The following is a 144,179-nucleotide window of genomic DNA, read 5'->3' on the forward strand; positions in this document are numbered from 1 at the left end:
TGATTGCTATACGATTTAGCAAATGTAAGTACAAATCATGAAAGAATTATACAGTTACAAACTTAAGTTTATGTATTCTTTTTTATTTTTTAGTGGCACTTTTGTGTTACACTTATTAAGGAAAGAATTATATGATTACAACAAAGAATGATAGAATTACAACATAGAATTATCAGAATATACAAATCATATATATTTGTTCAGTGGCACTTGACGACTCAGATAAACATACAAATCGCCTCTTTATTTGCATTGGTGGAGTCTTTTTATTCGGTGGCCTCTTCGTTCCCTTGAACTTATCAAACCCACTAGTAATCATCTCAACCAGTCACCCAATTTATCTTCCAAAATTTTATACATCCTTCCGTAACTCTTTATTCTCCCTCTCTAGCATCGCTAACCTTTTGTCAGATGATACATTCTTCTTTAGGAGCAGTGTTTGCTTCTTATCGTGTACTGCAATAGAGAGAATCGCAGGAAGTGCCAAAGGGATACAAGAGGCATTACGTCTATGGTAGAAGACGACATGATCGGGGACAAGAGTGTCCTTACCTTCAGGTTGATTCTCCTCAATCTGTCGATTTAGACACATGGGTTGCCAATATTGTTTGAAATAGTTAGGGTCATATTGTCATTCTTTATAATCATATGGTATGGCACAAACACCTTCTTGTTCCAGCTATCCAATTATTTTCTGAAGCGTTCATGCCAATTCACGTTCTTGCCCCCACCACTATTCATCTTCTTTCTCATTAGCACAGACACTTTTGGTATCGACTGTTCTAAGCCAACTTGTAGGAGTACTTGACTACCATGCTGCAACTCGGCTTTATATTTGCTAAAGAGCCAAATATCACAGACAGACAGTCTCGCAGCCACAACAACAACCTCTTTGTCCTTGTCCTCCCCATCTCCATACGGTCTCTAAATAACCTGTACAATCGAGATTGTGGTTTAGAAATAGGCATAATTATTCATGCAAAATGCTGAATGCGATAACGATTTGTACTAAGGAAGACAAAATCCTAAATCGATGATTACTTAAGAATGCTAAACATTATAACGATTTACGCTAATAAAAGTTAGATGCTAAGGAGATCATGATTTGTACTAAGGAAGACAAAATCTTAAAGCAATGATTACTTAAGAATGATAAACATTATAATGATTTGCGCTAATGAAAGTTGGATGCTTTAGAGATAACGCTTTGTACTAAGGAAGACAAAATCCTAAATCGATGATTACTTAAGAATGCTAAACATTATAACGATTTATGATAATGAAAGTTAGATGCTAAGGAGATAACGATTTGTACTAAGAAAGACAACATCCTAAAGCGATGATTATTTAAGAATGCTAAATATTATAACGATTTACACTAATGAAAGTTAGATGTTAAGCATATAATGATTTGTACTAAGGAAGACAAAATCCTAAAGTGATGATTACTTAAGAATGCTAAACATGACAACAATTTACGCTAATAAAAGTTAGATACTAAGGAGATACCGATGTGTACTAAAGAACACAAAATTCTAAAGCGATGGTTACTTAAGAATGCTAAACATTACAACGATTTTAAACCATTTACCTTATTTAATTGCAGTCCATAAAAAATGAACTGAGCATTTTCCTCCTTGATATTTATTGAAGCCCACTGGCCGGTCTTTGGAAAACCACAAACCGCAGAGCCACACTGAGGACGCAAGGCGACAATATGCTCTCACGTCCAGACCTACAAAAACAATATATTCGTAAGACTACAACCTTCAATGAGCTTAGTCTACAAGTACTAAATATTTAATAAACAAATACCTGAACAAATGACCAAACCCTCCCGACGGTTTTTGTACCATTACTCGCACGGTAAAGTTGACTCTACAAGTGTGCGAGCATAGCAGCACCCCATGCTCAGTTATCGACTTCATCTAAGTCTTTCAGGAACTGCAACCACAAGTAACTTATTCTTGAACCAGAATAATAAAAAAATAAAGTAAGTCCAAAAAAATAAAGAAGGAAGTCGTGCAACTCTTGGTCAGCTACTTCAGATGCACATGCAGTGGACCGACCTTCCCATTTATTACGAAAAAAATGATCTTTCATTGTTGAGGAATTGCCTCTACCAGAAATACACTCACGTCATTCGTCCATCGACATTCCTAGAAGAGTTGTGCAATTGTCCCTTGGGATATAGTTTGAATCCCTTGTTAGGACAACACTTTCATGGCACTTGAGACTCGTAATTTGTGCCACATCTTCTAGGGTCATAGTCATCTCAAAAACCTTAAACTAGAACGTGTTCGTCTTATGGTTCCACTTATTGACCAGGTGGGTCATGGTGTTTCAGCAATTTTCAAAATATTGTCGATCCAGAAGGCCGCCGAAGTGCATCTTTTGCAATCGATTCTTCTGATATTCACTCAGATTTTTGTACCACAACAGAACTACAGGCCACTATCACTGCTCTTACGGTTTTCACCTGCTGCTCTGCTTCTCTTCTAACCTGCTTGTAACACAAAATATCAAATCATAATTAATCTCTATACATAGTAATCGCTATTGTAGTAATCGTTATCGCAATAATCGCTATACATAGTAATCACTATAACAGTAATCAGTATACATAATAATTGTTATACATAATAATACCTACAACAGTACATCGTGACATCCAGTAGCGATTAACGTACCTTGGTCACACTTTTCTCCTCTTCATCCCCTCCCTTTCTTTGCTTTTATACTTCTTACTTACTTCATTCTTTCACATCCATCCTCTGTTTTTTCCTTTTCCTTTCCCTTTCCTTCTCTTCCTCCTCCTGCTTTTTCCTTTCTCTTTTTTTCTCTTCTTCGTCCTCCTTCTCCTTCATTTCTCTTTCCTTCTCTTCCCCATCCTCCTTCTCCTTCCTTTGCCTTTCCTTCTCTTCCTCATCTTGAATATGCTTCATTTGCTTTTCATCTTCCTTCTTCTTCAATTGTCTTTGCTTCTCTTCCTCCTCGTTCTTTTTCAATTGTCTTTGCTTCTCTTCCTCCTTTTCATTATTCCTCCTTTGTTTTTCCTTCTCCTCCTCCTCTTTCTTTTGCCTTCACTTCTCATCCTCCTCCTTAGTCTTCCTTTGTTTTTCCCTCTCCTCCTCTTTCTGCCATGGGTATGTATATTAAATAAATATATCAGTAATTTTGTACGTATGAAATCACTCTCAGTTATACATTAACGTATGCCATGGGTATGTATATTAACAAATGCACATTTGTTCTAAACAGACTATACACGATTTTGCCATGTATATTCAAAGCAAAGGAAGAACCATGTCAGTCCGCGTCGTCACCCCTTATTTTATAGTATATCGATTATCTGATATGTTTATTTTATTATTTTATTTACTAATGTACCTTCGTATTTTAAACTTACTATTATTACTATTTCATTCAATAGAGTATTGTCCGTCGAATGCCATACGCGGTTGGTTTTCTAGACAAAATACAATACTAGGGTGACGATGACCAAATGACAGACTTTTATCAAGTGAAAATGTTTGTGACCATATCGATTTGTAAGATATTAAATCTATTTAAGATCCTGTTTTGATTCTAAATATCGATTTTGAGCTATCAATTGGAATTTACATATCAATTTAAGATATTGTTTTGATTCTTAATATTGATTTATATGCAGATTCTAAATATCGATTTTTAAGGCATTGTTTAGATTCTTAATATCGATTTCTTTGCTGATTCTTAATATCGATTTAGGATATTGTTTTGATTCTCAATATCGATTTAAGATATTTCTCTGAATCTTAACATTGATTTTTATGATGATTCTTAATATCGATTTAAGATATTATTTTGATTCTTAATATCGATTTCTCTACTGATTCTTAATATATATTTATAAGCTATCAATAGAAATTTCCATAACGATTTAAGATGTTTTTATTCAATGTCGATTCCTAATATCGATTTAAGATATTGGTTTGATTCTTAATATTGATTTATATGTTGATTCTTAACATCGATTTTTATGGTATCAGTACTTATTTCTATATCCATTTTTTAAGATATTTTATAATCGATTTGTAGATATTGATTCCTACATTGTGGCAATCAGAAAAGCATTGGGTCTTATACATGTTGGATATACGAGAACAAAAATTATAGCTATACAACTCCTTGGACTATGACATTGGTGTAGACCGTGACATTGTACATTTGGTAAGTTTCTATCTTTAAGATTACCGTATCTTGTACCGTAGCCCGAAATTTACTTACTTTTGCATAAACCACAGGTTGGATTTTTCAAAGCATTGGCCCATGGAGGTTTCACGTCGCAGAGAATGCTCCTTTACAAAATAATGGCATTGATTGTGGCATCTTTGTAATAAAGTATATTGAAGCAATATAATATGCACGAGCACCAGAATTCACCGTTGTATGTTATACACTTAAACATTATTTATTAACCTATATTATTGATTACTACATTTTCATATTGTTCTCATTTTCAGGTTTTTTTTTCCAGGATGATACACCTGCATTTCGCAAAGAACTATGCGAGGAATTGAAGGATTTTCTAGTTGAGGATGATACAAAAACCCAGACTGCATGATTACCTAGAAAACTATGAAGGACGTGAGGCCCCCAGAAGTAAGAGGAAGTCATTTTAAACGTCTACATGTTCTCAAGGATAACGTGAAGATGGTTACGTTCTACTGCCGAGAAAGAGAGAGAGCAATTTTTTGTTCAACTTTCAATTTCCAAATTTTTTGTGTACAGACATTTGTAATCAATTTTGTAAGACTGTGTACAAAATTCACATTGTACAAATTGTTAATATCGATTTGTAATATATTATGTTGAACTACCGTATATAGATTTGTAAGATATTATGTGTTTTCTAATGTCGATTTGTGAGATATTGTTTGGTTGTTAATATCGATTTGTAATATATTATGCTCAATTGTTGTATATCGATACGTAAGATATTATGTATTTTCTAGTATCGATTTTTATGATATTTGTAGTATGATTTCTATTGTAGAATTATAAAGAATTATAACATTATAACACAGAATTATCGTTTAGCATTTTGTAGCGTGAAAATGCCACTGATTTGCTTTTACGAGCTATGTTCCTATTGTGATTTACATAATGATTGATAAAAGTCTAAAATGATTTGCACAAACATTGACCGTGCAATTTTACCATGATTTATACTCATACACAGTGCGATTTTTATTCAGATGAGGTCGACATAGACGTCATTGTATAAATCATTATACCATTGTGATTTACATAATGACGTATGTCTTTTAGACAATGAGCTTTGTCTAATTGAATGACATGTACCATCGCGATTTGTACAAAGACGTATGAAGGCTACGTGCTATCGCAATTTGCTTTTACGAGCTATGTTTATGTCAATCATATTTCCTAATCGCTTTTACGGGCTATGTCTATGTCAACGAAGGGCAAACATTACAAGCCTTTGTTCACCGCATACATCACTAATTCCTTTTGAGATTTTCATTCACGTAGGGTGAGCATCACAACGATTTATGAACAGTACACGTCTCTAATCGCTTATTGAATTTTCATTAATAAAGGGCGAACATTACAAGCCTTTGTACACCGTATACATCGCTAATCCCTTTTGCAATTTGTAAGATATTATGTGTTTTTGAGTATCGATTTGTGAGATATGGTTTTGTTTGTTAATATCGATTTGTAAGCTATTATGTTGAATTTTCGTATATTGATTTGTAATATATTATGCTCAATTGTTGTATATCGATGTGTAAGATATTATGTGTTTTCTAGTGTCGATTTTTATGATATTTGTAGTATGATTTCTATTGTAGAATTACAACAAAAAATTATAACATTAAAACACAAATTATCTATTTACAACAAAGAATTATAGAATTACAACAATGAATTATCGATTTACAACAAAGAATTATAGAACTACAATAAAGAATTATAGAATGCTAAACATTGCAACGATTTGTAAGATATGAAAGTTAAATGCTACAACTATTTTGAAGCTGAAGAATCCACACGTGATTCCTGTGTTGCGTTGTTCGCTTTTAAATTTTACAGCGCCTGTCATGGAACAGAACAATATCAGACACTACATTAAGTTCAACAAGAAATGCTAACATCCTCCCAAAATTGTTATATACCAAAAGACTTGTCATACTCATGTCATTGTTCCACTCAAATAGGTCGGGAGGATTATAGGTTACAACAATGTAGTGCACGTCTGTATGGTATTGCTGCATGTTAGAATCTACACAAGTTAGATATTGATAGGTTGCACGTAATACAACTTACATGGAAAGCAATATATTGTATTACATACATGTTTATGCGAAGGGCTTGGTTGCTTAGGGGTTGATTGTTTCTTAGACATTTTCTTGCCAACCAATTCCAGTGCACCATTTGTCCTCCGACGACTGCGATCAGAGGCAAGTTTTTTTTTGATATTCTTCGCTAGGTGAATATTCTCATCATAATGTACAACGTTTACTCCTGACTTATCGAAAATGATGTTTATGCTTCGGACCAACATCTCACAAGAATCACGGGAAGCGTGATTTTCACCTACGTTGTTCGATCCTATTTTCTTATATTAGATTTCACGAGCTGCAACGAACTCATGGTAAATTAACTATACTTTTTCAAGTAATTTTCTTGACACGTTTCTCATACATACATAGGCTTCTTCGTTTTTCAAAGCTAAATCTGCAACATGCATAAGTGACCTACATAGTTGTTGGTAACAGAAGGCTATCTGGCACTTCTCATCAACACTAGATGGACTGACATTATTTTTCTCTAGCAGTTCAATCTTTGCTTGTCTTGTCCAACTTCGCATTATATATGACTCAGGTATTTCTTATATCTTCTCTTGATTAAGTGTCTTTAATGTATGATGATATAAAATATCTTTGAATTCAATCATTTTGCACGTACATTCAACTGTTCTGTTGTCAATATTATACGTAACATGTGCTTCTTACCTTTTTGGATACTCTTTGTCATCCCATACAACATGGTATTTGTGCATATTCTCATATTACATATGTCCTTCTATGTTGCAATTCATGACATGTATAACCTCCTTCTTAGTCCATTCAAATACAGTTGGTATATACAGATCTGCAGGTCGCGTCAATATTTTCATGTTCAAAGTTACGGGGCGGGTGTTGAAGCATTTTACATCTTGTTCAAGCTCATTCTGTCTAAGACCATATACAAATAATTCATATTGTTCCATGAAACGAAACATTGTTAAACATGAATACAATATTTTTTCAATGAAGCATGCATATATTCAACTCTTTATGTGCTTATCATACCTGCACAAAAGTATTGTCTTCCATATGTCAATGCCAACTTCTCTTTGTCTGCATATAAAATTTGTAACCACACACAATTTTCAAGGTCGCACATCTGAATCATTTGCTCCCAATCAGACATAAAGGTGACCTTGTCCATGCTCTCAAGTACACACTTTCTAAATATTTTATCAAACCCTATCTTTTGATTAAAAATGTGTCCTATGTTCTTTGTTGCATTTTGAAAGATATGTCATAAACATAGGCAATGATGTGCATATGACTATACATAAGACACTGCAACCACAATTGCATGATCACCATTTGTAAGTACAGCTCTAGGGTGCTTCCCATTCATTGCCTGTGTAAATACTCTAAACAACCACTCAAAGGTTTTCTTGGTCTGGTCATACAAAAAAGTGCCGCCTAATATGCAACTTTGTGAGTAATGGTTCACTTAAACAAACTGCGCAAATGACCATTGTTCCGTATTAATCTTCACAATTGTATAAAAAACAAGCACATTATTGAAACATTCATAATCCACTCTTGACTTTGAATCTGCCCAAAACATATTCAAGCATACCCATCTTCATCCAGTTGCATTGCACTAAAGAAACCAGGGTCAATGTTTGATTTTTTCTATAGGTAATCAATCAAAAAACATATTCCTCCATTCTTCATATTTTCTGACCTCTTCCTTCTCAAGTGGTTTCTTAGATCCATAGGTGTGAATGGTACATTCTCGCGACCACCATCTACGTGCATGAAAAAATTATGTCTTTCTTGGTGCAATGCCGACAGTATCAGCTATTTCAGCAATTGTAGCATGCGCTGCAATTACTTCATGATGTGACCTTAACATAGGAGTCATAAATGAATCACCTAATTCATGGTTATGATCATTGATTAAAGTACGAACTACATATTTCTCATTCAGAAGTCTTTTTAACACCATTCTCGCTGGACAACCGCATCTTGAATATGACTTGCTCCTTGTTAGATTTCCACTTGACTTCTTCTAACCTTGCTTTGAACAAACATATGCCTTTCTCACCACGACACCCTGTGCATTTTTTGCCCAAGAATACCTTCTAACACTGAAGCCAATTTTTAAGGCATAACCATTATAAAAATTGTATGCAGCTTCCTCATTATTAAACTACATTCCCTCTATAGAAACAGAGTCAAGTGTACTATCATGTAGACTTGAGGTGCCTGCACCTTTGTCAAGTGCATTGTCATGATCATCTATCTCATTATCGAATTGTAATTCGTCTGCTGGAATATTCAAGTCAAGATTGAATCCAATGCCTGCACCCTTCTTATCATGTGCATCATCAGTGCACATATTCAATTATTCAGGTGCATCGATAGTACGGATGTCTATTGCTTCATGACTTCCCAATGATTGAGATACGTCATCTTTACTGCAACTAGTTGATATGCTCAACACTGTCATGTGCAAAATATCAATTTACAATAGCCGACACATACGTTTACTACGATTTATTCAAGATGCATATAACAACGACTACCGATTAGTTAAGCATAATAGCTTACAAATCGATATTAACAAACAACACCATATCTAACAAATCGATACTCGAAAACACATAATATCTTACAAATTGATATACGACAATTCAACATAATATATTATAAATCGATAGTAACAAACAAAACAATATCTCACAAATCCACAATAGAAAATACATAATATCTTACAAATTGATATACGGCAATTCAGCATAATATATTACAAATCGATATTAAAAAACAAAATAATACCTGACAAATCGATAATAAAAAACACATAATATCTTACGAATCGATATACGACAATTCAGCATAATATATTACAAATTGATATTAACAAACAAAACAATATCTCACAAATCGTTACTAGAAAACACATAATAGCTTATAAATCAATATACGACAATTCAGCATAATATTATAAATCGATATCAACAAACAAAATAATATTTCACAAATCGACATTAGAAAACACATAATATCTTACAAATCGATATACGACAATTCAACATAATATATTACAAACAAAATAATATCTCACAAATCGATGTACATGTTACTACAACCGCAATTTGTGTTACATTGTATATACTGAGTGAATGAACGATACCGGATGGGGTAGAGGCCCTTGCTCGCATTTGTAACCAAGCATTCTTGTCAACAGGTCTTAGCGTCTTACAAATGTCTTCAAGTTTCCAACCGTTGAAACGATAAAATCTACCTGGAATAACAAAATAACGCCTTAATGATACTCACGGCGACATGCGTTCTTCAGCAATAGCACGATGACATGGAAAGGTACTCACGACGCTTTAATGGCACTTGTTGGAATGTTTGTGCTTCATTGCTTTTTTTCATACTACCTAACAAAAATGAAGAAGAAGAGAAGACTATAAAAAGAGATGGTTGACAAATCCCCCTTGACGCCCACCAATGATCTAACCAGTCGTTCGATTTATAGTTATCTCCACAAGGTAGGAATGAACCAGGAAAAGTTTTCTATCTAACAAGTATCTTTCTTTCCTTCTCCCTCTCCTCCTCCTCCTTCTTTTGCCTTTGTTTTTAGCTTGTGCTACAACAAAGACGGAACATTCAAATGTATATACGAGGAGTGGGAGGACATTTTCATTCAACGCATATTTATCTTACGGGAGGACATTTTCGTCAAAAGCATATCTACCTTTTTTATATGTTATTTTATTATAAAGTCATCATGGGCAACATTGGCATATGAATTATCATGGGTCCCAAGATATTTTGTTTCGGGGAGAACACACAACACCCTATTAGATTTAGTTCTTGAATAAGATTTAGATTCAAATCCAAGGTATGCCCAATCAGATTAAGTATGGTCGGGGTATGGGCTAACTGAATTAGTTGACGAATAGTTTTTTCAACTAGATTCAAACTAATATATATATATATATATATATATATATATATATATATATATACTTTTATGCAAATTATAAATATGGTTGACTGGTCATAATTATTCCTACGATATTTATAAAATAACTATTTTGCTCTTGATTAGTCAGGTGAATTTTGAGAGCATACTTACTCTGTTTTTGACAAAATCGCTTGTGTTTTTCTCAAAATCTTGATGTGGTCATAACCGTGTATTAAAAAATTATAAAATAGGTTGTCAAAATTATCCATTATGTTTGATCTTTATATTCAACCAAGAATTTCAAAAAATTGTCAGATGTTACACAATTTCTTGTTTATGCTCAAGTAGTGCATGTACAAAAGGACAAATATACCATAGTCATAGTTATAACTAGGGCAGTGAACCGGGGGAAAGCGAAGCCTCGCCTCGCCCTGTTTGGACCGGTGATGAAGGGCATGAAACGGGATGGAGGCGAGGATGAAGGTTAAAATCCATCCCTGTGCGAGGATGGAGGCGAGGATGGACTTATGCTTTCCTCCGCCCCGCCCCATCCCCAATCCTTCCAAGGAATGACACTAAACCGAGGAGAAATGGGGCCCCGCCTCGCCCCTGTTTGGATCGAGGATGGAGGAGATGAAACGGGGATGGAAGCGGGGGTGGAGGTTAAAATCCATCTCCGTGTGGGGATGGAGGTTCGGATTTTGAGACTGAGCGGGGTGGAGACCTTGTCCCCCACCCCGGTTCATTGTCATCCCTAGTCATAACAATCATATTCCAAGTCAACAACATGTAAAAATAATAATTGAATAAATAAATAACTAAGTAAAGTAATTACTCATTTTCTTGTTGAGGAATATCATCCACAAGTGAGACCATTCACTCGGAGTAATAGTTGTAGCTCATTCACACTATAAAAAATTCAACTTGCAACAAAACATTAAACCTATCGAGCATGAAAAAGCAATAAAATCATGATTAAATAAGTAATCTTAACTTATTATGTTGCACATATTCTTATATGCGCAAGTTGTGCTACAAATTGAATTATACAGCTTGAACTCATTCGTCTTTAGGTTAATTTTCCAAATAACTCAATGTTTGTTGCCCCAGTTCACAAGAAATAAGACCTGCAACATAAATCGAGATTAAGGTCTTTTTAGGCACCCTAAATTTATGTTTTCTATGTACGCAACATGTTCAACGATACCTTGTTAGCTTAAAACCAAACATAGGGCATGTTGTCGTCAACATCCAAGCATCCAACAACCATCTCTTCTTGCTCTTTAGTTGTGAGCATTTGTTGTGATCAATCAATGTTTACAAGTTAGTTTTTGTTAATCAATAGTAAAACAACAAAAATATTAGTTTTCCGACTCACAAAAAAATAAGGAGTATGGTAAACAGTCTTTAGCATATTATATTCTTTTTCTAGGTCTCAGTTGTGGATTTTGTTAGTTTTTTTATGAATATTGCTAAATGCTACATGTGTAGTACATTTATGTTAAATTAATTTGAGTATACATACAAAAATTACAAAAGAACAAACAAATGAATGTACAAACCTAATACTTAGGTCACTTGCCATCAAAGTATCTTCATAAAATTCACTCTTGGTTCATTTTGACTTTCCTCACCAACCTTTACAAGTATCTCGGGCATCACAATTGCTTTCTTGCTATAACATTTTCGATATGGTTTATAATTATTCAACATGAACAATCTAGGACATACATATAAGACATAAGATATTGAAGAAATTTATTAAAAAATACTACATAAATACAAGGAAGGAATTCATTAAACAACTCCTAAAAAATACATATTTTGCAAACCATCGGTACTCTAACATATTGTTATTTATGCTTCCTTTTGCTAGTTATTTGTGGTTCCTCAAACCATCAATACAAATTTGTGAATAATGATAAATAAATATGACTTTAACCCAATTACGCTAATTTCCTATATTTGACGAAAGCTAATGTTTTTGGAGACCACTAAAAATCTCCTGCTATAATCATCGATAAGATGGTAACATAGTTTAACAAATATTGAAGTCATCATTAACTAACTACGTAAAAAATAAATATTCATTACACCAACACAGTCAACCTTAGCCCCATTACATTAATACAGAAACACCAAAAATTAAATAAAGAACAATCAAACACAAATAAATCATCAATAACACAAACATATATATATATATATATATATATATATATATCAAAAATCCAAAAACATAATAAACTCTAAATAGTAAATCATGTAAATTTTTAAATAAAACACAGAACAAGCAAACAACCACACACAAATATGCATGAGCCTAGATGATGCTCATTTCTACAAAAAAAAAAGTTCATAATGAAAATAAAACATATATATATATATATATATATATATATATATATATATTGTTTGTGTGAAGATCTCCTTTCGACCTAACCAGGGCCACAACCTCGTCAGAATGCAACGATGAAGTGCCACTAATGAATCACCAAAAAATAGTGGTAAAAAATAGTTGTCAAAAAAGTCATCGGATTTTTCTTGCAAAAGATCAAAAGTTGAGAACCATAAAGAAACACTAGAAAATGTGAAAATAGCCCTGGGATGTAGATAATCCCTTTTATACCACAGAAAAGCACAAACATCAAAATTGCATTTCATAGGTACTTGATATATGTGATTTTATTAAGGTATTTGCGAATTTACGATCCTAAGTAGGTGCACAAAACTTGTTTTTGCATGCTTCGTGAAAAGTGCAAAAAATATATAAGAACATACATTTTACTGAGGGTTAAAGAAGATAAAAAGTGGTTTGCACCATTTTTTGTGACTTTGGTATAAAATATGCAATTTTACTAAGGTATTTGCGATTTCACAATTAACAGAAAAGAATGCATAAATAACATAAATTTTTGTGTGCTTCTTGAGGTCCGCAAAAAAATGTGTGGACCTCCTTTTAAGTGGGAGTTTGCAATACCCGACGAGCAAAGTGATATATCGTGCAAACTTCATGAGTTTTGCACATGCAAAAGTTAAAAAAGTCCTAACGAAGTTGGCTATTTGCGATTTTGGTCATTGAGCAAATTATGGGGGGTTTTAGGGAAACACATCATTTTTACTGTATAGTACAGTCATAATGAACTATAGAGTTTTTCCTTCATGCGTTCTCATCCACACCACGCTTGTTTATAAATAATTTTTACATATTTTTCGCTCCTGATGTCATTCATGATTTCTCTTTGAGTCATCTTCGGGTTATCATGCAAGCATTTGTGAATAACACAAAAATTCACTTGGAATACACTTTTTCAACTCGAAGGTTGCCCTATGATCTACCACATCTATGCTATGTTTCATATTTCTTCACTTGAAAGAATATTGCTCTGTGCACCTTTGTGCAATAGATCATTCACGATGAATCACCCATAGTTTGTGGGTTTTTTCTCGTGTATACGATAGTGACTCTATTACTGCAGCTCTTCATGAATTTTGCTTTATAGTTATTCATGATCACATGATCTTTCAAAAACTTATGACAATGTTGAAGGTCATTAAACTTTTGGCCGACAACAATGTTTTCATCTATTGATTTTCTTGTTAGCCACCAAAAAACTTCTCAATCATTAAGTTCTTCGTCACGCAACTCATCACAATTGAAATGCCTCTGCTTCAATCATTTGTAATTGTTCTTCATTATATAAGAATCTATTAACCAACAACTTATTCAACATCTCATTAGTGTAGAAACATAAAACAATTCAAATGTTTAACAAATGCTCATATAGCATATGCAACATACAAAGGATTTGACATCCTAATTATAATTTATGCATCATTTTCGTCTATCATTATTTGTCCAATGTCATCAGTGTCCTATTCATCTCCTCTCATTTCTAAGTCATCGTCAGATGACATGCTATAGTCATCATTATCTGATTTTTCATTGTCAACGTGATCATTGGTACCACTAATTGATTGTTTGAATGCACAAATTAAATCAAAATTCTTTGTATCTATCTTTTTATTTGCTTTTATACATGCAACATTCCGGCATTTCTAACTTTCAAGGTTAACCATAAAAATAACTTCATCATCACACATATATCTCAAGCATAAATTATAAAGTCGAACAAATTATACTTAGTTATGTCATATGCCTTGAAAAGTCAAATGTCAACCAAATTACTATAGTAACGATCACTAGCACTGGTTTTGTTGACGTAATTTTACATCCTTTGTAATGATCCGTTGATCATTTATAACACCAAACACAAATACTACAAGGCTATTAAATGCTCATATCTAAAAAAAACTTTAAATGAGATAAATATATAACTTGTATGAAACTCACCTTTCAAACTGACCAGAAAAGTCAATCAAAAGGATACTACAACTATTAAAGATACCAAAAAAAGTGGTTGAAATGTTGCAAAAAGATTTCATGAAAATCACCGCAAGAAGAAAAAGAAAAGTGTTAGCATTTTAGATAAAAAAAATAGAGTTCTAACAAAAAACAAGTGAAAAGACAAAAAAAGTAGATCTCTAACGACTTTATATATGAATCAATACAAACATCTTCAACAAAAAATTTCAAGAATTTTACAAGAACATCATACATCATTGGCAAATGTAGTATTGCACGAATGTTGTACTATATATATACACACACACACACACAAATGTGTCACCACATTTGCTAATCTCCTTGTCAGTTACTTAAAAAACTATACATGTTCACAAATTATTTTTATGCAAAATTAGTAAAGTCCATGGGAATCTACTTTTTAGTGAGAGATTGCAAAATCCTGACAACATACTGATATATGGCACAAAACTCAGAAGATTCTCTAGTGCTAAGGGTAAAAAAAAGCAACATTCGTTATTTTGAACATAAAGATTTTGTAAGTTTTGAAACATTTCAAAAAATGTCACAGTACGTCATTTTCTGTTAGTAATAAGCAAATGCCATCTTATTCATTTTCTGTTAATAATAAGCAAATGTTAGCTTATTTGGACGCAGATAAATGTTCCCAAGGTTGATAGGTAGAGATGCAAATGGGTTGTATCTAGGATGGAGATTTTAAAATTTTTGTTGTTCCAGATCGGTTTCCCATCCGAATCCCCACGTATTTAGCTGTTAACAGATACAAACAGTTTGCATCCCAATTGATAGGCGTTCAAATCTGAAACACCCGAAGACCAGGAAATTCTGGATATTGCACCACCACCCAAAAGGCAGATTTATGGAACTTTGCAATGTTAAAAAAAACACCGTAGGTAGATCACCAATCTTATGGATGACATGTCGACCGCGGTCGGTTCCTGAATACGGCCAGCAAAAACAAGTGGCAGAAACACTCGGCTGCGTGATGCAATGATCCAAATTTTCAGCGTTTTGGGGTACCAAGGTGAAAGACCAACTTTAGGGGAGTACTTGAACAATTAGGCAGTGGTCCATTACACTTTTTTGGGGGCTAAAATTAACTAGCAGAGAGAGAGAGAGATCTCATACGATGAACGATCGTGTATCTACATAGAAGATTGAAAACTTTTCATGGATGAAATGACAACAATTGGAGGAAATAGGAAATTTTGCCTTATGAACAGAAGATATACATATTTCACAACCAGATACAAGTAACAAAGCAAATTAACCAATTGGGGGCGCATTAATTAATTTATAAATGGAAGATTAATGGCTGTTGTCTCCAGAAACAAGTGAATCATCCACAGACTTGACGGCTGCCCCCCCACACGATCTTGCAACAGAATCAAAGAGCTTCTCGATTTCTGGTGCACACCTCGTAAATGACCGATTCCAGAAGTTGTACAAAGGGTTCTGTAAAACATATTATATTTTTCTTCAGACACACACACACACACACACACACACACACACACAGAGAGAGAGAGAGAGAGAGAGAGAGATTTGCCTTTATGAGCTCAATGAAAGTTATAAGTAAGCCCCAAGGATGGGGCCGGTTGACAATCAGGCGTTCCAGTAACACCCTTGTAATCTGCTCTTGGATGATATCCTGAACCAAACACAACCCAGCAACAACGTAAGGGAAATTATGTATGTAAACACATGAACAGACTGATAAATTAAAAAGTTTCCTTTTATCTCGATGCATCCCTTTGAGAGAGAGAAGTTCATGTTATACATTCCGATTTTCATTGACCAAAACAGCCATGGCAGGATGTCAGCAGATCATGAAGGCATCAACCAGACATCCTCCAGCTACTGCTTTTAGACATCCCAGGTGCATTACATGAAAGGATAATCCAAGGCTTGAAATATAAACTCACCTGATTTGCTTCTGCAAACAGAAAAAGGAGAACGCACGAGAAAAAATGTGTATGGTTGTTTGGATATCGCAACTGATTTGCAACCGCATTAAGGAACAGATAGCGCCCTTCTGTATCTAAATCTACAATGAGCTTCTGAAAAATATCCATGTAGGCACTATTGGTCATCCTTGGTGTTGGCACCGCAAGCTGTTGTGGTGTTGACTTACTCTGCATTTGCTGGATCTCCTGCTAAGGGAGTCAAAAACCATGAGAAATAAAAAGCACATAGTACATCTAATTAATCTAAAGACAAAAGCTGTCTAAGAAATTGCTAGGAAAGGGGATTAACCAAAAATCTTTTGTTGCATTCCTAGTATTAAACGGGAAATGATCCATGTCCCTGTTCTTTTACTAACCTAACTAGTGATCCAGCCAGGTTATATTGGTTCAATTGTAAAACAGAGTTTCTTATTCAAATTTTAGCAAGCCAGAAGAATAGACAGATGGTAAGTATACTTGAGCAAGATCTAAATATTCATATTGCAACAAAGTAATCAAATAATACCTGCATACCAACATATAGGACAAGTGAATTGATCAAGGGAACATTGTATCTGGTCCCAGCTAATGATGCCTCACTTTGGGGAAGCATCAATCTCTGCTTCAGTTCTGTTAAGAATGTAGATCCAGGCTGCCTAGTCTGAGAAGTCATAATGAGAAACAGACGGATAAGTATGTGCTGGATTGGAGCAAGCATTATCAAATTAACTGACTTGACATCAACTTGACTGGGGAAACAATGAAACCATAGGTACTCATCCAAAACTCTTTTCTGCAACCAGATCAAAAGAGCGTCAATTCCTTAGCACAAAGATACCTTAAGGTACTCATCCAATTCTGCTTTCATCTGTTTCGCCTTTAAGGCAGTATCGACATCAGAGAGAATTCTTGGTGGTTGGCTGATTTCAGGAAGAAGGTCAACCTGGATTGGAAAATTGTTAAATTATATCCACTCGTAGTTGAGACAAATGAGGGTCATTAATTATACTCCAATGATATAATCACCTTTAGATTTGGTGTAAAAGGATCCGGCAGCCGCATGTTGCGTGGGAATGCACTGAGAATAACATTTCTCATTTGTATGCAACTGGGTGGAATCACATCACAGAAACTGTAATGATAATCGCATAGAAACTCTGGAAAATCATGAAGAAGTACCAATAGCACCTTAAGTGTGCCTTTGTATAGAAACTGAACCTGTAAGTGTACAAACATTTAAGAAGAAAACTTTAACTTGTAGATGCAGAAACAAATCCAACAAAGAATATAGAAAAAAAAAAACAGAAAAGAAATTGACCGGCTCTCCAAGCTCAGCATTCCTTAAGTACGGCTCCAGAAATTTGAACAAATCTACAAGTAACTTTTGGATAAAAGGCCATCCTTTTGGAGAGTTGCTGATAAGCAATTTTGGCATGAAGCACCTGTGACTCACCAACTCAAGCCAAGCAAAACTGGAAACAGATCAAATGTGTCAACACCATTATCAAGCAATAAAAGGGGGAACAAAAGCAGTAGACGTAGTCAGAAAAAAAAACAAAAGAAAAAGAAAAAAATCCTTTGCCACTCATGCCTCAAGAGCCACTACCACAAAAAACCTGTCACTCTCATGTCTGAGTCACTACCACCATGCTCACTAATCATAAATACAAGAGATTGATGGCAAATTCATTGGATTCTTATTTCTTTTTTATTGAGTAATAAAACAATAATCAAGCGCAATGGCCCCAACCTAGTTAAAACTTATATGTTAGAGCTAAGCATTTTCCCCTCACAAAGCATTAGTTTAAGATCATAATGTTCAACTACCAAACAAAAGAGTTTATTCACATAAGGTGGAATCCCTTAATGCAGGCACCCTAACAACTGAGCTGATTGAAAGACTAGCTATTAGGTGGAAGTATGGCTTCGTTCAACCATCTAATATTCCAATTGATATGAAAAGTAATCTTCACAACAATTGATGTGAAAAATAAGATAGTGACCAGCACCTCCATTATTCCAGTTGGTGAGAAGATGTTATTTGTGCAGAGAGGCTGAAGATGAGCTCCATTTGTTTTGGCATTGTTCCTACTTCCAAAGATTGTTATGCCTAGCCTGGCCGAAATGTATAGCGGAAATGAGGGTGGTTTCTCATTTTTGGCTTATTGGGGTAGGCAGAAGAAAGGGCACCTTCTTTGGCATTGGTGGCTATATCAGGCATGGTGGCTGGTATTATGGGAGCATGATTTCAGAACCTTTGAAAAGCAGGCTGCAGAACCTGAAATGCTCCACAGCAAGTTACCAGTACATCTTAAGTTGTATTCTGTTACCAGTGGGGTTTTCGAACCCAACTTGGATCGGTGTTTCCAGAATAGGAAAGATGTATATTCTTGCTAGTGACTTCTTGTCACCTACTAAATTATTTTGCTATCTTTGTTTTCGAAACAAAAAGGTTTCAGAGTCTAAAGACAAGTTGCATATTGCAGTAACAAGATAAGCTGTAGAATTTGAGATTTTAAATCTAAAATTCAGATCCCAATTTGCATAGACGAAAAAATTGTAGACCAAGTGTAGATATAATTGTGACCACCAGAAAATGCCCAATGATTGCAGGCTAGTATCTTGATTACCTATACAGAAGTAAAAAAGATAAATGCAGTTGACTCCAATGCCAGCCTTTGCTTTACAAGGCTGATAAATGATAATCCGCAAGTAATATATGTCCAAGCCATAAGGTGAACCTCATGAAATGATAGTAGAGCAACATCTAAGAGGAAAACTGATATATGATAGGGAAGCCAACAACAAAAACTATTTTCCCACTAAAGCAACTAATACAGAACTAAAGCGAAGCTAAAATCAACAAAAAATATATCAATCTAGAAAAACCCATGAAGCATGGCTCTCTTTCAGAAGGGGATGTTGAAGCCAGCCTTTGAGAACTGAACAAACCAATGCCCTAATACAACTCTATGGGAGAAGGGATTCAGATAGAAACAAAACCCTGAGAAGAGTTTTGCCAATTCCACCTGTTTCCCTTGGTTTGAATCCCGGATGCAGGGAGACAATCTTTATTTTCCCATTAATCCATTTTCTGAATTCCACACAAAGTATCTGATGATCCCCAAACTTGATATCTAACATGTGGCTTATCTCTCACATTTGTCCTGTCGTCTTTTCTGCCATTATCATGTTGTCCTAGCCTACACATCCACTGAATAACAAGGTAAGAGAATGCGTGTTTTTTTTCTTTTTCATTCACTAACCACTTTCTAAGATTCCTCCCTTGTGCTTCTTTTCATCAACCATTGCGATATGCAACAATTTTGATTATGAACTTGATTATATCATAGATTTCTCTTCCTGGACTTCATGAGGCATTTGAGCAACTGATTCTTTTCACAAGGGTGTAAAATCATTTGTTTGGGACATACTTGAATGGATGAATATACATCTGCTTAACAAACATCTGTTGGACAACATTGTGTTTGTAGAGTACAGCTTGTTACTCCTGCATCCTTTGAAAAGCCTCAACAGGCCAAGCATGAGGTGGTCATGTTAAATGACTCAGACACATATCTAACTTATTCAAGTTGAGACCAAGACTATGTGCAGGGGCCATGATTGACATTCAAAGTTGAGGGGACCCCTACAGGATCGAGGTCCACTTCCAACTCTGGTACACGCAGATTAGGTAATACCATAGTAGTTCTGGATTTGATAGGTATGACTCCCAAGTCATATCTTATCAAGAAAATTCGTCTTTTTAGGCCCGCATAAATTTAAACACAGGCGATCTGAGTTAGATATGTGGCTGGATTGATGTTGAAAAGGAAGTACTATGTCAGCATTTAACTAGGGTCAGATATGACCGAGGATAGATCTGAGTATTGACAATAGATCAACATGTCTATTTAACTAGGTCTGATCCTTGTGGTGATCTCCCTTTTCTTTTCCAGACATCCTGGCTATACATTCTAGGGGACTAGCCCATCAAAATATCACTTGGAGGAGAATTGTTAGCTGAAATTCCTAGGGAATCACATTTGTCCCTACATCCCCTGGTTCAATTTTCTACAAAAGCAATTTCACAATTTCCTCTAAGTACCTCTGCAAAATTCTGTATCCTCTCCAACGTACTACACCCAGTTTTCCTGATCATTCTTTCTCTTACTCTTATTGAAATTAGGAGCTCAGCGGTCTTACATATCGGAATCTGTAATAGGTAACCAAAATAAACTTTTCAAAAGAATTTATCAGATGTCATTGTGCTGCTTCTACTCCCTGGCTCACTAGTTTCCGTTTTAAAAAAGCAAGCACTAGTTGCTTGAAAAATGTGTTTTCAACATACAAAATCAATAACAAGCAGCATCTAATTCCTCCATCAAGCATCTGGGTTGACTATCAGCCAGGATCCTGAAGCTAAAGGTTAATAAACAAACATGAGCCTCTGGAATCAACCTTTTACAGTATGATGTTGTTAACACATTTTCCTTCCAAGAGTTCCCCGTCTTACCAGGTTTTAAGCTAGTTTGCAGGAAAATATTCAATAATAGTGATGTACTAACCTGAAACCAGGAATTTTCAATGGCTGAAGTGCATGAAAAGCATTAGCCAATGCTGTCAAAACCTGAAATGTAGATTCAATATTAGATAAAGGCATCATAGTACATAAAAATAAGCGCATTCTGTAGACCAGACCCTTACCTGGAAGTTAATAGCATCGATAATAGGATCAGCAGAATTGAAATCAAATATCCAATTTACGAACAACCTAAAATATGGCCTAGGATTAAAAGATGCTTTCCTTTCTTCAGCATCCTTCTGAATGGATCTCACAGTTACAGTCAACACCTGCACATAAACCTTAATAAGGACAGATAGAAGAAGAAACAGAAATTTCCAAAAAAAAATAGTTCCTGAGTATTTTCAACTGGTAAATAGGGTCAAGCCGGCACATGAACCTTATAATGATAGAGACAAGGTAGCAGCATAAAAAGCTAAAAAAAACTTAGGATTTCCAACCTTGGGCAAAAGCATAACTTTGTTTGATCCCTGATCAGCAGAAAGGAACTGAAAGCAGAAGGGAAAGAGAATACTTAGCTATAAGAATGCACATATAGTAACCATCCAAAAGTGTTGTTTTGCCACCTTTGGATTTTGACCGTAAAACGTATAAGAAAAAAAACAATGTTAGCTCATTACCTTGACAAGCAAAAACACAAGTTTTGCATACATATCAATAGCTGTGAAGCTGATATTATGCAAATGTTGTGGAGCTTGAAGTGGAATTAAAACAGGAGAAATTCCCTCCGAATTTAAGCAAAGTGACACAGCAAGTTCCTGAAGAAAAGAAAGGCATATTCCAATCTTCAGAATTAACGATCAGGAGCATTGTCAGATCATAAACAGCATCATTTTAAGAAACAAGTAAATAACCATGAGTATGCGAAAGAAGCTATCAGAGGCATCATCTCCTTTCAGTATTCCACGTTGTTGCAACTGTGAAAGATAAGATAGATAGGCTGCTTCATTGCTCCCAGGAGATTCACAAATCCGAGCCCACTCCGTAAATAGAAGAGCAACCTGCAGTAGATCTTTATTAACAGGCAACCCAACAAGAAAAAACATCATGATCCCTATCTTCAATAGTAATCTTCCAAATTCTTAAATCAACTGCTGGCTTCCAAAAAAGGAAAAAGGAAAGTTTTTGTACCCAGATTGGTGTGGGAAAAGATCATAAACAATGTTGCAGGTCTCAAAGGGAAATACGTTAACACTACAATGGATATACAAGTAGGATAAGATGACGAAGGCATCAGACCATACTAGTCTCACTCTACAATGTGTGTGATGCCTATACAATCTGTGTCCCATAGACAAGTATATTTTATAGGCTGCAAGGATGGTTTTACTCAGCAGGCCACAAAACTAGCAACAAACCCCATGTGATTTGGAGTTGTATCGAGTAAGGTGAATTTTTCAAAGGTTTTCTGTGTTTAACAGTTGAAGAGTTTGACTGAACTGTTTTAACAAGAGGTTAAATTTTGTTGTGCTTGAGTTGAGTATTTCTATCCATTCTTGGATTCAATGGCGTTTTGCTGGTTTGTAGTACTCAAGGCATAATGAAGAAAGTGAACAGCATGTCTCCAAGTGACAATACCTATATGATGCAGTGGCATCCTAAATGATGTAGCATAACTTGTTCATTTTGATGGCCACTTATTCATCAGCATGACTTCCTCTTGTAATCTAGCACCAACTCATAATCATCCAATTGACTACCTATTCGGTTGATAGACTCAGGTGCTTTGTGCCATCCGATAGCAAACAAATGTATTCTTGCCAATTGTTTCCTAGTTTTGGATTCTATTGCATATCTGATGTAATGTGCCACAAGTACATAAATTGGGACTACACATCATTCTGACCTTTCTACTAAATTGTCTATAGATGAATTTTCTTAGTTTAGCTATGAAACTATTTTTGGTTAGATCATTAGTTCTAACCGCAAAGTTGTTTTCATGTCCATTGGTTCATATGTGCAGGATCTGTTTCCAAGGAATTTGAACTTCTCAGTTCAGTTGTCAATCTATCACTACAAGGAACAAAGTCAATGACGACTCTTTAACAGCAACAAAAAAAGTCGCCGTTATTGACTTAGCAATAACTGTGACTTTAGATATCCCTTTGAATGCCTTGGCCCTGCACAAATGTCGTTGTTAAAGACATGTCTATAATGGCGCCTTTAGATATCACCGTTATAGGTATGTTTATAACAGAGACATTATGTGGCTGTTACATATGTCGTCGTTATAAACATACCTATAACGGCGACTTTAGATATCACTGTTATAAGTATGTTTATAACGGCATCATTATATGGCCGTTAATTATTGTCGTTAAAAAACTTTTACGGCAATATTTAACGAGCATATAATATCGCCGCTATTGATATATAACGACGAGATATAAATCTCGATGTTATAGCCTCTCTATAATGGCAACATTATATGGCTGTTAATTATTGCTGTTAAAAAACTTTTACGGCAATACTTAACGGGCATATAATATCACTACTATTGATATATAACGGTGAGATAAAAATCTTGCCGTTATAGCCACTCTTTATAACTGTGACATTTCGATCGCAGTTATAGCCCTTCTCTATACTGGCGACATTTTTGTCGTTGTTATAGCCTTTCTCTATAACGACCACATTTTTGTTACCGTTATGGCCTAATACTTTAAAAGGGCCCGACGGACCCTCTCTCTCTCTCTTCCTCCTCTTCTCTTTCTTCTTCTTCTTCCTCCCCCTCCCCTGGCTGCCGCTGAACCCAGACCCCTGCTGGCTCGTTTGGGCTCTGCCAAACCCAGCACCCTGCTGGCTGGGTTGGGCTCTGCCAAACCCAGCACCCTGCTGGCTAGGTTGGACTCTGCCAAACCCAGCCCCCATGCAAAAATGTGCGCTGATGATTGCTATATCCCATTCTTCTTGTGAGTGCTTAAAGGCCACCTCTGCTTGAGCATGATGCTGGTGTTAATGAATGTTAAGGGATGCGTCTTTTGTAGTTCTAGGATAAGAATGCAACCCTTCTTCCAAACAGATTTCAAGTTCTCACGAAATTTCATATAGGGGGTTTTTCTCTTCGCAATATTTAGGTATTTCTCCCACTCTTTTCACCTGTTTTTTCCCCTTTGAGATTTGTCCCATCTTTTTTGTGTTTTGTGCTTTTCACCATTGGATGCTACATATGTATTTGGTGTATCTATATACTATTATAGTGTAGTTGGCAAAGTGCTTAAGATCCAGTTTCTTTGATAATCTCATCGTTCATAATGATAAATAAGAGAGAAAATTACTTGCTAACAACAGAAAATGCTCGTATTCTGCCAAAAAAGACAAATTAATGGTGTTTGGCAGTTCTTCATACAGGTCTGAAACCTATACTTCACATGTAGTATATGGGCTAAAATGTGTGGGGGTTCAGTTGCTTTCATCCTATTTAGTGATTAGTTGATTTTTCAAAATAATCAATGATATTTTTAGAAGCTGTTGTAATCCAAGTATTGTGGTTCCTTGAAAATATTTAGATATTAAAGTGATAAAAGAGACCTGATTTTCTTCAATTTTTTGTTTTTCGCACAAACATATAAGTTGTACCTCCTTTCTTCCTAAACTTCTATCGGGCCTGAGCTTGAAACCAAGATTGAACGTGGTATAAAGCTTCCAAATAAAACGAAACTATTCTCACGCTTGGCTAGTCAGGCATGAGGCTCGTTTTTCATAGTGATATAGAATTTAGTGAACAAAACTAAGCGAAGCTCATGTTTGGGAGTAACTCAAATGCAGTATTTTTTGACAAGCCAGACCTGAATTCAAGCTTGGGCTTGCTCTCCCATTTGTACCCCTAGTGGTAATTAACTTTCACCAATTGAGTTCAGCATAACCTGTTGTCACTTCTTTTTCTTATGTGTGTGTGTGGCTAGGCCAAGTCGTCATTACTGACCACACATTGGCAAGCTTCCACCCTTGAGCTTCTCCCATCCACCGGAGAGTATACTCAACTTCAACTTTGCTGCAAGGGATGCCCTGGGTGGGTTTTGAAACGTGATTGTCCCATGTCACATGACAAACTGCAGTTGCCCCTAGCCAGGAACACAGAGCCCTTTTAGGCAAACAAGAGTATCTTCTAAAACATGCTACGGTTTCTTTCTCCTTGTGATTCTTCAAATTTGTGAGGGCTTGCATTATATTCAGCAATACATGACCCATTATGATTTGGCAAATCTATGTGTGCTTGAAGTTGATATCCTCCTGAATTCTCATATTGCTATCTTGAATCAGGCCAATGATTTCGTTCATGATATGATTTTGCAAAACCGGAGGCTTGTAGCCTATTTGGAAGACATGTATGAGGGGTGTAAGGGGTTCGTATTTGAAGTGTGTTTGTTGCAAGCTTGGAAAGGATGTAGGGGGGTTGTATTTAAAGTGTGTGTGTTGTAGGTTTGGAGAGGATGTATGTTTTTTGAAGTGTGTTTCAAAGTGTAAGTTCATATTTGAATGTATGTTTATATTTGAACGGATGTTTGAAGTGTGTGTTTATATTTGAATGTATGTTTGAGCGCGTATGTTTGAAGTGTATATTTGAAGTATATGTTTGAATGGATGTTTGAAATGTATATTTGAATTGTATTTGTTGTTTTGTTCAATGTAATGTAAATAAAAAAAAATTAAAACTAATATTAAAAAATTTTAACTCCGCCTGGGTATAACTGTTTAGTTATACACTGCCGGTCCCAAGCCCGGATAGAGGAGGATTGTGGTAGGCCTGTGACAGCCAGCATAAAAACTTAGTCATACCCTATGAAAATGAACCAATATGAGAATTTCGTTGGGGCATTCCCTACTGAGCGACGCGCTGTACTCTCTAGGCCCGGAGGCAGTGATAAATGGGCAAGGGTTGCTAGGTCGTCGCCCAGAAGCGACGCGTCACACCGGCGCCCGGGTGTGGTGTCAAATAGGCAAGGGTTCCCTCACTTTGTTGGACGGGTGGGGGTAAAGAAGTTAGTCCAAGACCATAAAATTAGGTTAGCCACTTGGAACATAGGGTCTTTAACTGGTAAGTTGGTAGAGTTAGTAGATGTTATGTGTAGGAGAAAGATTGATATTTTATGTCTACAAGAGACCAAATGGATAGGTGAGAAAGCAAAAGTGATAGAACCTTGGGGATATAAGATTTGGTATACAGGAATAAATAGGAATAAGAATGGAGTAGGGATTGTTATGAGTCGTCAGTTTATAGATAATGTAGTTGAGGTCCGTAGGAAGGGTGATAGAATTTTACTTATTAAATTAGTATTAGGTACAGATATTATTAATATTATTAGTGTTTATGCACCTCAAGTAGGTTTAGATGATTCCATTAAGCATCAATTTTGGGAAGATTTAGATGGAGTAGTACAAGGGATATCTTATGGAGAAAAGCTTTTCATCGGCGGTGACCTTAATGGACATGTAGGCATTAGTAGGGATGGATTTGAGAGTATCCATGGAGGCTATGGTATAGGAGAAAGAAATGAAAGTGGAGAAAGGATTTTAGATTTTTGTTTGTCCTATGATATGATCTTAGCAAACACTTGGTTTAGGAAGAGGGGGTCTCACCTAGTAACATTTAAAAGTGGGGTTAATACGAGTCAGATAGATTTTTTCCTACTTAGAAAGAGAGATAGGAGTTGTTGCATCGATTGTAAGGTTATATCGGGAGAAAGTATAGCTACACAACATAGAGTCTTAATTTTAGATCTTAGAATTAGACAATGCCGCAAAAGGAATAGACATATGATAGATCCTAGAATTAAGTGGTGGGCACTGAAAGGAGCTAAACAAGGAATGTTTGTAGAGCAGGTAGTTAAGGAAAGTTGATTGGTGTCTCGAGGAGGATTCAGAATCAATGTGGAATAAGATAGCGGGTGGCATGAGAAAAGTGACTAAGGAGGTATTGGGTGAGTCTAAAGGCGGTGCACCACTAGGTAAGGATACATCATGGCGGAACGAGGATGTCAAATTAGCTATTAAGGTTAAAAGAGAGTGTTATAGAAATCTAAGTAAGAGTCGTGATAATGAGAATTTGGAGAAGTATATGATAGCAAAGAAGGAAGCTAAAAAAGTAGTTCGAAACGCGAGGGCTAATGTATATAAGGAGGTTTATGACAAGTTGGATACCAAAGAAGGCGAGAAGGATATTTATAGGCTTGCAAAGATGAGAGATAGGAAATCGAGGGATTTGGGTATGGTTAGATGTATTAAAGATGAAACACAAAGGGTTTTAGTCAAGGATGAGGAGATTAAGGAGAGATGGAAAGATTATTTTGATAAGCTATTTAATGATAGTCATGCTCAAGATCTTGGAGACTTCTCCATTACTTTTCATGAGATAAATCGTGACTTCATGCGCAAGATTCAAAAGAAAGAAATTGCAGAGGCTTTGAAGAAAATGAAATCAAGAAGGGCAGTTGGTCCAGATGGTATACCTATCGAGGCTTGGAAATGGTTGGGAGAGAAAGGTTTAGAATGGTTGACAAATCTTTTTAACTTGATTTGGCGAACAAATAAGATGCCTAATGAGTGGAGGAAGAGTACTTTGGTACCTTTATATAAGAATAAGGGTGATATACAAGATTGCACAAACTATCGTGGTATAAAACTCATGAGTCATACTATGAAACTTTGGGAGAGGGTGATTGAGTCTAGGTTGAGGAAGGTTGTCATGATATCGGAGAATCAATTTGGTTTTATGCCTGGAAGATCAACTATGGAAGCTATACATCTTCTTAGACAACTTATTGAAAGATATAGAGAGAGGAACAAAGATTTGCATATGGTTTTTATTGATTTAGAGAAGGCATACGATAGAGTACCTAGGGACGTTCTCTGGTGGACAATGATGAAGAAAGGTGTTTCTCTCAAGTACATTAGTATAATTAAAGATATGTATGAAGGAGTAGTAACCAATGTCCGCACTTGTGGAGGGGTGACAACCAATTTTCCGATAACGGTTGGATTACATCAAGGATCTGCTTTAAGCCCTTTCCTATTTGCGATAGTGATGGATGAGCTTACGAGATCAATTCAAGAAAATGTACCGTGGTGTATGTTGTTTGCTGATGATATTGTTTTGATTGATGAGTCTAGAGCTGGGGTTAATGCTAAGTTAGAATTATGGAGACAGACATTGGAAGCTAGAGGTTTTAAGTTGAGTAAGAGTAAGACTGAATATATGGAATGTCGGTTTAGTAAGCAACGTAGTGATGGGAGTGTAGTGAAGCTTGGTGAGCAAGAAATACCGGTGAATGATTATTTCAAATATTTGGGATCCATCATTCAAAAGTATGGAGAAATTGATGGAGATGTAAATCATAGGATAAAGGTTGGGTGGATGAAATGGAAAAGTGCAACTGGAGTGTTGTGCGATCGTAGAATGCCATTGCGGTTGAAGGGAAAGTTTTATAGGACGACTATTAGACCCGCTTTACTATATTGTACGGAATGTTGGGCTGCCAAGAGACATCATATTCAAAAAATGAGTGTAGCTGAGATGCGAATGCTTAGATGGATGTGTGGAAATACAATAAAAGATAAGATTCGAAACGAGGAGATACGTAAGAAGGTAGGTGTTGCACCCATTGAAAATAAGATGCGAGAGAATCGTTTACGGTGGTTTGGACATATTCGGCGAAGGCCTAATGATGCTCCAGTTAGAAGGTTGGAGAAATGGGAAAATATATTAGTTAAAAGAGGTTGGGGTAGGCCTAGGAAGACTTGGATGGAGATGATAGGAAAGGATATGAATGCTTTGAACCTCACCGAGGACATGGCATTGGATAGAAATGATTGGAGGAAAAGGATTCATGTGGAAGACCCAAAATGAATTTCTTTTTTGGTTCATATCGCTGACCCCAATTGTTTTGGGATGAAGGCGTAGTTGTTGTTGTATTAAAAAATTTTAAATGTATTGTAAGTTCATGTGTTATTGTTCTATCTTCTACCTTTGTGTTATAATGAAATGTTATAGTGAGTGTGAAACTCATTCTCTCTCTCTCTCTAAATATATATATATATATATATATATTGAATTGAAGTTGATATCCTCTTGAATGTGAAAAGATGGTTTGTTAATGTTATCTTTATGCTTTTCCAGATTCTCATGAAAGTGCAAGAAAAGGTGAAAGCTTTATCGAGCCTTCAAACGTAATATGTGATTAAAATATCTGTAAGTTATCATATTGAATTCTCATACTGCTATCATCATCATTAACATTGTCATAATTATTTCTTTTAACAATTATTTTTTTTTAATTGTCAGATTGTACTCATTCTTGAAGTGTGGGGTTGGAGATGATGTAGAGGAGGGGAGAGGGGGTTGGAGAGGATGTATGTATGTTTGTTTTTTGAAGTGTATGTTTGAGGGGATTGAAGAGGATGAATGTTCATATTTGAATGTATGTTTCAAGATGTATAAACACTAGTGTATTTTTTATTTTTGAATTGATGTTTGAAGTGTATGTTTATATTTGAATGGACGTATGTTTGAGGGGGTTGGAGAGGATGAATGTTTGAGGAGGTTAGAGAATTGTATGTTTATATTTGAATGTATGTTTCAGGATGGATAAACACTAGTGTATATTTATATTTGAATTGATGTTTGAAGTGTATATTTGAATTATATTTGTCGTTTTGTTTAATGTAATGTAAAAGAAAATTAACTAATATAAAATTTCATTTTTTCAGGTTTAAGGCCTATAAGTACGACATTCATGTGTTGTTATTGCCTTAACCCTATGTCGTTGTTACAACCTATAACGAAGACTTAATAGTCATCGCCATAGTCTATAACGGCGACTTCTCATCGTTATCGACTATAAGAGCAAGTTAATTCTCCCTGTTACAGGCTATAACGGCAACACAGAAATGTCACCATTATAGGGTAGGGCGCCGCTATTGGTGTTCCCAGTTCCAGCAAGATTCTTCGCCAGTGTTGGGTCACACATTAACGGTGACCTATAAATGTCGCCATTATTACTCAACTAAGGCCAAAAATTGGCGGCCGTTTTTATCGTTGTTATAAACATATAGCCGCGATAAATAGGGCAATAACGGCGAGAAAAGTCACCGCTATTGATTCTCATCCTTGAGCTATGTCACATGGGTGCGGGTGAGGGTGCGAGTGCGGCACTTTCAAAAAACTTGGGTGCGGCAAAAATATAAAAAATTATATATATATATATATATATATATATATATATATATATATATATATATTCCAAAAGTTGGAGATAAATGACCCTGAGTGCGTTGACTACACCCAAGGTCAGGTTGACCGCATCGGGTGCGGGTACGGGTGCGACGCGGGTGCGGCACCTAGTTGAAGAGTCCCTGTGACATAGTCCTTGAGTATTCTGGTCAACTTGTTAATTCTAACCACAAAGTTCTTTTCATCTATTGGTTTGTATATAGAGAATATGTTTTTCATTGTAACCTGGGTACGGGTGCAGTTACAGAGGGTACGACACGAAAAGTTCAAAAAATGTGGGTACAGGGACACAGCTATATATATAATATTTTTAAATAATAATAATAATAACATTTTAAATGTAAAATAAAAAGGAAGAAGGGGTAAAATGATTTTTTTAGAAATAAAAGTTGTGTAAAAATATGTAGGTGTTTAAAAAAATATGAAAGGGAGTCTTTAGGTTATTTTTAAATATAAGAGTGGTAGGGCCTCAATAAAATTGGTGATGAAAGATTTTGTTCAACTAATTTACCCACCCTATCAACAGTGAATTGAAAGCCAACGTGCAATTGGTGATGAAAATTTTTGCTTTTGCATAGTAAAAAAAAAGTAATAAATTATTTATTTATTTCATCGAGCGGGTATGAACCGGTTTGGGTTTGGTTTGGGTTGTTATGAATATAATATATAGGTATAAACATAAACATGTTTGAATTTAAGACAGTAAATAAGTTTGGATTGGGATTCGGGTCAATTCTAGCACACATTCAGATGTTTGGGGCCCAACACTTGTTATATCTAAAGGTAGATTTGTGTACTATTAATTTTGTTGATGATTTTTCTAGATATACTTAGATCTATTTCCTTAAACATAAATCTAAAATTTTCTTACATTTTCAAATATTTTTCAATTTGGTCAAAAATAAATTTAAAAAAGATATCTCCATCTTTCGCATTGATTCAATGAGAGAATTTTTATCAAAAGAATTTAAAGATTACCTAAACTTAAATGGCATCACACATCAAAAATCTTGTCCTCACACTCCACAACAAAATAGTCTGATTGAAAGAAAGCATAAGCATATTATAGAAACAACAAGAACCTTGCTTATCGCAAACCAAGTACCAAAAGATTTTTGGGTTGAAGCCACATTGATTGTTGTTTATCTCATCAACAGAATGTCATCATCTTCTTTGCAAAATGTGTCCAATTAAAAAACTTTTCAAATTAATTCTTGATTATCCCATATTGAGTCTTTGGTTGTAAATGTTTTGTTTTTATCAACAAGAATGATAAATTTTCTCCCTATATTATTCCTTGTTTTTTTTATAGGATATGAAAATAACCAAAAAGGCTATAGATGCTTTGATTTTAGAAATAAAAAGTTATATGTTTCAAGAAATGTGTCCTTAGAAAAAGAAAGATTTTTTGAATTTGAAAAATCTAAGAGAATAACTGAGTATTCTTTTTTGTTGGATTTAATTCCAAAATATAACGATTGTGATTTTGACCTTGATGAAGACCACGAGCTTAGAAATGTAGTGAGTGAAGAACAATCTTGTGATAATGAGATTAGAGAAGAGCAATCCTATAAGGATCAAAATTGTATACAATATTCTAGGCATAGTGACTATAAAAGTCCATGTGAAGTCCATGTGCACTTGAAACATATTTTGATAGTGAAAACCAGATGAAATACAAACTAGAAGGTCATCTAAAGTCTCAAAACCCTCTAGGAAATTTGTGTCTTATGACTCTTTTTCACCTAAGTACCAAGCCTATATATTGCATTAATGCAACCCTCGACCTATGCTCAAGCAAAAAAATACTCTTAATAGGTAGAAGTCATGAGGGTAAAGCTAGAAGCTTTAGAAAGAATCAATACTTGGACTATTCAAAATATTCTCCAAGGAAAAAAAACTTATAGGTTGTAGATGAGTGTATAAGGCAAAAACCAATAGTGATTGAACTCTTGAGAGATACAAACTCAAGAGATATTCTCAAGAATATGACGTAAATTATGAAAAAAAAATTGCCTTAGTTGCTAAGATGACCACAGTTAGGATCTTAGTAGCCCTAGCCTCTGTGAAAAGATGGCCCACATATCAGATGGACGTTAAGAATACATTTTTTAATGAGAATTTGGTTGAAGAAGTTTATATGAAAGCACCACCTGGTATAACTATTTCTAAAAGAAAAGCTTTTCGTTTGGATAAAACCCTTTATGGTCTTCAACAAGCACTGAAGACTTGGTTTGACTTTAGTCAAGTTATGCTTGATATTGGATTTCAATCTTGTGTGACTGACACAGCTTTGTTTGTTAAGATTTCTAATACAAGTATCGTTATTATTATAATCTATGTGGACGACATGATCAACACCGGAGGGGACAAATAAGAAGTTGAACACATTAAGAAATTTTTCAAGAAACATTTTGAAATGATTGATTTATGTTTTTTTAATATTTTCTTAGAATTAAAGTTGTGTATTCTTCTAGAGGCTAACTATTGACTCAATCTAAATTTGCTCTAGATATTGTTGTTGGGCCTGGAATCTCATATGATAAGAAGGATGATACTCCCGAGGTTGTTGAGAATTGATGGACAACCATTAAAAAATATATCATACAAACAGCTTATCACGGCATTTTCTTATCTTTCATCTCAATTACGAGGCCTGATAAAGCACATGCACTTCACACAACCAACAAGTTTCAACATGCTCTCACTTATGTCCATATGGGAGCGGTTTTGCGTATTATTAGATATATTAAGACTTTTATTTATCGTTGCTTTTTTTATCTGCTTCTTTGTCATCAGATTTAACTGCTTATATTGATGTGACTGGGGAGGTGATCCCAATAACCGACACTCAACCACGGGTTTTTGTATTTTCTTAGGTGAATCATTGATCTCATAACGGTGTAAAAAGCAACAAAAAGTCTCTCTCTCTTCAACAAAAGCAGAATACCGAGTCATGGCGGCTACAACCACTATGGAGGTGGTTTGGCTCAGAAGATTGTTGGCTAATATGGGAGTTCAGATTAAAAGAGCATCACGAATGTGTTGTGACAACAAAAGTTTCATCTATATTGCCAGCAACCGGACCTTTCCTGAGCGTATTAAACATATTGATATGGACTGTCATTATATACGAGAGTATCTACATGGCACTATCGATCTTTCTTATGTTACCTCAAAATACCAGTTGGCGGATTTCTTCACTAAACCTCTTGTTGCTCCTATATTTCACTTTCTCTTAAGCAAACTTTCGGTTATCCGACCGTAAATTTGAGGGAGTGTTAAAATTGTATATATACATATATTGTAGATATGTATGTATATGTATTATGTACATATATACATATTTGTACGTATATGTATTCTATATATATAATTATATATTGTAACTATAGTTTTTTTTAGTTTCTTTTTCTTTATTTTTTAGTTCTAGTTGAACTAGTCAACACAAGGTTGACTAGTCAAATAGAGACGTTGGAGCAGAGAGTCGTTGGACAAGCCCCAATGTCTCTATGGAGCTCCCATGATGTGTATAAATAGGGTTGAAACCTTTCTCATAATGTAATGCTTTTTGCATGTGTTTTAACATTAATAAAATATTATTTTTATATTTTGTGAGCTTCTCTTGTGTGCCCTTTTGTGGGTTTTGTGAGTGAGCCTATTTTTGGCTCTTTGTGTGTCCACTTTGGTGATTTGGTGGACCTTGTTGTGGCTCTTTTGTGTGTCCACTTAGTGATTTGGTGGACTTTGTTGGAGGATCTCATTTCTTTACAAGTATAAGATAAGGATCATCCATTGCAACTTTGGTGGAGTATACGAGTGATCGTTTTCAGAGTTCGCTTCAGTTAAAGTTCATTCTACATCAGTTGTCATTATACACCAAAGCAAAATGGGGTCGCTGAATGAAAGAATAGAAGTTCTTGGGCAAATGCTATGCTTCTTTTGGCCTCACTTTCTCATGCATTATGGGCTAGGTGAATTCTTACTGCAATGTATGTGATTATGTTTAGTGGTCCCATGGTGATACATATCACATGTAGATGGGCAAGGGTATTCTTGAACATTTCTACTTTCCCCATTCTTTTATGTCTTTATGTTTATGTAAGGGTAGTTAAGTCATTTTTTACTTTTACTTTGTATATATGTTACTCAAAACTTCTTAATAAAAATATTCTTTCTTGGAGAATTATATCCACTGTTCAATATCAATGTTACTCATCCGTGAAAAATATCTAACATATACCAGCTTATATTATGTGAAGGATTTCCAAGTTCTAAAATATCAAAATAACAAAACAGGCACGAGGTCTGATAAAGATATACTGCAGATCAGTTACTGAAATTTTAAATTGTTGGTCTGGAAAATTTGTCTAGTGAATTTCAATATAACCACAAGATACCAATGAAATCCTAAGCAATCTGGAGTTAGACAAGTGTCACATGGTGGCAGAAGCCAGCACAGGCATTGCAACTCATTTACATGTACGAGAGTCGAGACTTTGAGGAGTACCCAAGGAAAAGACTAATGTGCCATGCAGGGTTGAAAGGTTTCCTGTGAGTATGACACAGGCTAACAGTCAATTGAAGCATCACTACTTTTGATAGAAACTTCAAGAATCTAATTGGTAAAAATCAACAAAGAACTATACATCAACAGAAAACTGCTGTCAAGGAGATAAAGTGAACGGATTAGAGAAGCAATCTAAAATCTGTAAATACAACTTAACTTGATGGAATAAAACAAACCTGATCACGGAATGCAGCAGAATCTGTAACACCTGATTCAGAAGTAGCCGAGTATGTGCCTTCCCTACCAGAAATTGCACGACCCAAGGGTTGCACCTGCTTCATAATATACGTGGGGTAAACTAACTCCTATCAGGTGACTGGTATGGATACTTGAAGCTTGTTTAAATAGACATGGATACCATTTTACCTTTTTGTCACAAAGGAATCTAGCTTTATCTACACTTCCACTTACAAGTGCAGGCTGGTTTGTTGCATTGGAAGGATTTCTCGCAATCTCAACTAAATGCTGCAATGACTCTGGAAGTCCAGTCCTCATGGACAACTATGTAGAAAACATAAATAATAACTAAGCAAGAAAATTTGAGTATTTCAGGTAAGCCACAACAATAAAGCTTGATTCAGGAGGTCCTTATTCAGTATATTCACATTCTGTTTCATAAAAGAAAAGAAGCCAATCAAATCAAAGACCAACAGACCAAGCAGAGTTCCTGCTCACTACCTTTCCAAGTGCATCAAGAAGGGTCTGGAACTCAGATGCACTAACCCCAAGCTCCTGTGCTACCAAACTTTGGACCAGCGCAATGACATAATCTGTAGCAGGTTCTGCAGACAATATGGAACTAGTAAGCAACATGTCTAATCATATTCATTTCACTCCATACAGGATCCTCCTGATACATACTATTCTTTCCTCCATCAATCAGCTTAGCCAGGTGTACACTGTACTCAGCAAGGTTAAGCAGTTCAGACCTAATAAGGCCAAAAATTATATCCTTGTTGTATTTCCGTTCCTCATCAGAGTATATCACCTGATGTCAGGAGAAACAGAAGAAGGGAGTTAATAGGTAAACAGTCACAAGCTAATACAGTGCCCTTCAATGATGGAGAAAAGAAAAAATAGATAACATTTGTAATCATGCACCAAAATCTGTTTTAAAAATAAACCTCCTAAATTTTTCTTGGCTTAGTTATTAGGGAGAGTTGTTAGGATGGAGATATGAAAGACAACAGGGGACATTTAGCAACTATGCAATTTATGTTTGTTTGTATCAAATTGATGTCGGCCCTCTGGTGGCATTTAATATAATAGAAGGGTAGTTATAGCCCTAATGTACATAATACCGATAAGGAATTATTTTTTCTAGTTATAATAAGAGCTATAGGGCTACCGCTCCTTTTGTTGTGGCTGTCATTATTATCTCTCAACCAAGCCTTTCTTTTCTCTTCTTTACCTTCTTATTGTCCAACACAAGGATTTTCCTATTTTGAGTCTTCTTGCAGGGAATAGCCAAGTTTATGGTATGAGAGCCATGAATGAGGTTGGGTGCCCATCCCAGTGAATCTAATTAATAATCTATCTCACACCTACCTTCTCTTTTCTTTTTCCCTTCTTTGTTTCTTTTTTTCTTCTTTTTCTCCTTCCCTTCCTTTTATTCTTTCCTTCTCTACACTTTTTTTTGGTCTAACACTTAATATTTTTTGTATTTGAGCGTTGTTCCAGGGTTATGTCACATAGATACAGGTGTGAGTGCAGTTCGGGTGCGGGTACAGGTACAACAGAAATTTCTGACAGTACGCGTATGGGGTACAGCTAATACATACATATATGCATGCATGAATACATACATACAACATATATGAGTGATGAAAGCATGCTAAATGACTTTTTTAGGTTTTATGATGCTTTTTCCACGATTCTGACCACATAGACGCATTCAATGTGTTTTCAATGAAAATTGATATTTGGAGCCTTGAAAGTTTACGAAAGATTTTGGGCTGCCGATTTTTCAAACCTTATAAAAAACTACCCATGCATTGGAATCAAACACTCCAAGAGCTGATCCCAATAAAATCAAGCACATTGCATCTGTATGGTCAAATTTTAAAAATAAAACTAAAAGGGCCCGAAACCCCATTTAGCATGTTTGCATCTCTCTCTCTCTCTCTCTCTCTCTCTCTCTCTCTCTCTCTCTCTCTATATATATATATATATATATATATATATATATATATATATATATATATATATATATATATATATATATATATATGGAAATGAAAACTTACAAAATACAAAACCTATTAAATGAAATGTGCTATTGGATTTTCATGAATTTCTGGTGTGTTTTTTTAAATTCTGACCCTACAGATGTGATCTATGTGCTTGTTTTTATAGGAAACACTTCTTGAAACATTCGATTATGATGCATGGATAGGTTTTTATAAGGTTTCAAAAAATGAACAGCTTACAACAACAACAACTACGCCTTCATCCCAAAACAATTGGGGTCGGCGATATGAACCAAAAAAGAAAATCATTTTGGGTCTTCCACATGAATCCTTCTCCTCCAATCATTTCTATCCAATGCCATGTCCTCGGTGAGGTTCAAAGCATTCATATCCTTTCCTATCATCTCCATTCAAGTCTTCCTAGGCCTACCCCGACTTCTTTTAACTAATATATTTTCCCATTTCTCCATCCTTCTAACTGGAGCATCATTAGGCCTTCGCCGAATATGTCCAAACTACCGTAAACGATTCTCTCTCATCTTATTTTCAATGGGTGCAACGCCTACCTTCTTACGTACCTCATCGTTCTGAATCTTATCTTTTATTGTATTTCCACACATCCATCTACGCATATGCATCTCAGGTACACTCATTTTTTGAATATGATGTCTCTTGACAGCCCAACATCCCGTACCATATAGTAAAGCGGGTCTAATAGTCGTCCTATAAAACTTTCCCTTCAACCGCAATGACATTCTACGATCGCACAACACTCCAGTTGCACTTTTCTATTTCATCCACCCAACCTTGATCCTATGATTTACATCTCCATCAATTTCTCCATACTTTTGAATGATAGATCCCAAATATTTGAAACAATCATCCACCGGTATTTCTTGCTCACCAAGCTTCACTACACTCCCATCACTACTTCGTTGCTTACTAAACCGACATTCCATATAGTCTGTCTTACTCTTACTCAACTTAAAACCTCTTGCTTTCAATGTCTGTCTCCATAATTCTAACTTAGCATTAACCCCAGCTCTAGACTCATCAATCAAAACAATATCATTAGCAAACAACACACACCACGACACATTTTCTTGAATTGATCTCGTAAGCTCATCCATCACTATAGCAAATAGGAAAGGGCTTAAAGCAGATCCTTGATGTAACCCAATCGTTATAGAAAAATTGGTTGTCACCCCTGCACAAGTGCAGACATTGGTTACTACTCCTTCATACATATCTTTAATTATACTAATGTACTTGAGAGAAACACCTTTTTTCATCATTGTCCACCAGAGAACGTCCCTAGGTACTCTATCGTATGCCTTCTCCAAATCAATAAAAACCACATGCAAATCTTTGTTCCTCTCTTTATATCTCTCAATAAGTTGTCTAAGAAGATGTATAGCTTTCATAGTTGATCTTCCAGGCATAAAACCAAATTGATTCTCCGATATCATGACAACCTTCCTCAACCTAGACTCAATCACCATCTCCCAAAGTTTCATAGTATGACTCATGAGTTTTATACCACGATAATTTGTGCAATCTTGTATATCACCCTTATTCTTATATAGAGGCACCAAAGTACTCTTCCTCCACTCATTAGGCATCTTATTTGTCGGTCAAATCTTGTTAAAAAGATTTGTCAATCATTCTAAACCTTTCTCTCCCAAGCATTTCCAAGTCTCGATAGGTATACCATCTGGGCCAACTGCCCTTCTTGATTTCATTTTCTTCAAAGCCTCTGCAATTTCTTTCTTTTGAATCTTGCCCTTCTTGAATCTTTCTTTTGAAAATTTTTGAAAATGAACAACTTACAATTTTCATAAATTTTCGAGGCTCCAAATACCATTTTTTTTTCATCCAAAGTGCATGATCCAAGTGTCAATTTTTAATAAATCGATCGTGATGAACACATCTATTAGGTCAGAATTTCAGGAAAAAAAACACCAGAAATCCACTATCATGTTTCATTTAATAGGTTTTGTATTTTGTAGGTATATATATATATATATATATATATATGAAACACTGAAAACAACCCTTATGATATATAGGTAATGGATCAGGTCAGATTCAATCAAAACTGAGTTGACCTGTACCCATGAAAAACCAAAACCAGTACCAGCGTCAACACGGGTACAGCACCCCTAAAAGAGTACCCATGTTAGATAGCTGCTGGTAATAGTCTAGTTTCAAGAGTTCCTTCTCTAACCACTGGTAATTCAACAAATTGTATAGATCAAATGATGGACTTTCAACTCTTAGAAGCCTTTAAATTCATGAATCATTCTGTAAAACCATATTTCAGTTCAGAAGCACTTCAAATTCATGAATCATTCTGTATAACCGTATCTCAATGTAGAAGCGAAAAAATAAACTAAGCTCCCAACATCCAAGCCTTCATTTTCTACAATCTCAGAAAGTATCGTATGTTTTTTTTTCGACAGAGAAAGCTGGGGTTAGGCAGAACCCTACCAGTTATACAACATATACCATTGGGATTCGAACTTGCAACGTCCCAACACAAGGTGACATGCACAAACAGATCCTGCCAGACAAGCGGAGCCCCCGGTGAAAATATTGTATGCTTACAAACACTATACACAGCCAGTGATCACTTTAGCATTCGCACAGAAACTGTGGGCCACAAGATACTATATAAACTAATCAACGCAGAATAGAAAAGATATTCACAATTCAAGCAACGAAATATATCAGTCATGCTTGTTCACTTCATGGGGTTCAACAAATAAGCATTATAACTCACATAGATGTGAAAGGCATCAAAGAAACAACATTTTATGAAATAGAAATGGAAGAATACATCAATCTCAACATTTATTGACTCAGTAGATCTTGTATATGCCTAAAAGCTAAAAGCAGCATCTGTGAAATGCTTTGACAATATATGTAGCACTAGAAAGAAGTTAGATAATACATTTCACTTTGCACAGAGTAGTTGCAAGTGAAACAGAAATCATATGTAGGGGTTGGCATCATCTTTAATCTATGCACCATTATTTGTTCAATAACATGGAATCATTGAGCACACATTGCCAATGCAGAAAATTCCAAAAGAACTACGACGAACTCATTCTGAAAATAGAACTTCTTACAGAAGACAAACATTGAGCAGGAATGAAACAGGTAGGAACATACCCAGCTAGTCAATTCCTTGACAACAAGTTTGCACACATCTCTAATAGCAACCAGAATAGCGAGATTAGAAGATACAAGGAGACTATTTGATGAATACTCATATAAGCTCTGGAAAACCTGCATTTGAAAATAAGCAACCATAATTACAGACAGAAGACAATTATTAACATTGAGAATCTCAGGAAATAGCTTTTTTGACAAATGACCTTTTGTGCAATAGCCATGGCACCCTCATCTTTGCTGACACATCTGAGAATGATTTCTGGAACTTCAGCAATGACAGTCTGTACAGACAAAAAAGGGGAAAAACATTTCCATGTAGAATATAATCAGCCATTTCACAGTAAACACGCATGTCATTTATTTAATATCAGCTTTCAAATTATATATCAATATATAATACCACTGGTTTAAACATATTAGTACCTTAATTTCAGCATCCCTTGCATCTTTTGAAATTTGATTTTCAAGCTGAAAACAATAAGGCATCTGATTAGGCATAGTTCCTGGATAAGGTTGGTAACGATAACGGGAATCCAGAAATGAAGCTGATAGAATAAATGCCCATGGAAAAGAAATGACAACAATGAAGGAATAGCACGAAGGAGAAAATGGTGATCAGCAAAGTGCAAAAACAAAATTAGGAATCAGAAATTATATTGAGTGTAAACTGTGAAGCAACATTCAGATGGCAACTCATATTGTCGAAGTGTAATCCAAAAATAGTATGGAAGAACTAGATTTTTAACTGAAAGTACAAATCAGACAAAACACATCCCCCACTATGAAAAAAAAATAAAGATCAGACCCTAGTGAAATGAATAAATTATATTGAGTGTGAACTGTGAAGCAACATTCAGATGGCAACTCATATTGTCGAAGTGTAATCCAAAAAAAATATGGAAGAACTAGATTTTTAACTGAAAGTACAAATCAGACAAAACACATCCCCCACAATAAAAAAATAAAGCTCAGACCCTAGTGAAATGAATATTAGCATCTAACTGTATGGCAGTTACGACCTGCATGATTTATTGACATAAATAAGGTAAAAACTCTGAGGCTGGACACCATATATCAAGAATGATTCAACATATTAGACAAAAATAATGGGAAGAGAGGCTAACCTTCTGGGCCACTGCCTCATACTTATCTAATGCATCACCAGTAGTCAAAGGTTCAGATATGCCACTTCCGAGGCGTTCTGCAGCTGATTGTGGAAGTGATTGCTGTAATGAGGGCACAGAGTTCTTGCATCAATTCATAGACAACTCTGAAAGAACAACTCATTGCAAGAACACACTTATATGTACAAAGAAACTAAACTTGCCCAGACCTTGACAGCATTAGAAGATTCTGTGAGCTGCACTTCAGTGACTGCAGCAGGCAATGATGCCGATGAAAAAGAATTGATCTCTGCAACACCCTGAATAGCGCCATCAGTTGCTCCAGTATGACCTGAAGTTATGCTGAAGAAACAAATACAAGTACAAAATATTGAAGACCAAATAAATGTTAAATAGAGATGATTTCACAAAAAAAGAGAATCTGAAAGTTGGATACCAACCCAGAGTCCAATTCCTCAGGAATCTGGTCTGAAGGCTGCACAGCAGAACCAAATCCTGCAGCTAGATGTGTGCTTGAGTAAATGCTCGAATTAATCTGCACTGAGCCAGAAGCATAAGCACGAGACAATCCAGAACCAACAAAACTACCAGAAGAAGCTGGTTGAGCAGCAGCCATAGCATTTGAACTCTGACTTGTCTGGTTTTGCCACGGGAACCGAGCAAAATCCTAACCAAATATGATATAAAATCAGTAGAGAAAAAAGATAAATAAATAAATGGACACCATCCAGTCAACAAATACAAGACCCTCAGATGCTAATGTTTACACTTTGACTCCATGCGACAAGGAATATTAGTGGATGCTTTGTACCAACCACGACATTATAGATTAAATCATATCAATTTATTTATTCTACATATCCTCAAAAAGATTTTTTTATGCATTTCTTCATCCATATGTGCATGTCCATGTAGAGGGATATTTTGCCCGAGTTCTTTCATTTTTCAAATGCATGAAAATTATTATCCTGGAAAGGATACTTTATCTTTTTGAATCATTGTGAAATGGTAAGTTGAAGGATGGAGTTAATTCTACCCTATTGTCCTCCATTTCTACAAATGCATGCTTGCTTAAACTGAACTCAATAGCCAGATAAGGGAAACTTTTAAATGTGGCATACCTATTACCTTGAAACCATCTTCGATGAGTACCTTCCAAGTTTCAACCTATGTTACTTGGATACTGACATAGGTGGGATCTCGGACACAACAGGTCTTGAAAAACTAGACACTTGGACACGGCTATATATCTACATCTAAAAAACTATACTATACAAAAAATGAGTGTTAAAATCAAATATAAAATGCAAATCCAATTTTTATTGAATTTGATCATTGATGATTTACATGAAATATAAACACGTAACAAAAACAAGCAGAGTAAATAGCATAAGGTGGCATACATGACCAGGTGACCCAGTTCGATTAAATTTGCCACAAAAATAGCACAAATATAGAACCTTAAAACATATACACTACCTATATGTTCCCCAGACATTCTTCAAAGAAAAAGAAACCTACATCTAAGCAATCCATCAAGAAGCTAACACATCAGCAATATGAAATTGAATGTTATGCTAGCCAATGCATCACTGCCTTTACATTTTAAGCATTACTCTGCATCTGATAAGGATCTCTAATTAATATATACCTCATATACTCGTTGTTGTGCAGGAGATAATCGACCAGGCTTTGGGCGAAGTGATTCTGGCAGTCTAGCTAAAGTTCCTTGCGAATAGGTACTGGCCTCATAGAAGGCAGCACTAAGGCCCTCCCTTTGCTTCCTTCTCATGGACAGCAGTTCAGAAAACTCATTTTCAATTCTTTGAAGAGCCTATAAAATTAATAAAAGTTAATTCCTCCAAAAAAGTAAATCACAGCAATATGAAATCCATGTGGCTATCAGGCGCTTTAGCACACAAGTCCACATTTTCATGTTTAAATACAATGAGCAAGAAAGAAAACAGAAAAGATTGGAAAGACTTCAAAGTACTAGATGAGTAGAACACAATATTGTGCCATATCATAGGGGCCAATCATCATGCAGTTCACCAATGTCAACCAGCTACTTGCAAACATTCTTTGGAATGAGACAACAACTTTAAAGCAATAGATTCACTAGTTTGGCAGAACAACTAAATCTACCCACTAAATAAATTTTTCCTAGACAATGAAAATGGGCTGATAGATTTTAAATTTCTCTGTCTAAAGTGTTAAGAGTTGTTTGTGTAAAATACTGTATTACTAGTTGTGTGCTGCCCCTTTTCTTTTAGTATTCTTTTGTACATTATATCATTACCAGAGGTAGTTTTGTCCGGAACATTTTCTTTTTCTTGTCTTGTAATGTATCTAGAGGGAATCGACCCTTAAGAGGGACTCACCTTCTTTATTGAATTAATGAAGTTAGTACTTCTCTCCCTTGTGCTTTCTCTCGAGAAACCCTGATGCATGTATCTCCTTGAATATGGTATCAGAACCAGTGTAGCTCTAAGAAGAGGCTGTCTGAGATTGGAAGGAGAGTATTAGGAACTACATTCTGGGACTGTTAGCATTGTCCATGTGGGCATGAATCTCGAGGTGTTGATGTCAGCATGTTCAGGTAAGTATTGCAGTATGCCTGATTTGAGTTAGGGCTTTGTTAGAGGATGATTTTAGAAGTTTACGGAATAAAAAATGTGGAAATCGGATTTATAACTGATTTTTTTTAGTATTTTCTGAGTTTAACAGTGAACAGTGTCCAGATTTGAGTTTTGGGGTTGCTTTGATATTATCAGTGGTTTTGGATCCCTTTAAAGGGTTGTAAACTTGTAATCTGGTGGTTTTTACCCTAGAAGACTTTTAGAAGTGGAATGATAGTTTGATATTGTGATTTGGAAGAGTTTTACCGTGTTTTTGGGGTCCCTTTTTGTAACGGTAACAGAGTTACCGTGAATTTGGTTCTTTGTGACCCGATTGATGATTTTGTACCACATAAAAAGGGTATAATCAGGTCATTTTCACCTTAGAATGCTGTTAGAAGTCGTTTGGTGGACTAATGTGGTGGTTTGGAGGAGTTTTATCCTGTTTTTGGCATTACTATTTGTGGCGGTAACAGTGTTTCTGCTGTTACATCTTGTTTTGACTGTTGTAGTTGAGTTATTATTGCAGCGGATTGGTATTAGATGTGTTTGGCCATCATATTGTGCAGTCTTAGTTATTTTTTTACTGTATGATGTGTTTTTGGTATTAATATTGGCATATTAGAGAGTGTGGAGACTCTCGGTGAAGTTTGTGCTTGTATGTTGAAGTTTGTGTGTGCTGTTGTACACACTGTTTTGGATATTGATTTGTTGTTATTGCTTTCTTGTGCAACACTATATTTTGTAGTTGGGGTTTTGAGTGAGGTACGGAGAAGAAGGAATTCATATTGATTCAATGAACCTGGATGGGACAAATTACGCTTATTGGGCAGATTTTATGACAGTCGTAATAGTTGGAAAAGGGCTTGAGGGTACTTGAATGGCTTAAAGGTGAAATTCAAGCCCACTTATGTTGATTTTGACAAAGTTATGGAGGAATGGGTTGTAAATAATGCAAGGGTTAAGGCTTCAATGAAGCTGAATGAGACAAATTGCGCTTATTGAGCGGATTTTATGATGGTCATAATAGTTGGAAAAGGGCTTGAGGGTACTTGAATGGCTCAATGGTGAAATTCAAGCCCACTTATGTTGATTTTGACAAAGTTATGGAGGAATGGGTTGTGAATAATGCAAGCTAGGTTCAATAGAACAGAAGATAGCTATGAAAATATCTAAGTTTCAGGAAGCCAACGAAGCTTGAGCATATCTCAAACAAGTCTACAAGCAAGAAAATTGGGTCAAGCAATATCAGCTCACTCAAGAATTGAGCAGTATACATCAATTAAGTTGATTGAGAAATTTTATTCTGATATGCAAAGAGTTTGGGATGCCCTAGCACTCATGGAGGGTCAAACAAGATGTGAAAAGTGTGTTAAGTGTAAGATATGTAGTTGGCTTCTTGTTCAGTATAAGGAGACAACTAGGGTTATTGAGTTTCTTATGGCACTTTGACCAAAGTTTGATAGATTGAGAAGTGTCATACTGCATCATCTTCTTTTACCATTGGTCACTAATGTCCTAGCTGAATTGATTGCAAAAGAGACCAAGATAAAGTCTCTTGGAACCATAGCGACAAATATCACAAAATTTATGAAAATCTTGCAAAAATTTTACGAGAAATTACTTGAACATTTTAAACAATAATTTTTTGCGATATATTCAAAATATCATGATTTTTTGTCAAAACATAAATATTGTGATTTAAATGCCATATTTATGTTTTTAACGGCTATTTATTGTGAAAAAATGTCTGTTTTTTTATATTTTTTATTTAAATTTCTTTTTATATTTTAATTTATTTTTATATTTTAATTTATTTTTATTGCCAAGATTTTGCTAAAATTTTGTGAGATTTTCAAAAAATAATTCAAATTCTCGCAAGTTTTTTACTGTCAATATTTTGTCATTTTTAACTCTTGTCACTATGACTTGAACCTATTCATCCAATGATAGTGTTATGGTAGTTTATCGACAGTCGGGTGGCAGATTTGGTGAGAGGTAGTGAAAGATTCGGAGGAAGAGGTGACTTGAGTTTAACTTAGTGTCACTTTTATGAAAACTTTGGTCACGTGATGCCCAACCGTCAGGAAAAAAAAGGTGGAGTTTATGTAGCATCTTCTGATGGTAAGAGCACTAAGCTCAAGGATGATCACACTAATATTGGTGCTCAACATATTGGTTTGTCTGCTTAGAGAGACTCAGAATCATTAGCTGATGGTCGACTTCAATTGTTGGAGAAGATGCAACAGCAAATCCAGCAATTGCAACTCATTTCTGAATCAGTTGTAGCTTCTTCCTCTAGTACGGCTTTCTCAAGTATCTCGAGTCACTCCTCTGGTTGGTTAATAGACTCAGGGGACTCAGAGGCCTATTGCCATATGACAATCAATGAACCTATTTTAACCAATTGTTAGCCTTGCAGTGGCATTATTTACAATGTAGATGGTTCTTCTATGATTGTCTCAAAAGTTTGTTCTATTACCTTTGATTCATATCTTGGTAGTATTAATACCTCTCAGGTTTAGGTTTATCATGTTTCATTCTTGTTTATAAATCTTATTTTTATTGGCCAAAGTTACCAAGCTTAATTGTAATGTTACCTTCGCTCTTTGGTTATGTGGTGCAAGTTCAGTTGTCAGGGAAGAAGATTAGGATTGGCCATACAAGAGGAGATTTGTATTACTTGGATTGGCTTGACACGAATGAGCAAAAGATATCTAGGACCAGACTTGGAGTTTCAATTATAGATAAGTCTATTTTGTGGCACTAGAGACTGTCATATTTTCAGCTCTTTGTTGCAAAAGTTGGTGTTTTCAAGAAACATTGGTGGGCCTCGGTTAGTGGTGCTCAATCATGTTAAAGACTAAGAGTTATAGGTTGGCAAATGGTCATGCCTTGTCATTTGCGTCTAGTGATAGAGTCTGAAAGACCATTTGATCTTGTACATTCTGATGTGTGAGATCCTTCGTCAGTCTTGTCAAAAGGAGGATCATCATATTTTGTTACATTCATAGATAATTTGTACAATATTTTATGAAAAATAGAAGTGAACTTTTTGAGATCTTTAAGAGCTTGTGTTATGATTGAAAATCAGTTTGCAACTAAAATTAAGACACTTAGAACGGACTATGGTGGTGAAAAAGTCAGTTGTGTATTTAAGAAGTTCTTGCAGGAATAATGTATAGATCATCAAAAATCATGTCCCTACACTTCTGAACAAAATATAGTGGCTGAAAGAAATAATAGACATATCATGGAGACAGCAAGATCTCTTCTTTTTGGAGGTAAAGTGCCTAAAGCATTTTGGGCAAAGTAGAGTATCTATTAGATAAACGGTATGCCCTCTCTAAGAAGATGAGTTCTTGGATCACCACCAATTGAAACTTCAAATAGCTCCAACCAAAGTGTCAAGAAATATCACTCACAAGAACCACAAAGGTTCATACAAACTACCCAAAGAGGGGTATTCAACAACAAGAAGAAAAATATATATTTTATTGATTGGAAATCACACTAAAGAAAAGCTTTTATTAAGAGGGGGCAAAGCCCCATATTTATACACAATGAGAATGGCTAGAAGGAGGGAGTCGTTGGGCTTCCAACGGCTCTAAATAGAACCGTTGGAAGCCCAACGTCTCTTTACCTTTTTGACTAAATCAAACATTGACTAGTCAAAAAGATTATAAAGTAAAAAATAAAGACAAAAAAGTCATATTCTAACTAAACTAGACCTATGCTAACTAAACTAAAAATAAACTAACAAAAATTCCTAGTTAGCCTAAGTTATTACATATAATTTAATACTCCCCCTCAAACTTACGGTTGAAAAACCGAAAGTTTGTCCAAGAGAAAGTGAAATTGAGGAGCAACGAAAGGTTTGGTAAAGAAGTCTGTCAGTTGATATTTTGAAGAAACATAAGGGACATCAATGGTGTCGTGTAGAAATTCCTCTCGTACATAGTGTCAATCCATCTAAATGTGCTTGGTTCGTTCGTTGAATGTCCGGTTACTAACGATGTAAATATAACTTTTGTTGTCGCAACATAGTCGTGATACTGTTGTACTCTGAACACCCATGTCATGAAGCAAGCGTCTTAACTAGACTACTTCCATAGTGGTTGTAGTCATAGCTCTGTAGTCGACTTCAGTTGATGAGAGAGAGACTTTTTGTTGCTTCTTGCACCTCCAAGAGATCAATGATTCACTTAAAAATACACAAAAACGAGTAATTGAGTGTCGATCATTGGGATCACCTCCTCAATTTGCATCAGTATAAGCAATTAGATCTAAGGAGGAAGAAGCAGACAAGAAAAGTCCTCGAAAAATGAAGGTTTTAATATATCTAATAATATGTAAAACAACTCCCATATGAACAGTGGTAGGAGCATGTTGAAATTGGCATGTTGTGTGAACGACATGCGCAATGTCAGGTCTTGTAATGGATAAATAAGACAGTGACCCGACAAGTTGGTTGTAAGGTATTGAATTTTCAAGTGGTTCAACATCATCAATCTTTATTTTGATATTTACAACTTCGGGAGTGTCGACCTATTTTTCATCTGAGATACCAGACCTGTCAACAATATCTAGAGCAAATTTAGATTGAGTTAGCAAATATCTTCTAGAGGAATAAGCAACTTCTATACCAAGAAAGAATTTTAAAAAACTCAAATCACTCATTTCAAAGTGTATTTTGAGAAAAAATTTAATGTTGTCAACTCCCTATTTATCACTTTCAATTATGATCATATCGTCTACATAGAGGAGAAGGATGATAATACTTGCATCAGAGTTGTTAACAAGCAAAATTGTGTCAGTAAAACAAGATTGAAAACTAAAATCAAACATAACTTGGCTAAATTTGTCATACCAAGCTTTTAGGGCTTGCTTAAGACCATATAAATCCTTATTTAAACGAATAGCTTTTCCTTTAGGAATATTAATGTCAGGTGGTGGTTTCATATACGCTTTTTCAGCTAAGCTTCTATTGAGAAATGCATTCTTGACATCCATTTGATATATATGTTATTTCTTTACTAAGACAAGAGCTACTAAGGTCCTAATTATGGTCATTCTAGTGACGAGAACAAAGATCTCTTCATAATTTATTCCATACTCTTGAAAATAGCCTTTGACAACTAATCGGGCCTTAAACCTCTCAAGAGTGTCGTCACTCTTGGTTTAACTTTATATACCCATCGACAGCATATAGGTTTTTTGCCCGGCGGAATACTTGAATAGTTCAAGTATTCGTCTTTTGTAAGGCATTTGATTTTGTTGTCATTGCTTCGATCCATTCATAATGTTCTTTGCGACAGCATAGTTAGAAGGCTCTACGTAGGAATATTAAGGCAATGTAGGCTTGATACTTTGATAAAAAAGACTATAGGAGACAAATTTTTTGGGGACTTTTGACACTCTAGATGATCTTCTTGTTGGTATTTGTTTATGTTCTTTAGTATATTTTTCGAGAGCACATGGTTGTTCTGAATTACCCCGCCTAAAGTATTGAATACAATCTTGATTATCATGAGATTATTTTGTACTTATCATGTCATTTTGATCTTCCTGACTTTCATCAATATATCCTTCATCAATCTTTAGAACTAAGTCTAATAACAAAGAATACTCATCTATTTCCTTAGAGTTCTTACTCTAAAAAAAAAAATTCTTTTCCAAAAAAGATGGATTTCTTGATGCATATAACTTTTTAGTTTTAAGATCAAAACATTTATAGCCTTTTTAGTGATTTGCATATCCTAAAAAAAACAAGGAATAGCACGAGGAGAGAGTTTATCATTTTTGTCAGGAAAAACAAAACACTTGCACCCAAAAACTCTTAACCTAGAATAATCTGGAATTTGTTTAAAAAAAATCAAGAGGAGATATATTGTTTAATGAAGATGATGGCATTATGTTAATAAGATTGCACTTAGAGTGCCTTCAGCCAAAAAATCTTTGGTACTTGATGTGTAATGAGTAAAGTTCTTGTTGTTTCTATAATATGCCTATGCTTTCTTTATGTTAAACCATTTTGTTGAGGGGTATAGGGACACGATCTTTGATGTGTAATACCGTATAGATTCAAATAATCTTTATATTCTTTTGATAAAAACTCTCCCCTTGAATCGGTGCAAAAGATTGAAATCTCATTCTTAAATTGATTTTTGACTAGATTATGAAATATTTGAAAATGTGAGAAAACTTCGGATTTATGCTTAAAAAAATAAATCCAAGTATGTCTTGAAAAGTCATCTACGAAAATTACATAATACATAAAATTATCTTTTCATATAACAGGTGTGGGTCCCTACACATCCGAATGTACTAACTCAAGTGGTCGAGAAGATACAAAAGTTCTTTCTTGAAAAAGTAATCTCTTCATTTTTACCAAGAATACATTTTTCACATGTAAAGGTTTCAAAATTACACAAAAATTGCATATTTAGAAAAAATTGGATCTTGGATCCACTAGGATGGCCAAGTCGCTTGTGCCATAGATCCAAATTCATTTTCTGAACATTATAACATAATATATTCTTGGATATTTCCAAAAACTCCATGTAGTATAAGCATTTTTCTCTATGGTCTTCCCCAATCAACTTCCCTGACTAGTGATCTTGCACTCGACAACCACGAGAGGAGAAGGAAACATTACATCCACAGTCAGATAATTGAGAGACAGATAAAAGATTTAGGAATATATCTAATTTGTAGAATACATAATCTTGTTTCTCATCATTTGTCCTCCTATAGTGTGGGGGTTTGTATGTACGAACATGGTTTTCCGGTTCAGATATGGTTTGAACCGAGTCACCATCACACTTGGAGATTCTCTTTTTAAGCCTATTATCTTCCATGCTTAATTCTTCTATTTTGTCTTTTATTGAAGGAATCTTTCCTCGATGAAGAAGAACAAATTTAGTTGATTCAAATTCCGATCTTAATCCACTAATAAATTGAAAGAAATGTTCTGCATTTATTTGGTTTTGATGGAGTTTTATGTCTTGTCGACAATGTCACTTTGGTTCAAGGAAAGCCAACTCTTCCCATAATTCGGACAAGCTATTATAGTACTCTCTATCAAACTTTGTCTTGTAAGTTGCACACAAGTGCAATGTCTTTAAGAGAATACATTCTCTTACGATAGTCTCAAGCATCGTTTGCATGTTTAAATTTTACAAGACTTGAACATTTTTTGATATCGACACTACTTATCAGCCAAGACATAATCTTAGCATGTCCCATTCTCTCTTTCTTCCACTTTTTTTCATAAGTAGTAATGGCTTTGTTTTTCTCAACCTTCGTAAGAGGTATTTCTTTTTTACCTTCTACCTTTGTAAGGATTAGCTTAGGTTCCAAATCGGTTCCATCAACTAATCCCCACAACCCCTTTCCTCATATATGATGCTTCATAATTGAAGCAAATGTAACATAGTTAGAATCATTGAGCTTAATGGGTTTAATAGTGACATTTTCATTATTATCCATTTTACAAGGTTTGAGAAGGAAAATAAAGAAAAAGAAGAAAAAAGAATAATAGAGAAGAAGAAAATAATGAGTACTCCACCACCGATAATGAGTACGAGTGCTCCTCCAAGCTTTTACACGATCATGATTTCACGTATACTTGAAAAGAACTTCACTTCTTTTTCAAACTTTGAATGGCATGTTTCTGGATGCACCAAAAATAAACTTAGCAGAATCATCAAGTATACCATGTAAGAAGATGACTTCTTGGATCACCACCAATCGAAACTACAAATAGCTCCAACTAAAGTGCCGAGAAAGATCACTCACAAGAACCACAAAGGTTCATACAAAATACCCAAAGAGGGGTATTTAACAAGAAAAAAATATATTTTATTGATTAGAAATCACACTAAAGAGATGCTTTCATTATGAGGGGGCAAAGCCCCATATTTATACACAATGAGAATGGCTAGAAGGAGGGAGTCGTTGTCGTTGGAAGCCCAACGTCTCTTTACCTTTTCTACCAAGTCAAACATTGACTAGTCAAAAAGATTATAAAGTAAAAAATAAAGACAAAAAAGTCCTATTCTAACTAAACTAGACCTATGCTAACTAAACTAAAAATAAACTAACAAAGATTCCTAGTTAGCCTAGGTTATTACATATAATTTAACACCCTCAAGTGTAATTAAAGGTATATCTCCATTTCAAAAATTGTATGAAAGATCCCTAAATTATGCTATGATAAGAATATTTGGATGTATATGTTTTTTGCTTCTACCTAAGATAAATTCTCCTCGAACTGTTAAGTATTGCTTCCTTGGTTTTGCTAATGGTCAAAGAATCAAAAGGGCTACAATATGACCCTATTGGAAAGAGGGTGTGGGTAACCCAACATGTCCTTCACGATGATATGTTATATTTCAGCTAGAATGAAGAAAAGACAAGAGATGAGTCTGATTTGTCCTTCTTGGTACCTTTTGATGAAAGAGAAGGTGTAAATGAAAAGGTAGAGATTCAAGGGAAGCATGTTCGCTCAAAAGATAGTTCATTTGGACAAACCTACTTGAGAAGACATGAAAATGTTGTAAAGATTCCTTTCTTGGATCAAGTAGAGGTAGAGCCAGAGAGAAGAAGCCAATAGTGATCTTATTCCTTTGTCAATTGATTCTGACAAACCAAATTCAGTCTTTGTCTGAGTCATCATCTTCTTTCCTTAATCATTTTCAGGTTTGTAGAAGCTCTAGAACTTTGATTCCTCATTTTAGTTTTGTATCCTATGAGTCATTCGCTCCTAAACATCATGCATTTTTTGCAATGATACACTCTCCTATGAAAGCAAATTTGGGAGTCTCATATACTTGACCATATCCAGGCCAAATATTAGTTATGCAATTCGTGTAGTCAGAAAATTTATGAGTGCTCTCGGGTCCGTTCATTTAGACGTAGTACTCAGGATTATCAGATATCTGAGATACATTATGCACTATGGTATGTTCTTTTCATCATCTACTGCCACAAAGCTGAGAGCCTTTTGTGATGCTGATTTTGGAGGCTCTACTCGGGATCGTCTGTCTACTAATGGTTTCTGTATTGTTCTTGGAAGCTCCCTAATCTCATGGAAAAGCAAAAAAACAACAGAGGGTTGTCTTATCTTGTTATCCACAGCAGAAGGTAAATATAGAGCTATGGCTCAAGTTACTACTAAAATTATTTGGATACGGTGGTTATTGGGTGAGTTGAGAGTCTCCATTGTGGACAAGACCAGAGTTACCAGTAGAGGAAGCGGGAAGCGATACGGGAAGCGGGAGCGGGAAGCGAGGCACTTTCAAAAATTTAGGAAGCGGGGAAGCGTGGGACCACTTAGAAGAAAATTCTGAACCGTCTCGAAAGCGACCTAGGAAGCGAACCGGAAGCGAACAGGAAGCGAGGAGGAAGCGAAAAAAATGAAAAAAAATGGGGAAGCGTGGGGAAGCGCGCTTCCCATAAATGGGAAGCACACTTCCCAAAAAAGGGGGACGCTTCCCCCTCACGCTTCGGAAGCGCGACGTTTCGCGCTTCCCCCTTTTACCTAGGCGCTTCCGGTAATTCTGGACAAGACTCATTTGTATTGTAACAATATGAGAGTTATTCATATTGCAAAGAATCCAGAGTTTCATGAGCAAACCAGGCACATTGAAATAGATTGTCACTATACAAGGAAGGCGTATTAAGATAGTCATTGCTTTAGAGCATGCAGGCTCAAGGAATCAGATGGTAGATGTATTTATTAAGAGTCTTACTCCTCATTTCAACTCATTCCTTTCTAAACTCGGAATGTTTCCTTTGCATCATCCCAAGTTTGAAGGGGAGTGTTAAGAGTTGTGTAAAATATTGTATTACTAGTTGTGTGCTGCCCCTTTTCTTTTAGTATTCTTTTGTACATTATATCATACCTAGGGGTAGTTTTGTCATGTACATTTTCTTTTCTTTTGTCTTGTAGTGTATCTAGAGGGAACCAACCCTTAAGAGGGACACACCACCTTCTTTATTGAATTAATGAAGTTAGTCTCTTCTCTCTCGTCTTATGCTTTCTCTTGAGAAACCCAAATGCATGTATCTCTTTGAATAAAAGCATATTACACATGTGCATGCACATGCATGTGAAGATGTTTCTGCACATTAATTTATAGTTCGGCTCATTACTCAATTTATGAGTTCCACTCATTGCGCACAACATCTAGAGGTTATATTTTAGAACATAAGAGTCAGTGATATTTGCACTAGATATACATAGAAAAGAGAGAAGTGGAATCAGGGATGAGATTCTAAATCAGGAGTACATAGCCACCAAGAAGATTACAGTACTACGCAGTTCAGTTGGCTTAAGGACACTGATCTATTACCTTCACCATAACCATTATATCATTCAGTAGGAAGAAACATAATCATTTCATCATTTATTTTTAAAAAGGCTTTAACTAGTCTATGAATATCAAGCAGGTGCGACCCTGCCCAATTAGGGTGCAACAGACCTTACCCATACCCAGTCCTGAGCATGGCTCTGACACAGTCATAATCAGGCTTTGTCTGGGCCTGTCCAGCCCCAATTTCTTACAGGGCTGGGTACCCAACGGCCCGAAGTCCACCCCTAAGTATATCAAATTAGAACCAAACATATCCAATTCCTTCAAAGTACATAAAATTGATAAGGGTGCCTCCTCATTCTTCTGACAGACAGGGTTCTAACTACGAAACTCAGATGATCTAACCAAGTATCTGTTTTCTTGGAGCAACATAAAGCATGTTACAATGTCTCATATCAAGAAGTACTGGAAGATCAGACACACCTACAAGTATTGAAAATTGTTTGGTCTTATTCACAAAGTACAATCTAATGCTGACTAGGAACAAGAAAACTTGTCAGCAGCAGACAAGGCAACAAACTGCAGAGAAAAGCTATTTAAATAGACAAATGGATGAAAACCTGATAACAGCTCGCATACTGTTCCTAAAGCTGAATGACAGGTAAGCAGTCAGTAAAATTTAGTAGATGAAGAGATTTACATTGTTCTATTTCAAATTTATAAATAACGCGGAGGAGATAAGATTTTCATTTTTAGCATTTAATTCATCACACAACTCGATTTAGGGGTTTTAGGCAAAACAGATCCAAAACGGATCTGAATTGGACCTGATTTGGAATAGGCGCAAAACAGAATTTTCTTGGGATTTGTGCCATTTCCAGCTTTGGAAATTGCGTCCCAGCAGAATTGAGCCATCCCACAGCCCCATTGAAGTGTGGAGGTATGTAATTTCTCTCCTCTATCATCTTCTTCATTAATTCTTTCATTTTTGAGCATTTTCCTCCAAATCGATTGCTCTAAAAGAGATTTTCTGGATTTGTGTGCATATTCCCAGCATTGGGAACCATGCTCAACTAGTTTGTCCTATGTTCCATATTCAACATCATCCCCATTCATGCCACCCTTTCTTAGTCCATTTCTTCGATTCCCAATCAATTTTCCCAAGGAAATCAATTCTATTTTGAGAATTGCGCATTAGAAAGTATGCAGTTGTTGTTAGAGAAGCCTGGGACAGCGTGCAAATAGAGGAGAATGGCCATCATAGTCAATCAGCCCAGCCTGAGAAATCGGCTTACCCGATTTCTAATTTATGCTAGTTTTTGTATGGAGAGACCTTCTAACACCTCGTTATTTGTGCAGCTCTGTATCACTCTCCATCAGCAGGAGAGCGCTCAAGCTGAACCAGTTTTCTTGTTTTTCCTTAGTGTTTCGTGCGCACACCAAGTGTTCGGTGAATTACCAAAGCGTCAATTCCTTGCGGTTTTCGAGAAACCCCTTGGCCTTTTGGGTTTCACAGCATGATATTTTGGATCTATGAGGGTAGAAACCCTTAACTAAATTTTTAGAATGCTCACTAAGTTGTTTTGTCACAATCTAGGGTATTTTTAGCGTTATGCTAGTCTAAGAATGTAGTGTAGTATCATGTTTAGCATAGTGTGGTTTTGACATGCCTAATACTTGAAATATGTTAATTAATTAGCAATATGAGCATGTAATTAGACTTGATTATTTAACATAATTAAATTTGTTTTGCATGTTAGTAATAGTAGTAACAATAATTGTTTGTAAAAGATTTTCCACATTTGAAATCAGCCAAGGGTGGGAAAAGAGAACTGCATGAATAAGCAACCACTGACATGTTATACATGGACATCACATCACCCAGAAACTCGACGGTAAAGAATACGGTTGAGGAATCTTCTATGGTAACCAGTTCACTATGCATAAAGCGAACATTTGGCCAAGAGAAAAAAACAACACATCTAAAAGGCTAACACATAAACCAGATTCTTCCATACAAAGTAAAGAAAAAAAAATATGACAAAAAATGTGCGACAAGACTGCCATTCCACATACATAAGAGCACTCCTCTGATCTTTTCTGATTGAGTTCAAATAATATAACTAGACCAAGAAAATAAGTTTAGCAAAATCAGCTATAGAATCAAGACTTAGCATCACAAGATCTTTTGGAAGGGAAAAAATGGCAAACCCACCTTATCAGTTGCAACTTGCTCAATCAATGCACACCCTAAATCAAGGTTGTCATTTGTTGCAATCTGAACGACTTGTTCAAGAACATCACTTGAAACATTTGACACATTTAAAGTTTGAAGATAATTCCTCAGTTGATTTGAAATGGCAACGCGAAGAGGTTCCTGAAATCAACCAAAAAATCCTAAATAATGGCAAACATGAAACTTAAAATGACTGCACCGCTGCAGTGGCAATCAGTCAACCCTGATCCACCACTTTTGTTTTCAGCATGTTAGGCATCAAAGATGAATAGACATCAAAAAATGCAACAGCAGACCTTGCATGTTACATGGGCCAAACTTCCTGCTAGGCTTGCAACCATCAAGTTTGCAGCATTGTGTGTGCGGCTCTCATCTGTTTCCATAGCATAATCCTATAATGCCAAAATTTTCAAAATCATATTAGATAGTACAAGATCCTTCCAGTAGAATGACATAAGTACCCGAAAAGCAAGAAGTTTAACAATAACGGACCTTTGAAACAAGCTCTTTTGTTGTCATGCAAGCTATATTGACACTACGCTCAATAACAGGTGATATTATCTCCCGTATAGCCCTCTCCATGGCCATTGGCACTATTCTGCTATGAAAAAGACCCCATCATTAGATGGTACTGCTTCATCTGAAGTCAAAGATAACTGAAAGCACAATTCACAAGTAAATATCATAAAGAACAACTCTAAACCTTTGAAGCTGCAACTGCTGTCCAATGGCGTTGAGCTTTTGATTGACAATGACATGAGTTCCAATGTTAAGAATAGGCATTGAAAGCTGCAGATGATGATTCACAATAAGTCAAAATATTGGTATAAAATTAAATAAATTTATCAAAAGGCAGTAAACCAACAGAGTCAAGGTACAACGAATTACTTGATTGACAGAGAATGGCACCTGTATAGGAGCAATCTGCGCCAATCCCTGGGCAGAAGGTAAGCGCTCAGGCAAACCTAAGCTTCCAATTTTATTGTCTTCCCCTAATGTGCTTGACGCAAGGTGAAGTGAGCCAGCATACTACAAAAAACAAATATTCGGTCATTGAAGAAGTGACCAAGTACAACTGCCTTCCATATAGACTAAAATTAGGATCCATACATTTGAATGGCTGCTAGGGTGTGATGGAATGACCACCTCAGGCTGGAGCTCAACTTGACCCAATGAAGAGATTATCCCAGAGTTAAGATCAGCAACAACTTGTTGCTGAGATGCGCCAGGATCTTTATTTGAAAAATCAGGATTTCCTTCCACCTCCCGAACACGATTTTTAAGAAGAGAAGTCGGTTTAACATCTTTCATATCCACACTGAGGTTCTTAAATAGCACCTGCACACAAGAAAGATAGTGTAAACCAAGTGCTAAAACACCATTTTGACAGGAAGCATTAACAGAAGCAACAGTTTACAAAAACGAGTTGATGGAACACGCAAAAAATCCATACTTCGATATCGAATTTTAGATTCATTTTTAGATTTGGAAGAGCATAAATTTCTGCAAGCAAACCCAGAATGCCCATTGTCCAAGGATTTGGGGGCTGATAGGCCAGACTGGATTGACAGGGCTCCAAGATCTGTAGCAAATAGCAATGTGTCACATAAAGCAAGATGTTCTATCAAATTCAAGTGAGGAAAGGTAAGGTGTAGCTACCTTTGAAGTAAATGGAATCACGGCGATCATCAACCCTTTCTCATATGCCTGGCAAGACGAAAATATAAGCATCTATCAGATATCAGCCGAACTTCCAACTCACATCTCAGACCTTCCTCAAACAGTTTCTAACTCCAATGCACATGCATATTTCAGTAATTTATTAATTCTAAATTGTTTCCTTAAAGACTATGGTTCCCTCAACCATGTATCTTGATGCCTAATCTTTGAAAACTTTCAAATATGTCAGACCTCAATATACCTCAACAACCACAGAGATACAAGCACAATTTGCATACAGAATAGTAATGACCATATCCAAACTATATGGCATAATTTTTTAACCAAGTAGCAAAGTGTCTTGATGCTAAAAATCATGCTATCTTTTGGACACAATTATAAGGTGATCTTGACACTCAAGCTATAGTAATAGACAAATTATGTTTGGGACCAAGACCTCCAATAGGAAATACTTCAGGAAATAACCAGCATTCTCTTACAGGATGCAGTATGCTTCATAGTATGAAAGTCCAAATTACAATAACTGAGCATTACATACACCATAAAAGCTTTAGAAAAGGAACATTACTAATATTCCCAAAATGAAATGTAATCGGAAGATTAATTTTTAGATCAGCTTTACAAACCAGTTCGTATATGATTAAAAAATGGAAAAACTTACATAACTGGCATTAAATTCATAGCCACTATAGTTTACAATTTCAATGAAAAACTATGAAATTTAAAAAAGAAGAATCAAACAAATATACTAAAATATAAACTTACGCCAAGTAAATACAACGGTGACCACCACTTAGATAATGGGGTTTAACTAACTGAAAATATGCCCAAAGCTTCATTCCAGTAGGAACAAAAGGACTAAAAGGAATAACCACGTAATATGGAAAAGGAAACTGCTTAGATATGCATCTGTATGTATATGCATATATGAACAACGCTGCAAATCATAGCCAACTATGAATGGACTGACAAGGATCCATAAGGTAAATTTTGAGGTGAACATTAAAGAAGCTTGTAAGAAGAAGGCTGCAGAATAGGGAGTCATGACCATCAATCAACAAGAAGATCAAGATAACTCTTTAAGTCTTAAGTCCTAATTTTTTATAATGGAACATAGTTCTACCAAACATCCAAATTGCTTAGTTTGCTTGTCAAACCTCATTATAATAACTGAAAGACATGCACATCATGAGCCAAAGGCTAGTAAAAAAAGCATCTCAGAACGACTCCTTTTCAGAATAATGAATTTCAAGTCATCCAGGAGAAACTTAAAACATAATGAACTATTAGCTATGGTACAAGGACACGCCATTTTACCCTCCGTATATACAAGTTTGTATTTAATTTATAATTTATAATTTATAATTTATAATTATATTTTGAGTTTATAACTTTATATTTCAGTATATATATAATATATATTTTAGACATAGCATATATATTTAGATTATATTCAGTTTATTTTGAATTTATTTTGTGTTTATGTGATATTTAATATATATATACATATATATATAGCCGTGTCCCCGTACCCACATTTTTTGGAATTGTTGTGTCATACCCGCACCCGTACCCAGGTGACATAGACTATTAGAATGAACATCAAAAATCGTATACCTCAATTATCAGCTGTTTTGGATCAATTTCTCGAGCCCTTAATGCTTGGTTCTTGCCAATGGTAAATTTTCCAAGCCAGCTACCAAGGTTTTTGAGTAAAGAGCGCTCCTCTGAACTTGATTTTATGAGTTCTGATCTGAGGAGGACCTAAACAAAGAACGCAAGAAAAAAGAACTTTGAAAAAGTAGTGGAGATCAAAGAAAAGAACAGAATCGGAGAGAGGGAAAACAGGGCAGGGTACCAAACAGTAAAAGTCAAATGAAAGGAATAAAGTAACCTTGCAATTCTCATAAGTAGCTTTGACAATTTCCTTATTTAATGATTTTGAATTGACCTTATCCAAGAACTTCAGATATAAATCATGGAAGTTTGGCTCGATACTTGCTCTGCCACCAAAGAAATTATCGCATTTGTTAATAGAGAAAACTACATTATAAATATAAAAGGAAAAAGGAAAAGAAAAAGAGAGGGAAAGGGGGGGAAAAAGTAGTCATCAAAAAGTTATGAAATTAAAAGAACAAAAGTGTAAGCAGCTGTTAATATTTTCATCACCTTTTCATCACCATATACTGAGCAAACCATGGATAATACTGCTCTCTCAGAATCTCGATAAACTCCTTTGCTTTAGCTTCCATGTTAGCTGCTGAAATATTATTAATCATGAAAAATAGCTTGTCCTGAACTTCTGATGGAGGCGCCTACATAACAAAAAGAAGAAATTGAAGCAAGCCAACCAGTAGAACTAGGCTTTGACACAAAAAGAGCAAGAAAACCATAGAAAACATAACTGAACAGGATTAAACAAGGTACCTCTACTGGAGTTTCCCGCCTCTCAGCAGCAGCAACAAGCGTTTCAATATTTAAAGCAGCTCCAAAACCAGTACTATATGAAGGTTGTCTTACACCTGTGAATAATGAACAAAATATATGAATATGCATGCAGACCCACTTGTATCCAGAGAAGAAATCAAAATGGAGCATCTGCACACACACACACACTCCATGCACCTGAACCTTCTTGTGGAAGGACACAAGAGTATAGGGCATCACAATTTAAGATCCTTAAGTTGTGATACGCTTAGCATAATTTTTGTCATCAAGATCCGTTTTACATTACCTCCAGGCGTCAGGCCTCGAGAAGAACGATGAAGACCAGGGGAGGTTAACATGGAAGTCGGCCCACCAGAAGATGGCTGAGATGATACACTTTGAGATGACTGGGATCCACTTGACTAGAAAAAAAAATACACAACTATCCTCAAAAAGTAATCAACCAAAAACAGCTAAAATGTATCTTTATAAGTAACGAAAAGATGAATTATATATATATATATATATATCCAAGATTCCAATGTCAGTAACTACACTATGCAAAGATACACACCTTTTGACTGGAAACCAAGTCGACATGATTAGTAACTGAGGATGTTTGCATAGAAGGCGACAAAAGAGGCTTGATATGGCTAACTGGAGCAGTAGAAGTCCTATGACGATCATCCAGATAATTTGGGTGTCTCTGTTGCAGCTGCTGTGCAGAGGAAAGTTGTGGCAGCGACTGAACATGACTTGAAATATTTAACTGCCGTGATGATTCAGAGACCTGATTAGTGGAAATAACAATAAGAGAGGGAGAGAGATCTGAATGAAACAATAATACAGTAACAATGTGTCAAAAAGGATGTAATACATGCTTGCTAGCTTACTTACATGTGTGTGTCTGTGTATATATGTATAAAGAGAGAGAGAGAGTATTGTGGTTCCGTAGCGTGATACCATATTGTATCTGTGGATCTAGCAACTAAAGGTTGGATTAACCATTGTCATGTGTTCATCATGGCTTATTTATCCCGTTAGTAGGTCGAATCATATTGAATGCACCATAAGATCCAATTTTCAAGATAATGAAAAACCAATGGTTCACAATTCATAAAGATGATGATGGTTTAAAAATGGCCCAAAACATCATGTTGGAGTCTATTTACTACAAGAAAATAGTATTAATATCATGATAAACATGAACCAAAAGGTTAGCTTTTGCTTTTGGAATTAAATCTATGCAAATTAAGAGTGTACCACCATAAGTAACAGTGATTCAGTAATACAACAGATGCACCCATCGATACATTCACATACATACATATCTATATGTATGTGAGTGTGAGTGTGTGTCCGCGTGCGTGTGTGGAGAGAGAGAGAGAGGTTTACCCAGTTCATTATCCTAACCACTTCAGAAAATCAGTCAAGTGTTTTTTCTTAATCTGAACCTGTAGATATGTTTATCAATGCTGATTTACTAAAAACATGGTTTAGATTTGAATTAATTTAATATTTTGTGTCAAAGTTTTAGTGCAATATGAGCCATTCATTTTCATTGATTTTTTATCTCTTTAAAAAGACATTTGAACAGAAAGACGCCTAATATAACACATGTTTTCCGCTAGATAGTAATGTAATAGAGAATACATCTGTAAGCTACAAATACCTGCAACTATGCTTTGTAGTTTGTAACCAATTAAGATGGCTAGCAGATTAAATTAGTTGGGACTTGGGACTATATATAATATATGAAAACATGCTAACTGAGTTTTTGGGGGTTATCTTGTTTTATTTTTAAATTTTCACCATACAGACGTGATCTACGTGCTTGATTTTATAGGGATCAGATCTTGGAGCGTCTGATTCCAACACATGGGTACATTCTTATAAGGTTTAATAAAATCAATGGCTCAACTCAAAATCTTCATAAATTTTTGGGGCTCCAAATATTATTTTTTCCATCAAAAAACATGTCCAGGTGTCGATTCTTAGTAAAACGTCCATCCTGGGCACATCTATGGGGTCAGAATTGGAGGGGGACACCAGAAAACCTGGAAACCCCCATTTAGCATGTTTTCATCACTAATATAGTGTTTATATTTGGTACGATTGATTGTACCTACAATCTAGTTTGAATCTCACAATGTGAGTTGTTTTGACACAATCTAACCTCATAGATGTGTTCATCATGCTTGATTTAGGAGAAAAAGACTCTTGGATCATGTTTTTTGGCCGAAAAAACATGTTTTTATGAGCCGAGAAAATTGGATGCCTTCATGGTCATTGATTTTTGGGTCGCCGAAAAACATGTACACATGTCAGATTCCAGCAATCTAAAAACTGGTTCCCACTTCCCACTAAACAAAACCTGTAGATCACATATATGGTGTTAGAAGTGAGAAAAAAAAACAAAGGGGTTCCGCCCCATTTGCTAGGCCGTTTGCACATACAAACAACTGCAGCAAATCTTAAACCATATATATATATATACACAATAACTCGATTCGAGAAGCAAGGCACTTCCAAAATTTTAAGAAGCGGGACAGCTTAGAAGCGAACAAGGAATTGTCTCGGAAGCGAGAAGAGAAGTGACAAGGAAAAAACAAAAAAAAAGGAAAAAAGAAGGGGAAGGGAGTTTCTCATTTAGGGGAAGTGAGCTTCCCATTAATGGGGAAGTGCGCTTCCCAATTTTTTTGGGTGCTTCCCAACACGTTTCGAAAGCACCGCTTTTCGCGCTTCCGAAACACGTTTCCCCAGGTCCTATGGCGCTTTCAGTAACCCTAGAATAACTTCACAATAATGTACGATGGCTTACCAAAAGGCCATTTCTTACTCTTACTCATGATTTCATATTTATCAAAGCATAAGCATCCTCATATAAAAAAAACATTTCATATTTGTGTTTGTAGAGAGAGGAGACACATAGTTTGTCATCCATCTATGAGGGACTCAGAAAAGGAATCCAGGCTCTATTTGGGAGCTGGATGTTGAGATAGGAAATGAGGAATTCAATGGAGTTCAATCAAACTACTCTGACAATGGTTCTTTGGAGAAAGGCAATTGAGGAATTTAGGAAATGGTTGCAGCATTTACTGATTCGTCCTTGCAGTCGAGTATCATTCCAGTTTCATAAACTCCCTCTGAAGACCAGCTCCTAAATAGAGCCTTAAATTTACTAACTGTATGCAACAGCTTGTTACTTTTCCCTTTCACTATTACCAGATTCTTTAGTAAACTTCCAAATGTTTTGAGCACATCTTCAACCGTCAAAGATCAAAAGATCTAATGATAATAAAACATACACATAGAAACTGTGGTGGTTTGATCCTACAATAGATTTACTCATGTGTGATAGGGATAATGAAAGTTGATAAACTGGCTCTTAAGCTGCATGACAACAGCACCTCAGACACATTAATAAAAGAAGGCAAAGGCATATTTATATAAGTATATATGAACCAATCAATATTATCCAAGCTCTCTCTCTCTCAATATCAAGTCAGTTTTTAATATCATATTCGCATTAGACTTCCCCCACTTCAGATTAAAAGTGTGACACAATCAGCAAGAAAAAAACAATAACACGCAAAAATTGTAGGTATGCGCAAAATCTACTTCAAACCAACACAGAAATCATATATGACATAAGAGTATTTGAAATAATATTCACAAAAGCCATAGAAACTCCAAATGGTGCTCATTAGGAATCCTTGTCATGCCTGATTTTCTTATTTATCTCATTGATCATGAACTTGTAAACACAAGCAATAGCTCTAGGATTTCAAATATGAAACAAAAAGAAACCTGAAATACTGATCCCACTGACATTCCTTACCTCTGCATTTTCCATGGCATCTTGAGGAATATTATTTTGGGATTGATCTGGCGGAGCAGTGTTACCTCCAACTGATTCAGATTGGCTCGATGATATGCGGGCTAGAATCCTTTCGATATATGTGACTAGCTCAGAGTGAGTAGCACGTAAATGAGATATTTGTAAGATATGATTGCAATACTGTGGCCACTCTTCCAAGCGGTCCATGAACTGCTCCAATGCTTTGGACCCAAACAAGAACATCTGAAGCAGCAAGTACGCAGCAATATGTCAAGACAATATATTAAAAGAAAAGAAAAGGAAAAAGAAAAAAAAGAGTGTACACACCTTTGAATCAACCGACTTACGCAGAGAATCAAGTACAACTCGTAGAGCAACACCAAGAGTAAGGTGGGATACAAGCTGATGTTTTATGAGCAAACCTGCATCGAGAAGCATAACATAAACATGCACAAGCTACAGATAGAACATCATATCAGAAAACACGAAAATAAATGCATTTGCAAAATTTGGTATATAAGTTCATCAGTGTAGCATCAAAAAGTTATCTAGGCTACAACATTTAGTTGTTCCACAAATAAGATATTATGTTTATTAAATCTTGACATAAATTACCAAAGCACATGACAAGATTATCACTCAAATATATATCAAGCACACAACCGCAATCACCGTGAAGTTAAAGAGGGTCAAGTTTGCATCTACTTTAAATATAAGCCAAATAAAAAGGACAAAGCATACTTATAAAACTCTGGCTGCTGCATGAAATCTAATCAGAGTAAACAAAGCGGTTTTCCATTCATTCAGGCAGAAAGATCAGACTCAGTTTGGTATTCCATACCAATAGGAAAAACCCTCTCTCTAGAAACAAAAAAAAAAGGACACAAGCAAACTAGCTATGAGTGTAATGCGTTCAGCTAGTTGTTTGTTCATGCACTTCTGCAACACCTGTAGTGCTCATCTGTTGTCATGATGCATGTTCCAGCAGCTCAACAGATAAGCACATTTAGTTACTTCTCAATGTCAGCCAGGAACTGACCCCGTGCCAATCTGATAATAAGCAAAAATAGCAGAGTCCCAAGGCAGCAGAACATGCAATTAATTTATGGAATTTCAAACCCATTAATTGGTTTTATTCTGCAGAAAAATTAGAGAGGGAGGATGCAGACCAACTGTTTCCACAAGCCTTCATCATTCATTAGAAAAGAAGCAAACTCACAATCCAATTCATATTCCTTACCAAAAAGAACTGCAGTTATTTTCAGCTGTCTCTCTGGATACCTCTGGAAGAACTTATACTCGTCAAATAGGTTATGGATCATACAATCAAATATCGCGAGCTCCCTGCAAACCCACACAAGAAGCATTTGCCATCAACACTTGAGATTGATAATATTAAAAGATCGATGATTGATAATAATACGCTTCCTCACAGACAATAGCTCCCAAAAGTTAACTTCTAAAAATTAACCAAAAACTGCAATGCAAATGGTTTCCCAAGAATTAGAAAGCAATGAATCATGGTTATAGAACACAAGCCACATAAACAAGCAGACCAGTTTTTTTGGGATGACATTCATTTTAAACACACAAACATGCATTCACACCCATCACTATAAGCCTGTTTAAGATTATTAGCCCCTAAAATTAGTGAGAGGGTATTTTCATGAAGAACTGTGGAATAGCAAACATTATAAAAAAAAACTCAGTAATATACAAGCCAAAAATTCTCCATTTTATGCAAGAAAAGATATTTACACTACAAGAAGGGTTACAGAAAATGAATAGTTGCCAAAAGAAAGGAAGTGTACTCGAGAAGACAAAAAAATGATGCAAAGCAATCTGCGCTATACTAGCTGAGATTCAGTTGGCCTCGTAGGCCCAAGTTTTTAAGTCATTTTGTAAGTGGCATGAACAGCCTCAAGACTCGCAGATCCACCATGAAAGTAAAGGATATTCTCTCCAACCACAGGAATCACCCACTGGTAGTGGTCATAATTTCCACATTTTCAATCATTTTTCTCAAGGTGTTTACCTCCATGCCCCTTGAACATACAACTTAGGAGTCCAAGACCACTCTACTCCCAGTATCTTTCAAGTTTCAAGCAATTGACGTAATGATGTGTTAATATATATATATATATATATATATATATATATATATATATATATATATATATATATATATATATATATACTTGTATATATACATTCGTATATATACAAGTATATGAATACATATATGTATATATATACATATTCTAATTTATTGAAATACCCGATAGGGGTATTATTGTAATTCTGTCAATGTACCTTTCTTTTTCTTTTTTATCTTTTTTCCTTTTTTCCTTTTTGCTTTTTACTTTTTTGTCTTTTTATTTTTCTCTTTAGGATGACCACAAGGGGGCCCACTCTTGTAGTCGTTGGGGCCCCAACGGTCAGATTTCTGACCGTTGGAGCTCCCAACGACCACAAGGGAGCCCCCTTGTAGTCTCTTCTTTAGAGCCTCCCTCCTCTATAAATAGAGGAGGTGTTCTCCTTCTCATGTATGGGTTTAATACCCCTCTCTCTTCTCTTCTTCAATAATATCCAACTTATGACTTTAAGTCATTTCCATATTTGAGAGTTTTTGTGTGTGCACATTTGGTGTTTGTGTTCTTGGCTTTAGTGGTCACTCTTTAAGAGTGACATTTGCTCTATTGGTGCTTCCGCCTCTTTTCATTACATGGTATCAGAGCTCGGTTGGTGATTGGGCTTCTCTTTTGTCATCTTGGAACACGTGTCTCTCAAAGTTTTTGAAGAAAAGAAGAATATTTAGTGTCGATGGAACGTGACTCTAAAGTGGAGCTCTCTTTTAAGCTAAATGGGTCCAACTACCTCATGTGGGCCTCCGCTATGGAAAATCACCTAAGAGGTAAGAAACTTTGGGGTTTTGTTATGGGAACTACTCCTGAACCCTCTCTTGTTCTCACCAAAATTGAAAATGAGATTGAGAAGGCTTTAGATGGCGATGAGTGCATCAAAGCCATTAATGAACATCAATCCAAAATTGAGGATTGGGAAAGTAACCATGCCAAAATTTTGGCATGGTTTATGAACAATGTAGATCTTAAAAATTGTGCTAATATTGCCAAATTTAGAAGGGCCAATGAGGCTTGGTTTTTCCTTAAGGGTATGTATACCCAAAAGGATCTTGCTCGACAATTTTTTTGTCAAGAGAAAATCCGTTCTACCAAACAAATGGACATGAGTGTCCGGGACTATTTTAGCTCTCTAACCCTCCTTTGGGATGAGCTTGCTCTTCTTGAGCCTAAGTGGGTTGCTCCACAAGATATTGAGCTAAGAAGGGAACAAATTGAAAAGGAGCACTTTTTTCAATTCCTTCATGGACTTCGCCCGGAATTTGAACAAGTAAGGGCATCTCTTCTCCATAGAAGCAAAGCCCTACCTATTGAAGATGCCCTTGCCGAGATATGTCAAGAAGAAACTCGACTTGGTTTGAGCATTAAGAGTGATGATGTTTTGGCCGTTACTAGGCCCGGATCTAATGTTAAAGCATATAGACCTCCCCACTTTAACAAAAATAACTATGGACCTAGAAAGGGGATTATATACCATTATTGTAATGAACCGGGGCACATAAGACCGGTTTGCCCAAAGCTTAAAGGAAAAGTTGCCGCGGTTGGAGAAGATTCTCCAAAGAAGGAAGAAAGCACCAAAGAAGGAGATATCAAAGAAACTCTAAATCACATCTCCGAAGTTCTCCAACATCTACTCAAGGCTTCTCCTTCAACATCCGGGGCCGCCATTGCCTACTCTTCATCTCCTCCAGGTATGTGGATACTAGACTCTGGTGTTTCTTTTCATATGACATCTCATAAAAATTCTCTTTCAAATATTTTTTCCGAACCTATATCTTCTTGTGTTTCAACGGCCGATGGTACATCATTAAAAATTGAAAGTATTGGATCTCTTAATTTTAAAAACTTTTTTGTTCCTAAAGTAAGAATCGTTCCTAAAATAAATTTAAACCTTTTTCCGTATCTCAAATTCCCGATCATGAATGCCAAGTCTCTTTCTCACCCAAGGATTGCACCGTACAGGATCTCCAGTCAGGGAAGCTGATTGGGCAAGGCCATAGAAGGGGTGACCTCTATTTTATGGATTTTTTTTACTCTTCCATCTAAGTCATCGTGCAATCTTGTAAAGGACAAAAGTATTGGAATATGGCATGAGAGACTTGGCCATCCAAATTTTGTAAAAATGTCTCTTTTTCCGTTTTTGAACAATACTTGTAAAGACAATCACATGACTTGTAAAGATTGCATTTTTGGGAAATCTAAAGCTATTCCATTTCCACAAAGAAGTTACTTTACCACTCGGCCATTTGAACTTATTCATTCCGATGTGTGGGGACCTTCCCCTATTTTGTCTAAAGGTGGTTTTTCGTATTACGTGGTATTTATTGATGATTTTACTCGATTCACATGGATTTACTTCCTAAGTCGTAAATCCGAAGTTTTTTCCTTCTTTAAAGAATTTCATGCAATGGTCAAAAACCAATTTTTGGGAAATCTATCTATTCTTAGATCCGATTCGGGAGGCGAATATATGTCCAATGATTTTCAAACCTATTTGAAAGAAAATGGAATTTTTCACCAACGTTCTTGCCCCAACACTCCGCAACAAAATGGCCTTGCGGAAAGAAAGCATAGGCACATAATAGAGACTACAAGAACGTTATTAATCTCAAGAAACATTCCAAAATCTTTTTGGGCCGAAGCGGTTCTAACCTCTTCATATCTTATCAATAGAACTCCTTCGTCCTCCTTGAAAAATCTTTCTTCATTTGAAAAACTTTACAATATGTCTCCCGATTATAAAAGACTAAGAATTTTTGGATGTAAATGTTTTGTTTTAACCCACAAGAATGATAAACTTTCCCCTAGGGCTATTGAATGCATTTTTTGGGGATATGGCGAAAAACAAAAAGGATATCGATGTTTTGACATACTTAAAAACAAGCTTTATATCTCTAAAGATGTCACATTCCTTGAAGAGGAAAGTGGTTTTTCGCACCAACCAAATGAAAATATTGATTATTCATTCTTATTTGACTTATTGCCTAAAGATGATCATATTAATCCTAATGAATCCCTTAGTGAAGATCTTGTTGAACATCCAAGCGATGATCAAAACTTAGAAGAAAATGTTTCAAGACAAATACAAGTCTACTCTAGAAGGAATGAAAGGAATCCTCCTTGTGCCCTTGAAAGATTTTCCCAAAATGAGTCCATCGAAGAGACTTCTCAAAGAAGGTCAAATCGGATTTCTAAAATACCAAATAGATTTGTTTCTTATGACTCTTTTTCGCCTAATTTTCGAGCATGTCTACTTGCTCTTCACTCTTTTCATGAACCATCTCATTACAATGATGCTAAGCAATATGCTCATTGGAATGATGCTATGCAACTTGAACTTAATGCCCTTAAAAAGGCACAAACTTGGGAAATCATTGATCCTCCCAATGGCAAGAAACCCATTGGATGTAGATGGGTTTTTAAAGTGAAAACTAAGAGTGATGGTTCATTGGAAAGATATAAGGCTAGGTTGGTAGCCAAGGGATATGCCCAAGAGTATGGGGTAGATTATGATGAAACCTTTGCCCCCGTTGCTCGAATGACTAGTGTTCGAGCTCTTATTGCTATAGCCGCAGTTAAAAAATGGTCAATCTTTCAACTAGATGTCAAAAATGCCTTTTTGAATGGTAATTTAAATGAAGAAGTGTATATGGAACCGCCTCCGGGTATGGATTTAAATGGAAAAATTTTGAAATTAAAAAAGGCCTTATATGGTCTTAAGCAAGCTCCTGAAGCTTGGTATGATAGGTTTAGTAATGTATTAATAAATTTAGGTTTTTCTTCTTGTTATACTGACACTGCTCTTTTTGTTAAAAGGACAGGTGACTCCATTATTATGCTTCTGCTGTATGTTGATGATATGATCATCACTGGGAATGACAAAAAGGGAGTAGATAATGTAAAGTCCATGTTAAAAGAAATTTTTGATATGTCTGACCTTGGTTATTTGAGATATTTTTTAGGGATTGAAGTGGCTTATTCCCCGCGATGATACATCTTATCTCAGATGAAATTAGCTGCTGAAATTTGTGCCAAATCAGGAATATCTGATGAAAAGAAAGTTGAGACTCCTGAAGTCATTAATGCAAAACTGAGACTTGAAGATGGTGTTCTTCTTGAGGATCCAACCCCCTACCGTCAATTAATCGGATCTCTCACCTATCTATCCATCACACGTCCAGACATTGCTCATGCGGTTCATGCAGTAAGTCAGTTTCAGCATGCACCTACTTCAGTTCATATGGCAGCCGTATTGAGAATTGTCAGATATATCAAAAATACTATATCCAAGGGACTCTTCTTATCCTCTTCCTCCTCTCTTGACTTAACTGCTTTTACTGATACTGACTGGGGAGGAAATCCCAATGATCATATCTCAATAACCGGTCTTTGTATTTTTTTAGGTGAATCCCTCATTTCGTGGCGATGCAAGAAACAGCAGAAGGTCTCACTGTCATCCACTGAAGCTGAATATCGGGCCATGGCAATGACAACTATGGAAATCGTATGGCTCAGAAGTCTCCTTGCTGACATGGGCATCCTCATTTCTACTCCCACCAAGCTCTGCTATGACAACAAAAGTGTGATTTACATTGCTAGCAATCACACCTTTCATGAGCGGACCAAGCATATTGAAATGGACTGCCATTATATTCGAGACGAATACCTCAGAGGGACTATCTCATTACCATATGTTACTTCAGAGCATCAACTAGCTGACTTCTTCACCAAGGCGCTCCCAACTCCACGATTCATGTTTCTCCTTAGCAAACTTTCGGTCTTCTCCCCGTAAAGTTTGAGGAGGCGTGTTAATATATATATATATATATATATATATATATATATATATATATATATATATATATATATATATACTTATATATATACATTCGTATATATACAAGTATATGTATACATATATGTATATATATACATATTCTAATTTATTGAAATACCCGATAGGGGTATTATTGTAATTCTGTCAATGTACCTTTCTTTTTCTTTTTTATCTTTTTTCCTTTTTTCCTTTTTACTTTTTTGTCTTTTTATTTTTCTCTTTAGGATGACCACAAGGGGGCCCACTCTTGTAGTCGTTGGGGCCCCAACGGTCAGATTTCTGACCGTTGGAGCTCCCAACGACTACAAGGGAGCCCCCTTGTAGTCTCTTCTTTAGAGCCTCCCTCCTCTATAAATAGAGGAGGTGTTCTCCTTCTCATGTATGGGTTTAATACCCCTCTCTCTTCTCTTCTTCAATAATATCCAACTTATGACTTTAAGTCATTTCCATATTTGAGAGTTTTTGTGTGTGCACATTTGGTGTTTGTGTTCTTGGCTTTAGTGGTCACTCTTTAAGAGTGACATTTGCTCTATTGGTGCTTCCACCTCTTTTTATTACATGATGGTGTTGACTTGCCATCAAGTAGCCTACCTTCAAGAGGATATCTAAGCTCAAAGGTTTGTGGATACAGTCCATTATCCCCCAAAAAAATTTGAGGGGCATCATTACCTCTATCATTCAAGAGGAGCTTATAGCAAGATTTCACCCGAAAAGGTACCCCTTGCATCGACTTTCCAGACAATGGTGTCATGTAAAAAATTGACCTTTTCTACATTCAATAATGTTCATAAAATTCACCCACAGGCAAAAACAAAACCACTCTGAGGTGCATGTACAAAGCATAATAGCCCCGAGGCGTGCGCCTCATACGCCTTAAGGCGAGGCGCGCCTCATACGCCTTGAGGCAAGGCACGTCTTGAATTTTTTAGTCAAATGAGGGTCAAAGCCCTCATTTGACCAAAAATTAGGGTTCTTTTACGCAATTTTAACTAAGTTGCTAGTAAAAAGGGCATTTACTACCCTGTTCAAGCCCGTTGACAGTAAGTACGTCCGGCAAAGCCAACACGACCAGGTCTCTAATCCTAGGGGTGGTTTCTATATGTAAATATAAAGAAAAGGGCATGATAAATGCACAGGCAGTGCGAGGTAAGGGTGTCAATGGGTTGGTGTTACGAAAACCGCGAGCAAGAAACAACCGAAGGAAACAAAACACAACAAGAACACACAGATTTATGTGGAAAAAACTCCCCTCAAATTCGAGAGGGAGTAAAAAACCACGGCCGCCCAGAGGAAAAACTGTATTGCTCTTTCTCGACAGATACAAGAGAGAAAGAAAAGAAAAAATTTATACAAGGCACGGGCGACAGCCCTAAACCTAAACAAATCGGGTTTAATTCATAAAACATCGAGTCTCAAACATAAGCCCAAAAAAAATTCTTCCGGTGGGCGCTGCCCCCCTAAAAACCCCCGCCAAGGGCGCCCCCCCCGGGACCCGCACCAGGGGGAAGCCCCCGGACCCCCCTTACTGCAAGGGCAAAAACTCTGAATCAGGCTCCACAACTCATCAATTGGACCTATGTTAAAATGAGTGAGTCCAAACCTAAATTTGACTAAGTAATATAGGTATCAGATCAAGATTCAGGTTTAACTGGATTTTTATAAGAAAAACTATACCCAGTTCCGATAAAAATTACATAAACTAGACCCAGTCCATGCCTGGCAAAATAATATTTTTAATTATTTTACATTGAAAATTTGAGAATCTTAACCAAAACTTCGGTCAGACCTGGTTTGGTATAAAATTTTATAAACCATAACCAGCCCATATAATAATCGAACCTCATGGGTCCAACCCATATAATAATCGGACCTTTTGTTAAAGCTAAAACGCATTTTCTAATTATGACATGATATTGTTAATGCTAATATGCATTTCGTTGTTAATGTTAATTTTTTATTTAATGAATGCTCATGTTTTATTTCTTAGATACTTACATAGATCAAGTTTTTACATGTTAATCTCATATTTTTTCAGTATTTATTTGAGATTTTTTATTTCTTGTTGGTTGTTGCTTCATCAATAAAGAATTTTTTATTTATTTATAATTTTAGATATTTTTTATAGTTTTTTTAAGTTTTAGAAAAAAACTTTGAGGCTTACTCTTTACGCCTCGAGGCTTACGCCTCGAGGCTTACGCCTCGCCTCAGATTTTGGTGGAGCGCCTCGCTATGCCTCGACGCTTTGCACAACACTGGTTGACCATTTTACAAATATTTACAACCTCAGGTTCATTCATGCTCATGATGTCACCAGCAAATAAGACCTTGACTTTAGGCCCTTATAAGTGGCAGTAAGACCTCACTAAAAGCTATGAGACATAAAGTAGATATAAAAGAGTGTAGGGAACTCAAAAACACTGCATCTATTGAGCAAGAATAATCTAAAAATATGCCAAGGTCCCCGATAAGTCTGAGGGGGGAAGTTTTGGAAAATGACCTCAAATTTTGTATGTACAAACCTACTATCAGAGGATCCGCTAAAACGGGCAAGCATTTGAATCATGGCATCCATTGACAATTGCTCTGCAAACAATTGGTGAAAGTAAGAGTTAGCTTCTGCCTCAATATCGTCTGGATATCCCTCTGGTGATGATGACTCTGTAGCTCCGCCACTCTGTAGCCGTGGGTTTGCATGAACTGTTGCTGCATGCAATCTTTTTATTTCATCAAGAAGCTGGCGAGAGACAAGCTGCCCCGAATGAGCTTGAAGAACCTGTTGGAAACAACATAAGCATAGCAAAACAGCTCTAAATTCCAGCATAATACCAACCTGGAAAATCAGTTGTAAAACCAAAGGACGAAACAATATTAACCTTGAAAAACGTGGACATAATCTCTGGAGAAAGACTTGAACCACCCCCAGAATGTTGAAAAGGATTGGCCGGTGCATCACTTGTAGCATCAAAAAGCATTCTTTCTTTCAAGAACTTAAGGCAACCCTAAAAGAAATCGAAGAAGGTTAATACAAATGGTTTATTTTATATTGATTTAATAGTTCTATATTTAAGCATATTAATATACCTCAAAAAATGTGTCTTTATAGATGATTAGATTTTCACTCAACCATTTTTCAAGATCCATAAATTCCTTCTTAGATGCAAGAGCAGATAACTTAGTACTGAAAGAGAACGGGCTCATATCCAACACAGTGTGTAGGATCTGCAAAAAAAATGGAAACATAATCATAATAGATGGACAAATACACAGGATAGGACAAAAATTACCAAAGATTGACCCGACAGCAAGCTCAAATAGAAAAAATCAAAGTGCAGAGGTTCATTTGAATCCACAGTGTGTCGTCTGAAACCAGCCAATTCCTTCTAGTCTATAACAGGTTCAATTTCAAAGATGAAAAGCCAAATCAAGGCTCAAACAGCTACTTACAAGGACCATAATGCAAATCATTATCCACAAGAGGAGGACAGCAAGGAAATGTAACCGCAAAACCTAGACACATTGAATCATCGTACATGTGCAAAAACCAACACATTTCTAACAAATGGGAGTTTCAGTTTACCTTTAGTTCATGACAAATCTCCACAATTCTCAAAGCACTGTCTGGATCAGTACTATGAATATCTATAAATCCCCGCAAAACTAGATCACGGTTAACAAGCCAAAGCTGATGAATACTGTCATTTTTTGGATCATTCCCGACAACCATAGGGAAGATGGTGGAAGATAACTCAAACTGGATAAGGTTAAATGCAGTCTGCAATGAAGTAAAGAACATTAACAGGATCCACTTTATAACAGCACATAATTATTACAAAAATAGAAACTCGTACATTTGTCTGAGCAACCCCAACAAGCAAAAGCTCAGGGCAATGCTTGAGAGGCTGCTCAAGCAATACTCGCACAGTATCAGCATGACCCCTTTCCGCCAGTTCACACAACACCTGCAAAAGATCAAGACAGATCCACGACTGATTTGGGAAAATATGTGGGATCCTGCTTCCTTGAGGCCAATCCATGTAAGACTGCAGAAACCAAAGACCGAGTTGGATGTCAGTACCATTCAATATTTGTGAAAAGTTGAATTCCCATGACATTTCACATGTACAGTAGTATCAGTAATGTAAAAGAGTATGTATGGCTGATATACCAATTTCCGTGCAGCATGTGAAAATGTGAATATTTCTGGTGGTGCAGAAATAGCATACTTCAAAAATGACAGCTGTCCTTCAGCATTTTTCCATGTAACACCGGTTACAGCATGAAGTGGGAAAGGCTCCTGACAAAAGAACGTGCAATTTTCAAAATTTAACCCCACTTTCATCATAGACTTTTAAATAATCAGATCTAACAACACCAACACACGTGAGATGTACCTGGCATGCATTTTTATATAGAGACATGAGAAGCAAGAAAGCCTTTTCATCAGGCAAATAAAATCCTTCGTGGTCCAGGTTTTCCATGACAGATTTCCAATTAGTTTCAGGTGCCTGAAGGTTGCCACATGCAAACAGACAATGAGAATTAGTTTTATTGTGTGTTTACTACCATAACTAGTCATATCAAGTTAAAAAGGAAACCACTTCACAGAAACACTGTGAGATCAACATAACGAACTCACAAGCTGCTTAATTGAATCTAGAAGGACATCAATGTTCCAGGAATTCATCCATGAAGAATCAGCCACTGAACTGTTACCAAGAGCAGAGCAGAAAGTTGCATACATGTTTTGACTATCGTCAAGGCCAGTATGTGTACGCACAATGGTGCTAATTATCCTTGCAATAGCAACTTCACTAAGTGGTGAATATATTGAAAGTATCTCTTTACAATGGGAACCACTAAGGGTACATCCATAGCCCAATTCCTTTATGATATCCACCATGCTTATTTCTTTCTGTATCTCAGCTAACAAAGCATCAAAATCATGTTCAGTGGACTCACAGAAAAAGTCCAAACTCCTGCAAAAAGCAATTGCTTCATTTATGGAAAGGAAAAGAGAATGGGATTCAGACCTACCATATCTCCAAGATTTGACATACCTCAAACTGTTGGGTTCACTAAAGGAATCAGAAAGCATTGGGGACAGTATAAAAGGAGTTTTCTCCTTCATCTGCACTAAAGACAACATTCTTATAAAAGCATCAACATGTTTTGAGAGTCCCTCACACCGATAGAGAAACACAATAATGTTCTGAATTTCAGCGTTAGATGCTATACGAGTAGGATTTGCACACAATTCCTCGATCTGAACCATGCAGAGATTTTGCCCTGAAAAGAGACAAATGCTATTACTCAGCAGACTTCCCACACAGCAGACAGCATGCATATCAAACACACGTGAAAGTGAATCACTTGCCTTTCATTCTAACATCCATATCGGCCGAATCTGACAAAGCCAGTCCAATACCAATCTTCTCAGGGACCGAGAGATGCAGTGCCTTGGATAGATCTTCAAGATAGCCATCATTTACCTGTGTCCTTAATGACTGACAAAAGACGGTACTGAAATTTGGTCTATCCAACAAATATCTGAATATAACAGAAAGGAGATCTGATTTCAACTGCATGCTCTGCAGATCTCCATCATGAAATTTGAATTGATCTAAGCAGGTTTGCAGGAGCAAAATGCAGCCATCGATTCCATATTCAACAAACTGCATGCAAAAAACACCAGATTGTAATAAAATAATGCAAAGCAAAGATCAAACTGAAAAGGAATCTAAATTTACCAACACAAAAAACTGTAAGATTTTACAAATGATACCATGATAACATCAATGAGCAATCGCATACCAGCCGAGAAAATGATTCAAAATTTGCACTACAGTGCAATTATGCATCTCCAAAAATATAAATGAAGAACTTACAACGTTTATCACAGAAGAGTAATCACCATATGCAGTTAAAACTTGACATAGGTTCAATCATTCAACACAATGAAACAAGTTCCTCCAGGACGACATATTTTAGGAAATTCACAAATTAAAGAAGAAACATAAAAAGTTAACTCTTGCCAACTAATTTGAGCTTTGAAGAAACAGCACCATACAACCAGTCTTATTTGCATGGGGCATGGTTAGGAAAAAGCAACTTAATGTAATACTTCAGTGCTTTGTCCAGATAATGAATTTTTCAAAATTTTAATTCAGATACTATTTGCAAGTTGGTGGTGCTGCATGTGTGTTGCACGCTGCTCTACTGTCCACACAAAAAGAGGAAGGTCTGAACTTTTTTCAGCTAGCAACCAACATAAAACTGGGTAGGTTTTCTAATCGCTAATTTCTATGTCACATAGGTGTGGTTGCGGATGCGGGTGAGGGTACGGGTGCAGATGCAGCACTTTAAAAAACTTGGGTGCAGGGAGGATATATATATATATATATAATTTTTAACAGGTGTATGTGGGTGCATTTATGTATTTATATATATAATATTAGATAAAAATGGACTTGATTAGGGTTAACTGAATCTACTTTTGGATAGAAATGGACCTCAATGTGGTTAACTTCACCTAACACAAAGGAAGTTGTGTCCAAGTGTGCGGGTGCGACGCGGGTGTGGTGCCCTGTTAGAAGAGTCCGTGTTACATAGGCTAATTGTAATGCAGACACCATTGTGCAAATGAATGGCATTCGCCTCATTTCCATAAGGTTAGACAACCACCGATTTGCCTAAATGATAGAAGACATCTTTGATCTTTCCAGCTTAGACCAGTAAAATGCACATAGCTACCCCATGCCACTGATATTCACATTCTCAGATTGAAAAGGTTGCAGAAATAGAGCATAAGAAGTATAACTTTGATTCTAGATCAATCAGATAGTGGAATGCTAATCAAGCTAGACAGAGGGCAGCTTGCTTTCCAAAGTGCAAAGTGGGTATGCTAGCTTTTTCTACCAAGGTATGTATATTTTGTTTAAGAAAAGTGATATGCAGGACACCCAAAAAAATTACGACAAAAGAATGGAAAGCATGCCTACAAAGTATACAGATGAAGGGGGAACCCCATTCCCAAGAAGAATGAGCCAGTACAAGAGAGCTAAGTGCCCAAACCATTAGATATTGACCCAAGTGTGGATTTCCCTTTGCATCTGGTTGTGCAAGTCCAGGGCATGAGAAGCCACAGCCACAAAGATATGAAAATTCCATTTTCTCCAAATCAGCGATCAAGCTGTAAGAAACCATCACCTCCACACATCGAGTCATTTTTTTCCTCTTCCCCACCACAGGCTGTGAGAAGATTTCAGCAAGATGACTCAGTGGAGCTGGAATCAGCCTCCTCTGGCCAAGCCAAACCAAGCCAAGTGTATCCTAAAGGAAACACAATGGTCAAAACCATGAGGCACAGATTCAACAATCACGAGGCAAATGAATGACATCCTCTCACTACAATCTCCACATTTTGTGACGTGTCAAGCCACCCAAGGCAGGCTATCATTGTTTTATGATTTTTACCTGAATAACTAAAAATATAAAGAATCCACGTACATTGACTTTTCTCATAATACTCTCAAAAAAAAGTCCCAGACCCATCTATAATCAGAAACATTTTAACAGTAAGAACAGAGTTGGCAAACCCACCGAGTCGACTCGGAAATCGCCCGAGCCGACTTGGATCGGACACCAAATGGGTCACCGATTCAGGTTACTGGTCCTAATGCCTATTATAAACTTTTTATCATGTATTTTATGATTTAATGCACAATTCTTATACAAAGGCACTTGATGCGAAGAATCTAATACTGTTCAATGAAAATGTTAATGATCATGTATAGTTATACATTTTTTTGCTTAACCGACGACATATTACAGTTTGAAGTTTAGTTATTTTCATGTCTTATTCATGTGCTTACGCTATAAAATATAGAGTTCTAACTCGTCCGAGTCACTGAGTCAACCCACTGACTCACGAGTCAAGGGTTGGGTGATCCAAGCCCGAGTCAGGAGTTTGCCAACTATGAGTAAGAATATGTGTCTAAAGCTTGAACCAGGACCATTGATGGTTCATCAGTTTGGAAAATTTTCAGAACTATTTATATGGCACTGTAATAAAAGAAAGAAAATATGACCACGGTTACAATATGAATATAAAAGCTGGAGCCATGCTTGCAGATATTAGGTTGTTGATCTGGAAGGCTTGTGGATGACAAGTCATCTCCTATAAACTTTAATGTGGACAATAACTACCTAACAGGCAACTGATTGATGATATTGGAGCATGTACATCAAGTGAATGACCAGATCCAAACTGTACATAAGACACAACGATTCAGAGATTGAAATCATTGTTTTGCTTCAAAATGACTGAATATCATATGTTCTAGTGATTGGAACAAATGATTCCCATATTTCCAGTTCTTTTTTCTCCATATGGTTGTTTTCAGTTCCTTCAACATGAAGCATCGGTAAAAATAAAAAAGGGGTTTGTCTGACAACACATAAATCGTAAAAGTGAAAATGGCAAGCAACCGATAAGCTTCTAACTAATTCTGAAAGTTTTAACCACTAATAGTTAGACAAATAGTGGTGGTGTTACTTAATAATAGAACTTCCGGTTGGGTGATCAATTTATGTTTCTCTAAAGCAAAATTTCAATTGAGAGGGTTGGAAATATACAGGAGTTGGCAGGGGTGGGTGCGTATGATGGAGAAAAAACAGGGGCAGTGTCATAGGCATCATCAAGTCTTATCCTAATTACAGGGGTCGACCTTACAAATATTGTTTCTCCTTTCTATCTACTGCTATGCTCTGCCACTAAACAACCTTTCATATCACCTCTCGCTGCATCTTCCCAATTCTCTAACGAACTTCCACTTTTCCTATTCCCTGCATCGTGTCAAACATTCTTAGTCACACAATAAGCTCATACGTTCTTCAACGACATTCTCTAATTTTCTTCTCTTTTCTTGCTTGTACTCCTATACGTCTTCTAACGTATTCACTCTTCCATGTAACTTCATGCATTCATGTTAACATATGCATTTCGACCATATGTACACTCTCTGCTGCCACTTTCTAGTTGCCCAATACTGAGCATCTTCAATTAAAAATACGTAATCTTTCTTCCTTAAAGAGGTGGTATGACGACCCAAGTTCTTGACTTCTATGTGAACTGAATTCATTGGCAAACAAATTCCCCGAACGGACTGCGCAGCTGGGCACCAGATTTCACAAACTTTTCATTTTCTTCCACGACAAGACATCATGCATGGTTTCATGGACCACGCATACATGTCCCTCCACTAAACAGACCATCTTGATCGTACACTTCCATCGAACACCCAGCAAAATCGCCTACAACGGCAACCGAACAACTTTCGCACCAACGCTAAAGAAATTACATGTATTCAACAAAGCACCCCCCTACATAAACGATTGTCATGTTCCACCCAAGACATCCATAACAATTGCCCTATTCATGGTAGTCAAAACACTGAAAACAACAATAACAAAAATAACCCGCAACGACAACGAAAAAAATTAGAGGAAGTACGATTCAGGAGCAACGAATTCGATCATCATCGAGCGTGGAATTTGCGTCATGAGTGTTAGCATAGATTCAAGAAAGCGGTCATTGCCGCGCCTTTCGAATCGCGATAAGCAACACGTTCGACGACGACGGCGAACATAAAATAACTTCGAGAAAACATAAAAGGAGGGACATAGGGAGTCGGGGAAACCTCGTACCTGGCAAAGGTCGTGGAGAACCGATTGGTAGTTGGAAATGGTGAGAGAGTGAAGCAGCGAGGAAACCTCGGCCGAGAGGGTGGGCGAAAACGGAAGCATCGCGAGAGCAAGGGAGCGAATGAATTTGGGGGGAAACGAAGAGGAGAGAAGGGGGTGGATCTTCGGATGAGGGGATTTTTGGGCGCACAGTGAGAGCCCGATCGCTTCTTCGAGACGGGAAAGATGAGCGAAGAGAGAGAGATAAAAGACTCGTGTCGCCAAAATTACGATATTGTGCTCGCGTTTTTTTATCAAGGTCGGAAATGGGTTTTAACTACGACTGGGTTTAGTTGACTCGTGGTCTAACCGTGAGGGTCAGGGCATGAATCCAACCTTGGATGGCTTGCAAGCAATAGGTTTAGAGTTCAAATCCTATTGCTCACAATTTTGAAACTCTTGTTTTAGTTTGAAAGATGATCGTACTGCCCTTTATAATAATGGTAAGTGTTCATAAAATATAGCAATATTTCTTGCATATACACCCACTGGTTTTAAGCTAAATTTGTGGCCATTTATGATGATTTGACCCATTAACTAAAACATACGAGCAACTTTAGCTATCACTGAATAACAAAACTTAATTGTGATGATAGAATAAACGAACTCAATTGTTATAGAACAAAATTCAATTAAGATGATAGAATAAGTGAAAATCAATTGCTATATAATGGAAAATTTCAATTCCATTGATAGAATAACGAAACTCAACTGCGGCAATATAATAGCGAATCTCAATCGTGATACCTATTGTTTTTTTTTATTACTTGTTTTTTTCACTCCACACTCATCATCCTCATTACCATCATCACTGCTACCACCATCATCATCACTACAGTGATGGTGGATGGAGGTAGTAGCAATGGTAATGATGGTATGGTAGTGGTGGTGATGGTGGTGGTGACGGTGATGATGATGATGGGATAATGGGGGTATAGTGAAAGAAAAGTAGCCATAAAAAAAAGAGTCGCGCAATTGAGATTTGCTATTATTTCACAGCAGCTGAGTTTCACTATTTGGTGGAAGGGAAAGTCACTTTTAAGTTTTAGTGAAAGGGTAAAATTATCATAAATGTTTACAATGTTAACAAAAAAAATGAGAGGAATATTGAGATATTTTGTGGACACTCTTGAATACAAATGTTTACAGTTATTTTATGTATTTATTTTGTAAATGCGCCTGAGTGGGCTTGGCTCAGTAGTTTTAAGGTCTAAATTCTAATATCTTCAACTACGAAATGGCTTAGTAGCTAGCTCATGACTAACACAATTAACTCAGGGTTTTCATGAGCTAAAGTTCAGCTCAACACAAGCAATGAACCGAGCTTGAACACTCTTTGTTCGCCTCATTTACCATGCCTATCTACATATGTAATAAGCATGGTTCGGCTCTGAATTGCGAAGTTATGACATGCAAGCAGGATTAGGGATGGCAGTGGACCAGGGGAAAGCGGGCCCCCGCCCCGCCTCGCCCCGTTTGGACCTGGGATGAAGGGTATGAAACGGGGATGGAGGCGGGGACGAAGGTTAAAATCCATCCCCGTCCGGGGGTGGAGGCGGGGATGGACGTGCACTTTTCCCCACCCCGCCCCGATCCCTGCCTCATCCCCGCCCCGACCACTTTTCCCCGCCCCGCCTCATCCCCGTTTGAACCGGGGATGGAGGACATGAAACGGGGATGGAGGATAAAATCCATTCCCGGTCGGGGATGGAGGATAAAATCTTGAGGCGGGGCGGGGGTGGAGACCTTGTCCCCCGCCCCGCCCCACCCCACTGCCATCCCTAAGCAGGATTCTATGGGGCTTATAAAAACCAGTGGCCCACAATGCGTTAATTATATTTTCTCTAACGGAAAATCATGTGTTTGGCCGAGAGGTGCCATGTTATCCATAGTTTTGTTTTGGAGCCTGCAGTGTAAAACTCCATGAATATTTTCCCAAGAAAATCATGGATAGTTTCTTGGATTCAAGAAAAAGCTTCACGCAATGTAAACTGGCCATGGTTTAGGGACGACATACAAACGACCTAAGAAAAAAAACAAAACATCAGCTAGAGGCTCAGCCCATAAGGAATGGGTTTCGCAATCAGGTTTGGGCCCAACTGATAAAAGCTCGGGTCTAAACAAGTTAATTATGGTCTGGCATGGGGATGCACATGAACTAGACTTGGTTGGATATCCGATCTGAATATGAGATGATATTTCCAGCCACAGTTATTTCAAATAAGATCCGATTATGCACTTAATCAACCTATTTAGGTTTTGGATCAATATCTGTGTTGGACCCATATTCGGTTGGAATCAAATCCAATTTGTTTGCAAATTGTACAGGTAAATTGTTTGTTTTTAGCCCCTTTTTTAGAATTTTCATATTCACATCAATCCTGGATCCAGCCTTATTTATTCAGGTATCGTTTGGATTCCGGATCTGGGTTTGAATACCTCCTAAAACTTCTCCTTTAAAAAAGGAGAACATTTAAAAAACACATATAAAGTTTTGACATTAACAAAAAGCATAACTAAGCTTTTGTTATTATTAAAAACATGTTGTTAATCAAAAGCACACTTCCATCAACTTAACTTGGGTTTATCACTAAATCAAATTTAATTAATAAGATAAAGCCACTGTCTTGCCCTCAAAACAACAAAACTTACTAAAAAAATCACACATGTAAAGTTAAGTTGTGGCAATACTAACAACACAGTAACTTTTGGTAATTATAACACATATTTAACAGCCTTAAAAAAAACACACACACACACACACATTTAACAACAACTTTGACAGAAGTAAGCCCCAGAATATTTTGATTAATCATGAACGAATTTACTGACAAAGACGTAGATGGCACTTACTTTTGGCATCATTTCTGATTTGGTCGAAACCAAAAGAACATGACAAACATGGCCAATTTACAACTCCAAATATGACAAATCAGGCCAAATAAGAAATAAAGGAAAAAAAAAACAGTTCAGCAAATCTACCTGAAACTAAATATTGAAATATTTCTGAAACAATTGGTTTGAAAGACATACTGTGTGGTTCGGTTTCAATTTTTCTCTCAAAATATTGATTTCATTAATCTTTTTCTGAAGGGTGTTATGTATTAATGTACATATTTAATATTTAACTTGTTCATGATTAATCCAATATTACAATCTTCATGCTCTTAACTTATGTTAAGATCTACACATGAGTTACTGTTAACACAAGAACAACCCAATATTGCCTAACCCAAGCTTTCTGTCGAAAAGGAAAGAAAAGAAAAAAATTCCAAAAAACTCTGTACGACTTCGGGTCGGGTTAGGGTCAATCACGTTCCGGTCCGTATCCGGTCCATCTGCACGCGACTCAGGCATCTATCTTACCACGTTCGAAGAAAAGGAGAGAGGAAAAATGGCGGCAATGGCAGAGGGAGAGGAGAAATCCGGGGCTTCTCCAGCCGGCGAAGCCCTAACTTCCGGTGTCAATTCCTCGTCGGAAGTCAAGTCGTGGATCGAATACGCGGTCGAGCAGGCGGAGTCGTTCGGCCAAATCCTCCAAGAAACCGCCGATTCCGCCGTCGTCTCCGCCCGGTCACGCCTCCTCGAGCTCCACTCCATCTCCACCGACCTCCTCCATCGATCTCCCGTACGCTAATCGATAAACCGATTTCGTGTTCTTTGTCGGAATTATATGCATAGGTTTTATTAGAGACGAATCGCATGCATTGGCTATCCATTGATCAAGTTTCGTTTTGTTTATGCATATATTTCGGGTTAAATTATCTTTTTATAGATTGTCCTTGACGGTTTTAGCAGAGTTCGGTTCGTTTCGGTCATTAGACTCGAAAAAACACTATAATGGCTTTTGATCTTGTTTGAATATGAGAATTTTATTGGGAATTGTCGATGTTGTAGGATTTAGATCGATGTTTCTGTCCGATTTGTCGAGGTTTTTTTAGCTCGGTTTAACAGATAGACACACACAGGGGCGGCGAAGATGAAGACCCATATCTTGATGTTCAAGATTTGTGTGTTCACCTTCCCATCTTTCTGCAAGAGTGGGAAATTGCGTTTATTATATGTGGTTTTAGGACTGAAGATAAATGTTTTTTGTGTAACTGATTTGATTTTCAGGAGGCTTTTTCAGCTCTGAAGTATGAGTTCAATGCTTATGAGGATGCCGCTTTTGGGAGATTGAAAGGTTTGTCTTAGGCACCGTCCAGCTGGGGTCTTGTTTGTTAATGCTTTCATTAGTGTTACAACTTGTTTCGTGTATTCGGGTTTCACACATTCATTCAGAAAAAAGAGGGATGCTTTGGGAGATTGTTTTGTGCTCTACAATGCAATGTGTGCATGTGTAAGTGTGCGCGCATGTGTGTGAGTGTGGGCGGCGTGGGTTCGTGCATATTTCTCCCACTGGATAAGTGGGTGCTACAAACACCTCAAGGCGATGAACATGTATTCTTATTTTCTTGCTTTCTTTATCATCATGTATGATTTCTTACATGGGAAATGTTTGCAGAAGGTTTGTTAGTTGCAGCTGACCATCCATCTATCACACTCAGTGTTGCAGCTGGTTCGACAATGCTTCTATTGAAAAGTATTCTCCATGATCCATTTTGTTTTTTTCTATTTAGCTTAGATGTGCACGACACAGTAATTGATGATATGGAGGATACAAGAATATAGCTCCACTTGTTGCATTTGCTTTGAATGATTTTATCCATGATGACAGCGATCATGCTATATTCACAAATTAAATGATTTTACATATTTAATAGTCTTGATATAAAACGAAAAAGAATCAAAGGGTTATGAGGTCTCATATACCTAATTGCATGTATTCTGCTATTCAGTAAATAGTTTTCGTGGGAAATTTATTCTCCTGTATTCATAGGCGGAGCTGGAGGGGGGCAGAACTGGGCTGTAGCCCAGTCCTGCCTCCCGGTCCAGTTAATTTTTTATTTTTTTAAAAGCCCAGTCCTAGCCCAGCCCTGACTGCAGCAAATAGTTTGATTTGTCCATATGAAATAGATTTGTATTAATAATTGTAGCCACTTTTTATTTTATCTCAAAAAAAAAAATTTGGGGAGCGCTGCCCCCGAACCCCAGACTATCACACCATTTTTTTTTTTGCTACACCCCTGTTTGCGCCCCCCCCCCCCCCCCCCTCACATGAATCCTAGCTACGCCACTGCCTGTATTTGAAAAGTGTATCTCATTTTTTATGAAATATAAATAGGTATCTGAAAAAATCGGATTGAGCCCATCAGCTCACACTGTAACTTGTGATTAGCTTAATTATGATTCCATTCTGTCGAACCTCTGCAGCATGTGCTACGTTCTTAATTTCTTTCATCTTCTGTTTACATATTCCACTATCGAATTCATATTAGGATTTAATTTTCTGCAGCCATGGAGTTTTTTTCGGGGACTTTGGTACTCACTTCAAATTAGACTTCCTCAATGCATAATTTAGCTGATGTGAACCCTGTCATGATTTATCAAAACAGTGAATATGAATACTTAGCAAGTTAGCAACCTTTGAATTTTCTGTTTGGCAATAACCCATTGTAGGATAATAGAAAACGGAGGATTTGTTAGGGGGAGTAAGTTTGTGACTTTAGAGTGATCCCTTCTTGATCAATGAAACGTGCTTTTGCGAGGAAAACTCCATACTCCATACACACATATATGTATGTGCATATGTATGTCCAACTGCCATGTTCTTCAATAAGCAAACTATGTTCTTGATTCATACACGAGGAAACATTTGTGGTTTACGAGAGAAGGGATCATGTTCAGGTAGTAACAAACTAATCACAGTTTAAGTTTTATTATGTGTGTACAGCTCTGATTTGAAGCTTGAAATTAAATATTTTGTTGGGTAAGTAGAGTACCTTTCACTTTAATATTCAAAAAGTTGTCTTTTGACTCATGCATATGCATGAATTAGATAATATATGATGTAAAAAGTACAAATCATCTATTTTTTTTTCAGTTAAGGATCCTTGAACCAATTTTGTTTGAAATGCCAAAGCTGAGTTCTTTTTGTAATTGGCAGGGCCCAGGAAGTTCTTATTTCATCGTGCATTACAACTCTTTGTGAGTGAAGAGGTAGGTAATTAACATTGGAATCTTGTGCCCTTGTCAGTCAGTCCCTCTTCCAATGTTATACATTTACATATAGACATACATACATGCATATGAACATACATGTATATGGCTAGTCCTTGTTTAGAATCTGGAGTATAGACTCTGGCCTAAAAAACTATCTTCCAGTAGGTGTCTAGTGTCAAAAAAAGCTAACATACATGGACAATAATCACATGTGTATTCTATGAAGTTTCAGTTCAAGTCAACATCTATTGCTTTTATTGTATTGTCTTTTTCTACTGGGTAAATTTCTTTGCAAGCTGTATGAATGCTTATCATTGATTACAACATGATGAAAACCCAAGTTTTTTTCTTGTTTTTGTTGTAGTCCATGATGTCTAATGCAGAGGAAAAAGTAAAGCAGCTCAGGCAGTCAGTTGAACTTGTGAAGAATGAAAGTAAAAAGTTGGAGGTATTCTTGTTTTCCACTTTTATTTCTGGGAGTATTTTAATTATATTTCTTCATAAAGCACCTGTTAATTGGCATGCCAATCTTATGAAGGTACAACAAGCTGTAACAATATAAAATCGAGCCAAGCTGTTATTTTCATGAACTTGTACAGAAAAACCAAAGTGCAGCCCAATTGCATTCGTATGTTGGCAAGGAACATGGGTTACTGGAAACAAAGCAATGCAGTACCACTTCAGTCATTTCTCTTTTCATGCTGTTACGTACTACTTCGACATGACATGTCTCAGTAAGTTAAATCCTCAAAGACCAATCTAGGCCCAAAATCTTGCATTTAGCTGAATCGACTGTAGCCCATCAAACCGTTATTCATTCTCAGAGAGCAAGAACCTTCTGACAGTTAAGGTTTTGATCCCATAATCCCTAAAACACCAAATGGCTAGGTAAAGCTATTGCATCCAGTTCACCAAATTTACCCCTTCTGCTGATACAGTTCTACTTCTATAGCATGTAGCATGACTTTGAGGCCTGGTCTTTTTATACTGTCTCTGTGAAGGAGAGGATGGCAAGAGCATGAGCCTACCGACATGTGCTGCAGATGGGTGATAACGATTCAGGATTTTTGTGTTTTACTGAACTTGTTATTCATACATTGCCAGTGCAATTTCCGTTCTGTGCCAAATGAAGTGACAGGCCATTGCATTTGAATGGCAAAGCCTCCTGGCAATTGACGATGTCAGCGACTGCTTTCCAAGTGTTGGGTCATGTAAATCTGGATTAACTTGATTTTTCCTTTTCTATCAAATATTTATGTGCTTATTTATTTTTTAGAATGTTTTTTTTTGTTAAGGCTATGTTAAAGGAAATGAAACAGTCCTTGGGGCCAATGGAGTTGAGTTCCTTCCTGAATACTAGAACATCAACTCCATATTTCAGATGCATAAGTGAGGAAAAAAGAATTTGTATCCCACTAGTGATGTTACTGATGTACTAACTCGATGTACAAATATGAGACTTAATGATAAAACAGAACATAGGGGCAATTGTCTGTCCCTGCCTAATCCTCTCTGTCAGTTCAATGAGATGATATAAGCCGATTCACATGAGCCTCTGGTCTGGGCCATTCATTTATTGATGTAAACCTAGAATCAGATTTACAGGAAAATCTATGCAACTGTGAATTTATCTAAGAAAAGCAAGAAATAACGAGAAAATGCAAGAAATAATTGGAATAACTGAAAATTAACTTAAAACTTAAATCTGGAAATTAAATAACAATTTCTCAATTCTTAAACACTCTATCTAACCCTATATAGTATTGAGAATGTAATGTACGGGTCTGGTTCTAGACCCAAAATGATTCTTTTGTATTGTATTTACATGGTTGGTGTTATCGGGTATGGGTTGACAGACCCGATCCAACTTGTATCATATCTATATAACATTGAATATAGGGCACGACCTCTCATTGAGAATCCTGCCATTCATTGCCGCCTCTCCTTGCAAATACATCTCTTTTCTGCAGTGAATGAAGATCTGGTCAAAGGTGCGTGACTTCTAACATGGTATCAGAGCAGGCTGAGAAGTAAATACTGTGCAGCAGAATCTTGAGCAGTCTCATTTATGGAATATGTAAAGATTAAGTTGAATCGTGAAGTGGATAATAGATGATAACATGGAACATCTAGCATCTATAAAAGAACTTGTACTGCCTGCAAGAGTTTACAATTGAGCATTATCTCCAAGTAAATTCCATGCAAGCCTATTTGTATGTTTGGCTTCTTCCAGATTCTGACCCTTTATTTTCAACATGTGGAGGATAGTGTGATCATGGTTGTGACTTCATCTTTTGTTGTTTTGCTTGCTGTTGTAGTATATGGCTCTTGTGAATTCTAAATTCATGAAATATCATGTAGGGTCAGTTGATTGAATGATGATTGTTTAGTTCATTGAATTTTGATATAATGAAATATCATATGTCAAGTAGCACAGGACATCATACTTTGCACCACTTTGTCTATTTTGGCAGGAGAGGGCTAGATTAGCTGAGGAGGAAATGAAACAAGGTCAAACAAAGCTTAGGTTTGTCTTTCTAGTTCCTTCTCTCAGTTTTATGATTTGATTCTTTCTTTCGCTAGAACAAGAGGGCCTGATATGATCGATCAAGTTATAGATTTCAGTGTGTGTGTTTTTTTGCCTTTTCAGACAAGCAGGACATCAATTTCAGGGAGTTATTCGTTCTGTGGATAAGATTGAGAGACAAGTGAGAGGTACCTGAAGGATTTAAATCCTCTGAACATTTTGAAATATTTCATAAATATTGTATGTCGTCATTGGAGTTCTTGTCTGATGTAATAGGCCTAAAAGATATACTTGGAGAGCTTCCTCGAGTAGAGGCATCTCGGTTCCGTTCGCAAGTAAGTTTTCTGCTAGTTTTTGTAAGCATTACATCATCTTAATGTCTTTTCATTTTTTGTAGTAACACACATGTAGGTATTCCAAGACTTGCTCAAAGTTACAATTTGTATGCAAACATTGTTATATGGAAAAACCTAGAGTCTGTTGTGGCAATGTCTTTCGCAGTTTTTTTTTCCATGGGTTCTGTGTGGCTAAAATATATTCTTACTGACCTATTTGTTTAGCACCCTGCCCTTATGAAGAACGTAGGCACTGAATACTCATAATATTACTTTAATATATGGAGTATTATATTTCAGTCATATGGTTTTAAGTTTGTAACTGAAAACTGCCTTATCTTGGGAAGCAGTCATTGACCTAATCCAAGTTTGGCAAGCTAAAATAGAACAAAGTCCATTTCCAATGTCATCATTGTATTCACATTTCGGTTGAATCCTTTTACCAATTAGAAGGATTCTGATCGATGGTGATGATAAGATTTTTTTTGGTGTCTTGGAATGCAGGTTTCTTCTATTGCCTCTGAAGCAAGGCATGAAAGAAGTGCTTTGTGGAAAGCAGTTGCTAAAATTTCAAATTATGGAATTTCCATTTGAGGTTTTCCCTTTTATTTTTATTTGGTCTATATCTTTACTGAATTTAATATCAGCTCTTTTCTTTTCATGGGCATGCCATTATGTATTCATATGTTGAATGACATTAAATTTTTTTGACAGCATGTGAGGCTTTGCAGAGATGTGAATAGAAGGAGTAATGAGTTGAGCTAATCAGCTGAAGTAGTTGGAAGGCCTTATTAGTAACTACTTTATTTGGACTAATGAGAGTTGCTGTTACTGAAACTGGGATTAACCAAGGTGAACATTCCTGTGAGTCAGAATTTACAAAAAAGCAGGTAACCATGGATATGTTTTCCAGGGACGGTGGAGTCTACCTTATATTATTTTAGAGAAACCGAATATTACTTCTTCATGGGGCACATAAAATGCCAACACTTGGATAACTGAAATAAGTAGCTTCTTTGGGGATTAGAGATTGAGGAATTTTGAGGTATGCGGATTGTACATTAATCAACCTACATAACATTCTAATATATCCATGTTATAAAGATAAAACTGGTACATGTGGAGTGAAAAAGTAAATTTTTACCATTAAAATAATATGTTCCATTATGGGTTTGCACCAACAGCTGGTATTAGTCTGTCATTGGGTGCATGGTCCTATAGCTGTAGGTGAAAATTTTGGTTATAAGGCTCTTGGGTACAACCCGGCCCGAGTTGCCAAGTGGGAGCGAGCCTGGGGAGAAGGTGCTGACCCCTTTGTCCCAGGTTCGACTCCCACCGGGTGTGCAAATGCCTTTAAAGGGTGGGCTCCGTAAGGGCTGGCTTGGATTTCTTTGTCCACCCGGGGTTTACGATGCATGGCGGTGGACCCATTAAGTGACCTGGTTCTCTCCGAGCGTTCCTCGTCATCAGAAAAAAAAGGCTCTTGGTACAAAAATAATTCATCACTTGTTAATGTGGGTATTTATCTTAATTAAACAAAGTAATTCCTTTAGCATGTTTAGACATGAATGTAATGAAAAATGGGTTGCTGTTTTTTATTTGCAAATTCTCACATAGCTTGAGTACTGTTACCCTGCTAAATTCATGCAGATACGTGTAAATTATGTGTTAATTTTGCTCTAAAGGCAACCAGGCACATTAGGTACTCTTATTCAAAGGTGCAATTTGCACGCTCATTGCTGAGGCACTATCAGTTTACTACCTGCTCTACCTTTTGATTAACCAGCTTACTGCACATGGGTAATTGGCTGGCTGATTGAGTTGGCCACTAGGGGTTGTCAGAGTGGTTTCGAGTCTGTTCTGAAGTTTCAAAGTTGTTCGTTTCATACACGTCACATGCCTATCTGGGTAGCCTAAAGGATGTACATGGATTGACAGAGAAGCTTGGAGACAACAGAAAGGAATCCATGCATTTGTAAAGATTTAATTAAAGGCTATCCTTCAGTGATTTGTTTGTTTCTGTTGCTTACAGTTCCTTTATTCAGAAAATTCTTTTGCCCAACTTGCTTCTTCTTCTTTAATATTTATCTGTACTTGAAAACAACAAGTCCCTCAACAAACATGAATGCAGAAACATGTGCATAGGGGCAATTGGGCAACTAGGAGGTGCCTAGGTGTGTCTTCATTTCCCCCCCTGAAAGGTCAGTTTAAGCTTCACTTTGGCATTCTATGTTTGGCATTTGGCAGTTGAAGGTTATAAAAAGTGGCTTTGGCTGCTGGTTAAAATAGGCACTCTGTTCCCTTGGATGGAGCGTCCATTCACGATGAAGTGAAAAAAACATAATTGTTGGACACTTATACCCTTGAATCTAGATAGGAGGGAAATTACTTGGTTTGAATTCATGAGATATGAGGTATCAGCGCACAAGGGACCCGTTCATCTGGTAGGGGTGACTTGTGAATGTCATCAAGTTGACAGAGCGTCACGAGTTGGAAAACTATTGCTGCAAGGTCGAAGCTGGGTGTACTGGTGGGTAGGGGTGAGCTCAAGGGTTTTACCAACCGGAGGCCAGTCAATGTGTGGTCTATGATGTGGGTTTTTTCCCTTAGATTATCAAAAAAATAAAAAGAAATATGGGGTATCAATGGGTCAGACTTCCGTCAGAATTGGGTGGATCCAGACTCAGAAAGAAGTGCTGGTACTAGGTTCGAACATACTGTGGAATTATCTGAGATATTTAAAGATTTTTTCTCCAAACATTGATAGGTCGTGTATTAGTAAATGATGTATATCTAGGTCTACATAAAAAAGCTCAGTTTGTACTCAGTAAAATAATAATTTTTATAGTTAAAACTTGCAATCTTAATGGGAACTGATGCCAAACTCTGTTCTGGTGTGGAATTTCATAAACAATACCTGGATCTGCATGCTAAGTTGACCTCATGGGTTTGATCCGAATTTATAATTGGACCCTTTGTTACCAAACCCTGACCCTACTGGATCTGGTACAGATTGGTATTCGGGCATACTCGACCTATGGACACCCCTATACTTGGAGTGTTAGGCGCCTCTTGATTTTTGAACCAACTCTTTCACATTTATTTGTGTTTTGCTAATCAACCTCATCTGAATAAGAGCTCAAATTCTTGTGCTTTTTGTGCTGCATAAAATCAGGCAACACAAGAAGTGATTTTTTGGGTTTCTTGTTTCCTGCGGATGGTCTCCTATGCTCCTGTCATACCAATCTTAAAACGCAAAAAGTTATATCTAAGAAATTGCAAATTCTGTGGCTTGCCTTGCGAAAACAGTAATAAGTCACATCTTGGTTGTGATCTTCCCTTGTTTCCTTGAATGCAATGGGTTTCAATAATGGAGCCATGATTGCTCTTACCAGTGAATAGTCTTAAACTTCAGTGTTTATGGTCGACATTGTTTGAGAAAATTGTGTGATAAGTGCTTTAATATGCACAGTGGTTGTAGGGCTCCTCTCACCCTTTTTCCAAGTATGTGAAGAAGAATTAATAATGAAAGTGGGTTTTATTAATGGTATGGACGAACACCAACTATTAATGGTAAATAGGTATGCCAGCTATAAGCTTGTGAGGCCGTGTTATTGTGAACATGGTTGGTGTAAAACGGTTGAAAAGGAAATATGCTATTGAACAAGAAATATAAAGACCAATTTACAAAAGCACAACCAGATTTTTGTTTATTACATGTCCATGCTTAATATTTCAGAAATTACATCTAACGCCCGATGTTTGACATCATATATCAAATAGGCTCTTGTGAGCACCTCCATTAAGATAAGCACGGTTTGGTTGTTTACCATGGTTACCAATGGGAAAAGGCCTTTTTACCCCTGAGCTGAATGTCAGTTTCCAAACAAGGCCTTACATCTTAATTATTTTCATCTCACCGACAAATTTGACAGAGTTCTCCATTTTCGGGTATATCTCACATCCAAATAGGATCATATGATTGCACAAATATTTGTGCCATACGCACATGATCACCTTCCATCTTGAGGACATGCAGGTCAGTTGTGGGCCCAAGGCCTGATGGAGGGTGATCAGGTGCTTAATGCACAAATTTTGTGCCATGTGATTGCACCCGATCCGGACTCGTAATTTGTAGCCAGTTGAACCTCCCAGACCCTCATCACATTATGGTAGGAAGATCATCTGTTTCAAAGGAGAGAAGATCACGTCAGAGGCACCTCTGACAAACACCATCAGGGGGCCCTTGGATGTCGTTCATCTTAAAAAATGAATGACGCCCATCAAAACAATGAACAAACTCACTGTGAGCCGTTCATTTTAAATCATTCCGATGCCGTCCATCCAAAATTCGAACGACATCGGAAAAAAGAGTGGGGCCCGTCCAAATGCTGGGCATCCCATTCGTATAGGTTTTGGATCCTGTTCAAGTTGAGATGAATGGCATCCTGGGGCCGTCAGAGCACACTCTGACATGATCCCGTCTCGTTTCAAAGCCCTACATCGTTAATTCCCCTTACCCACCACATGAACCAAAAAAAAAAAAATGAAAGAAAGAAGGGAAAGGTGAGAGTGACCAAATGGTCTACCGTAAAAAGTGAAACGAAGGGTGTTTTGGACATTTTACCATTTAGGGTATAAAAGTAATTTTTGTATCCAAGGTGGGCTCCACCTGCCATTAGCCTAATGGTCATTTGTAATTTTCTTTCTTAGTTCAGGTAGTTAGATGTATTTTTCTAAAGCTTAGGTTGGATTTGTCAATACGCCAACGTTTGGGCGTGCTTCTATAAATTGCTGGAAAAAATTTATTTTGAACGAATAAAATTGCTGAAATATCCGTGATTCAAGTTTTGTCCTTTTTAATAGTCCGGTTTTTTACGAGGCATCCCTTTCTTCTAACCCCTTTCCAATCTTCTCAAAATGACAAGAAATGCATTAAAATGCAATGGTTTTTTCACGTGAGATAAAAGCATATATGTCTCTCTCTTTCTCTATCTTTGGTAATGTTGAATGGTGAATGTTCTCTCTCTCTCTCTCTCTCTAAAACTAAAAACTTCACATTACATGTAGGGGGTCATGGTTGGTGGGCATGCAGCCACTCATAATGTTCCTCTCTCATCCAATATTCTGTTGGGTGTATTTTGGTAATGTTGAATGGTGAATGCTCTCTCTCTCTCTCTAAAACTAAAGACTTCACATTACATGTAGGGGGGTCATGGTGGGCATGCAGCCACTCATCTTGGCATTTCTAGATATGAAAGTGCTGTCTATCTCGAGAAATGTTAATACAGATTGTCAACAAAAGAAAATATACATGATAAGCATGCAGCGCCACTGCATAAAAAATGACCTCAAATTATAAATGGGACTGCAGGCCGATTTCTTATCAGATGCTTATGATGATTGTGAAATCATATTCAGCTGTAAATCTTTGGCCGGTTGCATTGTTGTAAGCAATGTGCAGTTGGCATTCTTTGTCATGCAATATGGGTTCCATTAACAGTGATTTGGATAACAACACTGAAGCTCTAAAGCATGCAAAGCATAGCCTGTACGCCACTCAACTCTGAACTTTGGAGCTGATGTTACTTTTATGTATAACCCAAGTTCACATTCGGCTCCTTGATTTACGCCAAACCCAGCTTCCTCCTTTGTAGCAAAGGACACTTCTTGTGGGTTTCGAACTCGTGATGTCCCTTAAACTTGGTGATGCTAACAAGTCGGCCCTACCATATGAGCGGAGTGCACTCTTGTGGGCAAACCTTGTTTACTTATATATCACAATATGAGATAAAAGTTAGTAACCCATTTTATGTAATAGAGTCTAACAACTAAGGGTATCGAGTAGTGGTGTCGTATCACATCCTAAGGAGATTTGTTCTCTTTTTGAAGGAAGTCTTTTCAAGGATTCTATATGAATTGACCCAATGTCTTATATTTTTCTCTCAAAATTGGTGATTTCTTTTTTGTCACGTTAGCAAGCCTGTGAATTTTTTGTGCTCCTAATAATCATTCTTCAAAACTGAAGAAAATGATTCAATGACATCTAAGCAAACGTGTCCTTAGTTGATCTAGTTTTCTTCCCTAAGTTGGGGTAAGATGATAAATCATAAATTCCATGGAAAGGCCAGTAGTCAGACTGGTATGCAGTTCAGCATCCGAATTCAAATTCAAGCCTGAACGGAATATTAATCCGGTGGATAATCTGACCTGATTACATAACACATATCCAATTAGCTAATCAGATTCATATTTAGTATTACCTTTTCCCATAACTCGGAATCCGATTAGGTAAGATTCAGAACCGACCCATTTACATCCTTACACCAACTGGATCCCCGATCGATGAAATTCAGTATGATGGGTAATCTTGTAGCAATAAGAACCCTGCAATGACTCGTGAGGTTATTTTCTATGATTTTTTCGTTCTAAATTTAGATAAGGGAAAACATGGTACCAATATAGATGATTAAAATTGGAAAGAAAGCAACGTCCTAGATTCCATAGGTGCTGGAGAGATCGATTTAAGGTGACGATGATTAATGTGCTATATATATTTTCTATATTTTGCCTGGGAAAACTACATTCGGCACTGGAGATGATTGAGCTATTTATGTTGGTAGGATACTTGCATGCATGGTGTCCTCTTATATGACGGGTCGTTTTTGATGCAGCGGTGCTGGCATGCAGCTCTGCTACTGATGACCATCGATCCATCTCAACAATTTTTCGAAATAGACACCACACTCATCTGGAGAAATGCCAATATGGTTGGCTGTCAAGCAGGTCGCTGCATGACAGCTATGCTGCATATAATGTGAAGTCTATAATATTCTTAGAAGAAAATTCCTCAAAAATGGCGTGTCATTGTGACAATTGTATGTCTTCCTGTGAAGCTCATTTCTCTCTAACTAGAGAGAGATATGTCACTTAGAGAGGGGACTGGCAAACCATGATACTACAGCCACAAGTACTCGACCAGCTTGGTTCGGTATGGATACAAAGTGATTCAAGTTTTTTGAGTTGCACCAAACAAACGTATTTTTTTTTCGACGGAGAAAGCTGGGGTTAGGCGGGACCCTACTACCAGTTATACAACCATACCATTTGGGGTTCGAACTTGCAACGTCCCAACACAAGGTGACGTGCACTAACTGCTCCTGCCAGAAAAGTGAAGCCCGTGCCCGTTGGTAACAAATGCATTTAATTATTAGTGACCAACTGAGGCAGGCTACCACCAAGGGGGGGTCGGTGTGGTTGGTAGGAGCTGTCAGTGCCCGTCTGCTTGTGGTTGGACGTTGCAAGTTCAAACCCCAGTGATACATTGAATAATAACTGGTGGGGATCTGCCTAACCCTAGCGTGCCTTTAAAAAAAAAAACTGAGGCAGGAGTAAATTTGCATTCATCGAGCCATAAATTTGTATCTTTTTTTCACATTGAACACTTTATTTGTTGAGTAAGTTCCATTTCTTTAAGGTTAAGTAAATTAATTGTATGGTTAACCCTCCAATTAACCAAACACCTTTAAAGCTTTCATCCTTCACCTAAAAGAAATAGTAAATGTCAAGACATCATCAACTCTCAAACAAACCCAACGAACATGTGCACAGCAACATAATCTCCAAATTACCCTTTGTCCTCCAAACCGAATACATGAAAACACCACAACCTTTACCGCAGGGTCGAAGATGGGTGTACTCTAAGGTGGGCCGGGGGACCTCAAGGGTTTTAAGTTTAACAACAGCAGGCCAGTTGCACCCATTGAAAATAAGATGAGAGAGAATCGTTTAAGGTGGTTTGGACATATTCGACGTAGGCCTAATGATGCTCCAATTAAAAAGATGGAGAAATGAGAAAATATATTAGTTAAAAGAGGTCGGGGTAGGCCTAGGAAGACATGAATGGAGGTGATAGGAAAGGATATGAATGCTTTGAACCTCACCGAGGACATGGCATTGGATAGAAATGAATGGAGGAGAAGGATTCATGTGAAAGACCCAGAATGATCTTCTTTGTTGGTTCATATCGCCGACCCCAATTGTTTTGGGATGAAGGCGTAGTTGTTGTTGTTGTTGAACAAGAGGCCAGTTAATATGCGTCTGTACAACAAAAATGATGCGTTTATGGAAAGTTCCTTACAATTTTTGCAAATTAGCTTGTCCCAAATTGCAATTATTTTTGTTATAAAAAAACCCTTTTACTCTTCACACACATGGGAATTTCCTTCTCTTCCAAATATCCAAATATGTAAAAAAAAAAAATTGTATTTGTAAAAATGGGATATTTAGTAAAAGGAGTTTGATGAAAAAAATGGACACTTCAAAAGCCCCACTAAAACCTTTAGAGCAACTTCAAAAGTATGATGAGAGTGAACGACACTTCAAAAGCGCTACTAAAGCCCTCAGCGACAGTTCAAAAGCATGCTAAAGCCTTTAGTGCCGCTTTAAAATAGTGTATTAGAGGGGAAAATCACAAAATACAAATAAGACATTCACATGTTTTGGAAGGAAATTCGTATATTCTCATATTTTGAGAGAAAATTGACAAATGTATTTGAGAAAATTCACATATTTAAAAAAAAAATTATAAAACAAAAAAAAAATCACATATTTGAATATTTGAGAGAGAAGTTAAAGGAAATTCGAAGAGTGAAAATGTTTATTTACAACCGAAAAGTTGTGATTTTTAGCTGATTTTTTAAAATTAGAGAGTTTTTTTCCGGAAACACCTCACTTTTGTTGTAAAGTAAGGTTGTTTTTTTTTTCATTTAAAAAACTATACTTCCAAAACACCCTCATCAAATTTATGATATTCCCAAACTAGCATTAAAATATTTCACACAAATTTGAAATCCCAACAATGCCCTCCTAACACACCAGCACCATTCACCCTTCAATTCAATCATTCACCCACCGTACGTCCATGTGACCACCAGCTTAGAATATTCCCTCCCCATCATCCCCCAACCAAAGCATCACGTGGTCCGCCATCCAAACGCACCATCACCCACAAGAGAAAAGCCGAACAATATTAATGCCCAAAAATATTCAAAAAATAAATAAATAATAAAAGACCATATTAAACCCTTAAAAATTCCAAGTGCCCACAAAAAAAAAAAGTCACCGTTTAATAATTTAAAACCAATAATTTTGTATCACTAGAATCTAACAAAATCTCTGCAGCAAGACTGATTAACACAAAAAAACACCATTTTCCTTGATTAACTAAAAAGGAAAAAGACAAGCACCCTAAGATTAGAAGAAAATAAAATTTACATAAACCATATTAATATCAAATTAAGAGTGATTAATGGCACCTAATTAGGATTTAAAACACCTTGAAATCTTGGTGCTGCCGTTCGTGGACAAAGAACTCCCGGTTCTGTTGCCGGAGTTCCTTCTGACGCTGGAGTTCTATGACTTTCCGGTGGGAGTTCGAGTGCTGGCTCACCACGAACGTTGGGCTAGCCGCGGGCCGATATTCCGGCACCAACCGGCCGGATTTGTACCGAACCCCGCAGGCGTTGCAGAGGGTTTTAGGCCCCATCGGCCCCGCCCTCCATTGGGGGGTCTTCTCCGCGGCGCAATGCGTACATTTCCGGCTGGTGACGCCGTCGGAAACCGACCGGACCGACCCACCTTTTCGACCAGCCTTGAACTTCCCGTCGGATTCCTGCCGGTGGGTCGCCGGGAAATCCGCCGTGACTATCCGCGTCGTCCAATCGCAGACCGCTGCACGCGAACGCTTGCTCCTCGCCCGACCCGGGACGGCCGTCTCCGGCAAGAAATACGGCCCTCCGGCGCCGGAGATCCGGTCAGGAGGGCACGAATAGCCGGCGGCCGAGAACGAGTCCTCCACGAAGTTCGATAGCCACTCCAATTCCGCCACGTCGTCGCTCTGCCAATCCCAAAAAACCAAAGAGAAAATAAGCCACAACGAACTCAAAAATTACAACACCCAAAATGAAAAACCGCACAAAAAGGGAACAAAATCCATTTTTTTTTTCGTACCGGAACGCATAACTTGTCCGTAGCGTCGTGAGAGTCCGAGAAATTCCCGTGGGTGTCTCCATTCGGGGACTGCCGGTCTCCGGCGGGCTCCGGCAGCGTCATTGACGTCGGTGGGGAGTCGATATCGAGGGAGCCGAAGATTTCCTCGTTAGAGAAGTCGAGCAGGTCGTCGATGTGCAAGAAATCTGACGACGGAATCCCATATAGGTACGACGGTGCTTCCATTTTCCCGGCTTCTTCTTTTTCCCTCCCTCCCTCTGAATGACAAGGGATAAGTGTGAATATGGAGAGAGAATACGGAATTATAATAGGTAGAAATATATATATAGAGAGAGAGACAAGACGGAATTATGGATAGGTAGAAATAGAGTTGAGAGAGGGACAAGAAACAAGAGAGAGAGTGTGTGTGTGTGAGAGAGAGATTACTTGGAATTTCACATTTACCTTATCACTTAAACATCACTATATATATATATATATGGTGATGTTTAGAGAGAAAGAAAGTTTCTTTGATATTTGACATTTATTTATTTTCTCAAAAAAAAGATATTTAACATCTACCTTATCACAAGAAAACACCCGTATATATATATATATATATATATATATATATATATAGAGAGAGAGAGAGAGAGAGGGTTTCACATTCACATTATGGCACACAGAGGCCCATACATACAGAGTAAAGAAAGTAACGAATAACGTGCAATGAGTGGAATGGCCAGGATTTAATTGTTATAATATTTGGTGGTGAAGGGAAATAAATGGTGAAAACCTCAACTGTTCACGAGAAATATACTTATTCTACCGCTCATGTAACGTGGGTTACCTCATGCAAGGGCCTTAAATAAATCAGGGGTGAAGGCTGGCCGTCCATTTCCTCCGTTTGAATCAACGTGGGACGTCAGATCTCCTCGGGATTCTTCTTCACGAGAAGGGGCAGATGGGTTAAGTTGCTAATGGCCTTGTTGGTATGGTTGTGAATGTCTCGGTTGGGTTGCACAGTGTCCCAATGTGTCCCCAAAAGTGAACCATGTGAGGGATGTGCCACATGCTAAGATGGGGGCGTGGGGTGGGGGTGTCATGCTGCTGTCATGATTGGGCCTAAGATTTTGGTGATCATAATTAGGGAGTTCAATCAATCACCACGGCCGGCTTGAGATGGATCAATTTGGGGGTAGCCAAGAAGAGATGGGAGAAGCAGGGATATTGTATTGTGGGAAGAACACAACTCAATGATATCCCACTTTTCAGGATAAAGTGGGATCTACCAAAACATGCTTGTTGGTGGTTGGCTTAAAACAGGTTATGCAAATGGATTGAGGGTTGTCACCAAAGCAAGGTTACCCAAACACCCCCACAGGGTAAAAGCATTGGTTATGGTTTATGGACCCGTATCGTGAAATGTCCTATACTTTAGGAAGAAGGAAAGGTTTGGTGACCCAGTTTGTGATTTTGAAAAACAAGTCAAAGCCCTCATCTGCTGCCATCAATGAAGTTGGAAAGCTTTTCCCTCAAAGTAACATCATCTTCTTGTTTGATTTCTAGGTCAAAATGACCCATTTTTTGCAGTAATTTAATATGGCACTCTGTGCTTGATTTTAGTGATCCAGTCTTTGTCATCCTGTTTTTCTTGCTCAAGCTGAAGCGTGGTGACTCCCACTAAGTTTTATGCTGCCAGAACGACGACTGTAAATACAGCAAGCAGAGCCATCGCCACTAGGCCTTTGATCCTGTTGGTGGTTTAGTATTGTAAATATCAAAAAAAGTTTTGGTCATCCTCTCACTACCGTCTAGGGGTGCGCATCGGGCCGGTCCGCTAATGGACTGGCCCGGCTTGGGGTCCGGGTTATGGCCTGGTTGTTAACGGGTTCGGTCTGGCCCATTGGCCCAACAGGCCAATGTGTTCGATTCAGCTTGTTCCAATCTTAAATTGCATAAATGCTTGACTGAAATTATGGGTTAACCAGAGAATAACAAGTTCTCATGGAACTAATTAGGTAAATAATAATAGCTATAATAGTTAATTTTTAAAATTTTATATTATTAAAAAATTAATAAATAACTCAGCTCCATCGGAGCCAGGCCGATAGCCCGCAGACCGATCTATGCCTGACCCATGTATATAACAAGCCAGGTTTCGGTCCAGCACCTAATGGGTCTCGATGAAATCAATAAAAAGATGATAAGTTCAGCGAATTCTTGTTTGATCCAGGAATGAGAGAATTTTTTTCTCTTCAAGGAATATTGCTTGGTGCAATGACAAAGTGGGCTGTCACTGTGAAAATATGGATTCAAGCTATTAGAGTAGCACTTGATGAAAAAGACAGAAGATTAAGATCACGTCTTATTAGCCCTTTGAACACCAAGCAAGAGAATGCACCTGAGTATGGTTATTTAGATTTGTGAATATTGTGAATGATATGTTTATATATATTAATTTCATGCAAACAATATTAAACTAGACTACATTGTATATAATTGAATTGTATAAGATCGCCTCTGATTAGCCCTTTCAACACCAGGCAAGAGAATGCATCGATGGTTACTTAAATTTGTGAAAAATACATAAAATATTATAAATGATATGTCGATATATATTAATTTCATGCAAACAATATTAAATCAGACTACACTGTATATAATTATCATATAAAAATATTCAATATAATACAAAAACAATATTAAATTTGATAAATAAAATGAATGGCAACAACAATATCATAGAGTTATGAACTTGTTTTCATAAAGAAAAAGAATATAAATGCATGAAACAAAGCAATAATAGATGCACTTACATTTCACTTCCTTTGTAACCTTAGATGCTTTATCAATTCTTCAATATATAGATGTCCAATTGCACTTATATTAATTTCTAGCTCTAGCCCTGAGCCCTTCAATCAATTAGAACTTTTAGCAATACAAGGTTTTTTTTCTTTGCTTATGATGGTTGAATTAGTATGTTCTCATCATGTTTCAAAAACTCACTGATTCAGGAATTGACTCTTCCATTAGTGACTCGTGATACGGTCGGGTCAACTCGGTGACTAGGCCGATCATGTTAACTTTTGATATTATATAAAAATAAAGTAATATTAAAAATTCAAAGTACAAAACAACTAAACTAGTGTCTCCAACTATAAAATATAGATTATATAATATACTTTACAACTGGAGACACTTGTTTAGTTGTTATTAAGTTCAAATTTTTATTAGTAAATGATTAGATGTAGCTTAATTATACCTTAGCATGCTGTTATTTAATTTATTTAGTGTTTAAAAAAAAATCATATCATTTTTTAGTTTTTTTGCATTTAGTTTATTAATATTATATTATTTTTATACAATATCAAAAGTTATATATATATATATATATATATATATATAACATAATTCATGTGATGGACAACAATTAACTTCACATATAATAATGTATATTTTATGATCAAGCTAACACAATTATCTTAAGCTTAGACCCTATGATCCAACTTGGCTTTGCTTACAGATGAAAGCATTCAATTTTTAAGTTCCACAAAAGAACATAAAACAGTAGGCATACTCTACTTTTTGAGATGTATAGTTTAAGCATGAAATATGTGTCAAGGAAAAAATGGTAACAAGGTAAGACATAACTGTTATATTATCCAAATCCTTGACAAGTTATCAACATCAAGCCTTTCAAGAGCTTGTAGATGTTATCCCAGAAAGTGATTTGGGCCCAGTTTGCCCTATGTGATTATGGAAACAGTAGATATAGATGAAACCATTTTACAATAAGACAAGCATAACAATTTCAGTTTCCTTTATCAGACTATGTAGAAGAAAATAATTTTTTTACTAACTTAAGGAATATAAGAAAAGTAGAACACAAACTCCATTTAATAATAACAAAATAAATTATTTCTTTTAGATTATATGCATTAATGATAAGAAAAAGCACAAAAACAAGATGTATCATCCTACTAAGATAAAGTGTTTTTGTATTTTACTTTATATAGATTATGATAGATTGAAATGCAAATCATATTTTGATGAAAACAAACAGCGGCAGAGAACCTTCTTGACATTGGAAAATCGTTTGGAGAATCAGAAAGGGATCTAGAAGGGGATGGGCAAAATCAATACAACTTTAATTTGTTCAATGTCCCACGGTGATCTTTTTTCCTTTTCTGTGTGATGCTTGCAAAATCTTAACACTAAGAAAGAAGGCTCATATTTTTTCCTCTTGAAAATAAAACTCACTGGGTCTGCCATCCCAGAAATTTATGATGTTTTGTGCATAATTTTCTATGTTTAAATTCTTAAAATCCATTCTTCATTATCCTACTTTTAGATCCTTGTTTTTTGTGTATGTGCTATTGTAAAGAAAATCGTGAATGACCATAGCATACTAACGAAATATATATTAATCAGTGAACAATGAGCGAATTTGCTAAATTTGACAGTGATTGTACAGAAAATCTCAGAGTACCTGATATTAGCAAATTTAATAAGTGTACAAGGGTTAATAGACATTAGAATAGAGTATGTACTGTAAAATGATTAGATTTAATAATTAAGGTCGTGAGACTAAAATCCATCGGGGCAACCGCTCACTCATCGAACCAATTTCATGCAGGGGCGGAGCTAGGATTCATGTGAGGAGGGGGGGGGGGGGGGGGGAAACAGGGGTGTAGCAAAAAAAATTTTTTATTTGTGCGATAGTTGGGGGTTTGGGGGTAGCGCCCCCGATTTTTTTTTACAGTTGCATAAAACAAAGGACCAAACAGATGCATAAAACATAATAAAAATAATAGCAACGAGTTAATACTATGTAACAGGCTAAGGCGTATGAAAATACTCTCCTTAGAGAAGATTCACCCCCACATACGGTGCAAAAAGGGTCTGGCGTCCTTCCTCCAGGATACAATAGTCTCGACGATCTGGATCAGTGCACTCCGACGGTAGATCATCCTTCGAATACAACCTCAGTGAACGGATGCTGCAGAACTTTCCTTTCAGGGAGGAGAACACCCACAAGATAAAACTGAGAGAGAAAGGTAGTTGGGAGAGAGAAAACCAAAAACCGCAAGAGTCAGGCATCTTCGTGTATCTGTAACCCCAGCCCTAACCACATTTTATAACCCTCGAACGGTTACAAAATATGGAAAAAACCCGTTACAAAATACGAAGGGACGTGACCCGATAATAGATCAATCCGTTATCCATTTCTCTTAACCCATTATTTAATCCAAATAAAAAAAACAGTAATGCGGGACAAAAAGAACATTGGACTTAGAATGAATATGGCCCTAAAGGGTCAATTACCCGAACCTGAGCCCGGCTCGGTACGGCGCGGCCTACGTACGTGTGTGTGTGTGTGGTAGACATCCCACTCCCTTGTTCTTTGGAACAAGTGTTAGAATCTCCATGTATGTTATAAAGCCCACAACTTTCTTGAGATTCTTCAATATGAGACTATTCCACATCATCAAAGTCCAAACGCACTCCATAAAGGAGTGGTTCCCATTATTTTCTTTATTTGAGTTCCCTCCTCTCCTCTTCCTACATCCAACATTCTCCCACAAATTCAAAGAATGAAAACAAGAGGAAACAAAGATGCAAGATGGAGTAATATGTAGCAGGACATATCATGCTTTCAGTAATGGCACCTTCCAGTTTGAACCACTACCTTAGTTGACTAACTTTACCCCCACAGGAATGAAGTGAACTAAAGTCTTGAAATTGAACCTTTGATGTAGGAGTGTCCATTTAACAACAACACGATAAAGGTTCTGATTGTAATCTTTTAGGGCGACGCGATAATAACCATGCGCTCGAATCCTGTTTCATGAGTGACTTTAGGAATAACCCAATTCCTTAAACTGCAGTCACACTCACATAGATGGGTTTCTCTAGAGATGCACTGCTAACATCTCGCCTAGAAGGCTTTGAACTCATTCAGAGTTTTAACTCTTCCTTAACTTGCAGCTACAACATTATTCCAGATTAATCAGGGGAACAGACACAAATACATAGTATCACATTATGAAGGTGCTATCTAGTTCACCCTACAGCTTGTTATTACCACATTGAACCTACTTTGTGGGATCTCCACTCAGATAGGTTGGGTTGCTACTGTAGATGAACTACTGATGGGTTTCAGTCTCATCCCCTCTCTAGATTTCAGGACTAATGACTTATCTACTCCTTTCGTTAATGGATCAGTTGTGTTCTCCTTGGATCCAACATAGTCGACAACAACCACTAACTGAGACACCTGTTTCCTTATAGATTTTATTCTGACTTGGATGTGTCTTCTCTGCTTTTGATTATATTTTGTGCTTTTGATCTTTATAATTGTGGCCATATTATCACAATGCACATATATTGCAGGAATTAGTTTGCTCATTAAAGAAAGTTCCTCAAGAAGTCCCTTTAACCATTCAGCTTTCATTCCTGTGATATCTAAAGCACAGAGTTCAGCCTCAAAAGTAGACCGTGACAAGATGGTTTGCTTTACTAATCTTCAGGCGATAACGCCACCACCCAAAGTAAATACATGCCCTGTTACGCATAACTCCCAGAGTTCATGGTTATCCAGCTCGCATCACTATATCCCTCAAGTACGACAGAGAATCTCTTATAATGCAAACTCAAGAAAATAGTTTCTTTCAGGTACCTAAGCACTCTGTTCAATGCCTTCCAATGAGTGCGATTTGGACAACTTGTGTATCTACTTAATTTTGTCACCGGAAATAAAATATTCGGTCTCGTGCAATTTGCAAGATACATCAAACTTTCAATAATCTGAAAATACTTTAATTGAGACACAAGAACACCAATCATATTCTTATAAAGAGGAGTAGAAGGGTCATATGGAGTTGCTACAGATTTTCCTTAGTTATAGTCAAATTTCTCAAGTACTTTCTCAACATATTGAGATTGAGAAATAGCTATACCATCAGCTGAACGAGTCAGCTTTAAGCCTAAGATCATATTTGCAACACCCATATCCTTCATATCAAATTTATTATTAAGAAACGACTTTGTCTCATTCACAATTTTCATATTGGAACCAAACAATAGAATGTTATCTACATACAGGCATAGAATGATACAAGCATCACTTTTAACTTTGCAATAAACACATTTATCAGATTTATTGACCACAAAGCCAAATGATAAAATAACATTATCAAACTTCTCATGCCATTGTTTAGGGGCTTGTTTTAGTCTCTAGAATGACTTAACAAGTCTACAAACTTTATTTTCATTATCAGGAGTCACAAAACCCTTAGGTTGATCCATATAGATCTCTTCTTTAATATTGTCATGTAAAAAGGCAATCTTCACGTCCATTTGATGAACTGAGAGATCATAAATGGAGGCCAATACAATAAGCACCCTAATCGTGGTCATCCGAGTAACCAGAGAATAGGTGTCAAAATAATCTACTCCCTTCTTTTATTTGAACCCCTTGGCAACCAGTCTCGCCTTGTATTTATCAATGGATTCATCTGATTTTAACATCTTCTTAAAGATCCATTTGCACCTAATAGTGAAACCACCACGATGGAGGTCAACCAGTTCCCAATTGCCATTAGAGACAATGGATTTCATTTCACTCTTTATGGCTTCTTTCCAATGCCTTGCTTCTGGAGAAGTCATTGCATCACAGAAAGTGGAAGGGTCATCCTCGATAAGGTAAGTGATATAATCACTTCCCAAATTCTTGGTAATCCATGGTCTCTTGCTCCTTCTTGGTTCAATTACTTCTTCAAACTCAATTGGTCTAGAGTGAGAACAAGATGGCTCAACCCCCACATTTGTCATCATTTCCACATGTTCAGGAATGAAACCAGAACTTGAAGGTATATCTAAAGAAGAAAGATTCTGAGGTACACCAACTTTCATGGAAAATACATCCTCAAAGAATGTAGCTTCTTGAAACTCAACAATAGAGTTTATATCTATGCCAGATATCTCAGACTTAATTACTAAGAACTTATAGGCATAGTTGTTCTTTACATAGCCCCAAAAGACAACATCTACGATTTTAGGACCCGACTTCTTCCTGTTGTGCTCTGGGATAATTACCTTTACAAGACACTCCCACACTTTGAGGCATTTCAAGCTAGATTTGCTATTTCTCCAGAGTTCAAATGAGCTATTGTCCTTATGCTTTTAAGGAACTCTATTCAGAATATGGCAAGCCGTATTCAGAGCATCCCCCCACATATAGGTAGGTAATCCAGAACTCTCAAGTAGAGCGTTTATCATGTCAGTTAGGGTTCTATTCTTCCTTTCTACAATCCCATTAGATTGAGGAGAATATAGAGCAGTAAACTCATGAACTATGCCAACAGATTTGCAATATTCATCAAGTTTGTTAGATGTATATTCTCCCCCTCTATCAGACCTCAATCTTTTAAGTTTTCTACCAATTTGTGTTTCTGCTTAATTCTTAAAAATAAGAAACTTATAAAAAGCTTCATCTTTTGATTTTAGCAGATACACATAAAAGTATTTAGTGCCATCATCTATAAAAGTGATAAAGTACTTTTTATGATTTCTAGTTAACACTCCATTAAACTCACAGATATCTGTGTGCACCAGATCCAATATTTCAGAATCTCTAACAATCATATGGAATGATCTCCTACACTGTTTTGCTTATACAGAAATTTCATATTTTTTAGTTTTATCTATGGAATGTTCAAGAATCACCTTCAAGTTCATCATGCATTTTATAAAATTAAAATTCACGTGACACAATCTATTATACCACAAGTGAGATGATTCTATATTATAAACAACATTAAATAATGAATCAAAAGAAACATCATTCTCTAATTTATTACTGCAAACATGTTTAACACGAAGTTTAAATAAACCATCATCTAAATACCCCATGCCAATAATGGTTCCAGAATGTAAAATAACAACTTTATTATATTTAAAATTAAATTCATAACCCTCTCTAACTATAGATCATCCACTTAAAATATTCCTTCTAACTACAGGCACATTGTGCACTCTGTGTAGAGAAAGTACTCGTCCTGAAGGAAACTTCAGATCCACGCATCCAATTTCCAACACCTTTGTTGCAGTGGAGTTGCCCATAGTCACAGATCTACCTTCAGCAGCCTGGTATGAGACAAAGACAAACTTATCAGCACATACGTGCACATTAGCCTCAGTGTCAATGACCCACTCAGTTGACTCATAAGCAAGATAGATTTGAGGGTTAGCAGAGACTTACTCAGTGCTGGTACCAACGACCTCAGTCACCATGTTGACTTGAGGAGCACCATCTATGGTCCCATGAGCTTTGGCCTTCTTGGAAGAAAATTCCTTGGCCCAGTGCTCAACCTGTCCACAGTTTCAACACAGTTTGCTCTTTGTTTTTTTCTGGATTTTGGCCTTAGTTTTGAATTGGTTTTTCATTGCAGGTTTAGATTTTTGGCCCTTGCCTTTAAAAGATCCGGTCATCATATTGACTTTAGGTTGTTCAGTTGGCATCACAACTTGTTTCTGACTCCTATGCTCTTCTTCAATGGCTATGGCTACCATAAGATCACCTAGGAAGATCTTTCATCTACGGTGCTTGAGAGACATACCAAAGTCTACTCAAGACTTAGGAAATTTTTCTATGATGGTCGTTACTTGAAACTTCTCAGAAAGTTTCATATCAGCCTTAGCCAAACTATGGAGCAACAACAGAAACTCGTGTGCCTGTTCATTAATCGACTTGCCCTCAACCATCTGGTACCTCAAAAACTTGGCAACCGAGTACTTTTTAAGACCTTGGTCTTCGGTATTGTACTTTTTGTCAAGTTGATCGCATAAGGCTTTAGCAGTGGTACATGAGGAACTGTATATGTCGAACAAAGTGTTGGACAAAGCTAACAGAATGTAACCACGACATATATCATCCTTCTCTTTCCATGCTACTGCCGCAGTAATAGAGGCTGAATCAGGATCAGTTTCAGAAACAATAGGGCATTCGAATTCCAAAACAGAAATCAATCCTATAGTCGTGAACCAGATTTTCATACGTTGTTGCCAACACTTGAAATTCTGACCAGCAAATTTTTCAGGCATACCGGACATGTCTACTTTTGGTATAAAACTAGATGAAGTCGACATGCTTAGGATCTTCTCTAAGACTGATGGATCATATTTCAGATCACATCGTTTCACAATCAACATCATGATATAAATCTGAATAGGTATTAACATAATAAACATGATTAACAGTCGATCGAAACGAAAACAGGGAGCAGACATATCGATTTCCATATTATACCAAAATCGAGACAAATACAAAGAACCAAACAGATACATAGAACATAATAAAAACAATAGTAATATGTTGCAAAAAGGGTCCAATAGTAATATGACGCTAAGGCGTATGAAAATACTTCACTTAGAGAAGATTCGCCCCCACATACGGTGCAAAAAGGGTCCGGCATCCTTCCCCCAAGATACAATAACCTCGACGATTTGGATCGGTGCACTCCGACGGTAGATCGTCATTCGAATACAACCTCAACAAACAGATGTTGCAGAACTTCCCTTTCAGGGAGGGGAACACCCACAAGGAAAAACTGAGAGATAAAGGTAGCAGGGAGAGAGAAAACCAAAAATCGCAAGAGTCAGGCGTCTTCGTGTATCTGTAACCCCAACCCTAACCACATTTTATAATGCTCGAACAGTTACAAAACGTGGAAGAAACCCGTTACAAAATACGAAGGGACGTAACCCGATAACGGATCGATCCGTTATCCATTTCTCTTAACCCATTATTTAATCCAAATAAAAAAACAGTAATGTGGGACAAAAAGAACATTGGACTTAGAATGGATATGGCCCTAAGGGACCAATTACCCAAACCCGAACCAGCTTGGCACGACTCGACGGGCGGCTGCGGGCGCACGTGTGGTAGTCATCACACTCCCTTGTTCTTTGGAACAAGTGTTAGAATCTCCATGTAGGTTATAAATCCCACAACTTTCTTGAGATTCTTCAATATGGGACTATTCCACATCATCACAGTCCAAACACACTCCATAAAGGAGTGGTCCCCAATGTTTTCTTTATTTGAATTCTCTCCTCTCATCTTCCTACATCCAACAGCTGGAGACTGGTTCACTATCAGTTGCTCAGTTGTGCCGTGGGAAGCCTGCGATGAAGAAAGGGAGAAGAAATGAGTTAAGAGAAAGGAAACCTAAATCGGGTTTCCTGCGACTGGGCAGGGTCATCGACGGTGTCGCCTGCATACAGAAGAGGGAGGATGATGAAGGTGGTAGCCGGTGGTCCAGCAGCAGTCCGTCAATGGTCTGGTGGTCTGATGAGATCACATAGAGAGAGAAATATAAAAAAGATCCGTCAGACCTTTTTTTAAGTACGACTCTATAACAACGATGTAACTGTCTCCGTGATAAAGTAAAATGATGACCCATTCCAGTTCTCACTGTTATTGATCTATAACAACAAGATTCTTTGACCGTTAAGTATTGTCATTAAATTGTTTTAACGGTAGAAAATCTTACCATTATACATATGTTTTTAACAACGATATAACTCTTGTTGTCATAGAGTAAAACCCTGTAACATTGAGATTCTCTTTATTATTGATTTATAACGAGATCTTTATGTCCGTTAAATATAGTCGTTAAAGTCTTTTAACAATAATGTTTAGCTGCTAAATAATCTCACTATTATAAACATATCATTAAGGGTGATATCATATGTTGCCGTTGTAGATATGTTTTTAACAGTGAGGTCTTTGCAAGGGCAAGGCATTTAAGGTCCGATCCAACTCGCGATTATTGATGAAACAATAATAACAAGATTCATAGCTACAATAGCATAATAACAATACAATATTTATGTTGCCACTATTACCTATCAATTAGCGAAGACAAAACTCTTGTCGTTATTTCTTGATCAATAGCGACGAGTTTTTTTTTCGCTGTTAAAGAGTCGTTGTCATTGACCCTCATCTTTGTAGTTCATCTTCAACATCACATTTTCGCCAACACATGGAAACAGTATTTCTATTTCAATGCAAGGCTCCCAAACATAGCCTTTTTTTATATGAGGGGATGGAATTGTGGCATTGCCAATATTGGGGTTTAGGGACATCAACTTTGATAGGAAAGCAATTGGACCCTCATACCATAATGGATCAATAAATTGGGTTGGAGCTATCCCTTGACCTACAGTGAGTCTTAGTCCCATTAGATCCTCGTGCTGAACCCTATCGAGTCAATCTAAGCCTCAGACCTCGCAATCCAAAGTCATCTTCGAGCCTCTTGAGAAAGTAACCCTAAGAAAACGAGTCCAACCCAACCTCTGATCCTTGTTTAGACTATGGAAAACTCTTGATCACTAGTGGCACATTGGCAGGGCTCCGGTTGGTAAAAATTCCTGAGGTACTCCCCTGTTAACTAAGGAATAAACCCAGCTTCGACCTTACAACATCTCTATGAGTTTTGAACTTGTAACATCTTGTCAACTTATCTACATTCATAAGTCGCCCCTACCAAATGAGCAAAACCTTTGTGGCCTACAGAGACTCTTTTTTTTGTTTAAAACTAGACTTGAAAACCCCATATTATTAGACTATACCAATGGGGTCTCCGTGTGGTTGATAGAAACTGTCAGTGCAAGTCTCATTGTGATGGGACGTTGGAGGTTCAAAACCCAGTGGTACGTTGAATAATAACTGGTGGGCCTTTCAAAAGAAAAATCCATATTAGTCCCCTGTTGGTCTTCAAGGAGTCAAAGGCTAGCCTCGTCAATTTCCCACAAAGAGAGCCTTAATTTTTACCCTTGTCATCGTGTGGGGACCACAGTCGTTGTTTACTGCGTTTTCAGTATATGTAAATTTAAGTTAGATACTAATAATAGAAAATATAGAAATATCCAAATCTTGTCAAAGTGAGACCAAAAATCACAATCGAGTCATACCCAACCGGCTCCCCTTGTCTGGCAGGAGCAGTTAGTGCACGTCACCTTATGTTGGGAGGTTGCAAGTTCGAACCCCAAATGGTATGATTGTATAATTGGTAGGGTTCTGACTAACCCCAGCTTTCTCTGTCGAAAAAAAAATGTTGTAATTCTTTTGTTGATGTCTAAAAAAAAACTTAACCAGAACCGGGTCACTAGACTGCAAAAACTGTGGGTTGAGGATAAGAGCACTCAGCCTTATGGGACCCAACTGTGATAAAGCAAGGGCAGCCCCCATGCACCAGCGGATTAGATCCTGGAACTTTGGCTTACAGAAGACCCCACTGACCACATGGGTAACCACTGGGGTGATTTAATAAAATCTGATATTTTGAACGTAGTCATTAATACCGTTAAAAACATTATGATTTTGTCGCGTTATTTTTTTCAAATATTGAACGCTAATGCAATTTGCAGAAATTTTATATACCATTTTATTTTTTATTTCTTAATATTTTAAAAAGTTTATATATGGGGTACTTTGTCAAGATTCTTCGGGAAATAAGTTTTTAAATTTATCACAGAGATTTTAAAAAATGACGATAACAAGACCCGTGACATTGGTTTGGAAGATTAAACATAACTCGGTTCAGCAAGCTTCGTTAGTTCAAATTGTGGATTGAGCCAATGGGTTTGCCACGAATTGGGCGGACCTAGCAATGAGTCCACCTAGGCCTATGCCACGCACCCACTGTGTGGGCTTGGCACCAATTTGATCAAACTATCCATATCTTTAAAGTTGATCTTTCTAATCTTTAATAGACTATAATATGTAAGGTGCCAAGCTGTCGGTATGACCTGACTTCGACCAGCACTGGATCCGATAGGATCCAGGTTCGGTAATAAAGAAAGAGATCCCATAACTATTTGGGTTAGACCCGTGAGGTATGCAATCTCATATCAGACCTGGATTTGACATTGAGTCTAGGTCTAGATATGCAATTTTTATATGTAAAAGAGGTAAACAAATATTACTTTATTACCACATTACATGCAGCATTGCTGCATGTTCACCATGCAGCGCGACCTGCCTGTTGCCTGACAACCATATATCTTGGCATTTATCAAGATGAGTGCATTGTCCATCTCGAAGATGAGTGCATTGGCCTGGTTTATGTTATATCCTTATAGGACCTGAGTATGATTTTGCCTATGATAGGTTAATTTCAACCCCGCCCAAGTACCAACACCTCAAAGTTCTACTTAAGTTTGAATCCGCTTGGGTCGTGTTAAGGCCCGGCCCCATTAACACATCCACGTTAACATGATTTCCTTTCAAGCTACAGAATTGGACGAACCCATTCAAGCCCGCTTCGCCAATCCATAAGAAAACTAGGTCAAGTAATTAATTTCACACAAGACAAGCTTGTGCCAAGCCTAGGCTGTTCAAGCTTAATGGAACTCGATAGAGCTGATCAGCTAGCTTTGGCTGGTTTAAACAATGGAGCAAGTCTGGATCAGTGTCTGAGCTTGGCTCAGTTCTATGCATTAATGAGCCCGTGCTGTAACTTGACTCATCGTGAACCCCTATGCTCCGTGCCCTACTGTCCTACTCAAATTGGGGCATCAATCAGGGCTGGGAAACAAACCGAGCCGCTTGTGGCTTGGCTTATGTTCTGCTCGTAAAGAGTTGGTTTGAACTCTTAAAACAGGCATGACAAGCTGAATACTAACAATAAGAAATCAGCTCGGCTCGGCTCGGCTCGACTCGACTCATATAATTAAGCTTGTTACGTATTAAAAAATATATTTTACATGTATTTTTTTTGTAATTCTATTTTTGCTTGCTTTAAAACGTAGTAGTTTTTCTATAAACAAGCCAGCTCAAAGTTGACTCATTTAACACAGGCTCATTATAAGCTCTAAGCCTTGCCACAAGTAGCACCAATTGACTAGATACAATTTTACAAGTCAGTTAGAGGGAAGCAGATCAGGTCATGCTGAACATGAGCGTTTTTTGCTCATGCTGACATCGTGGCCATCCGATTTGCATTTTAAAAAGATCAAAAGTCAACAAAACCACGTGGCATTCATCCAAAATGCAAACAGATGGCCACGATGTCGGCATGAGAAAAAAAGCGCTCATGTTCAGCATGACCTGATCTGCTTCTCAGTTGGAGAGCAGATTCATGATCACATTAAATGTAACCAAATCACTTGTTATATTCCATCACCACCGCACATCTCATGAAGGTGTGTGTGGGCCCCCACTCTCACATATCCCAAGTGAAACTCTGGCTTCCCGAGAGGGATGTGTGATGGGGAGAAAGCTGGGGTTAGGATAGGGGTGGCAATTTCTGACACGACCCGCCAACCCGCCTCTTAGGCGGGTTCGGGTTGGGCTTAAGCCAACCCGTTTAATAAACGGGTCGACCCGCGTAACCCGTTTATTAAACAGGTCGGGTTCGGGTTGGGGGTATGCCAACCCGCCAACCCGGCTGACCCGTTTAATAAACTGGTTAGGTGGGCGGGTCAACCCGCCAACCCGACCCGTCAACCTGTCTGCCCGACCCGCCAACCCGACCGGCCGCCAACCTGCCTACCTGCGAACCCGATCCGTCAACCCGCCAACCAGACCCGCGAACCTGAAAACCCGTTTACCCGACCCAACCCATTTATTAAATGGGTTGGCGGGTCGTGTCGGGTTACCCGTTTATTAAACGGGTCGGGTTCGGGTTGAGGTATGCTGACACGCCAACCCGACCCGCCAACCCGCCAACCCGACTCTATTGCCACCCCTAGGTTAGGAAGACCCCTACCAGTTATACAACCATACCGTTTGGGGTTGGAACTTGCAACCTCCCAACACAAGGTGACGTGCACTAACTGCTCCTTCCAGATAAGCTGGGTACGGTGGAAATTGATTGATATAACCTACGACCGGGACAGATGGGATCACTTGGATGGGCCCCACTCCTTTTTTCCGATATTCTTATTTCGGATGGACACGGCATCAGAATTGTTTAAATTGAACGGCTCACAATGAATCTATTCAGTGTTGTGATCGGTGCCTTTCATTTTTAAGATGAACGACATTCAAGGCGCCTCTGACATGATCCTCTGTCGGCCCTGTCCGACTCAGACGGAGTGAGTCAACGCCTAGTATAAGTGCATTCGTTTACCAGTGATACACAAACTTCGAAAAGGGAGAATCAACGTCCCTGACGATCCCAAGGCGATCACCTGATGGTCCGGATCGTGGCACGTGGCTATACATTCCCATCGTTTTTGTATCCCTAGATTCGTGTGGTAGGAGCTGTCAGTGCACGTCTCCCTGTGGCGGGACGTTGCAGCTTCGAATTCCCAATCGTACGATTGAATAGTGACTGGTGGAGGTCTGCCTAACCCCAGCAAGACTTTAAAAAAAATAGAAGTGCAAAACAATATAATAAATAAAAATAAATAACTAAGTTTGAATCAATAAGAAGTAAATTTGGAGTAAAGAACAAGTTAAAAAATATTGAAAAATTGACATCATGGTTACCGAAGCCTAAGCCAGCCAGTATCTGGTGAAGGCATAGCCCACGTGGCATTTGTTCAAGTCATATAATAGCTTCTCAAAAAAGAAAAAACAGCAATTTTGGGGTGTCAATGGATCCTTATGACCCGATCCATACTCCGTACCAGATACTGCAAGTTCAGGGTTTAGTAATCCGATTAGCATATGGAGCTATGCATGGTTTGTGAAATATTATACAAGACTTGGGTCTGACCAGGATCTAATTAAATTATGATCCATAATAAGTTTTAATGTAAAATGTAAGGGACCATATTTTGCTAGAATCGTTTGTAGGTACAAACACTTATTTTTTTTCATTATGATTGTTTTTCAGAAAACTAACCTTACAGTTTTTCTTATTGGGAATCGGCTCTTAAATCCGTATAATTAAGCCCACGTTTTTGTAAAAACTTCAAAAATCAACGGCCTACATTGTGCGATACTTTTCTGGGTCATAAAATTATATTTTTTTAATTGAAAAACACAACTAAAAAGCTTATTTCCACTATTTTGGACATGTTTAATTCATCTATAAGGTCTGATTGGATCAAAACAAACAACATATAAACACTTACAATTATACATTACCTTATAAAGAATTAGTATTTCACCCGGTTTGACTTGCCTTATCTTTATAAGACTCAGGTACCGTTTGCCTTTGGTGGGTTCATTTGTACCTGAACCCAGGCCAGGTAAAAGCACCTTAAAGTTGTGCATGGGTTTAGTAAAGGCCTGACCCGTTGACACCCATATCCTACCATGTAAACCCATCTCCCATAACGTCCCAAAATAAGGAAATGTCGTCGGTGGTGAACACTAAAAGCAGGAGTGTGTATATATATCTTCCACCATCTATTGCACCATTTTACCCAGCTAAAAAACATAGCTGTTACAGATCCAAGGGGTTTGGCGTAGTGGGATGGGGCCTAGGCCGGTTGACGGGCAGTCTAGGTTCAAATCCCATGGGCATCATCCCATGCATAAGCTGAAGCTTGGCGAGTCCCTGGGGTCGAGGGGTAATCCCTCGGAGTTTTACGCCGACATAGAAAGAGACCGTAAGTAGGGCAGGCTAAGCCAGCACGGCAAGGTCTCTGCACCTGAGACTGTTTCTCCGAGTAAAAATAATAATAAAAATCATAGGTGCTACCATTGTCTAGTAAATCTATGAACTTAATGCAGTTTATTTGTTAGAGATTGCAATTTGGATTACAGATGTCAACTATATGATTTATTTAGTGGAAACCAGCTTTTGCATTGTGTATAGTTTTTTCAAAATATCATACTTTTACATAAAAAAATCATGGTCCATAGTGATGCCTATAGGAATCAGCTAAGACTGCCATGCCTACTGTTGGGGTCCCAAAAAACGTAAAACCCTGAGGATAAGCCCTTCATCCCCATGGCATATGCTGGATGTAGGCTTGCGCAAGAGAGTGATGCCTATAGGAATCGAACCTCGACCGCCCGTTTGACGGCCTAGGCCCCACCCCACTATTCCAAACACCTTTGGGGCTGCACCACTAGTGTTCCTGAGGTGAATCAGCTTGACTTGGAGCAGATGGGTGACTTGAAAAAGGATAATAAGTAAGCCATTTCATATGATTTAGATATGCACCATATTTCTTGATGATTCGCTACTTGGGCAGTATCGATAGGGGCATTTTTAATTTTCACCTTAGCTTTTAAGACTTACCATGTATTATGGGTGGCAAGGTGGGGCTCACCCACATATTTTGCTGCTTTGACAAACATTGGGTCCTATTTCTTGATACTTTGAGAAAGTGTCATATTTCTTGACAGTTTGAGAAAGTGTAAATCCATGAATTTTGAGTAAGGCCTTTATCAATATTCAGAATCTTGCTTTTTCTAAAACAAGCACCAAGAAAGATTTGGAACACTTTGATTATAGTTATTGAAAGCTTTTAAATTCTTGTAAAGCGTGCTTCTTATGAAACTCTCTTTGGAAGTGTGAAACCATACATTTCTTTTACGACAAACCTTTATGAAAAAACTCGCTTTCTTGTAAATGAAAATCCTACTTTTTACTATGAAATCTAAATGCACTTTTGGACTTTTGTTTGGGGCCCTTGTATTGGGAGCATAGTTGGCAAACTCAGCGAGTCAACTCGATCGTGAGTCGCCTGAGTTGGCTTGGATCAGGACCTAATCGAGTTTTAAAAAAGTTGTATAACTCGGTTAATTATGATCAAACTCGGCCGAGTCAGCTAAGACTCCGTTGAATTTATCATTGACTCAGCCAAGTCTTAGCTACCATGTTGCAACTTATGGGTCGTTCTAAAAAATCAAAACATTAACTAAAAGCATTAAAAACTTTCAATTTTCTAAAGCTAGATTTGAAAATATTTCTACTTTCCAAAGTTGCATTTGGTGTTGCAACTCGATGGATGAGAATTTGTATCATGATAGAGAGATGATGAATTAAATAATAATATTTAACATTAAAATAATTATAATAAATAGGCATTTTAATAAAATAACACTATTTTAATGCACTTAAATAACTGTCATGCAATTATCTAGATTTTATGAAAATTTTATGTTTAGAATATAAAATATCATGATTACAATGTGATATTAACATTTTATCAATTCCATTATGATATTTTTCAAATAACACACTGTTTTTTAATTTTAAATAGTGAAAATGCCATTTTTAAATATTTTAAAACTATATTTAATATTTGTCACTATATATATAATTTTTGAAGTTATGTTTATTACTATATGTAATAAAACACACCTAATATGTTAATTTTTAAATTTTTTTTATATCATAAATTACATAAATCTTGACTTGCCAGAGTCACTGAGTTATATGTGGTCGATCCAATACTGAGTCTAGGAAATGCCAACCATGATTTAAAGGAAATCACTTCTTCCATGTGTTCCCAAAATAGGGTGTTGCAAGATATGGTGTTACAAAAATGTGCTGTTTGGGATAGAGTTTTTGAAAAACACCATCTTGTGAATGGTGTGAAAAATATGATTGTTAGGATTACCAACTTCATCTGCAATGCATGTTTTGGCAATACTACTTAGGGATGTCAATGGATTGGATTGTATCAATTACCGACCTAATTCAATTCCGTTTAGTTGCAATTGTTAAACCAAAACTACATTTGATTATAATCCGATGTGGATATGATTTTAATTTTTTGTTACCAAATCCGATAAATATCCGAATTTAACAGATATTCAAATCTGTTTACATGTAAAAAACGTGAATCTGATGTGAGCTCTTTACCATCCGAATCTGAATTCGAAACTGTTACCTTTTAGCTAACATTCAGTTAGTTAGATATGGTATTGGTTACATCCGATTCAAACCCAAACCGTTTACATTCGTAAAACTACTGCTTTCAATCAAGAGGTATTGAGGAAACTCCTACATGTTGCTCCTAATTAAACAGCAGTAAATGTGGGGGAATTGCCATTCACTGATCCCAAACAATAGTGTTAGTAAAACCACAATGCACCTCCAATTCAAAGCTCGATCCCAAACAGAGGCTTCAATGCTAAAAGAATGGCGCTTCCAATTAAAAATAATGGTTTTACTATAAACCTGTATGCTTATCGGAATTATTGATACAAAAGCTGGCAGGGATATATTTAGGTAAAAGGATGGATTTTATCCACAAATTTACGTAAATTCTTGATTCTCATTATGCTTTCTAAACGCTTGATGCATTTAAGTGTTCCCCAAATAGTAGCCTCTTTTATTTATTTATGTGTTAATTATTATTATTATTATTATTATTATTATTAGAGAGGCAAGCTGAGCTTAGGCAGACCTCCACCAGATATACCACCATATCATTGGGATTTGAACTTGCAACATCCCAATCCAAGGTGACATGCACTCACTGCTCTTACCAGACAAGTTTTTTGGCAAAAAACTTCGTTCTTTGTGCATCTCCTCTCATATCACTTTTTACTCTGGTAACTATGTACTTGACCTATACAGAAAATTATGTACTTGCTTAACTACTAAGATCCTCTGTGTACATTATTGCAACCTAGTGGATAGCAGGATAGAGTATAATAATAGTATGATACATGCTGAAAGCTATGTGACAGCAACACACTTGGTTCCATTCTAGGTCTCACACTTCACAGCTTAAGAGTAGGGACACCAATTGATTGGATTTGGGTTGGATATTCAATTGAATCAGAAATCGACTCGTCAAATTGGGTAAAGCAAGTAGAACCCAAATAATGATCTGATTGGGATTTGGTATGCAGTTTTGCTTTTCGGATATGGATTTAGGATATGAAACCTCTGACCTTCGCCGGCGTGGCCACGCCCATGAGGATGCTGGATGGGATCCTACTGGCATGATGGGTGTGTCCCCAGCTTTACAGTACATGGGACACCCGGACATGTAAGGCAGGGTGGCCGTGTCCTCATCTCGGGTTTTACTTCGTAGGGGTCTGGGTCCATTAAGTGACCCGGTCAATGCTGAGGGTTTCCGCTTCATTAAAAAAAAAAAACGACCCATAAACAAATAAAATATATTCAATTAACTAATCAGATCCAACTTCGGTATTAAATTTTATCACTCGACTCAGAATCCAAATCAGAATCAGATTAGGTTGATCTAATTATGTTGGATTCAATATTGACGAATCGATCCAAACCTCATCCGACCCATCCACGTCCCTATTTGTGAGGCATGTTTCAAGTCAAAGGCCAACTATGTCCAATTTTGGTCAAGGTGGCATATGTGTAAAAGAATCTGCCGTGTCAAGGCTATTTTGGTCATAAGTGGAAAAATTTTCAAAGTGCTGCTCTGGACTCTGGGTGGAACCTCTGGCTTGGTGGCTCAAAGTCATTCCCCACTAGACGCGGTCTGTGAAGGGACACGTGTCGGTCCTCACTTATGCATGTTAACTGCGTGGGTGCACCGGCAACTTAATCGCCGGGCGGTGCGTGTGGACCCAACCCACGGACGGACCCAGCACCCAGCCCACATGGCTTGCGTCACCACGCTCGCACGTGCCTATAGATGCCTATGATATGCATGTGCGAGGTTTCACATGGGAAGGATGATATGCCGACTTGAATTTGGACATCTTAGTCCCAAGTAATGTGTATATACATTCCAAAATTGGTAGCTGCTCACCTAGTTTCGTGCTCAAACGAAATCATGTAGGGTGATGGACGCTCAATGTCTTTTTGGCACAAAAATGACTTTTACTGACGCTATTAAAAGTCTAAAAGTGTTCACTTAGATTTTTTGCTGACACTATTTTAATACGCAAAAAAGACATTGAGTATTCATCATGCTGCGCGATGGAAGCTCAATATGAGTAACCTCGTGGCTACCAAGCTTTGGAATGATTGTTTCTATTTTTTTCTAAAAATCCACTGATCTACATGCTTGATTTTATGGAAATCTATTTTTGGATTGTTCGGTTTGAACAAGTTAGGTTTTTATAAGATTAAAAAATCAATGGTTTATAATTTCAAAAAGATAATCAATGCTTAAAAAATCATTTTTCTAAAAAAAATGATCCAAAGTGTAATTTATTAATAAATAGATTATGCAAAACACATCAATAGGGTCAGATTTTTAAAAAACAACCTCAAACCCCTATCCAAGTTTGGTAGGCATGCAGTAGGCACAAAAAGGGTTAGACTCCTACATTATATATATATATATATATAATGAGTTTTTTAGTTTTTTTTTTATTTTTAAATTCTGATAGTAAAGATGTGATCTATGTACTTGATTTTATAGGGATCAACTCTTGAAGTGTATGATTCTAACACATAGGTGGGTTTTTATAAGGTTCGAAAAATCAACAGTGCAAAATCTTTGTAAATTTTTGAGGTTCCAAATTTCATTTTTTTACCGAAAACACATGATCGAGGTGTGGATTCCTAATAAATTGACCATGCTGTGGTTAGAATTGCAAAAAAAACACCAAAAAGGACATAAAAACTCATTTAGCACATATCAATTTCACACCTACCCATCTCTCTCTCTCTCTCTCTCTCTCTCTCTATATATATATATATATATATATATATATATATATATGCTCACATGTTAGGTGCTAAATAAGTGTTCTAAATGGGTTTTTCAATCTTTTTCATTTTATTTATAATTATGACTACCGATGTGATCTATGTACTTGATTTTATAGGGATCAGTTATTGAAGTGTTCAATTCCGACATATGGGTGGGTTTTTATAAGGTTTGAAAAAACAACCGTCCAAAATCTTTATTAAATTTTGAGGTTCTAAATATCATTTTTTCCATAAAAAACACATGATCAAGGTGTGGCTTCCTTGTAAATCGATCATGCCCAACACATTTATGGGGTCAAAACTACGAAAAAAAAGTACCGCAAGGGTAAAAAAACCCATTTAGCATGTTTAATTTAGCACCTAACGTGCAGTTAACTACCAATTTTTCTTTCTCTTTATATATATATATATATATATATATATATATATATATAGAGAGAGAGAGAGAGAGAGAGAGAGAGAGAGAGGTGCTAAATGATACATGCTAAATGGGTATTTTTCTCTTCATTTTTTTTCCGTAATTTTGACCCCATTAATGTGTTGGGCGTGTCGATTTACGAGGAATCCACACTTGGATTATGTATTTTTGATGAAAAAAATGATATTTAGAGCCTTGAAATTTTACAAAGATTTTGGACCATTGATTTTTTGAACCTTATAAAAGCCCACCCCTGTCGGAATTGAACACTTCAAGAGTTGATCCCTATAAAATCAAATACATATATTACATTTGTACAGTTAAAAAAATCCTGAAAAAATCATTTAGCATATGGGTGAGTTTTTATAAGGATCTATGTACTTATTTTATAGGGATCAACTCTTCAAGCGTTTGATTCCGACACATGGGTGAGTTTTTATAAGGTTAAAAAAGTCAACGGTCCAAAGTCTTTGTAGATTTTTGAGACTCCAAATATCACATTCTTCATAAAAAAACACATGATCTAAGTGTGGATTCCTCATAAATCTACCATGTCCAACACATTTATTGGGTTGAAACTGCAAACAAAACACTAAAAGAGTAGAAAAACCCATTTAACATGTATCATTTCGCACATAATGTGTAAGCAACTACCAGTCACTCTCTCTCTCTCTCTCTCTCTCTCTCTCTCTCTATATATATATATATATATATATATATATACTGAAATATGTTTACCAACCAAATATGTTTGCTGGTATGAATTGAGATTTTCATAATTTTTTTTGCAAATCTAACCCTGTAATGCATTCAGGGTGTTAAGAATCGATGGTTGGATTATCATAATCGGATCAAGAAATGTGATTTTTTATACTTGAATATTTATGAAACTTCTAACTCATTGATTTTCAATTCTTAATTCAAGAGCCTGTTTCTATAAAACCAAGCATCCAGAATGCATAGTGATTTTTGAAAAAAAAAATAAAAAAGCTATAAAAATCTTGGTTCATACAGGTAAACATATTTGGTTGGTATATATATATAATATCATTTTGGGTATGGACTTGAATACATGTTGCTGAATTCATATCCTCAACTTTCGAAGAATTTGGATGTGGTAGTGCTAGTTGTGTCAATGGTTGAGTTTGACTCAGACCCAACTCAGACCAAACGCTGTAGGGCAATTTTTCAATGTAAACAAGATAAAAAAATATTATTTTATTGGGTATGCTTTTTGTCTAGTTCATGGTAGCCTTATAGGATCCAGATATGACTTCTTCTATATTAGGTTCGATTGGACTTTGGTTTGAACCCGGTATCAGCATCTCAAATCAAATATGATTTTAGTCTTACTTGAGTCTGAACCAAACCCGACCCATTGACACCCCTTAGGTAGAACCCCAATCTAACACCTACATTAGCTGCATCTCATGATAGGGCAGTGATATTTAGAGCCACAAGGATCCTAAAGTAAAGTTGACATCACCTCAACCTCTTCTGTTTTCGCTTTCCTTCAGCTTTTGACCGTACAAGTGGCTGGGAAATGTTGTCAAGTATCGGAACCAGTATCGTTTGACCAATGATTCAGGTGAATTGGCCGATACCTATACTCAAGTGTATCGTTCTGAATGGGCCACAAAATAATTAAAAAGTATTATGTGTCAATCAGAACGTGGTTAGAGTTATTAAAATAATATTTAAAATTAATGTTAACTATGCTTTACATTTATTAAAAAATAACCGATTCATATCAGTATCTTATCGATACGATAAGCACCCATACTGACAACATTGGTCAAGGGTACTCATCATAGTAATACCATCAGGCTTCCTTAGATGCCGTTCATCCATGCAGTCGACTGCATCAAAGTATCATGGCTGAATTGCTTGGGTTTCATATGAGCCTCACAGTTTTCTTTAGAACCGTTCATATAAATTGATGTCATCAAGAGCATCTCGAACGAGTGAGTGGATGCAAAGGAGAAGCATGAAGGGCATGTGAGTGAGCCCTAACTGCCAGGGTTGCCCCAATCTAGGGATGTAAATGGGTCGGATTCAGTTCGAGTGTGAGGATCACCAAATCAGCAAACCTGCCTGATTGGATATGTTCTAATCAAAATTGGATTTGGGTTTGGATTTTAATAAGACAAAACAAAAACTGAATCCAAGTCCAATTGAGAATGAAATAATCTAATCCAATCTGAGTTCCAATTAAATCAGTGTCCCTTGTAGTATGAATGTGGAAGTGGTCAGTGAGGTGTGTGTGTGTGTGTGTTTTTCACAAAACACATGAAAATCCACTCGGATTCTAGTATGAAACACTCTGAATCTGATAGGATTCCACCGACCTACGTTCCTAGCTGGATTCATGTTTTTTTTAACCAAACCCGACTAATCTGGTTCAGGTCAGTTGGATGACCCTAACCCGAACTGTTGGCATTCCTATTCCTACTCCTACATCCTGAATTGCTCATCCTGGTCCACATTGTCGCATTTGGACACTTGCTGCCCAAATTCAAGTTGACATCATACTTCTTGCTTGTAAAACCGTTGTTCTCAATTTTTTTCTTCTTCTAGGGTCCAGTATTATCATTTGAAATCCGTATCCAGATTTAACTGTACTATGTAGGATCTAGTTTTGGTCCAGATCAGAATTCGGACTTGGGCTGGGAAACAGGTTTATGGCTTAGCTAACGTTTGGCTCATAAAGAGCTCATTCAAACTCGTAAAATAGGCTCGGCAAGCTAAACATGAACAATAGGTAATTCGCTCAGCTTGGCTGGCACGATATCGTTAGTTTGTAAAAAAAAAAAATTTATTTTACATCTTGCAAAACATAAGATCGAACTATTTGGCCTGCAAAAAAATAGGCTGTGGTAAAATCTTTCTGTTTCTAGTTCTTAAAACAATGCATTTTTTTTTTGCACTCCTATTCCTTCCAGCTCTAAAACAACGTTTTTTTTTAAATAAACCAGCTAGAACTTGGCTCGTTTAACTCGAGCTCATTAAAAGCTCGAGCTCAGCTTGGCTCGCCACAAGAATGAGCCAAGCTTGAACAGAGTTTTAGCTGGCTTGTTTTATAGAAAAAAATGCATTGTTTTACAGTTGTAAGAAATAGGATTACAAAAAAATACATCCAAAATATATGTAATATATAATTTTAATACCTAATGAGCTTACATGAGTCTAGTAGAACTGAGCCGATTGCCTATATTCATCTTGACAGGCATGTTTTACGAGATCAAACGAACTCTTTGCAAGCCGAACATGAGCTGCTCGGCTTGTTTTCCAGCATAATATACTTACTATGTATAGATATGGGACTGGATATTGGGTTTGGTCTAAATTTGTAAAATAGTAACTATTACATATATGATCCATATCCATTTCCAGACAGGAATTGCACAACACCAACCACCGATTCTCTCTTTCTCTCTCCGGATTGTAAACATTAGGCTTTGTATCCTTGAAAGTGAATACGGGTCAGTGAACAATTGATCCATATCAACAATGCTAACCATATAATTAGTAACAAGGCAGTTGGACTAGATCAATTTTCAATCAATTGAGCCAAGACAGGTTGCAAATTATTGCTGATACCATCTTAAAATATCAAAAGAATATAAATTCTTTCCGGACACCAGTAAGGTGTTAAAGAGTGAAGTTCACGTGCCTCACCTTAACTTCGAAAGAACGAACTCTCTGCTAAGGTCCAATTCATAAGAGGACCAGAGTGAGTGTGGTCCACGCCATTATCATAGGCACACGAGACAACAACCAGCCCCCCCACATGCTTCATTGCACTATTATTGAACCCCAACATCATAACCCTACAAGCCATGTGCTCATTAGGTGCAAAGCATACAAAACTAGTATAACAGGCACATGACAGAGGTGTACATCTCATCATACCTTGGCCTTAAAGAGTAGCAAAATTCAGTTGGTCAAAATGTGAAAAAGAAACAGTACCCTAAGAGCATATATTTCCATCTTTCGACTGTAAAAAATAAGGCATAGGTAAGGTAGATGAGCCATTTATGATCATGATAAATGTCAAAATGAAAGTGCAGTAATGTATGATGCTGAAGCACCCTGACAGAGTAATAGAACTCAACCATATTCCTACAAGGGATTGGATACAAGCGGAAATACACCCATGTCCAAATAAATGCACCTTTTCAGCAGGTCAGGATCGGGTTGGATCAAAGTCCTAAAACAAACTTGTGACCAAATCTGATTTTGAAGTACTGGATCAATTCCTGGTACTATCAGGATCTGATGCCCTGATCCTTTGGACTTGACTCGAGCTGAGTGGATACACGAACATATTTTGCTGGCCAAGCTCTAGATGGACAGCACCAAACTAAAATGCTCATGAAAGCAGTAAGGAACTATACATGGATATAGTGGTTGGATCCAACATGTGAGCACGTTCTTTTAGAGATTGAATAACAAGGATCTAGGATTTTTGTAAGCCTTAAAAAATCACATTTTTTCATCAAAAGAACACTATCCAAGTGTGGATTCCCAGCAAATGGACCATTTAAAAAAAACAAGTCAACTTCAAGCTGTACCCCTGATATGTCAAACGATCTAAATTTATCTGATATCAGACCAAATCCGACACCGTTGACCTGGACCTGGTAAGCCAAAACCGTATTTTAATATAATAGGATGCAGATATAGTATTGAGTTTTTGCTACCGAATCCAATGCTATTCTGATTTAATGTACAAAATCAAATTTGATATCAGCTGCTCACCAGCCGAGTTCAAATCTTTTTAGCCAATATCCAATTAATAGAATATGATATTGTACACATTCAACCAAAATCTAAACCGTTTACATATATGGTGGTAGGTATGCCTACCAGTAATTGGGTTTTGGACAAAGTTTTAATGTCCAAGCCCGAATATTGTCCGGCCAAGCCTGACCTGATAATAGTCAGGACGGGCTTTCGGCAGCCCAGAGATTCAGTTGGGCCTCTCGGGCCGTAGTAGGGTCTGGATCAGGACACCCCAATGTCCACCCCGAGTTGGGAGGAAGAGATACTTTGGAATTAAAGACTCTGAAGCTTTACTATGCAAAGCCCCACCCGGGGTTTTCCTCTCTCTGGCAAGGGTTCCTTGTCATAAAAAAACAGAAAAAAGAAAAAGAAAAAGAAAAAAAAAGAGACCTTGCAATCAATTAATGGCTCAAACCTCAATAGATGAGACCAGGTCTGCTGAACCTGGGTTTCAACGACCCTGCCCATAGTTTTGTCGGGCTTTTACGACAGGACACGTTCTAGATAGAAAAATTCGCCAATAATAAATCAATCACATTCACAGCTCTATCTATCAAACAACGCCGTATATGGCGCGCACGTACACACACTCACGTGCCCGTGCACCATTATTTCTCTGTAGCTTCGGATGGTGACAGCTTAATTCTACCTTGGAACATTTTTGGAAGACCAAGCTATAAATGCCAACAACAGATTGTACCTAACACAATTTTCGGATGGATACGGCTAGACTTCGATTCATGATCAAATATAATGATTTGAATATGGCTAGACTTGGATTCATCTTCAAATTTAACTAATAGCACTTTATATTTGTTCGTTTGTTATGTTTAAAACATTACTATAATGATTTGATTGTGTATTTTAAAGCATTAAATTTTTTCATTTTTCTTATTCTTTAGGATTTCTATATTTTTACATTAAATAATTATGTCCTTTTACACCACTAAACCAATGTTTGTTTAGATGGATTTGAATGTTAGAAATGTAATCAGGATTTAATTATTTAATTTCATTCATGATTATTCGTAGTTCTTTAGTTTCAATGGTTTAGATTCATAAATGGCAATATTTTAAACTTTTATTATAAATTTTTATTTTTGTTTTCCCCCTTTTTGGTCTTGACAAAGACAACTAGCCGAGCCTAAGTGCAGACCAGGCCCTTTTAGGAGACTGTCGCACATACACCGGCTAGTGCTTTTGATAATTTATCAGTACATCAAGAACTTTCCTTATTGGGAAGCCCGCATTGGATAGCCAACGAGCGTAATTTCAAGGTTAACTTAAAGCATATTTAAGAACATCTTCATGCAGAACGATTTAATAGAAATTGATTCAAAAATCATACTTCTCAAGAAAGGGCATTGCAAGCCTAAGAAAGGGAGTCACAAGGAGATGGGCCTCTACTTTTTTCAAACGAGATAACTTTCTCAAGGCACAATTCTCTCACGCTTGCAGTGGCCTGAGAAAATGGTTTTATTGAGAATCATTCTATCAAAAACTTAAAAGAGAACATGTCTCTCACTCAACTGAGTTTCTACCATGACTCCCTTGGCTTTGTTTGTGCCACAAGTTGGCCTATCACTTTTGATTACTTTGTTCCATTTTGTAAACTCAAGTCATCATCTTTTCATTTACTGTTTAAGATTAACTTAACTTTTAACTGTTCGTTCATTAACCTGGCTCCCCAAGTCATTGAGTCAAGCATGAAATCTACTTTTGGCTAAAGCTGCATCATTCTCCCCCTCCTCAATGGTCCAATGATTTGAGCCACAACACCCACTTAAATAGGGAAGACCTTAGCAGTCCCACCATCTAAGGCATCACAGTAATCAATCTTTCCCTCCAATATAACTGAAGGTCTCACACAAAATTTATAATGTGCTTGGGCTAAAGTAGCATCAAAGAACAATGAGATGAGTATAAAACTCAATTCCAAACTAATGAAACTATTATCTCAACCTCCAGAAGTTAGAACCTTGGGCATAAATTCAGTGAGAAGAAAACAACACGTTACATGCAGGCCTGACAATGTAGAAATTAACATGCTGACAAGAACCAGGTCAAAAGAATTGTTTACCAAGCCATAGATGGATAAAAACAGCATCTCCAAACAAGCAAGAAAATGGCCTCTCAATGGTGATCCATTTACCTTGGCACAGATACACCAATCTCTGGGAAAAGGAGAGCAAGAGTGGATTATGAGAAAATTACTTGAAGCAATGAAAAGAAATGCTAGAAAACAAAAGTAAATATTACTCGTGCTATAGATGAAAAACATCTACAAAAGTTTAATATCCAGTTACACCAAGGATTGCAGTTTTTATAACGTGATTCAAGTTAAAGCCAAGAGAAAAAAGAAAAAACCCATAAAACTACAATGACAACTGTCTTGTTTTATCTGAATAAACACATTATGATACACTTGGGGAGAGTGGAAAACAAAAGTAGGAGAAACACAGACATTTTATCAGCAATGCAAGACGTCGTAACTGCTAATGAACAACATTGCTGAACCCACCTTCAAAAGGGCCAACACCATGAAGCAAAATGAGTTCACGTATCATCAGTGTTATCTGGGAAAGGAGACATGATGTTACAAGTATGCGATTTAAGCCTAAAATTTGATAGAGAAAAAAAACTAGTTGACTAACTACAGCTCTGATGTAATAGAACTTGATGGGTATTAGAAGCCTGGAAAACTAAAGTAGAGAGAAATTTGACTAAGCAAAGAAAAGGGGTGAACAGCATACAAGGACCACAGGTCCTGACACAGATTTCAGCAATCATGACCAAGTCCTGAGATAAATATTCAGAACATTTCAGGCTTTATTAAAGCCTGAAGACAAATTTGGGTTTTACCCGATTCAGTGTGGAACCATATAAAAAAGGCAACCCAGTAATCCAGTTGAGTTGCAGAGTCCAAGCCAATCCGCACTATTTAAACAATAGTAATGATAAGGTGCTCCCGGAGCACCTACTCCCACCTAATAAAAGCTTCAAATTTTCAAACTTTTTGAGCATTTTTTGCTGATCAGACCCTCCGGATATGATCTACAATCATTATTTACTGGAAAACAAGTTTTGGATCATGTGATTATGACATAAATGCAGGTTTTTTATGAACTTCAAAAATCAACGGCTCACAATGCCCCAAAATTTCATGACTTAAAACATCTTATTTTTATATTAAAAAAAAATTGTCCAAAACATGATTCCTATCAATTAAACTATGTTAAGTACATCTATAAGGTCTAATTGAGAAGATAAAACCTACAACTATGATTTCTAGTAGGTGGGAGTAGGTGCTCCTGGAGCATTTTTCTTTAAACAATATTTGGATTCCAGGATGTCGCATTATGCTCAAAGTCAAAGATGTAAGCAAGCTAGAAACATCTGGAATCCATTGAAATGACCTTCTAGTGTAACTAATGGGAATTTCATCGAAGCAGAAGCATAAATCAGCTGCCATTAAGACACTCCAACATCTTGCCACTGCCTAGCTCTACAAAAATATCCATTAGCAATCCACTCAGTTTACATTCCGAAGACAGTTTTGTGCCGCTCAAAAATATAGCAGGCAACTGATCCAATGAACTACACATTGTGTTGATATATTAGGATCCAATGAAAAAGTGCAGATAGCAGCATTCTCCAGCGCCTTCGAATTATTCTTTTCATTTCGAAACTTTCTTTTTTGGCACTCAAATTTATAAGATTCAAGCTTTCTGCAAAAAACATTTGATATTATTTCCTATAAAAATATTAATTTTCCTTTTGATTTGCTCAAGGTTTCTTTTGTTGCTTGGACCTTTTAGCATTCTTGATTTTCATATTAAAACTAGATGGTCGCAAACAACTTTGTAAATCAACTGAATCATCTAAGCAAGTGATCAGACTACAAAATGATATGAAATATATTCAGATCCAAGTGTTAATCATAACCATGATATACTTTTGGTTTCCCACTTTTTATGAAGAAGGAACAGACATGTAAAACATTAAAGTTCTGGGTCCTCTATGTCACTCATGATTTGTAGTTTTCTAAGAATTTTGATGCTTCCACAGTCACACTGCATGAAATTTAGCTTTCCCATAATGAGACAAAGTTGCATAAAACATAGTAGACACTTCCTGAAGCTCAAGAATAGTCATTTCAAACAATTCCAGGACCCCAAGATCCTTAGAGGTAATACAGGGCAAAACCTTCCAGTTTTTAGCTCATTTCTAATGCTCCCTCTGCTTAATTCCTTTCTTCCTGACAGTATTATACAATGAAACTACAAACTTTTTCTAGATAATATACAAAGCTACAAGCTAAGTTAGCAACTACTATTGTAACACTTCTTAAACAGAACCCCCTTGCACGTAACAAGAGTACCAGAATCAGGCCAGGGTGACCAATATGACTTATGTAACATGTAAATAATGCTAGACTTAACCAATCTTGCACTATATAAGGTTTGTATTCAGTTTTAAATAACTCAAACTTTTTCTGGGCATCACCGACGTGACTAAAGATAGCACAAAACCCAATGCATATGCATTCATAGTAAGCACCCTTAGGTTGATTCCAAGCCAAAATATTCATGGCCACATGCAAAATCAATTGATCAACCGAGATATCCATTGGCTAAAAAACTGGCAAAAATCTTCCAGATAGGTAGATTGTTAAAATACGTAAGATATGACAGCACTAGCAAAGCCTGCAAGCTTTGCTTTTTTAGAACAATTTGAGAAAAACAGTACTGAAAATACAAGGCACGTTTGAATGGTCAGGATCTTCATCATATGTTTCCATATCAGTTTATGCAGGTCATCCTAATCACCACGCCCACCTGCAATGGGTCAGTCTATGAGTTCTAGTTCTGCATTCCTAGTTACTTTTTGTAATATAATACATAGAATAAAAAAATGTTTAAAGTCACAATGAAACAGCTTTAACGAACATGATTTTGCAAGGGCAGAACATTGAGATATGAAACAATAAATGCTCCCGTTTGTATGGTGTTTAGGAGTAAAACCAAATGACAATTTTTCCAGAAAATTACAGCAAGAAAAGAAGACCAACATTCACCAAGGAAGTCTTGTGCACATATTTTCACATAATTTGAGCGTGAAAATATTCATTAACCAACGGAAGTAGAAAAGGACATTGAACACTAGAATTTACTTAGCATGCAACATGGTTGATATAGCAGTCTATGTTAATTAGGATGCTCCATCCTTGATGATGCTGTGAACTGAAAAAGGTGGTTGGCAAGTCCACAAGAGCCCAGATTATTTCTTTCAAGCAAAGGGAACATCATGTGCCTGCAGGAACCAAATATTTGCAGTTTCAACCAAACTATATAATAAACCAATTTGCAAAAGGACATGTGGTATCCTATAAATATAGAAGATTGTTTCGTAATTAGAATGCAATTTTAAGCAAGAAATGTCCATTTCCACATCTATGGGAGCTGCTATCGTGTCATATATAAAGACTCAAAAAGAATATAAAGATTATAAGAAAAAATGATTTGCATCTGCTTATGTATAAAATGGCAATAGATCTGGGCCCAGACGAGACTGGTCAGTCGACTAGAGAACCCAAAAAAATTTAAGATAATAAAAAGCTATATTAAAATAATAAAATACTAAAGCTAACACATACATATGCATATATATATGGGTGTTTCAAAGTCATATTTGTAGGTTTTCTTGCTAGATTTATATCAATAGATGTGTTTATCACAATAAATCCGAAGAAACCACAGCCTGTTTACTTGAAAAGTCAAAATAAAGGAGAGCAGGTCAAAAAGGTCCCTAGCAACTACTTTCTAGTCAGCGATTATTCAGCCAACTAGTAGCACTTCTGACTACATAAGACATATTAAGATGGCTCACTCCAAGATGAAAAAAGATATAGGTAAGCCTCCAAGAAAGAGCTACCAGCCTACCACTGTATTAGTAAGTGTATTACGTCATTATGTGGTATGGAAAAGCAATGTTCACATCTTGTACTTTTTGGCTGAACTAAGGAAAACAGAGTTTGCCTGGTGTTATAACTGTGCCAAAAGACAAGTACAGTTCAAGGATTCTTAGCCATATACTATTCTTTTAGCTTAGAAACTGACCGAAATTGATCCCAGACATATAATTTATACACATAAAAAAATTTGCAGAAATTTATATGCATAACAGTTTCCTAGGAGAAAACCTCCAACAATATTCAATGTGATCAATTTTCCTACATGCTTTCCTACCACATCTTCTCAAGTTCCTATGATACAGCAAACAGGCCAAACTGTTCTCAGAACCTCTCTCTCTCTCTCTCTCTCTCTCTCTCTCTCTCTCTCTCTCTCTCTCTCTCTCTCTCACACACACACACACACACACACACACACAAATACACAAATTAATGATCAATGATTCAATATCTACAAATAATATATTTATACACAAATAAAAATACACATACTTGGCTCGGTAGAAAAAAAACATGGCGCTCAACACAAGCCATGGCCCAACCCAAGCTCATGGTGGGACTCAAGCCAAGTTCAACTTGGTTCTAGCTGAGCAGGTTCTATTAAAAAAACCCAAAGAGAATTGTGGAGGGTGAGGATTCAAACCCACCACCAATCAATTCAAGGCAAGTGTCCTACCCATCAGGGTAGAGCACCTTTTTATTTCATTTTATTCAACAAAAACTTTACATATGCTCATATTATCCATTATATGATTAAAGAAGCCAATCTTAATCGAGCACAAATACCTGATCACGATCGTTCATTTAAATATAACAATACTAAGCCCTTGATCAAAATCGGCTTGTTTATCTACTAGGAAGAGCTTGGGCCAGGCTTAAACAAGTTAAATGCACCCCTATTTTATCCTAAGTGAAAAGTTGGGGATCTTCCTTTCCTTGATATAGCTAGAGAGAAAGCTAGGTGTCACCTAAGTACTGATGCTTCTGCAAATCATGCAATCCAAGTTGGCATGAAATGAAATGCCCCATCTTATTTCCTACTTTGGAAATGCAAGCGAGACATACAGAAGATTGACCTGACCAGGTCTCTAGGAAAGTAACAAATTACATCCCCAAAACAAACCCAACAGTGCAAGCAAGAAAAGAAAGAGAAAGAGAAAGAGTCAAACAAACATAATGGTGCAAAGAAGGAAAACAATGAAAAAATAAAGAGAAAAAGAGTCAAACTACTTGCACCATTGAAAATAAAACATAACGGTAAGAAAATTTGGCACGAGAACTCGATCTCATCTAATAGTTCCTGAGAGATCAGATCCTAAGAAATGATAAGGAATCACTATTATATAAAACAAACAGTTTCACGCAGGGGCAGAACCAGGCAAGGGGAGGCGAGCAGGGCCCCTCAAGAATTTACAAAAAAAAAATCCTTAGGTTGTATACTTGACTTACATTACTTATAGGGGTTTGCCCCCCCCCCCCCGCCCCGCACCCCCCCGCACCCCGCTCCCCCAACAAAAATAATAATAATAAAATGCTATTACTCTTTCCTTGTTTTCCCTCCCAATACCTTTTCAACTTCCTTTTTACCTTTTCCCAATATACCAACCGTACCTACCAAAAACAAAAAAGAACTTTATACCAACTGCACCAATATACCAACTGCACCAACCAAAAAGAAAAGAGAAAACCTACCATTAGCCCTTCACCTTTTGTCATCCTATTCCATCTACGGTTGTGGCATGTTGAAATTTATGTTTTTCGGTTTTCTAAATTTTTTTATCATATTAACTTGAACATGTCTTTTTTTGGTCTTCTATCATATTCACATTGACATGAACATGGCATTAGGGGGCGCCCTTTTTTATAGTTTAATGGGCTAAAAGGAAAAATCCCTATTTGTTCTCATATTTTTGGTGCCCCGTGATCTTAAGTAAAAAAATCAAAGACCATGATCCTAAGTAAATCAGAAAAAAATAACATGAGTATGAAAATTAGTATTAGAACATATAAATGTCTAAATAAATAATTAGGAATGAACTAATTTTTAGATGGTATTTCAACCTTTCAATGCCTATGCAATTTGTTTATATATATGCCCCTCCCCCACATAAATTTTCTGGTTTCGTCCCTGGTTTCAAACTCACTAAAGAAAAAAACAATTTTCTGAACAGATGCACAATGAACATAGATCAGATAGAACTGAGTCTCGGGACACAAAATCCCCAGTATGCAACCTTGCCCAATCACCATGTTGACAAACAATTTCCTATATAATTAACGAACTAGCATACTGAAAAAGAATGGAAACACTACAGATGGAACACCAGAGCGTTTAAGGAGAAGCAACTCACTGCAGACACAAAATATTAGAGTCCGGGAGAGCTACGATAAAATGTACCCTGAGAAAGTGCACGGCAACTCTGTGAATTTACACTTAAGCATGATGACAGTCGGGCAAGAGCAACAGCACTATGTAGCGGAAACAGAGACTGCCCACAACCCAATTCAACCGGCAACCTGTCATGATTGTTAAAAAGCAAAGAAATCAATAACAAGAAAATGACATGCATTGGACCAAACCTATGTGACAAATAGTCATAATCTTGCCGTGACATTTTTGAAGCCAACATAATCCCGAAAATATCACAATGCTTGAAAACATGATCTATTTTAAAGATAATGGCTTATTAATGTAGAAAAAATCATTTTTACATTAATTTACATTTTACTTATTCTCCGTTGTATTTTTTATATATTTTCTGCATCTTTAATGTCTTATATTTGCTGTATTTTCCCAAAGAAACAGAGTGCAATTTCTCGCAAGATTTACTCGGAAAAAAATCTGATGCCAAGATGTGTGACAATGGACTAAACAATCTGATAATCAGACGGGATACGATCACCGACGTGATTGTAGATGAATTCAGCAAATTACGAGAAATCTTGGATAAACCAGAACGAAAACATTCATCAGAAATAAAAAAAATACGCAAGAACGATGAGCAGTTCAGAAATAACATTAATAAAAGAGGTTAGGAGCAAGCCAGACAGGATTTCCATGGGAACACCAGAAACAACAAACAGACACCATCGAAATCCTTCTTATGCGATACCGAAAACTGGAACGGCATCAAAACCATGTGGCGATCGCAAGCTTGTAAGGGAACATCGAAATCAATCAAGAAAATATGCAAAGAGCATGATCGGTTGAACAATAAGAGCCACTAAGCTAGGGAAACCTTCATTTAATTCAAACGATAACCCAATCTAGAGGCCAAAAACAAAAGAAAAACACAACAAATTCCTTATACTGAGCGCAAGGGAAAAGAAAACCCCAATCGGAGGAGAGATCATAGAGGAAAACAAAATTTGCCTCAGGATGGAGATGGGAAGCGACCTGGTGAAGGAAGAGAACCGGCGAGAAGAGGACGTCGGATTGACACTCGCCGTCCGCGGAGCGCACAGCGACGGCGATGAAGAAACCCTAGATCGGACCGCGGATCGAATTGTTGAGATCGTCGTTCTGCCGAGTACTTTGCAAGGCGAAGCCATCGCCAAGGGGTTGACAAAAATCTTTACGGTTTCGAACCTGCGAGCTACGCGCGGTTTGAGACGGAGGGTTTAGGGTTTTAGGGTTTGGGAGTTAGGGTTAGGATTTCAAGATCGGCTCGCAGAATCGGAACGGAATTCAGGTTCTAATCGGTTTCCCTCCGGTATGGCGGCATCTAACGTGCACCGCCTTCGGGACTAGGTATGCAAACGGATCGGACACGGCTGGATCATTCCGGAGCTTGAATCCGAATTTGTGCTGCTAATCTAAATACGATCGAATCTGAAAGATATCAAATGGTGCATAGTGAATCTAGTTCTAATACACACACACATTATATATATTAGATCTGGAAGGAGATTGGCCAACCAAATGAAGGTCCAAAATCTACAACCGATGATAATCGACTGCATTTCTTCTCTAACAATCGAGTTTTTCATCGATTGATTGGATTTTTATAATTCATTTAGCGAGCGTCATGTTTTGAATTATGAATTTTCGATATTTAGATGTGTTTTTTTAAAGCACTACAAATCAACTTTGTATCGTAAAGTTCTAAATGTATTGTGAGTTGTCTATTTTTTTACGTTTTCAAAAACATCTCTATATGTCATAAAGTCTGGGTGTAAAATATATTTTTTACTAAATAAATTATAGGGCATGTTTGGAAGCAAGAAAATATCTCATAATAAAAGAAAATTTTGCCTATGAAAAGTTTTGATATGATAATTTTTTTAAATGAATTTTTTTCACTTGTGCCAATGATCTGCATCATATATCATTATACATAGCAAATCCTCAAGAGAACGAGTTCCTACCGGAGAATGTCTCTGGCAGCTTTACTGCACTTGATGACGACAAAGGCATCAGGGCTCTCGCTTTGAATCACTTGTGAGGAGTGTGTTAAATGAAAATTGTCTTTTGGTAGCAAACATTTCTCCACTCTAGCAAGTAGAGGAATATTTTCTATAAAAATTATACTTTTTAGAAAAAACTCTTTGAAAAAAAAAATCTCTTGTTTGAAAAGGTAAAAAAATGATACATTTTTCCTTTCCTTGTTTTTGTTCTAGGGTTTTTTATTCTCATTTGTTTCTGCAAAAAACTTCTTTGCAGAACCCTTATGGCGATCCCTACATTTTAAGAAAGTTGCGGCATCATCCTTGTGATCGACTTCACCTTCTAAAAAGTGAGTTTTATACAATATATACATGTGTATCCCCCTTCATATTTTTTAGAAAGTTGTGGTATCATTCTTGTGATCGACTTTAGTTTAGGGATTATTATATTTACGATTTTTCATAAAAATATATATTATTATATATTATTTGTGATTATTTGTTTGTCATTTAGTTAATATTTATTGTTTTTGTGTTGGTGTAATGGGGTTAGAGTTTACTATGCACAAGCATTAAAATGGCTAAAATACATTAACATGGTTGTTGTAGGCAGTCAATTATGGTGTCTCAAAGAACTAAAGTACACTATCGTAGGTCTGATAAAACTAATTGAAAATCTATAGTGGTCTCCAAAAATATTACATTTAAAAAATTTGTGGCTTTGATATTTCATAAAACCAGATATGCGGTTTTAACCCTCCGGTATAGTTATTCTTCAAACAACTAAGAAACGTGGATAGATGTTGATGAAGATGATGATGTAAAAACCATATTATTTAGTGTTGATATTTATTTGAAACTATACAAAGTTAATAAAAGAGTAGTTGATTAATCGATTGATGTGAATCCTATGGATAATAAGCATTTATCTCAGGCATCATCAATTGATTTGAGTTATTTTTGTATTAACCAACTATCACAAATAGTGGACGATATTGATGTTGTACATGATCAACGAATCATTGCAAAGAACGCGAAACTACGTGGGCAAACCTCTAAGACACATTTTTTCAGCAAAATTCCTAAATAAATTCATGAGGCATTTTCAAGTGAAAATAACATATGAACAAAAAATGTGAATCAAATTGATTTTTACGAACTAGTTATACTTAGGATATTCGTATCTTCGCAAATATATGCTCAAACAGTTAGGAAACCATAATTTTTTCTTTGAGTAAAATTAAGAGATTTGTACGAGCCAACTTTCTTAGTTTCGTCGATATAAAGAGAATGACATACTCAAAAAAATTTGAAAAAAATTAGTCGAAAACCCAAAAAAATTATGAGACCCACAAAAATGTTGGTGGGACCCACGAAAATATTTCTTAGAAAATATCTTGTGTGATCCACAGAATATTCCATAAAATATTTCATGTGGTCCCTACACCAAAGGAATCTCCAGTCTTTATCCAGAAAGCCAAGGACAAAATAGAAAAGGGCTTTCTGGATTTTTCTAGAAAAGAGGTGGGCTTGGGCTATAAATAGCCCTCCTCTCTCTCTCTCTCTCTCTCTCTCTCTCTCTCTTCTCATATTTTTTACCCCCCCCCCCCCTCTCTCTTGCTCTCCTATTCTCTCTAAAACCTCCCCTACCTAGCCTAGCTTGCCTGACCTGGTCTGAGCTTACCTGACCTGGTCTGAGCTCAGCTGGGTCTAGTCAAAGTAAAAGTCTCTTTTGGTCGTAAACCCAGGTTTGATTCACTTGACCTAGACCTAGCCTACTTGGGCTAAGTTTGAACCTGCCTGACCCAGTTGACTTGGACTGAACCTAGTTTTGTCCAAACCACTTGGGTTTAGCAGCTTGATCTGCTCTTCCATTTTCTCAATTAGGTCGAACTCATTTGACCCAGTTTGACCTCTCGAAGAAAGGTTCAAACTCAGTTTGAAGCAGATAGAGCGTTCTGAAGCTATTCTTTACCGATCAGAGAGTAAGTTTGATTCGCCGATCACTCTCTCTCAAGTATTTGATGATTTGTGTTGTGATATATATTGTATATGTTGCCTTGCTTCGCATATCACATCGTAGGTTCAACACATGTAATCTTCATTAAACGATGTCAGAACCATTGCTGATCTGGTAAAAAAATATTCATCCACACATTCAATCAAGCATATGGAATGCACAGACCACTCAGGGACACAATTTGCAATAACGACGCTCAAGTCTCCACGATTTAGCGTATATCACGAGAGTCTCCTTAGGGCACCAAGTTGAACATTTCGCTCAAGTCTTCAAGACTTGATGTAAGCCTCTTTAGGGCTATGATTGAACATCTCGCTCAAGTCTCTATGACTTAGCGTAGAACTCTTCAAGGCCTCATTTGAGATGTCGAACTCAACTCTCCCAGACTTGGCACATTTGTATCCCATGAATCCAAGCGCGAGCTCCTTGACCTTAGCTTAATCATGTAGATACAACACATGTCTTTTTCCCATCAATCCAGTAGTATACTGATTATAACACATTTCTCAAGGTTATGCAAGACTTGACAGAACAACATACATTCATTCATCCATTCATACATTGTTGAACTTGAATCTAATGCATTATTTCGATATTAATCGTTCACCCCTTGATATATGGGAGAACCTAGAACTTTGACATCAACGCGACATTTTGGGGGGTTATTATTTTATATATTTTAGATACCCCAGAGGCCTGTTGACCCTGTCCATGGTAGTGCAGTAGAACTCATACCGGGATAACCCTACCAAGCCGATTCAGATGCATCCTCTACTGCAATAGTTGGGTTCAATCCTTAGATATTTAAGGATAACCACGACCTCCAAACCTCCTAAGTGACGGGAGGCCCTTTGAACTCTTTGGTTTATAATCAAATACATGTCACTCGTAGTTGTACCATTATCATCTTCCACGATGAGCAATAGTCTTGAAGGGGTCCGCCGGTCTTACCATTATTTATCAGATATTTGAATGTCATTCGGGCAAGCCAGTGCATCCTGCAGTGAGGAAACATGTACCCGACCTCATTCAGTATTCTTCAGTACGGTCCAACTGTGGGGTCCTACGACCTTATGTTTTATTCATATGCATGCTTGACTCTGCTTTCGGTGTCTATGGTCATCACGAGCACCTCACCTCTTTTGGGTGGACATATAACTCTAACTCTCTGGTCCTTATGAGTCTAGTTGTGCAATAATAATTTCTATGAGTATGCATATAACATGATCTCAACGGATCGACTGCTCAACGTATATCACCACAATGAGCACTTGGCCTAGTCAAGGCGCAACAACTACTCTGGCTTTTTGACCCTTATGAGTAAAATGCCCTTACATACGAACATGAGAACGGGTAATTCTAGCAGTGTTCCGACAATAGGGCATCCTCGTGTCATTCAACCGGTTCAGACAATTCTTTTGCCAACCATTTCGACAATATTTCTCCTCCTTTGATGGCAGAAGTGTGATGACCCTTTCTACTTTGTAGAAAGTACTTGATAGAATTTTGGCAGCACTTCCTCTCTTTGACGAAAAAAGTGTGCGTTTCTTTTAAGCTCGATAGGCATCTTTTCAGAAATTTCAGCAGTATTTTCTCTCTTTGAAGGATGTGCATCATTGTGTATACTTTGCATCCATCGAGGTTCGTTGAAACCTTAGGCCTTAGCCAGACCATGCGCAAGTGACTTAGGTTTTTACGGAAAAACTATTTTGCGCAAAAGCAAAGCCTTTTCAATAGGAGCTTCATTCGTTAAGCAGAATCTTGATCGAAGAGCGGCATATGGAATCACATTGGCCATTTGGAGTTGATCTTCATTTGAATGCTCATTTATCCGCAGTTATATATAATATAAGCAGGAGCATATGCTTTATAGTGCGGTGGCATAAATGAAGACATATTTAATGTTCGATGAGAAAAACCAAACTAAATAACTTGCAGAAAGCAGGAGCCTTGGCATTGTTCGACACAACAACAATCTTAAATGTATAATTTAAATTACAGAAAGCAGGAACCTTGCATCGTTCGACACGACGACAATCTTAAATACATAATTTAAATTATAGAAAGTAGAAGCCTTGACATCGTTCGATGCGATGACAATCTTAAATGCATAAAGTAAATTGCAAAAAGCAGGTGCCTTGGCATTGTTCGATGCGATGACAATCTCAGGGTTTCTCCAGATAGTGTTATAATGTTTTCTTTATAAAACCAATAATGTGTTTTCAAGCAATGATGTTTGTAATAAACAAGTTGTTTTGATAAATAGAATACCTTGGTGGTCAATGAGTACTTGGCCACATATATGTGACTTGCCCAAAGTTTTTCTAAAATCGATGACTCATTATCGTCCATTTTTTACTGCTAAAATATTTTCTAAGTTCCACTATAAAGAAAAAATCATGAAATTTGTAACTTAGCTTTATTTTGAAAATCTGGGACGTTACAGAAAAAAAATCATGAATTTTGTAACTTATCTTTGTTTTGAAAACCCAAGGTGTTACAAAACTAGTACTAGTAATCTTTATCACAGTAATCTGAATAACATGCAGCCTTTCCGGATATACGACAATGCTAAATATAATTTATAATTTTGATGCAATTTATAGTTAAGATATAAGTATAATGATGAATGTGATATTTTGATGGTTAATCTTGAATGTTGAAAATACATGAATAATGCATGTATAGAAGCAAATGAAGCGATAGATACAATAAATTTTAATGTAGTTGGTAAAATCGAACAGTCAATTAGTGATAGCAACAATCATGTTGACAATGCAAAATTAGATGATATTAATGATAATGAGTATACCATGTTAATAAAAGAGAGTAAAAATAATGAAAGTGATGCACCAATGGCATTAGAGAATATGAACTCTTGGTTCTTGTGAACAATTTCAATGTTTATCAACACACTCAAACGATTAAGAAATTATTTTAGGCAAAATGTTTAATGATCTCAAACACTATCGTGAGGTTTTGAAAGATCATGTGATCAAGAATAATTATAAAGCAAAATTCTTAAAGAGCTGCAATAACAAAGTCATTGTCATATGCACGAGGAAGAACACTCATATGACAGTTGATTGTCTCTGAAAAGTCTATAGAATAGAGGTATACATTTCTTTCAAGTGAAGATGTATAATAGAGAGCATACATATGGTAGATCACTAGGCAACCTTGTAATAGAGAAAGTGTCTTCCAAGTGGATTTCAAGTGTTATTCATAAATATATGAACGATAAACCAAAGATAACTCCAAGAAAAATGATGAATGACATTAATCGCAAGTAAAGTATAGAGGTTACTTACAAATAATCATGGTGTGGACGAGAAGACATTAAGACTGCATTATGTGGTTCATTTGAATAATCCTTCAAGATGTTTTTTCGCCTATTTGGATCATCTGATAAATGCTAACCGATTATCGCTAGGGTATATTAAGACTGATCAAAAAGATCAATTTAAGTACATTTCGGCCAAGCATCGATGGGTTTTTAAAAGAATGTCCTTCAATTCTTATGATAGATGACACATTCCTAAAAGAAATATATACATGTATATTATTGTCAGCTCATAGTGTTGATCCTTATGGTGAGATATTTTTTATAGCATTTATAGTTGTTGATAAGAAATCCAAAGATTCATGGTCATAGTTTTTAGAGGTATTAAAGCATAGATTCATATACTTCGCTAAGTTTCGAGAGAGAAATATTGACAATTATCTAAGACAGGCATCCAGGTTTAGAGTAT

General features: G+C 36.9%; 3 protein-coding genes and 1 long non-coding RNA gene across 9 annotated transcripts; 1 reads left to right on the plus strand and 3 right to left on the minus strand.

Annotated features, from left to right (window-relative positions):
- Window positions 1-15,848: 15,848 nt before the first annotated feature.
- On the minus strand, window positions 15,849-81,487 carry LOC149813861 (uncharacterized). Of its 5 annotated transcripts, none has more exons than XM_089991813.1 (51): window positions 81,284-81,487; window positions 76,953-77,250; window positions 76,636-76,864; window positions 76,215-76,554; window positions 75,970-76,083; window positions 75,744-75,872; window positions 75,427-75,618; window positions 75,156-75,350; window positions 74,660-74,797; window positions 74,452-74,577; window positions 74,098-74,351; window positions 65,841-65,944; window positions 64,928-65,022; window positions 64,601-64,843; window positions 61,334-61,528; window positions 61,067-61,181; window positions 60,760-60,854; window positions 60,502-60,647; window positions 60,227-60,335; window positions 59,950-60,096; window positions 58,312-58,359; window positions 58,106-58,234; window positions 57,763-57,990; window positions 57,541-57,681; window positions 57,356-57,441; window positions 57,145-57,250; window positions 56,949-57,044; window positions 56,632-56,793; window positions 43,131-43,313; window positions 41,920-42,146; window positions 41,689-41,821; window positions 41,480-41,581; window positions 40,779-40,823; window positions 40,559-40,636; window positions 40,353-40,469; window positions 35,851-35,977; window positions 35,668-35,771; window positions 35,356-35,490; window positions 35,166-35,264; window positions 22,045-22,191; window positions 21,811-21,948; window positions 21,631-21,678; window positions 21,313-21,459; window positions 21,174-21,235; window positions 17,924-18,077; window positions 17,632-17,823; window positions 17,444-17,548; window positions 17,132-17,266; window positions 16,585-16,815; window positions 16,209-16,310; window positions 15,849-16,114 (listed from the first exon to the last, which is right to left on the minus strand). In XM_089991813.1, the coding sequence occupies exons 1-51, from the start codon at window positions 81,380-81,382 to the stop codon at window positions 15,968-15,970; spliced, it is 7,317 nt and encodes a 2,438-aa protein (XP_089847939.1). In that variant the 5' UTR covers window positions 81,383-81,487; the 3' UTR covers window positions 15,849-15,967. The 5 variants fall into 5 exon arrangements, with proteins under 5 accessions (XP_089847939.1, XP_089847938.1, XP_089847937.1 ...); XM_089991812.1 differs by having other exon boundaries at window positions 57,562-57,681; window positions 61,334-61,549; XM_089991811.1 differs by having other exon boundaries at window positions 35,166-35,261; window positions 61,334-61,549.
- A 3,736-nt stretch (window positions 81,488-85,223) lies between these two features.
- On the plus strand, window positions 85,224-87,401 carry LOC149813862 (uncharacterized). Its single transcript, XR_016428319.1, has 4 exons — window positions 85,224-85,329; window positions 85,436-85,502; window positions 85,824-85,901; window positions 87,366-87,401. It is a non-coding gene; the product is annotated as an uncharacterized LOC149813862 (long non-coding RNA).
- Window positions 87,402-99,481: 12,080 nt separating this feature from the next.
- On the minus strand, window positions 99,482-100,595 carry LOC149813863 (GATA transcription factor 4-like). The gene is made up of 2 exons (XM_089990932.1): window positions 100,295-100,595; window positions 99,482-100,181 (listed from the first exon to the last, which is right to left on the minus strand). The coding sequence occupies exons 1-2, from the start codon at window positions 100,517-100,519 to the stop codon at window positions 99,612-99,614; spliced, it is 795 nt and encodes a 264-aa protein (XP_089847058.1). The 5' UTR covers window positions 100,520-100,595; the 3' UTR covers window positions 99,482-99,611.
- A 28,546-nt stretch (window positions 100,596-129,141) lies between these two features.
- On the minus strand, window positions 129,142-137,876 carry LOC149813864 (protein NONRESPONDING TO OXYLIPINS 2, mitochondrial-like). Of its 2 annotated transcripts, XR_016428228.1 has the most exons (4): window positions 137,419-137,724; window positions 136,420-136,538; window positions 133,224-133,363; window positions 129,142-130,224 (listed from the first exon to the last, which is right to left on the minus strand). XR_016428228.1 is itself a non-coding variant. In XM_089991307.1 (3 exons), exons 1-3 carry the CDS (start codon window positions 137,571-137,573, stop codon window positions 130,199-130,201), a joined length of 300 nt encoding a protein of 99 aa, XP_089847433.1. In that variant the 5' UTR covers window positions 137,574-137,876; the 3' UTR covers window positions 129,142-130,198. The 2 variants fall into 2 exon arrangements, 1 of the variants encoding a protein (XP_089847433.1); XM_089991307.1 differs by lacking the exon at window positions 133,224-133,363 and having other exon boundaries at window positions 137,419-137,876.
- Window positions 137,877-144,179: the final 6,303 nt, after the last annotated feature.

Source organism: Nuphar pumila, chromosome 16 (assembly GCF_984573655.1).
Source record: "Nuphar pumila chromosome 16, dmNupPumi1.hap1.1, whole genome shotgun sequence".
In the NCBI taxonomy this organism is placed as follows: Eukaryota; Viridiplantae; Streptophyta; class Magnoliopsida; order Nymphaeales; family Nymphaeaceae; genus Nuphar; species Nuphar pumila.

Coding starts and splice junctions, on each gene's coding strand:
- LOC149813861 (XM_089991808.1), bottom strand. CDS start 81,382: ATGCTTCCGTTTTCGCCCACCCTCTCGGCCGAGGTTTCCTCGCTGCTT. Junction 57,682..57,762: donor ACCCTAGCAGCCATTCAAAT/GTATGGATCCTA, acceptor TGTTTTTTGTAG/TATGCTGGCTCACTTCACCT. Junction 57,442..57,540: donor TGCCATTCTCTGTCAATCAA/GTAATTCGTTGT, acceptor CATCATCTGCAG/CTTTCAATGCCTATTCTTAA.
- LOC149813863 (XM_089990932.1), bottom strand. CDS start 100,519: ATGGAAGCACCGTCGTACCTATATGGGATTCCGTCGTCAGATTTCTTG. Junction 100,182..100,294: donor CGGACAAGTTATGCGTTCCG/GTACGAAAAAAA, acceptor TGGGATTGGCAG/AGCGACGACGTGGCGGAATT.
- LOC149813864 (XM_089991307.1), bottom strand. CDS start 137,573: ATGGCTTCGCCTTGCAAAGTACTCGGCAGAACGACGATCTCAACAATT. Junction 136,539..137,418: donor CGGTTCTCTTCCTTCACCAG/GTCGCTTCCCAT, acceptor CAATCATGACAG/GTTGCCGGTTGAATTGGGTT. Junction 130,225..136,419: donor TTGCCGTGCACTTTCTCAGG/GTACATTTTATC, acceptor TCCTTTTCCCAG/AGATTGGTGTATCTGTGCCA.